Genomic DNA, 143,583 nt, shown 5'->3' on the forward strand with positions numbered 1-143,583 from the left:
AACTGAGGTCTGAAAGACAATAAAGAGCTAGCTAGAACAAAATTCTGACAGAAGAATCCATCAGTGCTTACAGGTGTTACGATGAAAATAAATTTGTTAAATTCCAGGAGAAGAAGAGGGGAGAGAGAGAGAGAGAGAGAGAGAGAAAGTGAGTCAGCCCAAAAACAGACAAAATCCAAGAGAATGGCAGGGGCCAGGCTATGTAAAGAAATTTGGTCTAAGGGCGCCTGGATGGCTCAATTGGTTAGGCCCCCACTTTGGCTCAGATCATGATCTCGCCGTTTGTGGGTTCAAGCCTCGTGTCAGGCTCTCTGCTGACAGCTTGGAACCTGGAACCTGCTTCAGATTCTGTGTCTCCCTCTCTCTCTGTCCCTCCTCTGCTCTCTCTCTCTCTCTCTCTCTCTCTCTCAAAAGTAAATAAACATCAAAAAATTTTTTGAAAAGAAGTTTGGTCTAATTCTAAGCACCCAGAAGGCAGTTGATCATGTTTAAGCTGGGGCACGCCATGATCTGAATAGTGTTTCTAAAATATTTCCCTGGTTAAAAAAAAAAAAAAGTATACCTCTGGTTGTGAAGAATGAGGGGGACAGAAGCAGAAGGGGAAGCAGGGAGATCAGCTAGGAGACTGTTACTTGTAGTCCAGGTGAGAGGTGAAGGTGCCTTGACTAGAGTGGTAGAGGTGAATGAAGTAGAGAATTCATGCTACATTTTGAGGCTGAGGTCAACCTGACTTGCTAAAGGGCTAGCCATAGGAGGTGAGAGAGGGGGAAAGAAAGAAAATGGCTAGATTTATAGAGAGTTCTACTTTGTGCCAGATGCATTTCTTTGTTATCTCATTTAATATCCACAACAGCCCTAAAGTCGGTCATTGGTATTACTTACCCATTTATCAACCATATTTATCAAACAATCATCATGTCCTATCTAGGTGCTGGGCATACAGCAGCAAACAACACACACAAGGTCTTTGCTCATAAGGAGCAAGTGTTCTTTTGGGGGAAAACCAACAATCTAAGAGGAAACCATAAATAAGCTAAAATAAAAAAATAATATCTGTAGCGGTGGGGGGAGCCCAAAATATTAATGAACTAGACAGTAATGGGGTGTGGTACTCTTCTTCTTTTATATGATATCCTAGAAATCCTGAGGATTTCAAAGACATTTGTACCTGAGACTTGAATGATGGGTAGCTGTTGTCACCCTTATCTTACAGATGTGGAAAGTGAGACTTAGCCATATAGATAGCACACAGAAGTTATTTCTTCTGGAAGGTCCTGACGAATTGGTATTTAGCAGCCAAATTATACTGGAGGACAGGCTTTGTATAACTGTGGAACTATTTAATGCTTTAAAGAGTTCAGATCTACAAAAGTTGTTTCAAAGAGCTAGTTAATCTGGCCTCAGAAAGGGACCCAAATACCTTTTCAACTGGGTAACGGGAGTTCCTTGCAGACCAGCAACTTTATGTTGGATTATTTGGCCTGAGTGAGGTTCGTGGAGATTCCAAATTGGGTCTTAAGCACTGCAGGGTAGAACAAAGAACTGGATTCAGTGAAAGTCAACAAAAATTTATTCATCTCTGATGCGCCCGGGTGGCTCATTCCATTAAGCGCCCAACTTCGGCTCAGGTCATGATCTCAAGGTTCATGGGTTTGAGCCTGCATTGGGCTCTGTGCTGACAGCTAGGGGCCTGGAGCCTGCTTGGGATTCTGTGTCTCCCTTTCTCTCTGCCCCTCCCCTGCTAGAGCTCTGTATTTCTCTCTCTCTCCCTCTCAAAAATAAATAAACATTACAAAAATTGATTCATCTCCTACTTTGTACCAGACACTCTCACAAAGTGTTGCACAATATGGGTATAAAGATAAATGAGATGGCTTTTATGCTGTTTGTCTTTCCAGATTAACTCCCTATTCTTTTCCACCCAGGTTTGTTTCCAGGAGGCACACCTTACCCCCTGGATATCAGTGGAGTTCAGCCTATGAGAAGCCCTCACAGAAAATCACATGGATGGAAGAGAGTATCTATGTCCCCTTTGGAAGTTCCCAGCACCCCTCAAGTCACTCCTCCAACTCCCCCCCCCCCCCCCCCGCACCTACCTCTTTTGTTCTGTTTCTAGTTGCTCTCTCCCCTTCAGGCCTACAGTGATAACAGTTTCTCTGATACTCACCCCAGGGTACTATTCTACCCCTGTGTGGTTTCCCTATACCCTGCTCACACCTTTGTAAACAGTCTCTTTATTAAATCATTCTCAAATTCTCTTGTTTTCAATCAGGAAGAAAGCAAAAGGCCTAAGACAAAGGCTTTTTCTTCCTATGGCTCTTTTAAAATTTTTATTAATGTTTATTCATTTTTTTTAAATGTTTATTTTATTTTTTGAGACAGAGAGAGACACAGCATGAGCAGGGAAGGGGCAGAGAGAGAGGGAGACACAGAATGTGAAGCAGGCTCCAGGCTCTGAGCGGTCAGCACAGAGCCCGACGTGGGGCTCGAACTCACGCTTAACCGACTGAGCCACCCAGGCGCCCCATGTTTATTCATTTTTTTTTATTTTTTTCAACGTTTTTATTTATTTTTGGGACAGAGAGAGACAGAGCATGAACGGGGGAGGCGCAGAGAGAGAGGGAGACACAGAATCGGAAACAGGCTCCAGGCTCTGAGCCATCAGCCCAGAGCCTGACGCGGGGCTCGAACTCACGGACCGCGAGATCGTGACCTGGCTGAAGTCGGACGCTTAACCGACTGCGCCACCCAGGCGCCCCTGTTTATTCATTTTTTAGAGAGAAAGAAAAAGAGACAGAGTGTGAACGGTGGAGGGGCAGAGAGAGACACACAGAATCCAAAGCAGGCTCCACACTCCAAGCTGTCAGCACAGAGCCCAATGCAGCGCTCGAACTCACAAACAGTGAGTTCATGACCTGAGCCAAAGTCAGATGCTTAACAGACTGAGCCACTCAGGAGCCCCTGGTTTTTTCTTTTTAAACAGAAAGAGAAGGTCTCACAGCAGATTTTCACTCCCATCTCCTTAAACCAAACTATTGTATAGCCATCTCTAGCTGCAAGGGAGCCTGGAAGTTTTAGCATTTTCTTTTCTACCCTCTCTAGTAAAGGAAGGCAAAAGAGAAGGTGATTAGGAATAAATGTTCAGTGAGCCAATCCACAAGACCCGCACACCTTGGGACCAAGATATTTGTTTATTAAATATCAATCACCTTAAAGAGTAATGCATACACAGTTACTTTGTAAAGATCAAAGATATACAAAGATCACCAATATAGGATCACCTAAAGGAAGTAAACTATTCTAATGGTAGATAAATGGGCTTGGAATAAAATTTCCAGTGACGGCATCATATATTTTGTTACGTCTCAAACAACTGAGACAAAATAAAGATCCACTGCTGCCAGAAAACTGTTTGAAGTATCTCTATAAAAAGTGAAAACATGTTTACTATGTTTGTATCAAAAGTATGGGTTCCAGGGACACCTGGTTGGCTCAGTCGGCAGAGCATGTGACTCTTGACCTCAGGGTTGTGAGTTTGAGCCCCACGTTGGGAGTAAAGATGACTTAAACAACAACACCACCAACAACAAACTTGGTGGTTTAAAACAACAATGTATTATTTCTTCTGATTCTGTGGGTTGAACTGGCAACTCTTCTGTTATCTCTCCTGGACTCACACATGCGGTTACCAGAGGCCACAGACCCTGCTGGGCGGACCTTTCCTTCAACCACAACTGCAGTTACAGTCTTTCTGGGTTCTCATAACCTTTCCTTCCCTTGCCCCTTTAGGCCTAGGGATCACCACTTCTAGTGGCTCCTCACTGAAGCCAGACTCAATGTTTCCCCCCTCTCCAAGATATTCTTTAACCCTTTCCTACAACGTTATGAACAGCCCTTCCATTATATTCTCCTCAGTTCCCCATTTGTGCAATGTTTCCCCCAAGGACTCTGAATGATACACCTCTGAATTATGGTAGGGAAAATTATCAAGTAAGAGATTAGAAGGCAAAATTATATTTAAGTCTCACATCAGAGTATGAATAGCTAGAAGCATAGAGGAAGGAATTATTCTCAAGGGAGAAAAAGAGAAAAGGAAGAGGGGAAGGCAGGAAAGGAGGAAGGAAAGAGCTTGATTCTGTCTGGGTCAGAGGTTTCACATGCTAATTGATGATGTAGCTGGGCCTTAAAGCTTGAGAAGGCCCTAGGGAAAATAGCAAAAAAGTTAAGAGAATTGAAAACACAGCATGTCTGGAAATACAGAGTGGACCCTGTACCTGCAGCACTCTATGAATGTGGGCTGTCTGTGAATTAAGGCTGGAAATTAGACTGGGATCAGATCAGGGAGGGCTCTGAATGCCAGCTTTAAGAATTTGACCTTTGGGGTGCCTGGGTGACTCAGTCGGTTAAATGTCTGACTGGCTCATGTCCTGAGCTCACGGTTCACGAGTTCGAGCCCCACGTCAGGCTCTGTGCTGACAGCTCAGAGCTTGGAGCCTGCTTCGGATTCTGGGTGTGTGTGTGTGTGTGTGTCTCTCTCTCTCTGCCCCTCCCCTGCTCATGCTCTGTTTCTGTCTCTCTCTCAAAAATCAATAAATATTTTTTAAAAAGTTATAAGAATTCGAGCTTTGAGGGGGCAACACCTAGGTGGCTCGGTCTGTTTAGCATCCAGCTTCGGCTCGGGTCATGATCTTGAGGTTCATGAGTTTGAGCCCCATCTCAGGCTGTCTGCTGTCAGCACAGAGCCTGCTTCAGATTCTCTGTCCCCCTCTCTCTGCCTCTCTCCTGCTGGTGCTGTCTCTCTCACTCTCTCTCAACAATAAATAAACATTAAAAAGAAATAAAAATAAAGTAAAATACAATAAAACAAAACAAAATAAATGAATTTGACCTTTAGGGTGCCTGGTTGGCTCAGCCAGTAGAGCATGGGACTCTTGACCTCAGAGTCTAGAGCATGCAACCCTTGATCTCAGAACCATGAGCTTGAGCCCCCCTGTTGGGGGTAGAGTTTACTAAAAAGAATTTGACATTTGTTCAGTATCCAGCGTTCTCAAAATATACCATTAGTGGTATGTAAGATGACTTAGGTAACATACACACCTAAAATTCTGTTTTGTTATGTGATTTTTAATATGTGGTGGGAAAAACAATAGTGATAATGCCAAAGCTATGACTTCACAAATATTCTTGCACAGAAGCTAAAGCTGGTAGTAAGAAAAGCCAATGGAATTCAAGAAGAATACTAAACCTTTATACGGGTAGAAAGAGACTATGGCCATAGTCATGAAAACAGTACAAGGTTTGGGTAGCACTGCAGTAAACAGTGGAATCTTTGCTGTTAACTTGGTGGGTGTGGGGGGGGAGCTTTATGAGGGTCACACTGGTGGCCCTTTAGAGAAGGTAGTACCAAGAGAGGTTGGGGCTGGAAGGGAAGCCCTAATAGGAAGCCAATACCCAGAAAGGAGAAGATGAGGGCCTGGACCAGGTCACAACAGAGAGGATAGCGAGGACTCTTAGGGAGGGCACTCCAGACGGAAGTGAAGTTGATGACCTGATTAAAGCAGAGTGAAGGAAGATGGCAATTCCATGTGTAGGATTAGAAGACATGGGAGGAAGAACAGGAATTTTTTAGTGGGGTTAAGGGGAAAGTACTGAATGAATGTATTTATTTGTGACATGTGGATTTGGGGGCACTCCCCAGGTATTCGCATGTTGATGGGCAACTGAAGGATATGTGTCTCTAGGCACTCCACAGAAAAAGAACCACAATATACATGCAGGCATCTTCCTTGCATGTTCCCTACGTCCGGTCCTCCCCCTTGCTCCTACACCTACTCTTGATTTCTGTTAGTATGGAGATGATAAACACCAATCCATTTCAGGAGAAGGGGAAGTACTTAGTTCCTCTTGGGGGACCTTTCCCAATCCAGGGACCATAACCAGCAATGTACGAAATAATTGAATTATAACCTATTAGAGATGGAGGACCTTGGTGACCACCTGGTCCAGACTTTTCCTCCAGACTACAGGCGGAGAAGCCGCAGCCTGGAGAAGTAAAGTGAGTCACAGCAGCAAAACACAGCGGAAAGAGCATGGACTTTGCAGTCAACCAGACCTGGTGTCAAACCCTAGCTTATTCACTGTGTGATTTTAAGCAGGCTATTTCACTACTCTGAGCCTCAGTTTCTCCTCTATGAAATGGTTGGAACAACATGGTAGCAGATGTCTGACATTCTTTCTGGCTGCTGGCAGAAAGATCGAGTTCCAGGGTGGCCTGTGGCGGTGGTGTCAGCAGTGACTTCCTGTATCCATGTCAGTGTCAGCATTGGTCTGCAAATTGCAGTGTCTAGTGTTTAGTGGCAGGTGCCACGGTGCACTGGCTTGGTTCTGTGATTTGAGGCAATGTTTCTGGCTGCATAGCCTCAAAACCCAGGTCTCCAGCGGTCCCTGTCACTTGCTTAAGTCCTTCTAGAACCAAATACTCATTTTTGCATGACTGTCGTGAGAAATAAATGCAATAATGTGTGTGATATCCCAGGTACTCTATTAAGAAAGAGCTGGTATGAGGGGCACCTGGGTGGTTCAGTGAGTTGTCTGACTTCAGCTCAGGTCATGATCTCACAGTTAGTGAGTTTGAGCCCCATATGAGGCTCTCTGCTGTCAAGGTGGAGCCCACTTCAGATCCTCTGTCCCCCTTGCTCTCTGCCCCTTTCTTGCTCTCTCTCTCTCTCTCTCTCTCTTTCAAAATTAAACGTTAAAGAAGAAAAGAAAGAGCTGGTACTCAGTGAATTGAAGCCATCAGAATAATTATCATTATTGGTTTGAAAGTGAATTGACAGTTTGGCCAGAGAGATATGCCTAGAGGAAGGCAGATGGTCTGGCTCCCTCCTTGGACACCACTGAGAAAGAAGATCCTGGGAAGAACACTCAGTCTAGCCAACTTGGGAACTGGACTTGCTCAGGACACCTCCAAATCCTCATATGCTAGAGAAGCCTTACAAGAAGTCCTGAGTGCCTGATCTGGGTCTTACCATTCCAACGGACCCATCACGCTCCCTTCCCACCGCCCAGGATGCCTGTGTCCTCTATCTAGGGCACTCCCTTTGAGGTACCAGACTGTTGCCCGAAGAGCAGAAAATTACATCTCTATGAGGGATTTCAGCCAATTGTCTGGAGGCCTGAAGAACCATTCCTGCCCCACCAGTGACTACATATGGCACCTCCCTCACCAAGATCCTCCTGGGCACACAGTAACAACTCTCGTTGACAGAGTGGCCCATCTGCCACATTCCATTTTGGATTATAGATTGATATTGGCTGATCAATTACTCTTTCTTTTTCATTTTAGGCACATTAATATCACACAGCGAAAACTGAGAGAAAGTCTTTTCTCCTCCTACTTACTCTTTGCTCCCTACTTCATTCAATCAACCACCAAGTCCTATCAATCCCACGAATACAAATATTTCCTAGAACTGTCCTTTCTTTCCATCTCCATTGCCACTTCTTTACCTTACCAACATCATCTCTCGTCTGCACCACTGCACTATCCTTTTTGCTTTTGCTCTCCTCCCTGGACTCACTAACTCCTTTCTAGTTCATTCTCCACTCTGCAAGTAGAGTGATCTTTCTAAAATTCAAATTTGGTCAGGCCGCTTCACCAAGCTAAAACCTAATTAAATTAATTTAATCTATTAAAATGATTGTCTGTTTCCCTAGAAAAATATTAGAAATCCTCAGCATGGTAAAATACCTGTTAGTACTTGCAGGGCCCTGATAAATATTTGTGGAAAGGAGGGAGTCAACTCTCCAGGTCTGGGAGGAAATGCCTTGTTCCTTTCTGTGTTAATTTGCCTTGTTCAAATCTCAGGGCACCCCCTTCTTTCCAACTTCTTGGAAGCACCTCATTGTAGCCTCTGGCATCTCTTACAAAGTGACTTCCTCAAGGTCACACAGCTGGTGCATAAGCACCAAATGGAATAAACAGCCCTGTTGTTCACAACTGTAGAATCACAGTTAAGGGAGAAGCAATCATGGTTGAAAAGTGACAAATACCCATATGATGTTTGATCCTCCTGTAACACTCCCACCAAGTTTCCAGGCCTTGGTATAGAGTCTTTCAAAGATAAAGGAAATCTACCTCCTCACCCCACCAATTCTAATGGTTATTGAAAATCAGACATTTCAAAGAATAATCCATCCTAGCCAGTTTATCAAGGGATTGAGGGAATGAGAGCAAGGAGGCTCTCATTCCTGCAATGGTCCAGAAGTGCTTTGGGTCACCTGCCCCCAAGAGGAGGAAGGTGGATGACTTTGGCTTTCACTTAGTTCAGGGAGACGCGCATGACATTTAGTCTCAAAAATTCTACGAGATACTGTAGACTGGCCAGGGACTAGAACAGGGAAGGGATGTGTGTGGAGGAAATGGGATTAATCCCAGCTCAAATGTTGGGTGGAATCCCAGCTGCTGCAGCTGCTGAGGGCTTAACCAGCTGTTCCCTGGGCAGCTGCAATGTTCATCCCAGACCTGGCTCTCAGGATGGCAGCTCTGTCTCAGCTTAGGGCCATCAGCTCCAAGCTAAGCCAAACTCTGCTGAAAGAATGGCTAGAAAGTAAAAGAGAATAGCAGAAAAGGAGCCCCCAGTTCCAAGGACTTCTGTTTGGACACCATGTGGTTTGGAGTCAGATAACTGTGTTCTTAGGTTATGCGGTCCCAAGGAGACAAGTTGAGAGACAGTTTGGGTTTAGGTTTCGGAGAGAAGCAAAGCCAGGGATGGAGGTATCCCCTTCAGATCTGTCCCTATCCTATCCTGCCCTGCTCCAGCATCCCTCCACTGCCCCCACCATCTGCTCCCATAACACATTCTGTACGGGGATGGGGGCATTTGCCACTTGCAATCAGAACTAACAACACTTGGGCTCCTGGGTGGCTCAGTCGGTTAAGTGTCCGCTCAGGTCATGATCTTGCGGATCATGGGTTCGAGCCCCGCGTCGGGCTCTGTGCTGACAGATCTGTGCTGACAGCGCGGAGCCTGCAGCCTGCTTCAGATTCTGTGTCTCCCTCTCTCTCTGCCCCTTCCCCACTTGCACTCTGTCTCTCTCTCTCTCAAAAATGAATAAACGTTTTTAAAAATTTTTTTAAAAACCTAGCAACACTCACATGCACAGAGGAGGACCAACATACTTAAGGATAAAGATGACCTAAAACTCCCATCTGATTTCCAATTTCTTGTTTAAAATTGAAGTTTGAGGGGCGCCTGGGTGGCACAGTCGGTTAAGCGTCCGACTTCAGCCAGGTCACGATCTCGCGGTCCGTGAGTTCGAGCCCCGCGTCGGGCTCTGGGCTGATGGCTCAGAGCCTGGAGCCTGTTTCCGATTCTGTGTCTCCCTCTCTCTCTGCCCCTCCCCCGTTCATGCTCTGTCTCTCTCTGTCCCAAAAAAATAAATAAACGCTGAAAAAAAAAATTAAAATTGAAGTTTGACACCCCCCCCCATCTGCTTCAAATCCTACAACTGCTTTTCATCTTTAGGACAAAATTGAAAAATCTTTAAATAGTTCACATTTCCCTTCTACTAAACTGAACTTACTGATGCTCCTTGGGTTCAGTTTACTCTTGCTCCCCAACTCCAGACCTTTGTATATGCCGTTCCCCCTGCTCGAACAACTCTTACCCATCCTCAGGTCTCAGCTTGAAAGTCACTCCTCATCTATCTCACTGCACTCACCAACAACGTTCTGACCACCGTGTCTGTCTTGCCAGGTGAACTGTAAGAGCCATGCCTGACTCACTGTCCTCCCCCCCCCCCATGGCACAGCACAGTATTTGGCACAAAGAGGGAACTCAGTAAAACCTGACAAGATATTCCCCCTCTGATGTTCATTTGTATACATCAATCAATCCACATATAGAGACAATAACAGGGAGAAGAGAGTCTGCATGTGCTAACTGGCCACACAATTCCCACAGGGAAATACCCTGACCAGCCATAGCCTTCTTCCCACAGACAGCTGCTTCAGTCTCCCAGACAGAGAAGAAAGCTTCCTCCAATATGGTGGACACCACGAAAGCAGTCAGAGCTCTAGGTCAGAAATGTTCGCTTTTCAAGCAGAGTACATTGTTTTCACTAAGACCCCATCTTAGCACTGGCCTCTTCTTACTTCCAACATTTCTGAAGGATTGTATTTAGTCTGTCGGGGCTGCCATAACAAAATACCGTAAACTGGGTGGCTTAGACATCAAACATTTATTTTCTCACTGTTTTGGAGGCTGGAAAAGTCCAAGATCAAGGTTCTGGCCAATTTGGTCTCTGGTGAGAACTCTCTTCCTGGCCTGCAGGTGGCTGCCTTTTCACTATGTCTTTACAGGGCCTTTCCCTGGTGCATGCAGAGAGAGAGATAGTAACTTTCCGGTGTCTCTTCATATAAGGACACTAATCCCATCAGATCTGGACCCTACTCCTACGACTTCATTTGACCTCAGTTACTTCCTTAGAGGCCCCATCTCCAAAAACAGTCACATAGGCATTAGAGTTTGAGCATATGAATTTGGAGAGGGATGTGTACATTCAGTCTATAACAAAGCTCAGTCTCCCTTCTCCTCTAATTAAATATATACTTTAAAATTTATATATATATACATATATATGTATATATATATATGGGAATCATGGATAAATCCTGCTTCTGGTGAAGTGGTGAGTAGAGAAGTAGACAGAGAATAGAAAGCAGCAAAGGCAGTGAGAAATGGAGCAGATCATGGAAAACATGGACTGAGTGCCTCTCTCTCTCTCTCTCTCTCTCTCTCTATATATATATATATATATATATTTAAATAAATAAATAAATATCCTTTACTGGTTTACTGGCTAGGTAACTTTAGTTAAGGAAGCCAGCCAGCCACTCAGTGGGTTAAGCATCCAACTTCCGCTCAGGTCATGATCTCTCTGGGTTCATGAGTTCAAGCCCAGCGTGCCCTCAGTGTTGGAGCCCACTTGGGATCCTCTGTCTTCCTCTCTTCTACTTCCCCTCTGTTTACACGTGCATGCACACACACACACACACACACACACGCATGGGCACGTGCTCTCTCTCTCTCTCTCTCAAAAATAAACATTAAAAAAATTTGTTTAAGGAAGCCAGCCATCCAGGCAGGAGAAAGAAGAGCCAATGAAAATGAGAGCAAAATAGAACTGTCAAAATGCTAGGACTTCCTAGTCACTCAGTGAAGGGAATGAGAGTCAAAAACTTCTTAAGGGCCTATAGGAGGTGGCCCCATCCATCAAGGCAACCTTATTTCTTGTTGTTCCTGCTCCCGTTCTACTACTTACCAGCTGTGGTAACTTGAGCAAGTGACTTAAACCTCTCTTTGCCTCGGTGTCCTCATCTGTAACATAACCCCACAGGGTTATCTTAAGGATGGAATGAGAATGCATGTAGAGGGCTAGAACAGGGCCTGATGCATGGTAAGTCCTCAAGAAACATTTGCTACCTGTAGTTCCACTCCCCAACTGGAACTACATGTAGCCAGCTTGCACATCTTCCTTCCAGATTCCAAGTCGCTGCTCATGTTGTTACTTCTGCCTGGAATGCCCTTTCTGGTCTCTACCACCTACACGCTTTAATGTTCTATCCAGGCCTCGCTGTCTTCACAAGGTCTTCCCTGTACTTTGATGACATTTTCCACCCATTCAATTCATCCTGATTAAGTAACAATGTTGATTTGGTAGTTAAACAACTTATACCTTTAAGTGTACTCCTCCATGGAGGAAGCTGTTTCTTAATATTTTGTGTGTTTTTCATGCGTAATACAGCACTACACTGTAGATGTTAAGTAATTCCTGCTTGAAGAAAGGGGGGGTGGTGAAATGTCTGGATTTGAGGGCTTATAAAGGTCATCTGAACCTTGAAACAGTGGTTCTCAGCTCTGGTTTCCCAGTACGCAGAGAGGTCTTGCCAAGGTTACAAAATGCTCTGTAACTTCTCAAAACAAGATTACTTTTAATTATACTTTAGTTTTTTTTAATTTCTTAAAAATGTTTATTTATTTTTGAGAGAGACAGAGACAGACAGAGTGTGAGCAGGGGAGGGGCAGAGAGAGAGAGGGAGACACAGACTCCAAAGCAGGCTCCAGGCTCTGAGCTGTCAGCACAGAGCCCGATGTGAGGCTCCAACTCACAGACTGAGAGATCATGACCTGAGCCAAAGCTGGGCGCTTAACCGACCGAGCCAATTATACTTTAGTTTTAAAGCAAACCCAAATCTTTTACACAGCACCTTCTGAAAGAATGTTATGAAATGAAACCATTATAGGGGCAACACGACCCCCAAAATATTTGGGAATCATGGATAAATCCTGCTGCTGGTGGAGTGGTGAGTAGAGAAGTAGACAGAGAATAGAAAGCAGCAAAGGCAGTGAGAAATGGAGCAGATCATGGAAAACATGGACTGAGTGCCTATTCCACATTGGCACATACACTCATCTTGTCAACAATCCTCTCGGGGTGGTATCATTATCTGCAGGTCTGCCTGACTTCGAGGCCATGCTCTGGGGAAAGATCCACAGCTTGGATTATGTTTCTGAGATCAGGAAAAGGGAGGGGAAGGTGGCCACGGGTACCTGGTACGGATTGAAGGAAATACTGAGTGGAAGGACATTAAAAGTAAACGTATTCTGCTTCCAAATGTTGCTTTTATCAAGCACTACCTGGAACCCTAAGTATGCTTTGACCTCCAGACATTGAACTCAAGTGTCACAAGGTGAGGGAGATGAGCTGGCTACTTGGATCTTCACAGAATCTGGCTACAACTATACCTTCAGCAACTGGGAGCCACAGAGCTAAACCAGGCACAAGGGATGCAAAAATGCCAGGCTTGGAAGAGTTTTCAAAAGGTGAGGCATGTGGACTCCTAACCAGCCCTTGACACCTGTGGCTCAACCCTGGCAACTTACCAAGCCCTGCACACCATCTTTCACCTCCTGAGATAAGGCTCCTCTGCGCACATCAGTCCACCCATCCCTGCAATATATAATTCTCTTTCCTGTGGTCTGGAAGAGAACTGATCCTGAAAGCCACCAGGGGGCGGTGTAAAGCAGGGACCCTGTGGACTGTGAGTGCACAGCTGAGACAGGCAAGGGCTGGCTCCTCAGTGGTACCACCAAACCCCTCCATTCCCCAGACCCCAGACATTACCCTTCCACTGAGGCCCAGCTTCCTCAGAGCTTCCATTCTTAACTCAGGGGCACCCGAATTCCTGCCTGTCTGCTGCATTGGAACATGAGGTTTCCAGGAACACCCAGGCCAGGGAAGCAAAGCCCAGAGAGAGAGAGAGAAAACAGGGGAAGGAAGAGGAGATGGTGAAGGAAGCCAGTAGAAACAATTAGGACAGGTGATCAAGAAGGGGACTTGGGGGGGGGGGGTTCCTGGCTGGTTCCGTCAGAAGAGCATGAGACTCTCGATCTCAGGGTCACAAGTTCCAGCCCAACTTTGGGTGTAGAGATTACTACTACTACTAATAATAAATAAGCTTAAAAAAGAAGGGGACTCAGGTTGTAATACCTATATGCTCTTGCTTGGAGAGCCTCCCCTTATACCCCCAAACACACACACCGGGGCTTGAAGCTGTTCTCTGCCCACAGCCCTTCAGGAGAGGTAAGTTCCAGCCCTCTGTGCCCATTCTTTCTCTTGACCAAGAGTGTGTGGGAACTATCAGTTATAAATTAGCCAGGGATTCCCAAGGGTCATCAGTTAGTCCAGTGACATCCCAGAATAAAACACGGGACCCATCCAGACCCTGACACTAGGGTAGAATGGGAATGAGGTTGATTCACGGCCTTTGGGAAGGGACCAGGATTGCAGGCTAACAATCAGGGACCAGAATTCTCTGGGCATCAGTAACTCAATGGCCAGAGACCTTGCTGGAACCCCTATGAATGAGAAAGGACGTTCCTGGACCCTCTTGCTCCTTCAACAACCCTGTCCCCTCCAACATTCTGTATGGAACCGTCGGGGCAGAAGGATGGTGAGAGAAGGCACCAACAGCCTAGAAAAGGGTATGACTCATCTGGTCTCCTGGTCTCCGGAGCTGATCAATTGGGCCCCACCTCTGAGGGGAGGAAGCAGGCGGGAAGACCTGCTGGGGTGGGGTAGGAGGAGTCAGAAGGAAGGTATTGCCTCGGAGTTAGTTCCCTTTCTCCACTCTGGAGGTGAATTACTCTCTGAATAGAGATATTTTCCAATAAGCTCCTGCAAGCCTTCCCTTTATTAGCCCACCTGTAGGAAAATGTCAGACGTCAGATTGGCTGGCTGTGTCAGACAGTGTTAACGCCGTGCCCTGGCCCCTCACCTTGTCAGGCGGGGCAAGCAGATCATTATATTACAATTTATAAATAGAAAATAAAATAAAATAATCGGGTGGGGCCGAGGCACTCGGGAAGAGGTGAAATAGTCCTCGTCAGGGAGTACCCACCATCAACCCCGTCTACCTAGGACCAGGATCTCCTCTCAGCTGGAGGTTGCCCCTAAACCAAGCAGTCCAGTCTCGCCTCCATTTTTTCCCCTATCCCTTCCTCCCCCCGCAGTCAGCCTCCTCTGCTGCCCACATCCCCAGATCTCAGCCCGAACGCCCCGGTTTCAGCAGGCGCCTCTGGGTTTCTGGGTCCGCCGCGCTCAGCCCAGCAGCTCCTCCGCCAAGCGATAGAGGAACCGAGAGTACCAGTGCATGCCAGTCGGCTGGACGGCCCCGCCGGGAAGCAGCGCCCCCAGCGCGTGTAGCAGGCGCAAAGGAGCGAAAGCGCGGTGCGCCCACTGATGACTCTCCAGAACCGCGTAGCACGAGGCCAGGACGTCGTTGACCAGCAGCGTCCCGTGTGCTGTGAGCGGCGCGAACACGCCAACTGCTTCCTCGCGCGCCACGCGGGCTATGCGTGCCGGCCGAAGCGCGTCCCCGCCGGGCGCCAGCACCGAGTCCCCCGCCCGCAGCCGGCGCGCGAACACCGGCGCAAAGTCGCCCGGTGCGGGCGCTGGCCCCCGAGCGGCGAACACCAGGTGCCAGGGCGTGAGCAACAGCTTGCGCGGGGGCCGCTCGGTCTCCACAGCCACGAAAGAGGCCCGGCGCTGCAAGTCCCGGTCCAGGAAGAGCAGCACGGGCGTGGGCACCACCCGGCCTGCCGCGTCTGCAGCCAGCACCCAGTCTCCGCGGTGCAGTTCCCGCAGGCCCTTCCGCTCTCCGCTTCGCAGGCGCACGGTGGCATTTCCCGGAAAGCAGCCGCCTGCCCTGACCGCCAGTGAGTTATCTGCAGGGAACATGCACAGAGATGACTGAATCAAGACCAGCGGTTCCAGGATGTACAGATTCTCAAAGATATGGGTCGAGCCCAGCCGCAGACCTCAACCAGTCCTGGGACAGAATGTAATTTCCCATGGATCTGGCCCCAACCTGGGCAGAAATGGAAGGATGGTTTACAACCCTAACGCCCACTTGGTCTCCCCTACGGTCGCACCGGAGAGGTGCAGCCTCAGTTTCCCGGCAGGAGCCCCCTTTGGGTGGACCTCACCACCCACCCCCTACTGTACCGGCTTTGACCGACACGTGGACGTGGTTGCGGGACTCGTAGTAGACCCAGTCGAAGCCGGCTTCCACTGCTAGCCGCGCCAGCAACCCATACTTATTGCGGTCGCGGTCGGACGTGGTGATGTCCAAGGCACGACCTTCGTAGTGGAGTGAGTCCTGAGCATGGTGGCCATCTTCGTCCCAGCCCTCGGTCACCCGTAGGCGCACTCCGGGCCACATGTTCATCACGGCAATGGCCAGCGCGTTCACCCGCTCCTTACAGCGCTGGCGAGGAATAAAGGAGTCAGTCTCCTCACTACCACTCTCACCTTAGGGGCAAAAGGGACCTGGACGGGAGGGTCGATTCTTTGTTTTCCTGGCCTGACTCCACTCCCTCCCAGGTTTTGAGTGTCCCGGAGAAGTGAGAAGCCGAATAGGTGCAGTCGTCAATAAGCACTCCCTTTCCAGACCGTTATGGGAGAACTGTGGGGTGCCCTCGGAGATTGATAGGGGGTGCCTATATCTAGCTCTTTCCCCACTTTCGACGCCCGCCCCTCACTCGTTATGGGACCTCGGCTCAACCTGGAAGAGGGCAAGAGTTGAGAGGGCGGGTGGAAGCTCGGTCAGGGAGGGGTTGAGCAGCCTGGCTCCCGGAGAGGAGCCCCTGTTTGAGGCTGGCCCCCGCCCCAAGGCCCGGCTGCCCTCCCTCCGCCTGATTCATCTTTTGTTTCGTTGCCTTCCCTGGCACCGGGCATCGCTTCCTTCCTTCCTTCCTCCTCCTCCTTTCGGCCCCTAGCATTAACCCCTTCGTGGTGCGAGTGCCCCCCACAGAGGTGCCCAAGCGGAGCCGTGGGGGATCAAGGCTGCTGGAAAAAGGGTTTGGGTGGCGGGGGCTGCGCGAAGTACAATGGCCATTCTCCGGGATGACTTAACCGAGCGAGAATCCCGGGCCGAGGCCGGGGACGCGCCGGGAGAAGCGGACTCAGCAGCTCCATCCACAAAGGCGCTTTTCAGCCGCCCCGGCTCAGGGAGAGGAAAGGGCAGAAAGCCGCGCCCCCCATCCCTGCTCCCGCCCGCCGGGCCCCCTCCCCCAGCGCGACCAGCCCTCCCAATTCCAACTCAGGCTCTGCCAGCCTGGAGAGCCCGGTCTTTCCATCTCTGTTCCAGATGCATCCCAGAAAGGCGTGGGAGTAGCACCTGAGATTAGCAGGAGCTGCCCTTGCGCGGAACTGGGGGGCCCCCTGCAGGGTGGGAGTGGAGAGGAGGGAAAGCATCAGTGGCTGGAAAGCCTGCACCCGGGGGAGTGAGACCACGGTTATCTGGGCGGCTCTAGTCTGGGAGCCGGAGACCTTGGCACGCACCATAGCACGGACGCGGCGGGAGGAGGCTCGGAGAGGACAGCTTCCTTTTCTTCTCCTCGCTCCGACCTCTCACCTCGGACTTGGTTTTCTCCTAAGTGCCAGAGGGGCACTTTCCCCCTTCCCTTCTTCCCGAGTTTTCTACACCTCCGCAGGGTTGGAGAGCAGGGGAGGGGAAGACAGGAAAAGTGGTAACTCCTTCCAACTTTTTGTCGTTCTGTCCCCTAAGGAGGCCCTGAGGCCTTGACCTGCGGGGGCAGCAGCCCAGTGCAGAGCCAACTCAATGGAGGCCTTTTGCAGCCAGGGTGTGGGAGATAAGCAGGACTGAGGGGTTCCCAGACCCGTTAGAGCCCCTCCTGGGCCTGTCCCTTTTTCTGGCCCCTCTGCTGCAGGTGGCAGCCAGAGGAACAGGTCACAATATTCCATGACCAAGGAGGGAAGGAGTGTCCCCTTCCCAATCTCTGAGTAGAAGTAGAAGGAATTCTTTCTCCCCTGGACAGGTTTTCCTAACAAAGTAACCTGGAAAACTATGGCAATTAATCGGAGGAAATCCGTACCCCTCCCTCTCCCCCCACCTCCCCACTCCATACACAATTAGGTGGTGTAATGGAAAGTGTATAGGACTTAGAATCAGGAGTCCTGAATTCTAGTCCCAGCCATGCCACTAATTAGTTTTTAAGACTTTGATTAAATCGCTTTTCCTCTTGGGGCCCAGTTCTCAGCTGCAAAATTGAGGCGGGGAGGTGGAAAAATGTGACTTCCAAGTTTCCTTCCAGTTCTGACATTTAAGATCACTGGCCAGAGGTGGTCCTTCACCCCTAAGGTATTGCTCACCTCATCCTAGGTCAGTTAGATTCCAGTCTGCAGCAGATGCTTGCTGCATGGTAGTTGAATTTAATCTTCAATTTCAAGGAAAACCCCTGAGCTAAGCTGAGCTTGAGGGATGCCTGGAACACTTTGATTCTCAGGTGGGCCCGTCTCTTCTTCCCATTGAGGACTACTTTTCACCCAAGACAGTCGTTTAGACTCTAGAATAGCCTTGCCTTGGTTCTAGGGTGCCTCTCCCATGCTGAAGACAATTCCTGCTCAGCCCCTTCTCAGGTAGATGACCTGGTGACCTAACCCTTCGCCACCCCTTTCTCCTTCAATCTTTTCAATCTCTTCAAAGCCCACAGATCTTTTCCACAATCAGGTCAGGAGCCAGGCTAAGGGTAGAGCTTTCTGTCTGCTGCCTAGCCAGCTCCTGGCCCCCAGCTCACCCCAGCCCTTCCTGCCTGGCTCGGTAGCTGACCCCCGGTCCACGCCTCAGCCATTTCCCGTCTCGCCTGCCGCCATCCTCCTTTCCCCGCCCTCTCTGTCTCTCCCAGCTTCACTCTCACTAGTCCCTCCTCCCCTCCCCATTCGAGCCTCTCCCTATTGGGATCCCTCCAGATTACTTAGTCCAGTGAGCAAAGGTGGGTTTTTTTTTTTTTTTTCTTGGGCGGGGGGTGGAATGGTGGGGAGAGATTTTGAGTTTAAGGTCCCTATAGATGAAACCCAGCTCACCCTTCCGGGGCTGCTGCAGGAACTGGCAGTGCCCTGGGCGCAGGTGGGGAGAGGTCCTCCTTACCTCGGTCATCAGGCGGTCTGCACCACTGTTCTCCTCATCCTTGAAGATGATGTCCGGGTTGTAGTTGGGCACCAGGTCCCGGAAGCGCTCGGAGCCCCTTGCCACTCTCCCCTCTGCCGGCCCACTGGCGCCTAGGGTCCGCTCGGGCATGCTGGGCACAAATTGCTTGTAGAGCAACGGCACGAGCTGCTTGCGCACGTAGCGGCGCCGGCCAACCGGTCCCCGGCCCGGCCCGCAGCTCTGGGCAGGCAGCGCCAGAAGCGCCAAGCAGCACAGGGGCACAAGCCTGGCCGGCAGCGCCATGGATGCAGAGGACTCAGGCCACAGGGAACGTTCTTGTCCTCACTAGCTCGCCCGTCAGTTGGGCATTTCCCTAGGCACCAGAGAGCCCAGCAGGCAGAGCTGCCCCCAGAGTGCCCTAGAGCTCTTGTGGCTCTGCGCACCTGGCTGCCGCTGGCTCTGCCCACATGCCCCCGGGGGGTCTGGAACCTGCTACTGATGGGCCATCATAGCAGGGAAGGGGGGTCGTGGGTGAGTGCCAGCCCAGCCTGGCTCTGCTGCCCGGCTCCTGCGCTGCCAGAACTCCCCGGCCCCGCCTTAAGTGGCCCCTGGCCCCGCCCCCCGCCCTTCTCCCAGGACCGTCCCTCCCCCTCCCACCGGGGCGGGGGCTCTAGTCGGTCACCGCTGGTCCATTGAAGTGTGTCCCATCCTGGAAACTGGGCAGGCACCTGTCTAAGAATTCCTAGCAGCTTTTCAGTCCGTAGCTGCCTGAATAAGCATCCTTCTACTCCCAAACCTAAGCTTGGCACCAAACCACCCTCCTCTGATACTTGAATTGGATCTTTACTGTCCCAAAGCCTATCCTGGCAGGCCATTGTCCTCTGCTATCATCCAGTATGATGTATGGGTTCCAGTTTCTACCCAAGGCCAGCCAAGCCCTTTGGGCATACAACCAGAGCCTTTCTTCTCACTGGTCCTCCCCAAACGTCCCCCACTTTTCATCTCTTCTCAACAGTAACTAGGACTGGAAGGGGTGGGTACCAGCGGACCATTTTCTTTGGTAACTCTGCAGCTTTTTTCTGAGAGCTTCCCCCAGAATCAGGGACAGAGTTTTGTAGTTATTATCTAGCTCTGGACTTCAAACTTCCACCCTGTCAAACACCCAAAGGCTGCTTCTCTTCTAATGCATAACGTTGTCAGGTGGAAGCTGCTGGAAGGTAAAGTGAGTACAGTTACAGTCTCTAACAGGCTAATGGATGCTTCCCTTCACCTTCCATCTAGGCATCTCTCTATAGCTTTCTCCCTCTCTGGACCCCCTAGGGCTCTGCTTCCAGCCATCTAGGTTCATCTCAGAGGCTTTGAGCCTGCAACACTTCACCCACCAATCTATTATTGTTTAGAAATCACTGTCTCTAAGAAGCCTTCCCTGATGTCCTGACACTGCCCACCTGTTTCCCTGAGAACCAGTGATTAACTGTCAACCTTTGTGGTATGTATTAGAATTATGTCACCCTTACTAGACAAAGCAGTTCTTAAGTACAAAACTGTTTACCATGAATCCCCGTGGCTAAATACCTGGCCTAGAGTAGGGCGCTCAGCAAATTTTCGTGGAATCTACACTTTTCGTGTGTGTTCTATACTCCCCCCTCCCTCAGCTCCAAGACGAGCACTCAGTGCAACTCTGTACATTAGAAAAAAGTGTTCCTTCCTCAAGACACCTGGCTGCCACTTGCAAGAAAATGGCTGTAGTCACATAAAGACTATGAGGTGAATGGTGCCCCTGGAAGTTGTACAATGCAAAATCTGTATCATCCTGAGCAGAAACTTTGTCCCTACCCCGCAACATACCAGGGGCCTTGCATTGTATTCTAGGCACTGATAACCTCCGGAAAGATGGAGTTACATTATTTCCTGAGAACTACAAACCCTGGTTAGTCAGCCACTTCTTTTACTTTACATCCAAGTCAAGTCAGGGAGGACAGGGCTGAGGACATGTGCATATAGGGGGAAATTATCCTATTTCTACACTCATGCTCACTTACCCCCCAATAACCAAGGCCCAGAAACAAACCACGAAAACAAGGAAGAGTCAAGGGACCAGTCAGCTTTAAGCAAGGCTAAGGGAGGAGGAGCTTCCCACTGCTTAATTGTATGGCTAACACTAGACCCAAGTCCCTAAAAGATACTAAGAATGCAGAAGGAGGGGGAAGAGAAAGGATGGTGGGCAGGATATCTGTTTTTCTCAGTTGGTAGATTCAGAACTGGTGGGAATAAGGCTGTTCAACAGACACAGAGACAGAGACAGAGACAGGCCATTTGAAAAACCAAAGCAAACCCTGGAATCAACTTTATTGCTGATGGTTGTGGTCTCTTCTTCCCTATGCCCTCCTCTCTCTGATGGTCCAAAGCCCCTCCAGGATAGCACAGTGCTTAGGCTCTGCTGGGCCAGAGGCAAAGGAGACAATCTGCCTCCCAAGTCTGCCCCCAACTCAGTCCCTCCCCTGAACCCACCCTACCCTATTGCACATCAAATCATGTAAACATGGCTACGGGCATGGCCCTGAACAGCAGTGAGGCAGATTGATGTGTAAACAGATTTGGGACCAGGAGCCAGACCCAGTCACCCAGCCCCATCCCATGCTGAGGCCCACAGTTAAATCTGGAAAAGCAGGGGGGCCTGGTCCCAAACTCTGGCTCAGATTATGCAACAGTGCAGACAGCTCAGCTCCCCTCTACCACCCACCCTCTCAGATTCCAGGTCCTGAGGTCCACCCACTCCTGGGCGCCCCTCCAGGCCTGGGCAGCAGATGGCAGTGTCCAGTTTTCTCCCTCCCACCCCCAGCTGGACGTCACTGGTCACTGGTGCTGGGTCTTCCTAGATGCCCGGGGGAAACCGGAGACAGGCAAAGGCAATCTGTCCAGCCCTGGAGAAGAGGGAGGGTGGGTGGTCAAAAGCGGGACATAGGTCCAGTCTTGGGGGTAAGGAAACCGAGCCACAGAATGGGTGTCTGAGGCAAGTTACAAACAAAGCAGAGAGCATGCCATCTCTCCTGCATGAGTGATCATGGTTCCAGAGGGCCCCACCTCACAACCACCCCACTAGCCTGCCCCCACACTCCTTCTCACCAAAGGCCCGGATCAGCTCTGCCCGCACAGCTGCGGTAAAGGTCTTCACCAGACAGAGAGTGGTGAGGCCCGCAAAGGCTGCATTGTAGAGGAACACGATGTAGAAATTGCCCAGCCAGTTGAAGCGTCCAAAGTCACCCAGCAGGTCAAAGCGAGTGAGCCCTGAAGTACAAAGGCCAGGATGGGAGTGGGCTCCCCAGCTCCTCCCTGGCTCAGAGCCCAGCTTTCTGCTGCCTCCTGGTGGCCACATCTCAACACTGCAATTCATAGGTTGGACTCCCCTATGCGTTAATGACTCCCACTCTCAACTTGTCTCAGAGGGAGTTCATGGATGTTGAAGAAAATGTCAGCAGCTAGGCTTGCTCCAACCTCCCTTCCAGAGTTTGGCATCTTCTCCTCCAATGGGGCCCCCCTCTGGCTCCACGTGTCCCTAGGAGCTCCCTGGGCCTGCTACTTGTTCCTGGGCCAGGAACCTAAAAGCTGGTCACTCAGTGCTTTTTTGGGGGACAGAGCAGTGTGGAGGCTCAGAGCTGTTTTGGTTCGTATCCAAACTCCACCCCTAGCTAATTGTGTGATCAGGATCAAATTCTTTAAATTTCTGTGCCTCGGTGTCCTTAACTATCAAGTATAGAAAATAACAGGATTGTGAGAATTAAATGGGACAACACGCATAAGGCACTATATATATGCCAGGCACTATTCAAACACTTACTGAGCCATAACCATCATAATAGTGTCATCATAAGTCCAAATACTGGGACCCTCTCCTACCTAAAAACATATTCTTACCTGCATCCAACCCACGTAAGGAATTAACTAGTGGGCCACAAGTCTAGTGTCCTACTAAATCCCCATGGCATTAGTAGTACAAATGGTGTAATGGAGACAACACGAACTGAAGAACCAAACAGAACTGATGTAAATACTAAATCATTTAGGAGACATGGATGATGGTATGATGGATGGGGGGATGACCTATGCAACTCCCATACTACCCTGGGGGAAACTATTATACTTTTGGACACTTTTTACCAGGTAATTCTAGATCATAGCTCTAAAGATGGGAGAAGGATTGAGTGTATTATCTGATGCCCCAGTGTGTGGGGAAAAGCACTGGACTGGGGTTTAAGAAACAAGCGTTCTTGGGGCCCCTGGGTGGCTCAGTCGATTAAGCATCTGACTTCAGCTCAGGTCATGATCTTGCAGTTCATGTGTTTGAGCCCCACGTCGGGTTCTGTGCTGACAGCTCAGAGCCTAGAGCCTGGAGCCTCCTTCTCTCTGCCCCTCCCTGCTCATGCTCAGTCTCACTGTCTCTCTCTCTCAGAAATAAACATTAATAATAATAATAATAATAATAATAATAATAAAGAGACAAGGGTTCTAGCCTGACTTGGCCTTGCTTCAAACTAGTTGTCTAACTCGCTAAGTCAATTAGCTTCTCTGTTTCTTGTCTTTATAAAATGAGAATGTTTATTAGTGGATCCAGCCCAAAGGAAGATTTGGGGAAAAGTGGTGCTTCTCCACCAAAAAATGGAAGTAAAAGGGAGAGACTATGGGATGTAGCTAATGGGAGAAGTATGAGCTTTGAAGCAACACTACTCTGAAGCTCAACAGAGGCGTTTTACAGGGCCTCAATTTCTCCATCTGTATAATGGGGGTAATACTTCCTTGAAGGTTTGTTGTGGGAATTAGAGACAGCATGTATAGAAAGTATAAGCTTAGCATGAGTAGGTACTCAGAAAAAGCCAATTAATTCCTTTACCTCCTTTTGCTACTTACCCAGGGTTCGAGAAAAGACAGGAAGTGCTGAGCTTAGGACCAGGAGACAGACACAGTTCCCAATTATCTGGGTGGGAGTAAGGAAAAGGGGAGGTGAGGGTAGCAGAGCTGCTAGCACCTAGCACCCATGCATGCCCCCGGGGAGGCTTCCACTATACCCCGCCCCCAGCTACCTGCGTCATGGCTGTGTCGTGCCATCTGGGCCGCAGGCCCCGGAAGAGTGGAGAGCTGTAGAATCCCACAACTGAGGATATCATCAGGTAACTACAACTGGGTTAAGGAAGAACTGGCCAGCTCCCAAGGATTAGCGTCATCTCAAAGGAAATGGACCTCTCCCCTAACCCTCCCTCCAAGTAAATCTTCTTTCTGAACCCCAGGTTGGTGAAGACTTGCCCCCTTCCCCAACATTCCCACCACACCTTCCCACCACAGTCCCAGGAGACAAGTCCAGTGAACAGAGGCAATGGTGGGCTTCCAGAAGGATACAAAATGAGTACAACCTGAATGACGGCACCAAAGGAGCCTAGCTTGGAGAAGGAGACCTGGCCCAGGGAGGCATCCTGAGAGAAGGAGTGGTGTCACTATAGAGTATTCCCTACCAGGAGCACCACCCAGCACCCAGCCTTCACTCTGGCCTCAGCTTCTGTCTCTCACCCCTAGCCTTTCTTAGGCTCTCCCCAAAAGATATGGTGGGAGGGTGGCCCAGTACCTGCATGCCTCGGGGCATGGCAGCCTCATCGATGAGCAGCTCCAGGATGTGGATGGCCACAATGAGCACAGAGAGGCCCTGTGTGAAGCAAGGTCATGGACTTCCATTCCTGCCTCAGCCCACAGCTGTATTCAGAGCTGAATGTTAAGAGCAGATACTCTGGCCCAACATTTTCAGTTTCCCATTAGCTGTGTAGGACTGTTCAAGGCTGTTGCTAGCAACAGAGCACCTTTGAGGGTATTATAAGACACACCGTTTCTGGTCAAAGAGAAAAATGTACCTCTTCCTCCAGACTGATAAGACTTATTTCCAAGTCCAGAACATGGTAAGTGAGGGGATGGACTAGATTTCAACCCCTATTTTCATTCCAGAGAAAACCCGTGTGACTACTACTCAGTGGCCATGTATGACCTTAGGCAAACCCCTTCGCTTCTGTTTCTTCATCTACAAAATGGGGATTGATGTGCGCGGTACAGGGCAGGGCACAAAGTAGCAATCAGTGAGAGGCAATTACTATTATTGAAGATAACCAGGTCCCTGAATCTCCTCCCCCTTCCCTGAGAAGACCTAAAGTACTCAAGAGCCTACTATTCCTCACCTCCACCAGGAACGGAATACCTACCGTCAGTACCAGTAAGCACAGCATGGCCAGGGGGTAGCCCAGGTTCCGCTGCCAAGCTGAAGCCTTCCGCCGCTTCTCTGTACAGGGATGGAAAGCTGTTAGCAAGGGCCTAGAATGAAGGGCTACCTTCCTGGGGGACACATAGGTATCAATCCCTACCAACCTACGTACCCAGCAGGACCCTCTGTGTCTGCAGAGCCAGGACCTGTCTGTGCAGCAGCTCCATATCCAAATGCAGCCAGCAAGAGGTGGGATCTGAGGGCAGAGAAGATAGTGCTGCCCCCCAGTCCTGAGGGCCCTGCCCAAGCCATGCCCACCATCCCATCTGGGGAGAACCACGACTCACTGCAAATCCTGCGGGTTAAAGCTGCCTCCTCAAAGGCTGAACAGTACAGCTGCTCCTCCAGGTCTTCCAGCAGCTGAGGGGAGGGGAAAGGGGAAACCGTCAGAGGTTCCCTGGTCCCAAAGGCCCAGGAGACCCCCGCTCATCCCAGGATCCATAGTCTCATTCCTTCCCCTAACCCTCATTCATCACTCTGCGGCCAGTGGCTTTACCTAGTCCCTCCCAACTGCCTGTGTTCTGCCTTGCATGTCTGGTGACCAGCTCCAGATGATGGAAGGGAAAGGCACAAGAGGCAGCAAAGGCTGGGACCTTCTGCAAGGCATGCACCACACAACTGTCGGCCTGCCTCACTGTTTGGCCCCAGCTTTTCAGGAATCAAAGGGCAAAGAGTACTACATACCCGAGGCTTGACCAGTAGCTTCCCAGTGACTGAGAACATGCGGGCGAGACCTAGTGGAGTACACACTGTGGGGACAGGAGCCAGTTACCTGCCAGACCTTTCTCTCAACCACTTTCCCTACCCACCCTTCCATTCCCTCTCTTTCCATCCTGGTTACTCTGATCCATGGACTTTACCCATGCTCTCCAAGACCCCGAACACTCACCCAGGAGCAGCAGGACCCCAAGAAAGGAGATGCAGGAGTAGAGGTAGGGGAGGTAGTACTCCCAGAAGTCTAAGGGTAAAAAAGAAGTAAGTCAGCTCGTCTCTCCTCCAGCTTCCTGAGGGCTAGCTAGCAAGCTTCAGAGACTAGCAAGGACACCACATACAAGCCTATGGGGGTTAGGCAAGTAATACAAATGAGGAAAGCTGGCCTAGTGCCAGCAGAACAGGAAGCAGCGGGGTCCTAAGTCATAGGACCAAACTGGAGGTCTTAAGCCATATCTAAAGAACACAACTGCTATTAGGCCCACCCAGTCCCTGGGGTCTAGTGTGGCTGGATCCTCAACCTTGTCAGAAAAAGCCATAAATCTAGATATTTAATGTGAAATCTCCCAACTTTTACATTTCAGCAACTGACACCTTTATATTTTAATCATTGCATGGGTCCAATGGATCATTCCTGCAAATTGGACTTGGCCTGAAGTCCATCTGTTTGAAACTTCAGTCTTAGAAACATGGTCCCAACCTTCTCCACCTTAGAGGGATACAGTTGTTCCAGGCAGAGGAACATCAGCCAACTGCAGAGTCACGCAGCCTGGAGGGTGGGGAGGAAGCTGGCTCTCTCACCATAGAGTGACTCCCTGCTGGCCTTGTTGTTGTCCACAATGGCTGAGGCCACCCACACCATGCCCAGCACCAGGAGGGTGAGGAGTATCAACATCACCACCGTCTCATAGACCCGGCCCAGGACACCCTATAGGAGGAGACAACAGATGAGGGTCAGGTTCAACATCAGGGGAAGGTAGGAGACACTGGGGATGGCAGCCTGGCTGGGGAAACCAGAGAGGACTGGGTTCAGGAGACAGGGAACATCTAGGGACATTCATTATACAGGATAGGCTTCATCTGGAACCCCCTCCTCAGGTACCTTCTCTATCCTGCCTTGCCCTGGGAGGCTGACCCCTGAGGGCTGCATCAGGTAAGCTCTTTGCCCTCTGGGAAGAACAGGCAGGAGAGTGGAAAATAGGAAGAGAGGGATCAGGGTATTTCTTCAGTTTCCTCCTACCTTTGGCTTTATGGTTTTGGCAGTGGCTGTGAAGCACCTTCCAGCTTCAAGTATCAGTGGGTTCCAGAAACTATTTCCCTTTGCTCCCATAGGCCTAGAGGTGGTAATGACTTCCTGCTGCCAGTAGCACTTCAAACTCCTTGTTGGTCCCCTTAACTCTGATTAAACCTCTGCCAATAGTCTTTGTTAAAATCTCTTCAGTTGAACCATCTGAGTGGAATTCTGTTTCCTGCCTGGGTATAACCCCACTCACCTTTCTGGAGCCAGCAAAGCCCTCAGACTCAGTGAAGAAGTATGCAAAGGGCATGAGGAAGATGAGGGACAGGTTAGAGAAGAGAAAAACGAGGTTCCAGAGGCCTAGAGCAAAAAAGGAAAAGCAGAAGTGGTCAGTGGGGGAATGGGAACGACCCATTGGGGACTGATCATGTGGCAGAGGAGGGGGCAAGGGTGGGGTGATATACGACTAATTGGCCTAGGCTGTCTGTGTCTGTCTGAACATACCCGTTTCCTATCCCCACCCCAAGTTGCAACCAGGAGCAACGTACCATGGATGAGGGAGCCGTTGAGCCACTGGATATAGTAGTTGCGAGGCAGTGACAGCAGCACCTCATTGCTGATAATGGAGAAGGGCAGGAGCAGGACAGCACCCAGGGCGACCGCCAGGGTAAAGGTGCAGAGCTCGAGCCTGGGCAGAGAATGGGTGGTGTCCTTGCTTAGCTCGGGCACTTACTCCCTTTGGCCCAGGAAGCCCTATTTGTCCCCATGGGCACCTGTGAACTACATGTAGTAGTGACAGACTGAGGGAAGGAGCCATCCAGCTAGGGCACTACCACTGCCCCCCTGAACACCCCCTCCAAGGAAGCCCTGGCACAAAGAATGGGAACACCTTAGGCATTCATGTCATCTGCCACGACACTTGCCCAGACTGTCCCCAGGAATGTGGTCCTCCTACACATGCCTGCTGGGTATGGCAGGTATGCCAAGCTAAGGGGCTTGTCTTCTCTTCTCTTCTCTGCTCAGAGATGTGGATTTCTGAGCTTGCCTTCTCCAGCCCAAATAAGAGCAGGGTCACCTGCTATGCCCTGCATGAAGGCACTAGGCAAAGGAAAATAAGGAGGAGCTGAAACCCAGCTTGATAGCCAAGGCCTGTGTCCAGGACTGCCTCAGCTGAAAAGAAGAGACACTTTTTTATCTAGTTGGTCCACCAAGAGGGGAAGGTTGCCTTCCTCTAAACTGTTCACCTGGAGGGGTCATCTCTCTATTTTCCCTATATGTGCTGGTGAATAATAATAACAGCCTGGAGCAAGGGTTATCCTCTCAGAACCAAGCATGCCCTGCCCTTGACAGTTCCACCTTCCACATCCCCTGCTCTATTTCCATTGGTTTACATCCCTGCAGTACTGCCTCCCTGATGGTCACTGGGAGGTGAAGCCAAGCTGGAACCACTTCCGGTGACTCAGGCCCCAGATCACAGTCCCTGGCCAAGAGGCTCCCAGAAACTCCTGGCCTAACCAGGAAGACAGGAACAACAGCTTTTCCAAGCGTCTCCAGGGTGGAGTGAAGCCGGAAGAAGCCAGAAATGGAGTGGCAGCAGAAGCCCTCTCTTCATTGTACAACACCTCACTCTCCCCCTGGCTCCAGGAGTCTCACTAGATCCCAGCTTCTAAAGGTTCCTGGTGCCAGGTGCTGAGGCAGCAACACTTACGCAATCTTGTTGACTGTGGCATCTTCATCATCCACTACGAGAGAGGGGGGGGCAAGGGGAAGAGGTAGGACATCAGTGGGCAGCTCTGGGAACCATCTGTGCTGCAGTGGGCCCTGCCACCCCCTCCCTATCCGGAGGCAGAGCTGGACAGGAGGCTCTGGGAGAGTCCACAGTATGAACCCACAACCTATTCTCTGGCCAAGGTGGCAGCTTTAAGATCTGTGGTCCCAGGAAGAGAGAGTACAGGCCAGAAATTCTCTCACTTCCCTCCCTCCCCACAGTCTCTCATTGCAGGTTCCTCTTTGCAAGCTGAACACGTAAGAAACAACTGGTCTGTAAGGCTGGTTACATCAGTGGCTGGATTAAGCAAAGGGAAAACAGGGGAGGGGGAGGGGACAGTCACAGAGAAAGCCCTCAGGAGCATTACACTGAGGAGTAACTGTCTTCTAGGGTGGGGGCTCATGAAGCCTTCTAGAGGGAAGGAAAGGCTAGGGCCGGGACAGGATGATCCGGACAGGCAGGTGGAGGGAACTGGGGCAAGTGTGTCACCCGAATCGCACAATGCCTACGGGAAGGAAAGCTCCAATCTGAGCACACTTAGCCTCTCTATAAAGAGAAAGTCCACCTTCACCAGGTCCTGGGGTCCCAGTGGTCAGCAGGTCTCTGTTACTGGGTGTGGATGCACTAGTGGAGAGAACAGCTTGTACCCATGGTAACACTCGCCATAATATCCATTTTAGGTTCACAGAGGGCTTTCATATTAACCATCTCATTTGGTCCACACAGTGTCAATGAGCTGGTTAGAGACTATTAGGCCTGTTTTGTAGGGGATGGAACTGAATGTCAGAAAAGTTACATGACTTGCCCAGTGGCTTTATCAGTTGCAGACCCTTCTGTCTAGACTTTCCACTATACCACCTTGCCCCTGCCTGTGGAAGGGAAGCAGAACAGGCAAAGGCTCCGAAACAGTTGACTCTCCTTTCCCAGCAGGCACCATAGGCCCATTCCCCTGAGGCTGGCCCCATGGCAACAGGATCCCTGGCAGAGGACAGGCAGGAGGGAGGAAAGTCACGTACCTGTGGTGAACTCAGCAGGCTTCTTGAAGTGGGTCAGGGCGATGTGGCAGAGGATGTAGAGTGTCGCAAACAGAAGTGTTGAGATCTGTGGCAGAGTGTGAGCTGGGATGAGAAACTCTAATCCCCAGCATATTCCACAGCCCCTGCGGCCTGTTAATTCTATGGGGTCACTTTCCCAAAACAAGGCACCATACTTCCCGGGGTTCCATTTTTCTCCCCAGTACTTTCTTCTGGTCAGGGCCCCAGGGGCCTCTAAGAAGCACCAGAAAGGGGACGGGGGGACAGTACTACGTCCAGCCCTATGAAGGTTTGTCTGGGAGAAAATAGCTTCAGCTGAACCCTGGTTGGTAAATGGGCAGAGAAAACTCCTAGAGATCCACGTACACACATGCCTGAAATGGGCCACAGAACCAGAGGGAATTTACTCCTAGTACATTACTGGAAAGAATATCAGGTTTCAGGGAAGAAGGGGATGCCTGCATTGTCCTGATCCTTCACTCTTCCTCCCTCTTCCCCTTCCCCTGCTGCCACTTTGGCCCAAGCTCCGGGAGAGAATAAGTAGGAATCATGTTCCTAGACTACTTCAGGATTTCTACTCTGTGTTTATTCAGGGGCCCTGAAAGATCAGATCTGCTCTGGGCTAAACTAGAGCCTCATTTAGTCCCCTGTCCCTCAGAATAGACCTTAGTTGAGGCCCAACATCTAAAATCTACATTTCTAGAACCACATCGCCCCCCCCCTTTGTTTTTTTGATTTTGATTTTTTACTTATTTTTTCTTTTATAATCATTTTATTTTTTTCCTATGTATGTATTTATTTATTTATAATATAATTTATTGTCAAATTGGCTAACATACAGTGTGTAAAGTGTGCTCTTGGTTTTTTGGGGTAGATTCCTGTGGTTCATTGCTTACATACAACACCCAGGGCTCACATCAGCCCCTTTAAAGGCTGTTAATTCCTGGTCCCTACTTCAAGTGACTTCCAGCTCCGGAGCCAGGCCTCTCAGTGCCCTTGGGCAACTGGCCCTCCAATCACCAGTTATGGCAGGACTTGGCCAGGTAACTCTGCACATGCATGCGTCCCTACCGTACCCCAAGTAATCTGCTGCTGTCCGGGAAAGGAGCCACTGGTCAGCTTGGCTCTGCAATCAGTGCTAGAGTCTTGAGATGTTATTGCATTTTTAAAAATTAATTTATTTAAGTAATCTCTACACCCAATGTGGGGCTTGAACTCATAACTCCGAGATTAAGAGTTACACACTCTTCTGGGGCATCTGGATGGCTCAGCCAATTAAGCCTCTGAATCTTGCTTTTGGCTCAGGTCATGAGCTCATGGCCTTGTGGGTTCAAGCCCCACATGGGGCTATGCGCTGGCAGTGAGAAGCCTGCTTGGGATTCTCTCTCTCTCTCTCTCTCTCTCTCTCTCCCCCTCTCTCTCTGCCCCCTCCCCCACTTGCACTGTCTCTGTCTCTCGCAAAATAAATAAATAAACTTAAAAACAAAAAGAGCTACACATTCTTCCCACTGAGCCAACCAGGCACCATGAGATGTTAATTGCATTTAAAGTAAGCAAAGAGGGGCGCCTGGGTGGCGCAGTCGGTTAAGCGTCCGACTTCAGCCAGGTCACGATCTCGCGGTCCGTGAGTTCGAGCCCCGCGTCGGGCTCTGGGCTGATGGCTCAGAGCCTGGAGCCTGTTTCGGATTCTGTGTCTCCCTCTCTCTCTCTGCCCCTCCCCCGTTCATGCTCTGTCTCTCTCTGTCCCAAAAATAAATAAACGTTGAAAAAAAAAAATTTTAAAAAAATAAAGTAAGCAAAGAAAGCAGGATCAGTCTTGTGGGTCCTCCAGTTCCCAAGAGGAGCTGACCCTATAGGGAATCTGCATACAGTGATCTATACAAGGAAGGAAGAAGTCAAAGAGACCCAAGAACAATGGATCTAGAACAAAATTTTAGCTTTTAATATTAGGGAAGCTGAGTAGAATGAGTTACTCAGATTGTACTGAAGATTTCTACTGCCTAGTGCTCTCTCTGCCCTTGGGCTTGCGTAACAGCCAGGAAGGTGGGAGGGCTCAAAAGGTCAGGCTGGAGTTCCACGCAGTTCCAGCAGAAGCTAGGTCATTCTCTAGAGCAGTGCATGGGAGCCAGGTGGGGGAGGCACGAGAAGCCTTCAGGCTGCCCTTGGCCAGCACTGATGTCCTCAGCTAACAGTACTAAAGAGTGGGGGAGATATTTAGCAGGCTGCTTCTCTGTCCAAGGTCTCATCCCTCCCCATTCTCTAGGAATGTGGGCCTCTATCCCTACACTGTTTCAAGGCCTGGCGTGTCTCCACAATATGCCCAACCTCACCACGTGGGACTATCCACTAAGGATCACCCAAGGAAAGCTGATCTGGAGTTCCACACGTGGACTGATACATTCCCTATTTTTCAGTCCTCACAGATAAGAGCAGACCTAGTTATGTCATGGCTCACTTTACCTCTCCTCCAGTCTGAGGCTGCCCAGGGCAGATTGTGAAAAATAAAGGATAACCCCATCAGTGGGTCTCCCTTCTCATTAAGGCTTCTGTTCTTCCAGACCTTCCCTTTTTGCTTTCTATTTAGTATCTGGGGGTGAGGGCTACTCTCGGGAAGTCTGAGGAAGGAGACAGAGGCGGGATGAGAATTGAAAGCAGGCCTGAGGAAGATGCAGCTCCCTAAGTGCCACCGGTCTCCCCTGGGGCCCAGAAGTGAGGCGTCCATCACAGTGTGGCAGGTTCAGCTGTTGCTCTAGGTGGCAGTGAGGGAGAAGGGAACGCAGCCTGCGGCTCTCTGGAGCACTGGGGAGAGAGAGGGACATTCACAGGGGAAATCCCGGCGTGGCCGGGGAGCTAGGAACCTACGCTTGTGGGGGTTTCTAACAAACACCAATGAGAAGGAAAAGAAGGGGAAAACTTAATTGTTCTCCATCTCTACACAGAATCCCTCCCAGCAAGAGTCCAAGAGTCCTTTCTTCCGAAGTGGGAGACCCATCAAAGTCCCCCGTTCCTCTGACATGCCACCCCTACACCTCCCAAGTTTTTCTTGGAATCTAGTTCAGCGTTTGGACGTCCCCCTTTTCGTGAAACATCAGTGGAGTTTGCGGGTAATGCAAACAAGCCCTCCCTCAATTAAAGCCATCCCTCTCAGACTATCCGACTACGAAGATAAAACTCACTAGCCTCGCAGGCCCACGCCCTGAACCCCAGCAGGGGTGGGGGGAGGCAGGAGGGCGGGCGGGGGGAGGGGCGTGTAGAGGGGAGGAACGGAAACCGACCCGCGGCTTTGTTTACCGCGCAGCTACCCTACTGATCCGATCTGGGGGTTCACCAGCCGGAGCACCGGTCCTTCCTTCTGTCAGGCCGGGGCCCTTGGTCGCTCGCCCCTGGACCTGGCTCTGAGCCTAGGTGGTCGCACTCCAACCCGAACTTCTCCCTCTCCCGCGACACCCGTGCTTCTCCCCCTCTTGGTCCTACCCTTCCTGCCCGGGTCCCGTACTCACAATGCACTCGCGAACCCTCTCGTGGAATAGCTGCTCTCGCACGGATAGCACTTCGTAGTCAGCTGCTTCCATACTCTGCTCAGCATGACTGGGGCGGGGGTGTCTCCGGGCCCGGGGAGGACGAGCGGGGATGAAGCCGCCGCCGCCACGCACCCGGACCCAGCCAAGGAGCCTTTCCTCGCAGCCTGCGACGGAAACTCGGGATAATCTGGAGCTCAGATTCAGTCATCCGGACGCCTTAAAGGGGCAGGCACCAGGCGCCTGGTTTTAAAGGGCCCTGGCCCCCTCTGCTCCCTCCCCTTTAAGGTCCGGCCTCAGTTAACTTTAACGCAAACACCCGCCAACAAGCCTGCTACGAGGAAGCGCAGGTGCTGGTTCTATCTTACTGGAGACCAACTGACGACACAAGGGGTGGGCAGTTTCTTCCAGCGAGCTGAGTTCATTGGCTCCTAAGGAGCTGCCGCTCATCGCCAAAGGAACGCTGATAGGCTCGCCCCGTGGAAAGAGGCGGGATCTTTGGGGCCCTAACAGTGCCACTTCTAAAACTAAACAACTGTCTCCTTCAGCTCCTGCTGTTCAGAGAGGTCTCTTCTCGCACTGCCAGAGCAACCAAGATTTTAATTTGACCGTGGTTAAATGACCCATTTGGACCAGGCCAGCCAGGCAGGATGGGAGAGCGCCATGGGGGTTCTGAAAGGTACCGCAGCCCAGTAACCCAAGGCCTGTAGCAGCATTTTCCGAAAAGGTGTTTATGTTGGGGTGGGGCCCCTCCGCAGCCAGGAGTTTTCACTCAGTAACTTCTGTGGGAGGCCTAGTGTGTGCTGGAGCAAATAGTGAAGAAAACTGCATAGAGAACCACAGAAATATCTTCTGAAACTTTGTGAGGAAATGCCCACGGGATCATTGCTTAATGGGACTGAGTCAAATGTTAGCTGACCACCTACTATGTGCCACTCACCTTACAGACTTCTATCTCATTTTTACATCACAACAGCCCCTCAGAGGACGGTGTGATTAGCACTTTAGAGATTAGAAAACGGTGAGAAGTTGTCACGTGCCCAAGGTCACACAATTAAGGAATGCCAGTTCTCTTCCTGCCACCTTGGAATATGCACTGTTTGGGAAGTTCCACCTTCATGGAGTTGAACTCGTCCTCTAAATTGGAGAAGGGAAATTCAAAAGAAGGGTTGAGTTTTGCAAAACCCCCCACTGAAGAAAAAGAGCCTGATTGTAACGGTCTAGACTGCATCCAGTTACTATCTGAGCAAAAGTCAGGGGCCAGAATTAACAGCTGAATTCTGTACCCTGGTTAACTTCTCTGGAGCAAGTCATTTTTGTCCCTTCTTTGTTTGCCCAGTGATTTGCAGTAGGATCTTGGGAAATAAAATTAATTCACTTGTACATATGTGTACATACCAAATATATATGTGTGTATACACACACACACACACATCTGTCTTTGGTGACAGCAAGATAATGAGAGGAGCTAAGGAGTTGATTTCCCTCTTAGCAACTAAGCTTAGGGTGGAGAGAACATCAGTGGGAAGAGGGGGTAGTTACAAAGAGATGAAGATCGCTGGTTGGGTCCTGGGATCTGCTGCAAGGAAGGAAAAGTGAGCACAGGGAGGTGGCTTGGGCTATTGAGCGTGTTTTGGGGATAACCATATTGTGTTTTGTTTGGCTTCCAGTGTTGTTGTTTTTTTAACAAATTTGAACAAACCTATAAAAATCAGGACACCTTAAGAATTTAGATTTCTGTCTCTTAAATAGAAGATCTGGCAGAACAGGGCAACAAGGACATATGACCCTATAGATGGGGCAGGATGTGCTCTGGTCTTTCACAGTCTTTATCACTGGGGAAGCGCTAACACCTCACCAGTGTTTCCACTTAGATTGTCAGCCCAGCTGTGCATTTGAGGTTGTAACCTATGAGCTAACCCCTCTCTACTGCTTCAACTTGGTACCACCTTAACCCCAGCCTTTGGTCAACTCCTGGTGGACATTGTCAAGCTCTTTTCTTCCTTAGGGCTCTGTATTTGATGTTGCCTCTGCCCAGAAGGCTTTCCTCTTCCCCTCCTCCTTCCCTATTCAGTTCTGGCTGATTTAAATCTCAGGTTTGAGCTTAAATGATAATTGTCCAGAGGAGTCTTCCCTCACTAACTTATCTAAAGCAAACTAATTTTGTCATATTATTTATAACAGATGGTCATAGCTTGATTTGTTTGTATTTGTTTGTCCTGTCCTCCATATAGGCTTGTAAAGGGGAAGAATCATTTGTCTTGAATGTAGTTATTTCCTTAGCCCTTAGCCAGGTACCTAATACATGCAGACACTCAAATATTAACAAACGTAGTGAGAAAAGATGGCAGGCATTGCTAATAATCAGAAGACCTGGGTTCTAGTTCTAGCACTGTCATCCTGGACTATATTTAATCTCGTTTGCAAAACTAGAACACCCTTCAGATTGCTTCTAAATCTAAAAATCTAATGTTCACCGTCCTTTGCAGTTTACAATGTGCTGTGACATCACCCAAGCCACAGACTATTAAATCTGATTCTTACAACAGCTGGTTGACATAGATTCTGCTTAGAGATTTATCACCTTCTAGAATGTACAGATATGTACAACTGAAGTGAACTTTAAAAGGCAAAATATCAATAAACATATCAACTTGGAACTGGGGCGCCTGGGTGGCGCAGTCGGTTAAGCGTCCGACTTCAGCCAGGTCACGATCTCGCGGTCCGGGAGTTCGAGCCCCGCATCGGGCTCTGGGCTGATGGCTCAGAGCCTGGAGCCTGTTTCCAATTCTGTGTCTCCCTCTCTCTCTGCCCCTCCCCCATTCATGCTCTGTCTCTCTCTGTCCCAAAAATAAATAAACGTTGAAAAAAAAAATTTAAAAAAATAAAAGGCAAAATATCAATAAACATATCAACTTGGAACTGCATGGTAGAAGACAAGCTCGGAATAAAGAGAATCTAGAATACTTCCTAGAGAAAGTGGTTTCAAGCCCAGGGGAAATCTGATTTATTTGCTCACAAGTCTTTGAGCCCTTGTTTACAAATCCATTGGAAGCCAATAACTGTCTTTTCACTGCCTATATTTAGAATTGGCAAGAGATTCCAAGATTACTGAGTTACCACTCAGAAAACTATGCAAAAAGACACTCCCTAATATCTTTTTAAACTTACCAAATCTCACTTTGTCCAAATCCTATCTACTTCCAAGGCTCAACTTGCCCAATAATGTAATGTCTTTTCTTCCATTCTTTCCTGAAGGGATTTTTGTCTGTATCATTTCAGCTATCGAGTTCAGTGAACAATTAGGCATATATGCACTATTTTATAACATTATCTTGAGCTATTATTTAAATCTTTTGTATTGTTTAAATTTACCTGCATTTATATCTTTTCTCCTTTCCTCTTTCCTTCAAGTTGGAAGGAAACAGTTGGAAACCTTTATTTGGCTTCTGATGCATCCGTTTCTGTCCAACCTCAGTGCAGTTCTCATAGTAAACACTCAGCGTTAATGGATTTGATCTGCCTATGAGATTAGTTACCCATTCTTAGTAGAGAAGGGGTAACTAATTATGGAGAGTTAATTTCAACAAGGAAGAGAACTAATCCACATTGAGCCTCCACTAAGTGCTAAACATTAATAGATACTTTTCATAGATTATTCAGTGACAAAAGGACCCTAAAAAATAGACTTTATTCTTTTATGGATGAGGAATCAGTTTAAAGAGATTAACTTGTACAAGGGCCAACTATAGTAAGGGTTGAGCTAGGGTTTGAACTCAGCCTGTCTGATTCCAAAGCTTCCCTTTTTCCGGATGTTCTGCTGTTGCCTCTTTGTGGATATACCCCCCACTTCTGTAGTCTCTTCATTACTATACTGCTTAGATATTCAGTGTAATAGAAAGCTAAAACTTGAGGGGCGCCTGGGTGGCTCAGTCGGTTAAGCAGCCGACTTTGGCTCAGGTCATGATCTCGTGGTCTGTGAGTTTGAGCCCTGCCTCAGGCTCTGTGCTGACAGTTCAGAGACGGGGAGCCTGCTTCAGAGTCTGTGTCTCCCTCTCTCTCTAGCCCTCCCCCATTTGTGCTCTGTCTCTCTGTCTTTCAAAAATGAATAAATGTTTGAAAATTTTTTTTAAAAAAGCTAAAACTTGAATTTCAGTACCCTCAAGAACCCTGGGAAGTGCCCCCCCCCCCCACATCTGAGGCCACCTTTGACCTTCCAAATGATGAAGACTTATTGCTGAGCTGCATCTTGAGAGGCACAGACAGAAGACCAGAGACATCCGCTCCCCAAGGTGACTGGGGCAGGAGAGAGACAGAGAGGGGGATTTGGAAAAGCTACCCTTTTCTTTAAACAAGAAACTTTCCACGTTATGAGTGATCTTCATTTTCTCTTTGCTTACTTGTATGTCCTAATTTTCCCAGAGAGAACACAGTAAGTACAGAAAAAAATCTTGCTACCTTCAGGGTGATTTTATGCCCAGGACTTCCTGGGACTTCAGGAAGATTTCATCCAACTCTGAGGTGAAAACGCTATAGACTATGATATTTTGCGTGAATTTTGTTTTTACATGTCCCAAATTAATGTTAGTCAATTTTACCTCAAAAAAAAATTCTTTTGTTAGACCCTAATCCGCTGATGTCGTGGTATTAGGAGGTGGGGCCTTTGAGAGGTAATTATGTGTAAATGAAATACAGCTCCCTTGATGTAATTAGTGTCCTTATAAGAAGAGAAAGAGACTAGAGCTTTCTCTCTCTGACCTGTGAGGACATAGCAAGTAGGCAAGCCAGGGAGGGTGCCCTCACCAGACACCAATTCTTAGACTTCCCAGCCTCCAGAACTATGAAAAAAAAAAAGTTTGTTAAGCCATCTAGTCTACGGTATTTGTTATAACAGCCCAAGCTAAGGCTGTAAACCTCCTCCTTTCTCTGATGGAAATTGCACCAGTTCCTAGAAATGGACTAGCAGCTTTGGGATTGCCCTCCTATCTAAGGTACCAGGGAAGCCAGAAAACCAGAGGTTCCTTTTAGGTAAGTCCTCACTGGTCTGAGAACTTGTTGGCAGGCGTTAGAGGAAGAGTTTAAGAAACATGTTTTGAGAGATTCTGTTCCTTTGTCCCTACTCATCTCTGACCTCTCCAAAAATATTTGAGAAAACAGTCATAATGAAAGATTGGCTTAGAGATAGCAGGAAACTTTGTGAAATCCTGGATTCTGGGGATGGAAAGAGATCTTAGAAATCTTTAGTTTTTTCTCCCTGTTTGCCATTCACAACATGGATGACATAGTGACTCATTGTTGGTCCTAGCTAATTATTAGAAAGTAAGCTGCAATATTTTCCCCCATCCTTTGCTGTGCCCTCCCGGGTTTTGAGGAATAAGGCTGTTGCCATTTCTGGACAGCAGATCTTCATTGGGTTTCTCTTTTCTAATCTAAACATCCTCAGTTCTCTGAACTCCTCTACCCAAGACTCCTTAGCATTCCACTCACCTCTTAGAGGGAACTTTCTTGCCTGTCTGTATCCTCTTTGAGGTTCCCAGTACTGGACAAACAGTTTGCATAGCAGGGTAACCAGTGAAGAGGATGGTGGGAATTCTCCCCTGCCTAGTTTTGCATACTGATGTATAGATGGGATATCTAAGGTGACACCAGCCCGTTTTCACAGCTGGGTCACACTTTGGCCCCTGGCACACGTTAATTTGGTCAGTGTGAGCCAGTAGAAGCTCCTGCATGCTAGTATCATAAGACACTCGAGCTGGGCCAGAGGGAGTTAAGAGATCTATTTACGAAGAGTCTTTAGAACAGCTTTCCCTTCCACCTCCATTTAATGTCACTATCTACAGTGGTGTCTTCCAGAGGCATCTTTGGGCCTGGGAAAGGGGGAGGCGGGGAGGGAAGGCAGTGGAGGGAGAGTCATCTCTAGCTTTCAGAGTTAAAAATTTTGAATCTTTGTTCTTGCCCCAAATTAATTCTTGAAATATTTGTTGAGTGCCATTCATGCACTAAGCACCAAGCTAGATACTGGCAATATAGTGGTGAGCACAACAGATGTAGAGCTTATAAAATCTGATAGGGGAAAAATATATTAATTAAATAAATAATCACACAAATAAGTATATAATTCCAAAATGTGATCAATGCTTTAAGAGAAAAGTAGAAGGTTCTATTCAGATGTATAATGGGAAATCTGACCTACCCTGACCTAATCTTTAAGTCCTTGAAGAGGTAACACTTAAGTTTCCATCATCAAAGGAAGAGTATGAGTTAACTAGACAAAGAGGTGGGGGCAGTTATGGTTGGAAAAGTTATGATAGGTAGAGGGAAGAGTGAAGGTCCCAGGCAGGAATGAGACGATGAGCCTGATTCCATCACAGTTGGACATAGTAACATATAGCAAGCTGTCACTTGGGACATGGGTTGGTCAGCTGAGGGATGGGTGGGGAAAGACATTTATTTTGGTTTATGGACCAGATGGCAGAGAGGAAGTAGCTGGGCCTCACAACACAATAATCAGTATCTACATGATAATTTCTATATCATCAGGTAGTTATTGACTTTGTGTCAGTAATGAGTTCAGATTGATCTGGCAGTCTCCCTTACTACATGTTGACCCCAAGGCCATATTTTTATATCTATCCAACCCTGGAGAGCACCCTCGAGGCAGGAACTGAAGTTAAGAGCTAGGGTATGGGAGTTCCTAAATCCTGTGGCTGCCTGATTCATAATGGCTAGCACGAGGCCCAGCTGCCTCTAGGAAGCGACAGAACAAAAAATGACAAGCCAGGGATGCCAAGTCAGTCACTTCCTGTTTATTACGTATCTTTTATGCTCAGGTCCAAGGTGACAGGGCAGAGTTCACAAATGTGAGCTCAGCTCTTCTGGGCAGAGAACTTGTTGTCAGTGGTGCCATCTGCAGGGCATTCAGGAATTTGCCAGGAATTTGTTGGATTGGAAAGGGAAAATGCCCTTTTCTCTTCTCTCTCATTCAAGTCTCTTAATCTGAAAGGTACAGTAGGGCTGAAAGACTCCTATTCCTTCTGATGTTTTGGCAGGCAATTTAAGGCCTCTGGTCCTACCAGGCCAGGCTGATCAGAGGGCTGGTATCACTTCCCTTCTTCTCTGCCAATGATATCTGTTATTTGGAAAAAGAAAAAGGAAAATGAGGCACTGGGCTCCTCTCATTTTAAGGTCACCTCAGAGTGGCTAAGGATACTGCGTTGTGAAGGTATTTAAGCATGCTGGTGTTTAAAAAAAAGGTGGGTGGGTATAAATTGAAAGTCTTCATGTAGTTAAGGTGAATGATCATTATGATTATTGTTATCATCATCATCATCCTTACCATCTCTAAGTAAACCCTTCTTGGGTTTTACTTATGTCTCTTTCTTTTCTAAATAGATTGCTCATTTTCCTTTGCCAGTGGCTTTGGCATCTCACTGAGTTGAGCTGTCAAGTCCTGGGTACCTTGCCCCTCATCTCCTAAGCTTAGATGCACATCTCTAAACTTCAAGTCCTTCCAGATGTGATTGTACTATTCACCACCCTCTTCTGAGAAAGGAAGAATGGGAATCTGTAGTGCAAAAGGGAAAATAGGCCTAGAAGGTTAAGAGACCCTGACTAATGACAGAACAAAAAGTCAAGTGTCTCCATCTTGTTTCCCAGTCCTTTCTTTCTACCCTGAAACTCAACTCCTCAGGAGATGCTTAAAGAGACCTGGGCCTGGAAACAGAATGAATACATTTTACAAACCCCTTGGGTTTAATGTTGATATTGAATAGAATAATAAAGAATCTGTCCTGGGGGGAAATAAACAGTCTTTATTTTTACTTCCATTAGAGCATTCCATGGGCCATAATCATGGCCAGGCATCGTGCTTGCTGCCAGGGCAGAGATATAGATAATCAGACCCCAGTGCCCCCCAAAGGAATACTTGATGGCATTTCCTGGCTGCCTTGGCATTTCATTATAGGCATCCCCCCTGCCTCCTTCCCCCAGTCTCCCACTTGGTACTTCATGTCACCAAAGGTTTTGAGTACTTGTAACTACTAATCATCATTTCGACATATAAGATGATTGGGAACAGAAGGGACAGAGGGAATACTGAACTCAAGCAGCCAGTTGGATCAGTAACGACATAATTAGAGTATAGAGAGGATTAGATAGTCCAGGAGGAATGTAGATAGGAGGTGTTTATTCTAAAGGATAGCTTAAATTAAGACAACAAAAAAAATTTGAGCTTGAACTGTAGAAAATGGAAAATCTCTCTAAAGTAGAGGTTTCCTCCTTTTTATTTATTTATTTTAAAATTTAAAAAAATTTAAATTTTCTTTTGAAAATGTTTATTTTTGAGACAGAGAGAAGAGAGAGAGAGAGAGAGAGAGAGAGAGAGAGAGAGAGAGAGAGAGAGAATCTGAAGCAGGCTCCGTGCTGGCAGTGCAGAGTCCACCAAGGAGCTCAAACTCACAAACTGTGAGATCATGACCTGAGCTGAAGTCAGAAGCTTAACCGACTCAGCCACCCAGGTGTTCCAATTATTATTCCTTATTAAAAAAAATTTTTTTTTGAGACAGTGCACACGAGAGTGGGGGAAGGGCAGGAGAGGATGGGAGAGAATCTTAAGCAGGCTCAATGCTGAGCATGGAGCCCAATGTGGGGCTTGTTCCTGAGATCAAGACCTGAGCTGATATCAAGAGTCAGGCACTTAACTGAGCCACCCAAATGCCCCAAGATTTTATTTTTAAGTGATCTCTACACCTAACACGGGGCTTGAACTCACAACCCTGAGATCAGGAGTCACATGCTCCTCCAACGAAAGCAGCCAGGCACCCCAAGCTTCCTCCCTTTTAAAAAATCAAATATATCAAGCATACAGGGAAAAAAAGGATAATATAAGTGGTATTGTTCTATACTATAGAAACGTTAAGATTTAGGGGTTTGTATGTAACTCCCACTGATTCTTCTCTCTTGTCAATGTGCAGTTTTCTCCCCACTGAACAGGACTGACATGTAACAAATAGGATATTGTAGAAATGAGAGTGTGAGTTGCAAGGTTAAGTCCTAACACTGCAGTTTCCAACTTGTCCTCTCTTGGATCACCCATTCTGGGGGAAGCCTGTTCCCATGTCCTAAAGACACTCAAGCAGCCCTATTGGAGAGAGGTCCATCTGGTGAAAGAACTAAGGCCACCTGCCAACAACCAGCACCAACTTGCAAGATGGGCAGGTGAACCACCTTGGAAAGTAAATCTTCCAGTCCCAATGAAGCATTCAGGGAACTGCAGCCTCAGTCAACATCTTGACTACAACCTTATATGAGAAATCCAGAGACAGAATTATGCCAGCTAAACCACCACCGAATTCCTGACCCTCAGAAACTTCCTGAAGTAATACACATATATTATTTTAAACCACAAAGTTTTGGGGCAATTTGTTATGTGGCAATAGATAAAATTGCAAACAACTACATACCTACTACCAGCTTGTCATCTTAGCATTTTGGTTTATTTATTACAGATTTTTAATTTTCTTTTTTAACATTTTTTATCAAATTTTTTTGTTTTTTTATTTATTTTGAGAGAGACAGAGACAGGGTGAATGGGAGAGTGGCAGAGAGAGAGAGGGAGAGAGAGAGAACCCCAAGCAGGCCCACGCTGTTAGCACAGAGCCTGATGTGGGGCTCAAACTCATGAAACCATGAGATCATGACATGAGCCAAAGTCAAGAGTCGGATGCCTAACTGACTGAGCCACCCAGGCTCCTAGATTTTTAATTTTCTTAAAAATATAAACCCCCCAACTCCAACACACACACAAAACCCATTCAAAACAGAACAGATGCAGTTGAAACTCTGGCTTTATTCTGTCCCTGCCTTTTGCCTCAGGTCTCTGAAAAGGCACCACTGCACACGCTCTATTGAATGTGTGCTTACTTCCCTGATTTTAGGCCGTCCAGGCTGTCTTCCTGAAGAGCAAACTCTTCTCCGCATTGATTTGTTGCTGTTTCCCAGGCTCTGGCCTAGCTACTTTTCCTTCTTGTTTTGCAGAAAAGAACAGAGAGGGATATTTCAGAGGGTCTTCAGATGGCTCACATAACTGACTTCCTTTGTGAGTTCAGCACTAACTCAAAACCTTCAATCCCCATTTGGTCACTAATTCAGTTTAGGGTTCCTCATGGTACTTTAAGGCCCTGGCATTTGCCTTCCCCAGACCTGTGGTGGCTGCATTTGTGTTATCAGTCTACAGTGCCACCCAAGAGAGCTTTCTCTCAGAAACATGTGACAAATCAGATCATTTCTTTCAGGAGTAGAGGACTATTTTGTAAATTTGTAGGGAAAAAACTGGAAAATTTTTGGTATTCCCTACTCTTTAAGCCAAGGATCAACATCTCAGCCAACCTTAATAGTCCCTATACTTCCTGAATTTCAAATGTACGTTCTCTTAGGTTAAACACTCTATCTGCATCCTGTTTGCCTGTCTTCTCCATAGTCATTTAAATGAAGCCAAACTATATACTTGAAAGAATGTACAGTACGTTGGGGCACTTGGGTGGCTCAGTTGGTTGTATTGGAGTCTTGAATTTGGCTCAAGGCATGATCTGTTTTTGAGTTAAAGCTGTGTGGGGCTCTGCTGAGCCTACTTAGGACTCTCTCTCCTGTCCCTGCCCCTCCACTCCTACCCCCCCCCTGCAAATAAACTTAAAAAAAAAAATGTATGCTACACCAAGTAAATTATTAACCCTATCCTAACCTGTACAATGTTGCCACTTCACCGTCTCCTAAAGCACTGCTCTTGCAAACATCCATAGCTTTGTTTTTCCTATACCCATACCTCATTTGGTTTTCCCCTATGGTAGGATTTTTATCACCAGGAATTCTGATCCTACCACTCCTCCCTCCCAATAGGATAGGCTAGAAACAGCTTTCACCTCCTTGTGGTCAAATGTTCATCTAGCCAGCCATTTTGTTGTACAAGGGTTATTTTTCCTAAACCCCCTTTGACCTGTGTTCTGAAACTGAGGTGGTATTAACACATCAGTGTCAAAATCTAGCTCTCCTGCTTTTCCAGTCCAGTGTGCTCTTTTCCCCATACAGGCAGCTACACAGAAAGTGGGATGGATCCTTGGTATTACAACCCTGTTGCAGACTATCTTCCAGATGTAGATGAGTGGTAGTACATCTTGAATTGGAGAAAACAATTTAGAAGAAGCACAGAAGTCAAACTTCCTTTCATAAAGCCTTTACTTTGAGACATAATGCAAAAATCTGACAGGTACACATGGAAAAGTAAGACATGGTCACAGTTAAAAGTGAAGACAATCTAACCAGAAGCTTTAATGCCTGTCAGCTAATGTTGAAGCTTAAGTTCTGAGTGTGACATGCTGCAGGGTTGAAAGGAATGGTAATTAGTATTCCTCTCCTTCCTCTTCACCCTCTCCTTCAACAGAATCCACACCAACCTCCTCATAATCCTTCTCAAGGGCAGCCATGTCCTCACGGGCCTCAGAAAACTCTCCTTCCTCCATGCCCTCACCCACATACCAGTGAACAAAGGCACGCTTGGCATACATCAGGTCAAACTTGTGGTCCAGGCGAGCCCAGGCCTCAGCAATGGCTGTGGTGTTGCTCAGCATGCACACAGCTCGCTGTACTTTGGCCAGGTCTCCACCAGGTACCACAGTGGGAGGCTGGTAATTAATGCCAACTTTGAAGCCAGTGGGGCACCAGTCCACAAACTGGATGCTGCGCTTGGTCTTGATGGTGGCAATGGCAGCATTGACATCTTTGGGAACCACATCACCACGGTACAACAGGCAGCAAGCCATGTATTTACCATGGCGAGGGTCGCATTTCACCATCTGGTTGGCTGGCTCAAAGCACGCATTGGTGATCTCTGCTACAGAAAGCTGTTCATGGTAGGCTTTCTCAGCAGAGATGACAGGGGCATATGTGGCCAGAGGGAAGTGGATGCGGGGATAGGGCACCAGGTTGGTCTGGAATTCTGTCAGGTCAACATTCAGGGCTCCATCAAATCTGAGGGAAGCAGTGATGGAAGACACAATCTGGCTAATAAGGCGGTTAAGGTTAGTGTAGGTTGGGCGTTCAATATCGAGGTTTCTACGACAGATGTCATAGATGGCCTCGTTGTCTACCATGAAGGCACAATCAGAGTGCTCCAGGGTGGTGTGGGTAGTGAGGATGGAGTTGTAGGGCTCAACGACAGCAGTGGAAACCTGGGGGGCTGGGTAAATGGAGAACTCCAGCTTGGACTTCTTGCCATAATCGACAGAGAGACGTTCCATCAGCAGGGAGGTGAACCCGGAACCAGTTCCCCCTCCAAAGCTGTGGAAAACCAAGAAGCCCTGAAGACCCGTGCACTGGTCGGCCTGTGAGAAAAAAGGAACAGAGGAGACAGATTATAATAGACCTTCCCAGAATTACAAAGCATTTCTTCACTTAAAATATCTTCATTGACGTTTATAAAATGACACCAAATAATTCATGTTGTAGTTGAAGATTTAAAAACCCTATCAAGGAATAATTTACCAGTTGTCCTCACTCCATTATATTTCTATTCTGTGTTTGAAAAGAAAAGATCGTATTTCAAATGTCTTCCTTAGGGCTATCATTTACTTTATTCTGGAGAACAAACATACCAGTTTCCGAATTCGGTCCAAGACAAGGTCGATGATCTCCTTGCCGATGGTGTAGTGCCCTCGGGCATAGTTATTGGCAGCATCTTCCTTGCCCGTGATGAGCTGCTCAGGATGGAAGAGCTGGCGGTAGGTGCCAGTGCGAACTTCATCTGGAAGAGAAAAACAAAGCAGCCACCCGTCACTCACAACCTGCACACGCCTGCTCCACCCCAGGGTGTCAATGGAGCCCTCACGACAGACCACCTGCCTCAAGAGCCCTGAGATCTCCCTTGGGTTACTGAGGCCAACTCACCAATGACTGTGGGTTCCAGGTCTACAAACACTGCCCTGGGCACATGCTTGCCAGCTCCCGTCTCACTGAAGAAGGTGTTGAAGGAGTCATCTCCTCCCCCAATGGTCTTGTCACTTGGCATCTGGCCATCGGGCTGGATGCCGTGTTCCAGGCAATAGAGCTCCCAGCAGGCATTGCCGATCTGAACACCAGCCTGGCCAACGTGGATGGAGATGCACTCACGCTGTGGAAAAGTAGGTAAAAAAAAAAAAAAAAAAAAAAAATCAGCATTAAACCAATCTAGTAGTGACTGTGAAGCAAAACAAAATAACAAGTAATCAATCTTACAAATTTCCCCTTCTAAAACTAGTTTAAATGTAACATCTTTTCTAGGAGAGAATCACTACACTTTTTAATCGGCATTGCTTTTAATGTATTTCTTTTCACCCTGTAAATTGGGAAGGCCTCGTTCCAGACCAAGAAAGCTTAGTCACAGCTTTCTCCTTTGGAGCACCAAGATAGGGGGAGGCCATTCATCCAGTGCTCAGGCTTCAGAATTCCATTTTAGACTAGGCGGCCAGATTTCCGGGCAGCTACCATCACAGGAAGCACGTGGCCAGAACAGTGCAGAGGAAATGTCTGGCCACAGGGACAAAGGGCGGGGTTTTGCGGCACAGGATGAATGAGCAATTCAGGGTGTGTGCGCGCGCGCCCGCGCCCGCCCGCGGCCAGCGGGACCGCGCAGCTGCAGACACACGCAGCGGCCACGTCTGCTGAGGTGCTACCTCGGCCAACCATCTTCTGCTCCCCCAGGCGCTAGGCTTAGCCTAGCACCCCCACATCAGTCAGGGCGCAGCAGGGGATTATCAGCAGCCCAGATCTGGACCAAGATCCGATTTCCATTCTTTCAAAATCCCTCACCGCCACCAGCTGCTCCTACACGCATTCCTAACATAGGTCAAGGGACAGATGGAGTCTAGAAGCTGTTGGGAGCAAATTATCCTAGTACGCTGGCGTACTGCAGCACACTGACACGGAGGATTCTCCACATGTAGCTTTTCTTTCGTTAAAAACAAAAAAAAAATGCAGGCTAACAGACGACACGCCCTACAGTGGCGGACGCGCAGGGCCCTAGCGCGCACGCGCAGACTGCAGGGGCGGTCTCCCGCCGCTCCCTGGCGGGAAGCTAACGGTCGCGCGTGCGCTTTTGTATTCTGGCTCCTTCCCGCCTCCGCTCTTCTCGCTAAGGAGGAAGTGAGGGCGTGGAGAGCCCGCGCGCGCTCCCGCCAAAGGCCGGGGAAGGAAGGGGGGATGGGAACGCGCGGGAAAGGACTGTAGGGTCTCGGGTCACCGCACCCCGGAGTTAAGGGCTAATTGAGAGACCCAACCACGGTCTGGGGAGCTGGGGCTCCGCCATCCCCTCCCAAAGACAGAGAAGAAAATGCGCCCCCCTTCCATGCCCCAGCCGTTCTCACTACTCCCACCCTCGCCTCGCTTTTCGCCCTCCCAAACGAGGAGCGCTGATCTCTGGCTAAAAGGCCGTCCGAGACCGCCGGGCTGGCTTTTCCCGTTTTTCCAGAGCGAGGGCGGCGCCGCGAGTGGTCCACTCACCATGGTGGCTAAGGGTTAGCAGGCGTAGGCGACAGGAGCAGACACCGGGTCCTGGTTACCGTCCCCGACAAGCTAAGAGTCGAGGTAAGTAACGCACTGAAGCGGGGGCGGTGCCGGAGCCACTTAAGTAGCGGTTCGGGGAGGGGCGGGCGGCCACAGGCGGTGCCACTGCCGCGGGCCCCTCCCCCGGCCCGGCGCGCCCACTCGGCGCCCGGCTCGGCCGCCGCAGAGGCGGGCTTCTTGGACCGGAGCCCCCTCCCCGCTCCGGGCCTGCTGGGCGGGGTCCGCCGCGCCTGCGGACAGCGAGCTCGGGTGCTGCAGTCTTTGGCGCATGGCTGCCAGGGCCTGGGCGGGGGGCGGGGGGCGGGCGCAGGTTCCGAAACCAGCCAACGTGGGAACGGGAAAGGAGGCTTGCCTTAATATGGACGAACCCTAAGACTTAAGAAGTCCATACAGTTTTAAAGATGAAGCACCATGAAATGCAGAAACTTCTGGTCCGGCTATCTCAGCTGATTATTTTCATGTTGCCACAATTTGTCAGTGAGTTTTGCCTTTTTCTTTTCTCAGTTCCTTTAAAGGCAGGCAGTGCATTCTTTACTTACCTGGTAATGTGGAGGATGCAAGGTTTAGAAAACAGACTAGTTTTATTTGGTTTATTGTAATGACTTGTTCGTTAAAGTAAGGTGCAAGACGTTGGAAGCAAAAGTATTTCAGTCATTCAAAAAGTAGTACCGAAGCAATGAACATCGAGGCTGTTAAAACGACTTACTAGGCCCCATTTTTAGACCTAAACCAACAACTTTATGGAACAGTCTTAGGGGCTTTTAAAATGGGAGGATATTCAAAGATACATTCCACGGGCACCTGACTAGCTCAGTCGCTAGAGCCTGTGACTCCAGATCTCGGGGTGGTGAGTTTGAGCCCCAAGTTGGGTGTAGAGATTCTTAAAAATAAAATCTTAAACAACAACAACAACAACAACAACAACAACAACAACAACAGAAAAACCCCACAAAGTTACATTTCACATTTGGTACATTTGGTAGCTGAATGGGAGTAGTGAGGACAGAAATTTGGGTAGAGAGGAAATTGTTTGACACCGAAGGATATTAGGAAGTAGGGAATCCTTGTGTTATATTTAGAGCTTTGTAAAACTCTATATAATAATAAATGCTTTCTGTTATGTCAAGATAGATCAGTTGGTTATGGCACACTGCTTGGAGGCCCAGATAATAGTGGGTACCTCCTCCCCCCCCAGACCTCGCCTGTGCCTTTCAGGAGAATCTATTACAAGACCATAAACTATATATTGCTAACCCTTGTAAATGCATAAAGTGGTTAGTTAGGATAAAGTGTGGCTTTAAAATGGCCCTAGCAGAAACCTATTGCTGTTACACTATTCAAGATATCCTTGCAGTGATATGTTAGTAACAAAAAGTAAACATAAAACAGTAACAAATCATAGCTCAAATTCAGTTATTACTTTACTCAGATTTGGTAAAGCCTTCACCCTTCATATCAAATAACAAATTTACACTATTAATATGTGTGTGTAGTTTGTAATGAGACATATATGTGTGTGTGTGTATATGTTTCTGATTTCATATATATTTCTAGTTTTATAAATATATATATAATATCTCCACTTCTATGAACCTGGAATACAAACAAGGAGGTTTTCTTTTATTTCTAATAAATATATATTTTTTGTAATCCTGTTAAAAGGTTTTCAACTCAAGATCCAAATTTACACACATTTTCCAAACTGGGTTACCAGGGACAGGAATATATTTAAATATTGTCTCACTTATTCTTAAAGGAGATGGAAAATGATTAGTTTGCTTGGCCCAGAAGAATGAATGTTAGGGAACCACCCTGCTTAACTCCATTTTGCTGTCTGCTCTGGATGAAAGCCATTTGGAAGCAGGCACCTCCCTTCTCCTAGCTCTCTGCAGAACCTTAGAGCTTTCACTGCAGAGATTTGCTCCTATGGGCCTATATGTTTCCCTAGATGCCTTCCTAAAATCATTAGCTTTGCTAGCCTTGTTTCTGTGAATTCCCCTGTTGTGAATGAGGAAGTATTTGAGGGGTTTTTTTAGGTCCCTGATGATACCTTGGTTTTTAGAGAGTAATTTAGAGCCAAAAAGGACTTTTAAATATTATCTAATCTGGTATCTTTATGCCAGAAAAATATTGAATAATGCTAAGTATATTTTGCTACCTCTTTAGTACCTGAAAGGAAAAGCTGACATTTGTTTTTCTTTTGTACCCATATTAAACTTACATAGGTTTATTTACTTGTATTATATATAGATGTATATACTTTGTATATATTTAGCAACTAAATAGTAGTTATCTATTGCTGGGATATAAACAGTATTATCCACTGTCTTAACATTTTAACTGATTATATTATAGATCTTTCTTTTGTTGGATTGTTTCAGGGCTTGTAACAATTTGCTTTGAGTTTTTGATGTAATGGAAATGTTGTGTTGCTATTTGAGCCACTCCCATCTTTGCTACTTAATGTTGTGGCCATTTGCTACTGTTTTAACTGTTCTATGCAGTCAGAACATTTTTGATAGTTCCATATTGTGGTTTAGACACAACAGTTCACTTTATATTTTGTTCCTTTAACCAGCTCTACAGGGAAAGACAAAAATAAGTAGCAATAACTTACCAAGCATCAACTATTTTCAAACATTTAGCCTTTATTCTTACTTATCACAATGCTATAAATTTACATATACTATTTTGTGTTCTCTCCCTGCCCTCCCCTCCACCCCACCCGCCATGGTATAGGGGAAAGAAAATGGGGTTTGGATTCAGATAGTTCTAGACACAATTTTAATTTTGTCAGTTAATGGTAGTATGACTTTAGATCCTTAATTATCTTTCTCCAGTTTCATTTATGAATGAGAATCAGTATTAGTTTGAATCATCTTTTTCTCATATTGTCATATTCAAACCCATTAGTAAATTCTATCAGCTTTATTTTCCATAATATTCCCATCACTTATTATCACATTCCCTTATTTCATAGCATTTATAGAATCTGAAATTATCTTGTTTGTATGTTTATTTACCTGTTTAAAATTTCCCCCTAATTGCATGCAAACTCCATGTCTGTTTGTGTGGAAGCCAATCTTTGTTGCCCCTCTAAAAACCACCTTATTCCATCCTTCTTTGCCAAGATAACGTCTCTCTCTTTTTATTTTCTTCTTATTATTATTAAATTTTTTTTTAAGGTTTATTCATTTTTCAGAGACAGAGCATGAGTGGGGGAGGGGCAGAGAGAGAGAGACAATCTGAAACAGGCTCCAGGCTCTGAGCTGTCAGCACAGAGCCCGATGCAGGGCCCAAACTCACAGATGGTGAGATCATGACCCGAGCTGAAGTTGCATGCCTAACCTACTCAGCCATCCAGGCACCCCTGTTCTTCTTATTTTTTAATGTTTATTTACTTTTGAGAGAGAGAGCGCAAGCAAGGGAGGAGCAGAGAGAGAGGGGACACAGAATGTGAAGCAGGCTCCAGGCTCTGAGCTGTCAGCACAGAGTCTGATATGGGGCTTGAATCCACGAACCACGAGATCATGATCTAAGCTGAAGTCCGATGCTTAACTGACTAAGCCACCCAGGCGCCCCCACGCTCTCTCTTTTTAAAGGATATTTATGTGCTCCATCCCAGGGGACAAATCAAGGGAACCCTATTTCCTTTTACCAGTTGTTTACTTGCTTTTTCAGTCTCCTTATGATTGGACCCCAGTTCTGGCCAATGGAACATAAAGGGAAGTTGGCTAGGGTATTTCTGAATGGTTTTGAAAGAACACTTCAACTACCTCCATTTTGACTTCAGTCTGTAATTTTTTTTTTTTTAAACAGGAAGATCTTTAAAAGTTTATTTATTTATTTTAAGGGAGAGGGAGAGAGAGTGCACACACAAGTGGGGGAGGGGCAGAGAGAGAGGGAGAGAGAGAGAATCCCAAGCAGGCTCCGTGCTGTCAGCAAAGAGCCGGACTCGCAGATCACTCATACAAACAGTGAGATCATGAACTGAACCAAAATCAAGAGCTGGACGCTTACCTGACTGAGCTACCCAGGTATCCCCAACCCTCAGTCGGTACTTTCTAATTGATTAAATTCTTTTTTCCAAACCTCTCTCTCTTTTTTTTTTCTAATTTTATTTTTTGAATTTATATCCAAATTAGTTAGCATATAGTGCAACAATAATTTCAGGAGTATATTCCTTAATGCCCCTTACCCATTTAGCCCATCTCCCCTCCTACAACCCCTCCAGTAACCCTCTGTTTGTTCTCCATATTTAGGAGTCTCTTATGTTTTGTCCCCCTCCCTGTTTCTATATTATTTTTGCTTCCCTTCCCTTGTGTTCATCTGTTCTGTGTCTTAAAGTCCTCATATGAGTGAAGTCATATGATATTTGTCTTTCTCTGACTAATTTCACTTAGCATAATACCCTCTAGTTCCATCCATGTAGTGGCAAATGGCAAGATTTAATTCTTTTTGATTGCCGAGTAATACTCCATTGTATATACATACCACATTTTCTTTATCCATCCATCCATCGATGGACATTGGGCTCTTTCCATACTTTGGCTATTGTCGATAGTGCTGCTATAAACATTGGGGTGCATGTGTCCCTTTGAAACAGCATACCTGTATCCCTTGGATAAATACTTAGTAGTGCAATTCCTGGGTCGTAGGGTAGTTCTATTTTTAATTTTTTGAGGAACCTCCATACTGTTTTCCAGAGTGGCTGCACCAGCTTGCATTCCCATCAGCAGTGCAAAAGAGATCCTCTTTCTCTGCATCCTCGCCAACATCTGTTGTTGCTTGAGTAGCTAATTTAGCCATTCTGACAGGTGTGAGGTGGTATCTCATTGTGGTTTTGATTTGTATTTCCCTGATGATGAGTGATGTTGAGCATTTTTTCATGTATCGGTTGGCCATCTAGGTGTCTTCTTTGGAGAAGTGTCTGTTCATGTCTTTTGCCCATTTCTTCACTGGATTATTTGTGTTTTGGGTGTTGAGTTTGATAAGTTCTTTATAGATTTTGAATACTAACCCTTTATCTGATATATCGTTTGCAAATATCTTCTCCCATTCTGTCAGTTGCCTTTTAGTTTTCCTTCCTGATTCTTTCGTTTCCTGATTGTTTCCTTCACTGTGCAGAAGCTTTTTATTTTGATGAGGTCCCAATGGTTTATTTTTGCTTTTGTTTCCCTTGCCTCCAGAGACGTGTTGAGTAAGAAGTTGCTGTGGCCAAGGTCAAAGAGGTTTTTGCCTGCTTTCTCCTTGAGGATTTTGATGGCTTCCTGTCTTACATTTAGGTCTTTCATCCATTTTGAGTTTATTTTTGTGTATGGTGTAAGAAAGTGGTCCAGGTTCATTCTGCATGTCGCTGTCCAGTTTTCCCAGCACCACTTGCTGAAGAGACTGTCTTTATTCCATTGGATATTCTTTCCTGCTTTGTCAAAGATTAGTTGGCCATATGTTTGTGGGTCCATTTCTGGGTTTTCTATTCTGTTCCATTGATCTGAGTGTCTGTTTTTGTGCCAGTACCACACTGTCTTGATGATTACAGCTTTGTAGTACAGCTTGAAGTCTGGGACTGTGATGCCTTCTACTTTGGTTTTCTTTTTCAAGATTGCTTTGGCTATTTGGGGTCTTTTCTGGTTCCATACAGATTTTAGGATTATTTGTTCTAGCTCTGTGAAGAATGCTGGTGTTATTTCGATAGGGATTGCATTGAATATGTAGATTACTTTGGGTAGTATTGACATTTTAACAATATTTGTTCTTCCTATCCAGGTGCATGGAATATTTTTCCTTTTTTTGTGTGTGTGTCTTCAATTTCTTTCATAAGCTTTCTATAGTTTTCAGTGTATAGATTTTTCACCTCTTTGGTTAGATTTATTCCTAGGTATTTTATGGGTTTTGGTGTCTCTCTCTTTTTTTTAAGATTTTATTTTTTAAGTAATCTCTATACCCAACATGGGGTTTGAATTTACAATCCTGAGTTCAAGTCGCAGGCTCTATGGACTGAGCTGCCAGGTGCCCATCAAACTTATCTCTTAACTCAGGCAAAAGACCCTGCGGGCAAAGCATCCCCCATGGGAACCAAAACTACCCCTTTGAGCAATAAGGACTGCCCTGAGCCAGCAGGACCCCTGGTGACTGACCCTAAGACAATGATCGGTTTAACCTTCATTGCCTACCTGCACGTACCCACCAACCTTTGCTCCACATTTTCCTTATATATACCTGGAAGTATTTTCAACACTTTGGAGACAGTCTTTGAGATGTTGGTCTGCTGTCTTTCCAGTGTTGCCCTCAGTGAGGTAAATTCCTTTCTTCTTTCACCACCACTCGTTTCTCTGTCTTTGGGTTTTGTCAGTGGCGAGTAGTTGAACCTTATCTGTTTGGGACTCTCAGAGCCAGGTGCTCTTGCACCCCTGTGCCCCAACTACAGTTTTCCCCCTGATCAAAAGAGATTGCACCCTTGAGAAAAGCCCTTTTGTTTCTGGTCTTCCCTTTGCTTTCTGTTTTTGGAAATGTCCTATGAAGGTGTAATGCCTGCAGCCAATTTAAGACTTTCAGGGTCTTAATATAAAGACAATCAGAGAGGTGTGCCTGGGTGGCTCAGTTGGTTAAGCGTCTAACTCTTGTTTTTGGCTCAGGTCATGATCTCACAGTTTGTGGTTTGAGCCCTGCATCAGGCTCTGTGCTGACAGTGCTGAGCCTGCTTGGCATTCTCTGTCTCCATCTCTCTCTGCCCCTCCACTGCTCGTTCTCTATCTCTCTCTCTCTCAAGATAAATAAATAAACATTAAAAAATCATTTATTTGTTTAAAAAAAAAAGACAAAGAGATGCCAATTCAGTGCTCTGGCACTGTGAAGCTGCTAAGCCAACCTTAAAACCACCTACCTCCAGATTTATTATTATACTAAGTGCCTGATTTGTCATTTGTTGTTGAATGCCAGACTTGGTGGTTGACTGGATACAGGGTTTGAAGGAAACTGAGGAATGGAGGTTAATTTTTAGGTTTTGGGTTTAAATAACTGATTGAATGGTAGTGTTTTTTTTTTCACTGAGATCAGAACACTGAAGGAAGAAGTGGATGTGAACTGAAGAAGGGACACAGGAGAAGCTAACAATTCAGCTTTTGTCTTGTTTTGAGGTTTAAGTGTCTGTGGTACGTATACCTGGAGATGTCCATTAGTCATATATGCAGATATGGAGAGAGGAGAGAGATACAGATTTGAGAGTCTTCAGCATAAAGATGGTAATTAAACCGTGGAGATGGATAAGACCACTTGGGAAATATATAGAGCCAGGAGAAGAGTAGCCTTAGTAGAGAACTTGGCTTTAGTAGGGAACTGAAGAATGGCCTTATTCAAAGTAGAGAAAAGGAACCTATAAAAGGAGTCTGAGAAGGAATGATTGGGGAAGTAGAACTGGGGGTCTCACAGGCCAAGGAAAGAAATGGTTTCCAGAAGAAGTGGTACAATACCAAATGCTGTAGGGAAGTTAAGTAGGGTAAAGACTACAAAGTGTTCAATATATATATATATTATATATACAAAAAATAATATGACTTCTTTTATTTATTTACTTGACAAATATTTATTGAGAGCTTACCACTCAAGTACTCCTTTTAAATGTTGGGTAGAGGGGCGCCTGGGTGGCGCAGTCGGTTAGGCGTCCGACTTCAGCCAGGTCACGATCTCGCGGTCGGTGGGTTCGAGCCCCGCGTCGGGCTCTGGGCTGATGGCTCAGAGCCTGGAGCCTGTTTCCGATTCTGTGTCTCCCTCTCTCTCTGCCCCTCCCCCGTTCATGCTCTGTCTCTCTCTGTCCCAAAAATAAATAAAAACGTAGGAAAAAAAAATAATAAAAAAAAAAATAAATAAATGTTGGGTAGATACAACAATGAACAAAATATGTTCTTCCCCCCCATGGAATTTATATTTTAGTGAAGAAGAAAGAAAATAAATATGTAGCACAGAGATGTAAAATATAATGTCAAGTACTAATGAGTGCTATGAGGAAAAATAAAGTGAAAAGAGATTAAAGTTAAGAAGAATGCTATTTTAGATAAAGCGATCTGAGAAGGCCTCTCTGAGGAGGTAGTTATTTGAACAAAGATCTGAATTAGGTGATAGATAGAATGGGCATTTCATGCAGATGAACATCAAGTGTAAAGCTTGAGGTTGAGCTTGTATGTCTTTTTAAAGCAATATCAATAAAGTCAGTGAGATATGAGCAGAGGAAGTGAGGGGGAGAGTATTATGATATAAGATCTAAGAAGTAGCCAGTGCCTAGATCATGCAAGTGTCTTCCTATTAGCCATGGAAAGACTATGTTTTATTCTAAAAATAAGGGAAGCCATTACATAGTTTTGAGCAAAGCTGTGGCATATTCTATTTTAGACTTCAAAAGGAATTTTCTGGCTGTTATGAGAATAAACTATAGGAGGTTAAGAGTGGAATAAGGAGTATGAGTTGGAAGGGAATAACAGTAATGCAAGTAAGAGGTGATAGTTACTTGGACCAGGGTGCACCAGTGGTGGAGGTGGTAAAATGGGGTCAGTGTATGGATATATATTGAAGGTAGTACTGGTAGGATTTATTAATGCATGGAATGTAGAGTGAGAAAGAAAGAGAGGAGTCAAACATGATCCTACGGTTTCTGGCCCAAGCAACAATGGGGAATACTGAAGGAGGAACAGGGATCAAGAAATGGAGGGAATCAGAAGTTCAGTTTTGGACATGTTAAGTTTGAGATGTAGGTATTAGTTATCTAGGTAGAAATGGTGATTAGGCAGTAAGCTAAGGTGCAGAGAAGTCACACTGGAAGTAAATTTAGGAGTCATTAGCATGGAAACTGGGTGATATCACCTAGGAAGAAAGTGTAGATTAAAAGAGGACCAAAGGGATGCCTGGGTGGCTCAGTCGGTTAAGCATCTGACTCTTGATTTTGGCTCAGGTCATGATCTCACAGTTCGTCAGATGAGCCCTGAGTTGGGCTCTGCGCTGACAATGTGAAGCCTGCTTGGGATTCTCTCTCTCCTTCTCTTTCTGCCCCTCTCCTGCTCACACTCTCTCTCTCTCAGTCTCTCTCTCAAAATAAATATATAAACATTAAAAAAAAAATAAAAAAGGACCCAAGATTGAACCCTGGAGCCCTTCAGGTTTTAAAAATGAGGAAGAAGATCCTGTAGTCAAAAGTGAGAAAGAGGGGTGCCTGGGTGGCGCAGTTGGTTAAGCGTCCAACTTCAGCTCAGGTCACGATCTTGCGGTCCGTGAGTTCAAGCCCCGCGTCGGGCTCTGGGGTGATGGCTCAGAGCCTGGAGCCTGTTTCTGATTCTGTGTCTCCCTCTCTCTCTGCCCCTCCCCCGTTCATGCTCTGTCTCTGTCTCAAAAATAAATAAACATTAAAAAAAAAAATTAAAAAAAAAAAAAGTGAGAAAGATCAGCCAGTGGTGTAGGAAGAAAAACATGAAGAGTGTGGTGTTCTGGAAACCAAATGAAGAAAGTGTTTCAAGCAGGAGAGTGCAAACTGTGTCAAATTCTTTTGGGAAGTTAGGTAAGATAAGGTCAGAGAGTTGGCTAATAGATTTGGCAGTGTGGATGTCACTGGTGACCTGGGCAAGAGTGGCATCAGTAGGCATGAATGAAGGGCTTGATGGGGGTGGGTTTGAGAGAGAATGCAAGGTGAGGAAGTGGAGAAAATGGGATAAAAACCTCTTTTGAGGAATTTTGCTTTAAGGGAGTTAAGGAGGATAGCTGGGATAGCTGGATAGGGATGTTCAATAAAGGAAAGATTTTTTTCAAAGATGGGAGATAGTTTAACATGTGTGTTTGCTAGTGAGAAGAAATAAAAGAGGGGGAAATTGATGATGTCAGGAAAAGGGGGGATCAATTAAGGAGCAAAGTTTTAGACTAGTGAAATGGGAAGGGATCCAGTGTGCCACTGAAGGGGTTAACCTTGGAGAGGAGCATGATAGTTTTTCCACTGACACATAGGAGGAAGCAGAGTATGAGTACAGGTTCAGATTGGCAGTTAGATTTGGTGATGGGAACACTGGAATTTCTCTTTTGGTGGCTTCTTTTTTCTTCCCACCCCAGTGAAATAGCAAAACAGGGAATTTCTCCTTATTCTCTCCCTGTTTCTTAATCACAGCAGAACCCTGATTTTGTTGGGAGCTAGGTGCCAAGTTTCTGTTCCAATTACACAAGGGATGTCTATGTGACTAAGTTCTGGTGACTTGTTAGTGGAAGTTATTTTGTGGGGCTTCTGAGCTGGTATATGTTTTTAGCCCTTTCTTTCTCTCTTTCTCTCTCTCTTTTTCTTTTTTTTTTTGCTTAGAATGTGGACATGATAATTGAAGTTCAACTATCTTACAACAATAAAGTGATCCTAAACCATTGCTAAGGATGGAGGAAGCTAGAATCTAGGTCCCTGATGACATTGTGGAGCTGCCAAACCAGCCCAGGATTGCCTACCTCTGGACTTTTCATTATGGGAGAAAATAAAACAATTTGTTTAAGTCACACTGATCTTTTTCCCTTTTTTCATTTTCCTGGGATGTGTGTGTCTGTTATTTGAGGCTGATTAAAGTTACAACTGATGTGGTGGGATCTTGTGGAATTTTTCTTCTGTATTTATTTTTCTTCTGTATTTATTTTTATTTTGTTTTTTAATTTTTTTAATGTTTATTTTATTTCTGAGGGACAAAGACACAAAGCATGAACAGGGGAGGGTGGAGAGAGAGGAAGACACAGAATCTGAAGTAGGCTCCAGGCTCTGAGCTGTCAGCACAGAGCCTGACGTGGGGCTCGAACCCATGAACCACAAGATCATGACCTGAGCCAAAGTTGGACGCTTAACCGACTGAGCCACCCAGGCACTCCTCTTCTGCATTTATTTTTAAATTTTTTTATTTTCTGTTTTTTCAGTGAAATGGGAAGGGGCGGGTCACTGACTAAACGTGAGGATTGGGAGAGAATGTGGGAGGTTTGAAGAGAGCAAATGTATAAAATAGTCATCTCTGAGAGTGGGAGAGTAAATTAACTAGGGAAATGTAGTAAAATTTCCAAGTATTGTTGAAGGCATAGTAGATTTTTCAAACATTTGTGGTTGTAAATACAAAATGATTATCAGTCATCCTGGTAGTTTTTTTCTAGTCAGGACCAGCTGCTCAGATGAGGTATGAAATAGGTGGAGAATTGGATTTATCCAGGATTGATGCTTTGCTGAAACTGCTGGATCACCATTTGTGAAATAGAAGACAAAGTAGATGTTAGCCACTGAAAAGCTAATTGAATATCTGAATGGATTTTTTTTAATGTAAAAAAAAAACAACAATAGACTAGTTAAAAGTTCTCATGGTTCAAAAGTTGAAGAGATAAGCCAATGTACATTGAGAAGTTTTGCTTCCACCCTGTGATCTCTGATAGCTGGTTAAATGTTATTTCTGGGTGTGTCTGTAAAGTATTTCCAGAAGATATTAGCATTTGAATTGATGGACTGAATAAAGCAGATGGCCCTCTCCAATGGGAATGGATGTCATTCAAAGCATTGAGGGCCTGGGGCACCTGGCTGGCTTAGTCAATAGAGCATGGGACTCAATCTCAGAGTAATGAGTTTGAGCCCTACTTGGATGTAGAGTTTACTTAAAAAACAAAACAAAAACAAAAACAAAAAAATGTTGAGGGCCTGAATAGAACAAAAAGACACAGGAAGTTTAAATTTACTCTCTCCCTGACTACATGAGCTGAGACATCAATCTTCTGTCCTCAGTGTTCCTGATTCTCAGACTTCAGATCCAGACAGGAATCTACACCATTAGCTCTCCAACCTTTGAGTTACATGCCTGTCTTTTCTAGGTCTCTAGTTTGTAGATGATAGACAGTGGGGCTTCTCAGCCTCAATAATCATGTGAGCCAATACTTTATAATCTCAATGGATGGGTGGATGGATGGATGGGTAGATAGGTAGGTAGGTAGGTAGACAGATCCTATTAGTTCTCCTCTGGACAGCCTTGGCTAATACACAAGTCTGTGCTCATTCATCCCATTCCTCCCCACTAGCCCTATAGATAAGCATTTGTGTTAGTTTGTTGTGAATTCTGTCAATATTTCTTCATGAAAATATAAACAAATATTGACCTATTCTTATTTCACCTTTTTTTCATGTTTCATTTTATTTTTTGAGAGATAGAGAAAGACAGAGTGCAAGCAGGGGAGGGGCAGAGAGAGAGGGAGACACAGAATCCAAAGCAGGCTCCAGGCTCTGAGCAGTTAGCACAGAGCCCAACGCAGGGCTCGAATCCACGAATGAAAGATCATGACCTGAGCCAAAGCTGGACACTCAACCAACTGAGCCACCGAGGCACCCCTATTTAACTCCTTTTTTATGCACAAAAGGGTAGCAAGCTATAGTGCATGCTGTTTTACATCTGCTTTTTCACTTGTCAGTATATTCTGGATATCTTTCCATATCAACAACTCCTAGAAAGCATTTTCATTAGTTTTATTTTCTATTCCATCTATAGGGTGTCAATCCAAAATGAACAAGCCTTTTAGAATTTCTTCTTTTTTAAAATTTTTTTAATGTTTATTTTTGAGAGAGAGAAAGAGAGAGAGCAAGCAAGAGGGCAGCAGATAAGGAGGGAGATACAGAATCCAAAAGCAGGCTCTAGGCTCTGAGCTGTCAGCACAGAGCCCAATGCAGGGCTCAAGCCCAAGGGCCGTGATATCATGACTTGAGCTGAAGTCCGACACTCAACTGACTAAGCCACCCAGGGGCCCCTAGCCTTTTAGAATTTCAAAAAGTGAAGAAAGTTTTATTTGAGCCCACGTTAGTACAGATGCCTTGGAAACATGATCTTCATGGGGAAGAAACTGTTCTAAGAATGAGCAATTTTTATAGGGTTATATACTTTTTTTCATCTCATGAAAGCTCAAAGGATTATAGGTCTGCATATAGGCAGTAATCATGAGTTTTATCATAAAAGAATGCAGGGAGTAGCAGCATTGATGGTTATCTCAAGGACAAGATGATTTTCCTTTAGGCCACTCGTTCATGAAGCAGAGGTACAATGCATGCGTGGCAGGCCATAAATCAGGCTTTTGGTTTGAACAAAGTTTATGTACAGTCATGCTGACTTAGAAAGAAATCTAAAATGGCTTCCCTTGTGTATCAGGCCTTTAGAGAGTTTTTCTCTCGTCAAAGTAGTCTGTTGTTATGGATGTATCATAATTTATTTAATGAATATTTGAAAGCAAGGCCTTTCTTTGGAAGAACTAGGTTTTGTTAAGGCTTTGTAGATAACAAGGGCCAGTATAGCAGGACTTCGTGTTTAAAGATCATGCCAGGATCCATAGAATTGTGAAGAATGCATGATGATGGAAAAAAATCATTCGCCAAAAAGAAGGATTCAACCAACAGACAGGAAGTGGTGAATGTGAGAAATAAGGAAGAAATACCGAATAAAAACTGTGCTGTCTAATTAACCATAGGTTTACAACCTATTGGAAATATGTATGAACACTGCACCCCCCTCCCCCCCCCACCCGCCCACCACCATGGAGTCCCAAACCTTTAGTCACTTCACTTCCTGGTTCTTCTTCCCCTTTCCCTTTTGTGGGCTTATTTTCTCAGGCTTTGCAATGAGCACACACCAAAGAACAAAGGGAGAAGGGACTGAAAGACTGTGTCACCTCAGGAAATGTATATTTGTTCCAATCAGACTACTTTTTGTCTTACATGGGCACAGGCAACATCTGGGTAAGGCTATAACCTCTGTAGTACTCAACTAATGAGGAACCAGGGGAGGAATTTGCATACTAGGAGATAAATTGTCTGCTGTGACTGCCCTGAGTGTGCCTGCCCGTCAGACACCCAGGCTTGGAACAACGTTGATTAAAGCCTCTCTTCACTGTGCTCTGAGTCTCCGTGTCCCTCCTTTGACTGGGTTGATGGGCTAATTTCTAATTAATTAATTAATACTACTCAGGCTATTGGCAGAGAGGTAGGAGCATTTGGAAAGTTTTATATGAAACATCAAGCAAAGATTGAGGCAGTTATGAGATTCAGGAAAAATAAAAGTTTGTATGAGAAAGGAAGTATCGTTATAGTGGACTACAGTAAAACCTTGGACTGCGAGTAACTTGTTCTGCGAGTGTTCTGCAAGACGAGCAAACATTTCTAATAAATTTTAACTTGATAAACAAGTGGTGTCTTGTAATACGAGTAGTATGTGACGCCAAATGTCACATGATTAGAACTGAGCCAATGGTTTTTGAAATTCTCTTTGATATACGAGTGCTTTGGATTACAAGCATGTTTCCGAAATGAATTATGCTTGCAAACCAAGGTTTTAGTGTATTTGCTTCAGCAATGAATAATACTTGAATAACCACAATAATACAGGGGCACCTGGGTGGCTCAGTCAGTTAAGTGGCTGACCGCTCTTAATCTTAGCTCAGGTCGTCCGACTTCAGCCAGGTCACGATCTCGCACTCCGTGAGTTCGAGCCCCGCGTCAGGCTCTGGGCTGATGGCTCGGAGCCTGTTTCTGATTCTGTGTCTCCCTCTCTCTCTCTGCCCCTCCCCCGTTCATGCTCTGTCTCTCTCTGTCCCAAAAATAAATAAACGTTGAAAAAAAAAAATTAAAAAAAAAAAAAATCTTAGCTCAGGTCATGATCTCATGGTTCATGGGCTCGAGCCCTGCACTGGGCTTTGTACCAAAAGTGCAGAGCCTGGTTGGGGTTCTCTCTCTCCCCTCTCTCTCTGCCTCTCCACCACTTGTGCTCTCTCCCTCTCTCTCAAAATAAATAAACTTAAAACAATTTTTTTTAAATTAAAAATAAAAAGATTCTCATTCTCTCCCTGTACCTCTCCCCCCCCCCCCACTCTCTCTCTAAAATAATAAAAAAAATTCTAATAATTGATAGGTATTCTTTTGTGGAATTTTTGTATATATAGTCATTCTGTAAGATTCTTTCTGACAGCAAACACATGGTGTTTAACACACCAATTTTTGTTTTTAAGTAGGCTCCATGCTCAGCATGGAGCCCAACACAGGGCTTGAACTCATAACCCTGAGATCAAGACCTGAGACAAGATCAAGAGTTGAACATTTAACTGTCTGAGCCACTGAGGCGCCCCTCCACCCCAGTTTTTAATTCTCTGATACCACCTGGGTGTTTAGCATTCGATTCAGTTCTGACACTATGTGCAGTTAGTGCAGACCCCACCAGTGAAGGGCTCAATCACAAAAGACTGCCCCCACTTAAGGGGCCAGTCGCAAGTCCCAATGTGCCACCTATACTTACACCCACCAGCTATAAACTCAGGGGTTCCCATGACCCTTTCTCTCAGTTTCAATAATTTGCTAGAAGTACCGTTTCTTGATTTGCCTCTCTCTCTCTTTTTTCCCCTTTGCTCATTTGTTTTGTTTCTTAAATTCCACATATAAGTGAAACCATATGGTATTTGTCTTTCTCTGACTGACTTACTTTGCTTAGCATTATACTGTCTATGTCTAGCTCCATCCATGTCGTTGCAAATGGCAAGACTTCATTATTTTTTATGGCTAAATAATATTCCACTGTATGTGTATGCCACATCTTCTTTATCCATTCATCTATTGATGGACACTTGGGCTGCTTCCATAATTCAGCTGTTGTAAATAATGGTGCAATAAAAATAGGGGTGCATGTATCCCTCTGAATTAGTGTCTTTGTATTTTGGGGGTAAATACCCAGTAGTGTAATTACTGGATCATAGGTTAGTTCTATTTTTAACATTTTGAGGAACCTCCATACTCTGGAAAATTAGATTTTGAGGATGAAATGTTTTGATGCCTAAAATAAAGATTTGCTTTTTCTTCTGCCAGATGCCTGAGGGCACTACCTATCTAGGATGACTTTAAACTAAATTTATAGCTTTAGGGCTTTTGGAATATCCAAGTTATGTGGATTAGAGTTGCAAATTCATGTAAGAACTGGTTGTTTTGGACATAGGTATTCTTGTCTGTTTGTTTTTTCCTCTTTTTCCTGCTTACATCAAGGCAATTTTCATTGCAACTCTCTGGAAGAGGAGCTTGGAGTAGATTTAATTCTGACTCACCCTTGCACTAAGGGTTTAGTCCTTTGGAGTTCCAAATTTTTCTTTTTTCTTTTTTCTTTTTCTTTTTTTAAGCAGGTGCTTCATTTATTATACTTCTTCTTTTGGGTAACCCTAGGCTTTAATTCCATTCTAACACTTAAAAGCCTGTAGAAAAAAATGACATCAGAGTTCCATTTCCCCCGGGCTTAAGGATTCCTTAAGGATTCCTATCTTATCAGCTTTTTGAAACTTTTAAGAAAATGGTTTTATCATTTTATCTAGCATTTTTAGTTTTTATTGGAAGGCACATCAAAATATCTAGTCCACCACATTATTGGAAACTCAGTTTTATGTTATATGTTATTTTATTTTAAGTTTATTTATTTATTTTGAGAGGCGGGAGCAGAGGCAGGGCAGAGAGAGAGGGAAACAGAGGATCCACAGTGGGCTGCATGCTGACAGCGGAGAGCCCAACGTGGGTCTCAAACTCATGAACCTGAGCTGAAGTCGAATGCTTAACTGACTGAGCCCCCCAGACCCTCCAGTTTTCTCTTATCTTTTAAAAACAGATGATAGCAGGTATCAACTTAGATGTTTTCGGATTCCATTAGATGTAACAGAATGGTATAAGTTTTACTTTAAAATGTTGAAATTTAAAATGTTTAAATGTTAAAATTACATTCTTTTTTTAACCATTCAAACTAAATTTGAACAATTTTAGATACAACTTAAAGATGTCTGAAGAGGTACATAGTTTTCAAAAAAAAATTAGGTCGTACACAAGCAAAAATGTGAAGACTGCTGATGTAGAGAAATGGCCGCATAAGTGAAAAAGAAGACATATATGCCCATCTAACCTCATGGGTTTTGTTTTTTTTTTAATTTTCTTTAGTGTTTATTTTTGAGAGAGAGAGACAGAGTGTGAGTGGGGGAGGAGCAGACAGAGAGGGAGACACAATCTGCAGCAGCTCCAGGCTCTGAGCTGTCAGCACAGAGCCCACTGCAGGGCTTGAACCCACAAACCGTGAGATCATGACTTTAGCCAAAGTTGGACACTTAACCGACTGAGCCACCCAGGCGCCCCATGGCTTTAAGTATTATGTATAGGGGTGCCTGGGTGACTCAGTCGGTGAAGTGTCTGACTCTTGATCTCAGCTCAGGTCATGATCTCAGTTTCCTTGGTTGGAGCCCCACATTGGGCTCTGAGCTGACCACTTGGAGTCTGTTTGGGATTCTCCCTCTCTCTCTCTGCTCCTCCCGCTGCTCCCAGTGTCTCTCAAAATAAATAAATAAACTTAAAAAAAACAACAACATTATCTATATGCTGGTGACTACCAAATGTATATATCTTACCCAGACCTTTCCCCTATTCCCTGAAGCACATATCTTACTCAACATCTCCAACAGGATGTCTAATAAGCATCCTAGATTTATCATGTCCCAAACAGGTTTCTTGAATTCCACCTCCTCCTCACACTTAAATGCACACAACCTACTTCTTTCCTCTCCTAGTGTTCTCCCTCTGAGTAAATGTTATCTCTGTTCACCCAGTTGTGCTGGTCAAAGACCTTTGAGTTACTCTTGACTTCTCTCTTTTTTCAAATATTTCGTCTGGGGCGTCTGGGTGGCTCAGTTGGTTAAGCGTCCGGCTTCAGTTCAGATCATGATCTCGCAGTTCCTGGGTTCGAGCCCCACATGGGGCTCTGTGCTGACAGCTTGGAGCCTGGAACCTGCTTCAGATTCTGTGTCTCCCTCTCTCTCTGCCCCTCCCCCTCCTCAAGCTCTGTCTCTCTCTCTCTCAAAAATAAAAAATTTTCGGGCGCCTGGGTGGCTCAGTCGGTTAAGCGTCTGACCTCAGCTCAGGTCATGATCTCACAGTCTGTGAGTTTGAGCCCCACATCAGGCTCTGTGCTGACAGCTCAGAGCCTGGAGCCTGCCTCAGATTCTGTGTCTCCCTCTCTCTCTGCCCCTCCCCTGCTCATGCTCTGTCTCTCTCTGTCTCAAAAATAAATAAAAACATTTAAAAATTTTTAAAAAATTAAAAAATTTTTAAAAAATTAAAAAAAATAGTTCATCTAATACATCAGCAAATCTGTGAGCTATGCCTAAAAAATATATCCTGAATTGTTTGCCATCTCTCTCCCAGACACAGAAATAGTCTACTTAACTGCTCTCCCTGTTTTTATTCGTATAGGCTGCTTTTAAAAGTGATCCTTTAAAAATATAATTTGGGGGGTGTCTGGGTGGCTCAGTTGGTTGAGTGTCCAACTCTTAATTTCAGTTCAGGTCATGATCCCAGGGTCATGGGATCAAGCCCCGTGTCGGGCTCCATGTTGAATGTGGAGCCTGCCTGTGATTCTCTCTCTCTCTCCTCTGCCCCTCTCCCCAACTTGTGTGCCCTCTCTCTCTAAAATAAACAAAATGAAAAATAAAATAAAAATATAATTTTGATCATGCCTACTCTGGAGGGCATTCTTTTAAAACTTTTTTTTTTCAACGTTTTTTACTTATTTTTGGGACAGAGAGAGACAGAGCATGGACGGGGGAGGGGCAGAGAGAGAGGGAGACACAGAATCGGAAACAGGCTCCAGGCTCTGAGCCATCAGCCCAGAGCCTGACACGGGGCTCGAACTCACGGACTGCGAGATCGTGACCTGGCTGAAGTCAGACGCTTAACCGACTGCGCCACCCAGGCGCCCCTGGAGGGCATTCTTAGAATAACATCCAAATTCTTACATTCTTCTAAAAGGTTCTTCATGATTTGGCTCCTGGCTACCTCTCTGGCTTCATCTTATGTTATTTCCCCCCACTCCCTCATCCACTTCAACTGCATTGGCCTTTGTACTATACCTCAAACACAGTAAGTATGCTACTTTGCCTCAAGACTCTCCACTCGTGGTTCCCTTTGCCTAGTTTCCTTTTCCCCCAGATATTCATTTCTTCATTTCCTTAAAGTTTCTCTTTCAATATTATCACCCCAAAGAGGACTTGACCTTTCTTTCTAAAATAGTATGCTCCATCCCTTCTTTCCCCCCTTAACCTGCTTCTTTTTTACTCTTAGCACATTTATCATTTATTTGCTTAATTTCTGTCTCCCACTGGAATATAAATTCTAAAAGGGGAAGATCTTGGAATACTGGGGTGGCTCAGTTTGGTTAAGCGTCTGAATCTTGATTTCAGCTCAGGTTGTGATCTCATGGTTGGTGAGTTTGAGCCCCACATTGGGCTCTGCGCTGACAGCATGGAGCCTGCATCGGATTCTCTGTCTCCCCCCCCCCCCAAAATAAATAAACTTAAACAAATAAATAAAAGGGGAGGATCTTGTCTGTTTTATTCACAGCCTTAGCCCCAGAGTCTTATGTAGTAGGTGGTGAATAAGTATGGTTTTTTTTTATTTAATGTTTTTTATTTTATTTATTTTTATTTTTTAATATGAAATTTATTGTCAAATTGGTTTCCATAAAACACCCAGTGCTCATCCCAACAAGTACCCTCCTCAATGCCCATCACCCACCCTCCCTTCCCTCCCACCCCCTCATCAACCCTCAGTTTATTCTCAGTTTTTAAGAGTCTCTTATGGTTTGCCTCCTTCCCTCTCTGTAACTTTTTTTTCCCCCTTTCCCTCCCCCATGGTCTTCTGTTAAGTTTCTCAGGATCCACATAAGAGTGAAAACATATGGTATCTGTCTTTCTCTGTATGACTTATTTCACTTAGCATAACACTCTTCAGTTCCATCCATGTTGCTACGAAAGGCCATATTTCATTCTTTCTCATTGCCAAGTAGTATTCCATTGTATATATATATACCATAATTTCTTTATCCATTCATCAGTGATGGACATTTAGGCTCTTTCCATAATTTGGCTATTGTTGAAAGTGCTGCTATAAACATTGGAGTACGAGTGCCCTTATATATGAGTACCCCTGTATCCCTTGGGTAAATTCCTAGCAGTGCTATTGCTGGGTCATAGGGTAGATCTATTTTTAATTTTTTGAGGAAGCTCCACACTGTTTTCCAGACCGGCTGCACCAGTTTGCATTCCCACCAACAGTGCAAGAAGGTTCCCATTTCTCCACATCCTCGCCAGCATCTATAGTTTCCTGATTTGTTCATTTTAGCCACTCTGACTGGTGTGAGGTGGTATCTGAGTGTGGTTTTGATTTGTATTTCCCTGATGAGGAGTGACGTTGAGCATCTTTACATGTGCCTGTTGGCCATCTGGATGTCTTCTTTAGAGAAGTGTCTATTCATGTGTTCTGCCCATTTCTTCATAGGATTATTTGTTTTTCTTGTGTGGAGTTTGGTGAGTTCTTTATAGATTTTGGATACTAGCCCTTTGTAGCCCGATATGTCATTTGCAACTATTGTCTCCCATTCTGTTGGTTGCCTTTTAGTTTTGTTGGTTGTTTCCTTTGCAGTGCAGAAGCTTTTTATTTTCATGAGGTCCCAATAGTTCATTTTTGCTATAATTCCCTTGCCTTTGGAGATGTGTCAAGTAAGAAATTGCTGTGGCTGAGGTCAGAGAGGTTTTTTCCTGCTTTCTCCGCTAGGGTTTGATGGTTTCCTGTCTCACATTCAGGTCCTTTATCCATTTTGAGTTTATTTTTGTGAATGGTATAAGAAAGTGGTCTAGTTTCATTCTTCTGCATGTTGCTGTCCAGGTCTCCCAGCACCATTTGTTAAAGAGACTGTCTTTTTTCCATTGGATATTCTTTCCTGCTTTGTCAAAGATTAGTTGGCCATACTTTTCTGGGTCCAATTCTGGAGTCTCTATTCTATGCCATTGGTCTATGCGTCTGTTTTTGTGCCAGTACCATGCTGTCTTGATGATTACAGCTTTGTAGTAGGGGATTGTGATGCCTCCCGCTTTGGTCTTGAATAAGAGTTGAATGTAGAGGAGCACCTGGTTGGCTTAGTCATGGGAAATGAGCCCCGCATGGGAACAGCATGGAAACTGCTTGGGATTCTCTCTCTTTCTGTCTCTCTGCCCCTCACCTGCATACTCATGTGAGTGTGTCCATGTGTGCACACTCTTTCTCAAAATAAATAAATAAACTTAAAAAAATAAAAGAATTAGGGGCTTCTGGGTGGCTCAGTTGGTAAGTGTCTGACTTCAGCTCAGGGCATGATTTCATAGTTCATGAGTTCAAGCCCCTCATCAGGCTCTTAAATGTAGAACTGTGTATCCTCAAATGCTTACCATAGGTCTATTTACAGATATGTTTGGTGTTGAAAAGATACTAAATGGATGAATGGATATAGTGTCAGTCATGTACTTTATTGTTTCCTTTTGTATGGGAAGATTACATTTTGCATCATGTAAGGACTAGTTTCTTTTCATTTTGGTGAGCTTTGAGATAGCAACCCAAGTTATCGATCTTTTCCTTTTTTCTCTTTTAAGTTTATTTATTTTTAGTAATCGCTACAACCAATGTGGGGCTCAAACACATGATCCTGATATCAAGAGCTGCATGCTTTTCTGACTGAGCCAGCCAGGTGCCCCCAGGTTATCTATCTTAATCCTCAGCACCTCAAATGACTCTCTAGGGTCTCTGTCCCAGGAAAATGGTTCCAGAGAAAGCCTTCCCAGTGAAATATTTATTTATTTATTTAAAAATTTTTTAAATTTTTATTTATTTTTGAGAGAGACAGAGCACGAGCAGGGGAGGGGCAGAGAGAGGGGGAGACACAGAATCTGAGGCAGGCTCCAGGATCTGAGCTGTCAGCACAGAGCCTGACGTGGGGCTCGAACTCATGAACCGCAAGATCGTGACCTGAGCTGAAGTTGGACACTTAACTGACTGAGCCACCTAGGCGCCCCCCAGTGAAAAATTTAAAAGGCCAATAATTTACTTTTTAGATTTTTTAGAGTGTGGAATTTTTTGTTTTGTTTTGTTTTGTTTTTTGTTTTTGCCTTCCAAATGAATTCAAATGTACTTGAGCCACTTTTCTTGCCTATACTATGATCATTTTGGTCCTACAGAAAATATTATATAGTGATTTCATCTTGTGAAATGGAATTACTTGTCATTTTGGCACAATCCAGGTTCAGGAATTAATTCTTGTGTTTACTGTCAAATAATGCTCATTTCCACATGATAGGAAAAAACAAATAATTAAAGAAAAAATCCAGTAAAAATACCAATCACATTATCTAACATAATTACACATAAGTATTAAACTTGGTAACTCAGAAAGAATAGCAATTATGTTGGGTCAGTAGTAAAGAATGCTGATTTTACCTCTGGTGTTCTTGAAGGGAGAATAAGCTATTAAAAATGGATGAGAAGCTGGTAATTTTGAAGTACTCATTCAAGTTAAATTATCATTAATAAAAGTTTAAAACAATATTAATTTATATATGAAGGAAGAGGGGGAACCTGGGTGGCTCAGCTGGTTAAACATCAAGACTCTTGATTTTAGCTCAGGTCATGATCTCACAGTTTGTGAGATTGAGCCCCACGTGGGATTCCTCCACACTCACAGCAATTCTGTCTCTCCTCTCTCTGTCGCCCCTCCCCCCATACTCACTCTCTCTCAAAATAAATAAATAAGCTTAATATATATATATATATGGAGGAAGAGAATGTTCTGTACAATTTTTTTGGGAGAATTATCTAAGAATGGTTTTTCTTTTCTTTTTTTAAATTCTTTTTTTAAATTGTATTATATTATATTATATTATTTACGTTTTAAAGTAGGCTCTATGCCTAACGTGGGGCTTGAACTCACAACCCTGAGATCAAGGGTCACATGTTCTGCTGACTGAGCCAGCCAGGTACCCCTAAGAAAGGGTTTTCTTTAAAATTAATGAAATCTATAACTCCCTGACTATACTTGCTTCAGTACCCCTGAAACCATAAACTGAGACTTATGAAATATGTATCACTGAAGCCATGTATATATAAAGAATGTTGGCATATATTTAATTAACCAACGTATGATTCTATAGGGGAAGCAGGCAGATTTTTTGCTTCTCTCTCTCTCTCTCTCTCCCTCTCTGTATGTGTGTATATGTGTATATGGAAGAAAATTGTGCTGTGTTTAAATTTCCCCTCTGGCAGAAGTTAAGGTTCAGAATATTAAGTAAGGATTCTTTAAAAGTTAACTCTCTCGGGGTGCCTGGGTGGCTGGCTTAGTCAGTTGAGTGTCCAACTTCAGCTCAGGTCATGATCTCTCAGTATGTGAGTTTGAACCCCACATCAGGCTCTCTGCTGTCACAGAACCTGCTTCAGATCCTCTGTCCCCCTCTCTCTCTGCTCCTCCCCCGCTTGCACTCTCTGTCTCTCAAAAATAAGTAAACATTTATAAATAAATAAATAAATAAATAAATAAATAAATAAATAAATAAAGTTAACTCTTCCTCTCTTAAACAAATTAGAAACATACCGTGTCCTTTTTAACTCATTCTACAGAAGGTGTCTTAATGCTGTTCTCTATTGCGGCCACAGAATAAGATGTTCTCTTAATAATAAACCCAAAGGGGAAAAAGTCCCTGCATCTTATCACAGATCCAAAAAGCCATCCCAGTGGAATAAGCAAACTGGGTCCCCAGTGAGTATAGAGAATATGTTGTGTGTGTGGCACACCAGTGTTTCTTCAATCAAGTTAAGACCAAGCAAAAGTAAGAAACCTTGCCTACCAACATGGGACAGAGATTTAGTGGTCCTAAAATTAAAAAAACCATGGAGATGGGGCAGAAAATTTAAATTGGAGATCCACTAAGAATTTAAAAGTTTTTGTTTCTGTATGACAAATAAATCTCTCTTCAAAATCTTGAAAAAGAACTGAGAGACTTGAATTATAATTACTTCTTTTTTCTAATAATAGATAATATTGCAGTTGAAATCATAGAATAACTACAAAACGGGGGCGCCTGGATGGCGCAGTCGGTTAAGCGTCCGACTTCAGCCAGGTCACGATCTCGCGGTCTGTGAGTTCGAGCCCCGCGTCAGGCTCTGGGCTGATGGTTCGGAGCCTGGAACCTGTTTCCGATTCTGTGTCTCCCTCTCTCTCTGCCCCTCCCCCGTTCATGCTCTGTTTCTCTCTGTCCCCAAAATAAATAAAAAACGTTGAAAAAAAAATTAAAAAAAAAAAAAGAATAACTACAAAACATTGTTGAAAGAAATCAAAGACCATCTAAATAAATAGATATTTCATGTTTAAGGATTGGAAGACTTAATATTATTAAGATGGCAATATTTCCCAGGTTGGTAAATAGACATATTGTAATCCCTATCAAAATCCCCAGCTGGCTTCTTTCCAGAAATTAGAAAACTGGTCCTAAAATTCATGTGAAAATTCAAGAAACCTAGAGTAGCCAAAACAATCTTGAAAAAGAACAAAGTTAGAGGACTCATGCTTCCTGATTTAAAAACTTTCTGAAAAGCAACAATAATCATGACTGTGCAGTGCTGGTGTAACAATAGATATAACAGATTAATGGAATGGAATTGAGAGTCCAGAAATAATCTTTAACATTCATAGTTAATTAATTGTTTGACAAGGGTGCCAAGACAAATCATTTAGGAAAGAAGAGTTTTTTCAACATAGAATGCTAGAACAAGTAGATATTCATATGCAAAAGAATAAAATTGGATCCTTTCCTCACACATACATAAAAATATGTATAAAAACACATAAAATACTTAAAAAATACATTAAAAAACTCAAAACGGATCATACACCTAATGTAATACATAAAACTATAAAACTTACAAGAAAATGTAGAAGTAAATCTTTATGACCTTGGGTTAGGCAAAGCCTTCTTAGAAATGATGTCCAAGGTATAAACAACAAAAGAAAAAAATAGATAAATTAGACTTCATCACAATTTAAAATATCTGTGCTTCAAAAGACACTATCAAGAAAGTGTAAAGACAGCCCACAGAATTGGAGAAAATATTTGCAAATCAAAAATATTATTATATACTTGTGTCTAGAATATATAAAGAACTGTTACAACTAAAAAATAGAAGACAATATAATTTAAAAATGGGCAAAAAATTGGGCAAAGAGTCTGAATATACATTTCTCCATAGAAGATACACAAATGACCAATAAGCACATGGAATGGTGCTCAACATTATTAGCCATCAGGGAAATGCAAATCAAAACCCAGCGAGATACCATATCACACCATTAGGATGATTACAATAAAAAAAATGGTAATAACAAGTTTTGGAAAAATTGGGGTCTCATACACTACTGAAAGGAATGTAAATGGTGTGACCAATTTGGAAAAAGCATATATGAGAACATATAGCCACACAAAAACTTACACCTATGTTCATAGCAGCTGTAATGGGGGGAAATACTTTTTTTTCTACCCTTCTAGGTTCTTGGCTAGGGCTCTGTAACAAAAGACAGATTAACAAGAGAAAAAAATAGAAGTTAACTGGGACACCTGGGTGGCTCAGTCAGTTAAGCATCAGACTCTTGATCTCTGCTCAGGTCATGATCTCATGGGATCAAGCCCTGAATCAGGTTCTGAGCTGACAGCACAGAGCCTGCTTGGGATTCTCTCTCTTTCTCTCTCTCTCTCTCTCTCTCTCTCTCTCCCCCCCTACCCCATGCTCTCTCTCTTTCTTTCTCAAAATAAATAAATAAACTTGAAAAATAAAAGGTTACTAGCATGTCTATCTCATATATACATGGGAGAAACTCAGGCATAATAACTCAAAGGTTTGGCTAAAGCATGGGCTTATACAGCATCATAGCAAGGAAACAATAAATCTTTAGAGAAGTGAGAAGACAAAAGAAAAGAATCGTTGAGTCTCTAGGGGTAGCACATTGTAAATATAAGCGGGCCTAATGGAAGATAACCGAGCTGGTCAGTAAGGTTTTTGATGTGTGCTCTCTTGTACTGTTTCTGGGCTGATAAATGTCTAGGGTTGTCAATGATTAATTGATATCTTGCTTTTAGGCAAATAGGGAAAGGACAGAGAGGTTTTTTGTTTTTGTTTTTGCTTTGTTTTGATCTGCTTCTCAATTGCCTTCAGTTCAAAACAATCATTGTGTGAAAGTGGTATGTTTTGGGGTGGCAAGTTCTGCTATCCTTCACAGCATTATTCATAGTAGCCAAAAAGTGGAAACAATCCAAATGTCCATCAACTGATGAATGGATAAAGAGAATGTTGTATATCCACACAATTGATATTTATTTGGCAGTAAAAATAAATGAAGTATTGATACATACTATAACATAGATGAACCTTGAAAACATGCTAAGTGAAAGAAGCTGCATATTGTATGATTCAATTTACATGAAATGTCCAGAATAGGCAAATCCACAGAAACAGAAAAATACGGATTAGTGTTTGCCATGGGCTGGGGGTGAAGGGGTGGTAATTGAATGAGGAATAACTGCTAACAGGTACAGAAGTTTTGGGGTTTTTTTTGTAGCATGATGAATGATGAAAATGTTTGGAATTAGGTGGTGGTAATGGTTGCAAAACCTGGTGACTATATTTAAAAATTTAAATTATACACTAAAGGATGAATTTTATGGTATATGAATTATATATCAATGAACAATACAGGGGCGCCTGGGTGGCTCAGTCGGTTGAGCGGCCGACTTCAGCTCAGGTCATGATCTCGCGGTCTGTGGGTTCGAGCCCCGCGTCGGGCTCTGTGCTGACAGCTCAGAGCCTGGAGCCTGTTTTGGATTCTGTATCTCCCTCTCTCTGACCTTCCCTCGTTCATGCTCTGTCTCTCTCTGTCTCAAAAATAAATAAACGTTAAAAAAAATTTTTTTTAAATGAACAATACAAAGAAATTGCTATATTTAAAAATTTCATGCCCTTCTAGTGTTTCCGGTAACAATTTGGATCACTGAAATGGAAATATTTACAAAATATATCTACGTAAGTTGATTTTTTTTTTTAAATAAAGAAGCCAGTTACAAATGCCTACATGCTTTATGATGCCATTTATATGAAATGTCCAGAACAGGACAATATATAGAGACAGAAAATAGATTAGTGGTTGCCTAGGTTGCAGAGTTTCTTTTGGGGAGGTGATGAAAATGTTGTAAAATTGATTATGGTGATGGTTACACAACTCTGAATATATTAAACACCAGTGATTTGTATACTTTATTTATTTATTTTGTACACATTATTTTTTATTTTTTAAAGCATTTTTTTTTAGTTTTTTAAGTTTATTTATTTGTTTTAGAGAGAGAACAAGCAGGGGAGTGGCAGAGAGAGGGGAGAGAGAGAATCCCAAACAGGCTCTGCACTATCAGCACAGAGCCCCTCTCTGGGGCTCCATCCCTCTAACCATGAGATTATGACCTGAGCTGAGATCAAGAGGCAGATGTTTAACCGGCCGAGGCACCCAGGCACGCCAATCATAAAATCTTAAAAAAAAAAAAAAAAAAAAAAAAAAAGCTTCCTGACCCATTGCCACAAAGTGATTTATAGAATAATGATTTGGAGAGGTTCTTAACTGGAAGTGGCATCTAGAACATGGTAACATCAACTATAAATAGACTTGTAAAACTAATAGAATGCATCATTAAGGAATATCCTGTATTTTTTGACACCCAGCCTATGTATCCACTATAAACAGGTTTTATTTTTTTATTTATTCCTTTATTATTATTATTATTATTATTATTATTATTATTATTATTATTTTAACTAGGCTCCACACCCAATGTGGAACTTGAACTCATGATAGGAACTCCTGACCCTGAGATTAAGAATCGTATTGTTCTACCGACTGAGCCAGCTAGGTGACCCTATAAACAGGCTTTTAAGTTCAAACCAGAGAAATTCCTTCATTCTTTTTAAACATTTCCCATTTCCTTTGTTCTATCTACTCATTCTAGAAAATTCAGACAACTTAGAAAGTTGTAGTGGAAGTAAATTTACTTGAAATCCTATCATTATTAAAAATACTGTTAACATTTGATAAAGATCCTTGTAGACATCTATTTAGTATAAACATATACTAAATAGTAAATGCTAAATATTTACTGTTTTATGTGAGTGGATTTACACTATATATATTGTGGAAAAACGAGACCTGGCATTGTATTTGGTTATGAGTCTGTTAGAGGCATTTCTCTTACTTACTTATAATTTGCAAGCCTTCCAAGAGAAAACTAGATCCAAGATCTATAATTGGATCTAACTAGAGAATTTATACAATATTTATAGTTAATTGATAAAATTAATATAAAGCTAGTAAGATAATCTTAATAGCTTATTTGATTAATGCACAATTTGTGAACTAGTAAAAATCCAATAATAGGCATATCTATGATTCTCTTTAATTCTTGAAATCATAAAGATTTTGCAGTTAGCCTTAAGTCTTGGAGTTAAGGGGCCACATTCCAGAATGGTAAAGACAGACTCTGTAACATAAAAGTTTGACAAATAATAATAATAATAATAATAATAATAATAATAATAATCCATATCTCTTTACATGATCTGTCAAGAAAACATAACAGAAAGAAAATATGAAATGTATCATGGAGAACAGAAATAACCAAATTTAATCTTACTTAAGTCTTTCACCTTAGCCTGATTAGCCAGATAAAAAGGATCTGTATTTACCTTCCTGATATTCTTATCTTTTAGGTTTCTTATAAATACAGAGAAAAACAATTTATAGCCTAATGTCTAGATAAACAAAGTGCCTTCATGATGCTTACCCAAGCCTTAGAAGGATCAGAAGGCCTGCCCTAGAAGCAAACACCTGCAGCACTTTCTTTGTCCCATAGTGCCACTATTCCCTGTGTTGTATAAAATGGTCAGCAAGGACTTTTATTCATTCCATATTTTATTATTTATATATTTTTTTATTAAAAAAATTTTTTTAATGTTTATTTTTGAGAGACAGAGACACAGAGTGCGAACAGGGGAAGGGCAGAGAGAGAGGGAGACACAGAATCTGAAGCAGGCTCCAAGCTGTCAGCACAGAGCCAGCCTGGGGGTTCAAACTCACAAACTGCGAGATCATGACCTGAGTTGAAGTTGGACGCTTAACCAACTGAGCCACCCAGGTGCCCCTTATTCATTCCATATTTTGAAAATCCTCTAGTATGATGCCGTATGTGATATATGTTCTGTGTTAAGTGCGTACTTAGATAACATGTACACATGCATACACATACAGAGACTTTTGTGATTTTGATTGAAATTATATTGAATCTATAGGTCATTTTGAGAAGAACTGACGTTTTTATGAGATAACTCTTCCAATCCACAGACTAAGTATATAATTCCATTTATTTAGGTATGATTTAGTGTTTTTCTTTTTTTTTAAATAAAAAAATTGTATTTACTTAGAAGCATTCAGAATGTCAACAAAACAGCTGCAACTTTTTTTTTTTTTTGCAATTACAGAGTGGTATTCACTTAACAGAACAACAATTATTTCGTATAAACTGCATCAGAGACAACTGAAGATGAAAAAACTACCATCCCCATATATAACTAATTTGTGCTGTGCACCAACAAGAACCTGCCTTAAATTTCCATGCCAATTTACAACCCCCATACTGTACCAGGCAAGGTTAGTGGCTATTGGAAATACTACCGGGACAGGGCTATCTACAGACACATTTGGTAGTGTGTTAACTATACAAAAAAAGACACTGTACAGTTTAAAAACAAATCTTACACAGCCTTACATTTCAATTTTTTTCTTTAAAAGGAGTGAGTTGTGTGCAGGGGGGTTAAATGCTTTATAGACAAAAAAAAAAAACTGCACTAGAACCAACTTATTCATCATCATCATCTTCTTCATCTTTTTCATCTTCCTCCTCTTCCTCATCCTCTTCATCTTCCTCATACTCCTCCTCTTCCTTCTTTTTCTTGCTTTTTTCAGCCTTGACGACTCCCTTTTTTGCTGCGTCAGGCTTTCCTTTAGCTCGGTATGCAGCAATATCCTTTTCATATTTTTCCTTCAGCTTCGCAGCCTTCTTCTCATAAGGCTGCTTGTCATCTGCAGCGGTGTTATTCCACATCTCTCCCAGTTTCTTTGCAACATCACCAATGGATAGGCTAGGATGTTCTCCTTTGATTTTTGGACGATACTCAGAACAAAACAAGAAAAAGGCCGAAGGAGGCCTCTTGGGTGCATTGGGATCCTTGAACTTCTTTTTTGTTTCCCCTTTAGGAGGGATATAAGTTTTCATTTCTCTTTCATAATGGGCCTTGTCTGCCTTTGCCATGTCTTCAAACTTTCCTTTCTCTTTAGCAGACATGGCCTTCCACCTCTCTGAGCACTTCTTAGAAAACTCTGAGAAGTTGACTGAAGCATCTGGGTGCTTCTTCTTGTGCTCCTCTCAGCAAGTTTGCACAAAGAATGCATATGATGACATTTTGCCTCTCGGCTTCTTAGGATCTCCTTTGCCCATGTTTAATTATTTTCTTTGCCAAGAAAGTTTTTCTGATCCTTCTTGAATTGTACTCTCCAAGTGCCCTGTCCTCCTCTTGAAGGTTCTGATTTAGTGTTTTTCAATAAAGTTTCATTAAAGTATGTCTTGAACAATTTGGGTAATTTTATTCATAGGCATGTTATATGTTTTTTGATACTATTATGAATGATATCCTTTTTAAGTTAAAATTTCCAATTACTTTTGGTATATAAAAATGCAGCTGATTTTTGTATAATTTTGTATCCAGCAATCTATATTACATTAAAAATTTTTTTTTCTTTAATGTTTATTTATTTTTGGGACAGAGAGAGACAGAGCATGAACGGGGGAGGGGCAGAGAGAGAGGGAGACACAGAATCAGAAACAGGCTCCAGGCTCCGAGCCATCAGCGCAGAGCCTGACGCGGGGCTCGAACTCACGGACCGCGAGATGGTGACCTGGCTGAAGTCGGACGCTTAACCGACTGCGCCACCCAGGCGCCCCCTATATTACATTTTAAAGTATCACCTTTTCTCCATCTGTCCTCTTTTCCTGCTATTACTTGCATACTAGGTCTCCTGGATCTATGTCTAAGTCTTATATCTTCCATTATGATTTCTGTTTGTATTTCAGCTCTTTGCTTTGAAATAGCTCTTCTGCTCAACTTTCCAGTCACTAGTTCAGATCTTGCCAGTAAATATTCTCTCCTTCAATTCATCTGCATTTTTTTCCCTGAGAGATCATAGTTTTCATTCCAGAAATTCTTTGTTTTTATCTGCTCTCATAATTCTTTACATGTAAGCTCTTATTCATCAGAATTTATCTTCATATTTATTGCTCTTTTTATTGCTCGAAATCTCTTTTTGCATATCTGTGCTTCCATTTGGGATCCTTTTCCTTTTGGTAGAACTCCCTTTGGGGTTCCTTTAATGAAGATCTGCTGCTGGCAAGTTTTCTGTTTTTGTTTGTGTGAAAATATATTAATTTGGCTTCATTTCTGAAGAACTTTTTTATACTGAGTATAAAATTCTAGTTTGGCAGTTATTATCTTACAATACTTTGTACATATCATTCCATTATCTTTTGGCTTCCATGAATTTGTTGAGAAGCTACCTATTAGCTTTATTGCTCTTTTGAAGGTACGTCCCTCTACCAACCCCCTCCCCCATGACTTCTTTTAAGATTTTATCTTTATCTTTGGTTTTTAGCAACTTCACTATGATATGCTTGAAGTATGCTTTTCTTTGTATTTGTTCTGCTTGAGTTCAGAGAATTTCTTATATTTGTGACTCTGGTTCCTTCACTACTTTTGGAAATATTTTGGTTATTTTCTCTTCAAATAGTGTTTCTATCCCATTGTCTCCCTCTTCTGGTCCTCTAATCAGGTATATATCAAAGATTTTATTTTTTACAGTCTTATGTGTATTTTATGTTCTTTTCTCTATTTTCCTCTTTTCTCCCCCCTTATCGTCACTCTGGATAATTTCTTCTGACCTATCTTCTAGTTCGCTAGTTAGCTCTTTGTATGTGTCCAATGTGCTGTTAAGCCCCATTGAATTTTTAAATGTGATTATTTTTCAGTTCTAGAATTTTCATTTAATATTTCATACAGTTTCCTCTGCTGAATTTCTCTATCTTGTCATTTAACTTCTTAAACCTATTCATTATGGTTGCTTTATTTATTTATTTATTTATTTATTTATTTCGGAATTTTCTACACTCAGTGTGGGGCTCAAACTCATGACCCTGAGATCAAGAGTCACATGCTCTACTGACTGAGCCAGTCAGGTGCCCCTCATTATGGTTATTTTAAAGTACATGTCTGATAATTCCAATATCTGACTCTTCTATGGATCCTTTTCTCTTCTGCTTCAGTTTTTGTCATTTGATCTTGTTTGTGGAATACTGGTATTTTTTGTTTAATACTGAAAGTGGTTTATGAAAAATTAAAGAGATAATTTGAGTCCCTGGATGGTGTTATATTTCTGCAGCAAGAGGTTACTTTTGCTTCTGGAAGTCAGTTAGGGTAAGATTAGACCATCTTAATCAAACCAGGGATTGAGTTGATGAGAAGCTGAGCTTTAGTATTTACAAGGGCTGGTATCTTCTAATGTATAGGCCTTTGGGAGTCCCAACTAAAAGTAAAGGGGGGAAGGCACCTGGGTGGCTTAGTCAGTTAAGCGACTGACTTCAGCTCGAGTCATGATCTCACAGTTTGTGAGTTTGAGCCCCGTGTCGGGCTCTGTGCTGACAGCTCGGAGCCTGGAGCCTGCTTCAGATTCTGTGTCTCCCTTTCTCTCTTCCTCTCCCCCACTCATGCTCAGTCTCTCTCTTTCTCTCTCAAAAATAAACATTTAAAAAAATTAAAAAAAATATACAAGTATAGGGGGAAGTGGAGTTCCTTTATCTTGGTGGGTCCTGAGCAGTTTTTCCCCCCAAGCTCTGTAAGACTACAGGAAGACCAGTTCTCAGCCTTTTCGCTTCTGCTTTCTGCTCAGCTTCTTAGCCTCTCATTACTACTGTTGAATCAGTAATGCCTCTAAGGGAAAAGAGACATTTAATGTCAGGTTTACCTCTTTGTACTTCAGAAGTCTGAGATTTTAGCTCCTCAATTGGCTTGGGAGCTCTCTGATTCCTGTGAATAGATTTTTACATTTTTAACTTTGTTCATATTTTCTGATTGTTTTTTGCTGCAGGGTTGGCCTGCAACAAGATACTCCACCATTACTGACAGCAGAATGCCCTAGAGAATAAAAATAAGAAAATTGAAGAAGAACAGGGATACTCAGCCTACCTTGAGTTATTTGCTTTTTTGTAAATATTGTATCAGTGTCAGCAAAGATGATTTTCTTTTCTTTTCTTTTTTTTAAGATTTTGTTTTTAAGTAATCTCTACATCCAACGTGGGGCTTGAACTCACAACCCTGAGATCAAGAGTCACATGTTCTACTGGCTGAGCCAGCCAAGTGCCCCAAATATGATTTCTTTTCTTTTCTTTTTTATGTTTATTTATTTTTGAGAGAGAGCACGAGCAGGGGAGGGGCAGAGAGAGAGGGGGACAGAGGATCTGAAGTAGGCTCTGTGCTAACAGCAGCAAGCCCGATGTGGGGCTCAAACTCATGAACTTTGAGATCATGACCTGAGCCAAAGTTGTATGCTCAACTGACTGAGCCACCCAGGCACTCCCCAAATATGATTTTCTATTTACCTTTGAGATGCTTGAATTTCAAGGGTATCAAGTGAATTTTTCATTTAAAATTTATCTTAAAAATTTTTTTAATGTTTATTTATTTTTGAGAGAGAGAGACAGAGTGCAAGTGGAGGAGGGGAAGAGAGAGAGGGAGACATAGAATTTGAAGCAGGCTCTAGGCTCTGAGCTGTCAGCAGAGCCCGACATGGGGCTTGATCTCATGAACTGTGAGATCATGACCTGAGCTGAAGTTGGATGCTTAACCGACTGAGCCACCCAAGTGCCCCTAAAATTGATCTCCTTATTGATATTTTTTCCACTATAGCCACTCTTTTCTTTATTATTTTCCCTACCACCTCCTTCATAACTCTGGGAGTCTTCCAATTTTGCTTAGACAAGACACGTCTAAATTATCCCATCAAATTGTATCTGCATCTCCAGGTGACAAAATAATGCTTACTCTCTCCCTTCAGCTCTAGAGAATAAGGCAATAATCAATGAAACTGAGTGAAAACATGTCATAGCTTTATTTCTCAATCCTAAATCTCAAGTTAATCTTGTTAGTTTTTATGCAATTCTAATACTAGCTTGATAGTTATCTTTATAACAGATTTTCATGTGGCTAACAAGCCTACAACAATTTCCTATACCCTAGAAATGGCCTGTACTATATGATCTTGCCCCCTCTAGCCAAGGTTGACTAACCCACAGGAAAAAACTATAACCCAGACTGGGCCAATGAGATCCTAACTCCCAGTAATCTGACATTTGCAACAATTAAATACAGAGATACAATTTTTAGAGCTGAGTAATTATGATACACAGCCTCTAAGATGGCCCCCATTGTTCCCCTTCTAGTATTCATGTCCTTATGTAATTCTTTCTCCTTGACTATAGGCTGGATCTACTGATTTTTCTAATAGACTATAGCAAAAATAATAAGATATCACTTTAAGGTTAGGTTACAAAAAGACTGTGGCTTCTGTTTTGGGGGTTCTCTCTTGCTTTCCTTCTAATTTGTTCTGAGGGAATCCAGTTGCCATGTTGTGTATTGCCCTTTGAAGAGGCCCATGTGTTAAGGAACCACAGGTCTCCAGGCAACAGGCAGCAAAGAACTGAGGCCCTCAACTGAACAGCAAGGAACTGAGGCTCTCAAAATAGGTACTGAATTCTGCTAACAACCAGAGGAATGAGCTGGGAAGTGAATCCTCCCTCAGTTGAGCCTTCATATTGACTGCATCCCTGGCCAACAGGATGGTTGAAACCTTATGAGAGATCTTAAGTCAGAGGGACCCAGCTTGGCTGCACCCATATTTCTGATCCTTACATAATCTCTCCAAGTGCTTGTTGCTCTAGTCTTTCCAGTGTAGCATTCAAATCATCTTTCTTAGTTCTTACCTCATTTTTCTCATCATTGAGGGTTTCCTCACAAGTTTTGGCCTTTAACTCATTTGGTCTGCTTTCTGGGAAATTGTCACTGGGGTGGGCCTTTCTGTGATATGCTGCAGCAAGGATTCCTGAGAATGCCACCCAGAATCCTTGGTTTTGCCTCCCTCTCCAGGTCTGACCTTGCACATATTGGCCTTCAGCATCCTGGACACTTGAAAGAGCTGTTGCTTCCCTAAATAATGCCAACATGGGAGTCAGACAGACTGCCTAGCAGGCCTCCACCTAGGTACCTGATACATTCTCTTTGAACTGTTTCTGAGTACCTGGCCTGATCTCTTCAAGCTCTTTTTTCCAAGGTTATTAGCTTCTCTTTGTCACATTATCTTGTACCCTTCTGATTTATTACATCTTTTACTGGATTGGAACTAATGGTCTACAGTACTGTTATTTTTACCAGATAGAAGCAATGCTATGTCTTAGTCATTTTTATCTGGACTCTATGGGGACAGGCTCTAACTCAGTTTCAGATCACACTCCCCACTGTGGCTGTGCTACTTATGATGGTAGTTGAATACATCTGGCTGGTTCGTGTATGCAACTACTTTCTTTTTTTTTTTTTTTTTTTTTTACCATATTTTATTATGTTGAATTTTGGGTCTGCTTTTGTTCATTTCTTCTTGTATAACTTTTGTGTGTATATTTTCGCATGTTTTTTGTGAAGAGTTTTGGTCTAGCTCTAAAATACTACCTAAACTTACTTCAGAACAGAAGAGGAATGGTCCAGTAAGTTTTCTCATTTTTCACCTTAGGTTGTCAGTCCCTTTAGATTGTTAAGCATATGACCTTTCATTTATTTCTTTAAATCTTCTTCAATTACCTTCATAAGCTTTCTATAGTTTTCAGCATACAGATCCTTTACATCTTTGGTTAGATTTATTCCTAGGTATTTTATGCTTCTTGGTGCAATTGGGAATGGGATCAGTTTCTTTATTTGTCTTTCTGTGGCTTCATTGTTAGTGTATAAGAGTGCAACTGATTTCTGTACATTGATTTTGTATCCTGCAACTTTGCTGAATTCATGTATCAGTTCTAGCAGACTTTTGGTGGAGTCTATCGGATTTTCCATGTATAATATCATGTCATCTGCAAAAAGCGAAAGCTTGACTTCATCTTTGCCAATTTTGATGCCTTTGATTTCCTTTTGTTGTCTGATTGCTGATGCTAGAACTTCCAGCACTATGTTAAACAACAGCAGTGAGAGTGGGCATCCCTGTCGTGTTCCTGATCTCAGGGAAAAAGCTCTCAGTTTTTCCCCGTTGAGGATGATGTTAGCTGTGGGCTTTTCATAAATGGCTTTTATGATCTTTAAGTATGTTCCTTCTATCCCGTTGACCTTTCATTTAATTGCCAAATCCAATACCTTTACTCTACTTACAGAGGTCAAAGATTATATCTTAAGCACACTGCTGTTAAAACTATCAAAAACACACCGCGTCAGGCTCTGGGCTGATGGCTCAGAGCCTGGAGCCTGTTTCCGATTCTGTGTCTCCCTCTCTCTCTGCCCCTCCCCCGTTCATGCTCTGTCTTTCTCTGTCCCAAAAATAAATAAACGTTGAAAAAAAAAAAAAAAAAAAAAGGGGGCGCCTGGGTGGCGCAGTCGGTTAAGCGTCCGACTTCAGCCAGGTCATGATATCGCGGTCCGTGAGTTCGAGCCCCACGTCAGGCTCTGGGCTGATGGCTCAGAGCCTGGAGCCTGTTTCCGATTCTGTGTCTCCCTCTCTCTCTGCCCCTCCCCCGTTCATGCTCTGTCTCTCTCTGTCCCAAAAATAAATAAACGTTGAAAAAAAAAATTTAAAAAAAAAAAACTATCAAAAACACTGAAAAAAGGAATATTTATGAGGTGTTCCCTAAATAATCTTCAGCTTTTAGTTTTTCTAGTAGTTTTAATCACTTTAGAGAATCTGATGAAAACTGTATTCCCCCCCCCCAGATGTGTGTGTAAGCCTTGTTTCAGTTATCTGTTGCTACTTATCATACCACCCCAAAACTTACTGACTTAAAACAGTTGTTCATTTTTTCTCATGATTACATGGGTCATGGACGGTTGCTGTGTTTCATGTGGTGTTATCTGGCTCATTCACATAGTTGCATTCAGCCGGATCGCATCTGGGGCTAGAATATCTAGGATAGTCGCATTTACATGTCTGGGGTCTTTGTGGCGGCTATTGGGTGGGGTGCCCTGGTTGTTTTCCACATGACCTCTCTGAGGGAAAACAAGCTGCCAGGCTTCTTAAGAGATTGACCTGGATCTGGCACAGATTCCTTCTGTCACATTCTATTAATCAGCTCAATCATAAGTCCAGTGAAGATTTAAGGAGAGAGGAATAGGCTTTATTTCTTGATAGGAGAAATATCATGTACCTATAGAAATGAGGGAAATGGTTAGAAATTTGAAAATGCTCATGGTAGATTTGTTTTTGATTTCATATTCAAAAGGCAATTAATCTAATTCACTGTATCAATAGAATTTTAAAAAAACATGATTATCTCAACAGATGCATGCAGAAAGAGAATTTGACAAAATCTAACATCCATTTATTAAAAAACCTCCAAACTTTCAGCAGACTAGGAATAGAAGGAAACTTCAACAATCCAATAATGCATATCTATGAAGGGTGCCTGGGTGGCTCAGTAAGTTAAGCATCGGACCCTTGATTTTGGCTTGGGTCAGGATCTCACAATTCGTAATATCAGGCCCCACATCAGGCTCCATGCTGATAGCACGGAGCCTGCTTGGGATACTCTCTCTCCCTCTCTCTCATTTTCATTCTCTCGTTCTCTCTCAAAATAAACTTTAAGAAGAAAGAACATCTGTGAAAAACTGAAAACTGACATCGTACTCAATCATGAAATATTTAACACTCCCTAAGATTGGAAACAAGACAAGGATATCTGTTTTCACCCCTCTAGTCATCAAGAATGAACTCCTGCTTTTGATACTCTAAATTCTGTCTCTCAATTAAGCTAGATCGTCAAAGGCCAACTTGCCTGGACTACACTGTATAAACTCAGGGTAGGATCACTTTTTTTTTTTTTTTTTTGCTAGAATGTGCCCTGGTGTGATGCCACAGTCTATATTAAAAGATAATATAAATGACTTAGCAGTATGCTTATATAAACTACTGGTGGGAGTGAAAATTCACATTATCAAATAGAATCTGGCAGCACATTAGAAGAATACTCACCATAACCAAAATTTTTGTACTGGAAAATGCAATGATGATCCAACATTAGGAAAGCTTTTAAAATAATTCATCATAATATGTTCAAGAAGAAAAATCATGTCAATCTCCAAATATTACTGAAAAGACATTTAATAAAATTCAACATCCTTTCTGATATTCTTAACATGTAAATAATATAAAATTCTTACCTTGATATATATTTTTCCATATATTGATAAACTTATAATATTTTTTGTTTATAATGTCTCAAGGCCAAAAGCTACATTCCAATTAAAGACAGAAAAAGGATAGGGTAAGTATTGTTATTTTTTACTTTTTAATTGAAGGAATTAATACACAGAGGAGAATTATAAAATTCATATGATAGTCTCAAGACTCAAGACTAAAATATTTACTGTCAATTTTTGATTTTTTACATTAAAAGTGTTTAATTATTTATTTATTTTGAGAGAGAGAGCATGAGTAGGGGAGGGGCAGACAGAGAGAGAGGGAGACACAGAATCCAAAGTGAGCTCCAGGCTCTCAGCTTTCAGCACAGAGCCCAACGTGGGGCTCGAACTTACGAACCTTTAGAGCATGACCTGAGCTGAAGTTGGATGCTGAACCGACTGAGCTATCCAGATACCCCTAATTTTTTACATTTTAATTATCTCAAGATTCTTAGAACCTCAGAGATTGAAGAGTAGTTAAAAATGTTTTAGGGAATGCAAACTGGTGCAGCCACTCAGGAAAATAGTATGGAGTTTCCTCAAAAAATTAAAAATAGAACTATCCTATGACCTAGCCATTGCAGTACTAGGTATTTATCCAAAGGACACAAAAATGCTGATTCGAAGGGGCACATGCACCTCAATGCTTATAGCAACACTGTCAACAATAGCCAAATTACGGAAAGAGTCCAAATGTCCATTGACTGATGAATGGATAAAGAAGATGTGTTTTATATATATATATATATATATATATATATATATATATATACACACACACACACACCAATTATATACATATACACACATACATATATATATGAAATGAAATATTGAAACAATGAAATATTACTTGGCAATCAAAAAGAATGCAGTCTTGCCATTTGCAACAATGTGGATGGAACTAGAATGTATTATGCTAAGTGAAATAAGTCAGTCAGAGAAAGATAAATATCATATGATTTTATTCATGTGGAATTTAATAAATAAAACAGATGAACATAGGGGAAGGGAAGGGAAAGAAAAATAAGGTAAAAACAGAGAGGGAGGCAAAGCATAAGAGACTCTTAAAGACAGAGAACAAACTGAATGTTCCTGGAGGGGTGCTGGGTAGGGGGATGGACTAAATGCGTGATGGGTACTTGTTGGGATGAGCACTGGGTTATATGTAAGTGATGAACCACTAAATTCTACTCCTGAAACCATTATTATGCTATATGTTAACTAACTTGGATTTAAATAAAATTAAAAAAATATTTTTAATGTTTTAATATTAACTCAGTTAAAAAGTGGGCAAATGTTAGTAGACATAGAGAATAGATTAGTGGTTGCCAGAGGTAGGGGGATGGGGTCAAAGGTGGTCAAAATGCATGAAGGTGGTGAAAAGTTACGAATTTTCAGTTATAAAATAAATCAGTCATGGGAATATAACATGCAGCATAGTGACTATAGTTAACAATACTATATTGCATATTTGAAAATTGCTGAGAGCAAGTCTTAAAAGTTCTTTTTTAAAAAATTTTTGTTTTGGGGCGCCTGGGTGGCGCAGTCGGTTAAGCGTCCGACTTCAGCCAGGTCACGATCTCGCGGTCCGTGAGTTCGAGCCCCGCGTCAGGCTCTGGGCTGATGGCTCAGAGCCTGGAGCCTGTTTCCGATTCTGTGTCTCCCTCTCTCTCTGCCCCTCCCCCGTTCATGCTCTGTCTCTCTCTGTCCCAAAAATAAAAATAAACGTTGAAAAAAAAAAATTTTTTTTTGTTTTAATGTTTATTTTTGAGAGAGAGAGAGAGAGAGAGAGCGCGTGCGAACGTGCGCGCACGAGAGGGGGAGGGGCAGAGAGAGAGGGAGACACAGAATCCTTAGCTGGCTCCAGGCTCTGAGCTGTCAGCACGAGCCCAATGCAGGGCTCGAACTCACAGACCATGAGATCATGATCTGAGCTGAAGTCAGATGCTCAACTGACTGACTGCCCCAGTCTTGAAAGTTCTTATCACAAGAAAAAATTTGTAACTATGTAAGCTGACAGATACTAACTAGACTTATTGTGGTGATCACTGCACTATATATAAATATCAAGTAATTATGTTGTATACTTGAAACTACTATAATGTTATATGTCAATTGTATCTCAATAAAAAAGAATTATGCTAAAAAAAAGTGAACAAAGGACTTGAATAGACATTTATCCAAAGAAGATATCCAAATGGCCAATTTGCACATTAAAAGGTGCTGAACATCACCACTCATTAGGGAAATGCAAATCAAAACCATAATGAGATACCACCTCATACCCATTGAAATGACTATCATCAAAAAACAAAACAATAGAAAATAACAAATGTTGACAAGGATATGAAGAAATTGGAACTGTTATACACTGTTGGAATGTAAGATGGTGTAAACTCTATGGAAAAGAGTATGACAGTTCCTCAAAAAATTTAAACATAGAATTACCACATGATCCAGCAATACCACTTCTGGATATATAACCGTAAGAATTAAGAGCAGGGTCTGTAAGAGATATTTATATACCCATGTTCATAACAGTGCTATTTACAAGAGCCAGAAGGTAGAAACAACCATCATGTCCACAGATGGATGAGTGGATAAACAAAATGTGGTATATTCGTAGAATGGGATATTATTCAGACTTAAAAAGAAAGGAAATTCTGACACATACTGTAACATGGATGAACCTTAACGACATTATGCTAAGTGAAATAAGCTGGTCACAAAAAGATGTACCTAGAATAGTCAAATTCATGGAGACAGAAAGTAAAATGGTGGTTGCCAGAGGCTGGGGAGGGAGAAATGGGGAGTTATATATGATGGGTATAGAGTTTTAGTTTTGCAAGATAAGGAGAGTTCTGGAGATTGGTTGTACAAACCATGTGAATGCATTTAATACTACTGACCTGTATATTTAAAATATGGTTAAGATGGCAAGTGTTATGCTATGTGTATTTTAGCACAGTTAAAAATAAACTAAAAAGAAAAATGTATATGTGTGTGTGTGTGTGTGTGTGTGTGTGTATAATATTTTGTGTTTAATATTTTGTAATTCCAATCTTAAAAATATCTTTTTAGGGGCGCCCGGGTGGCTAAGTTGGTTGAGTGTTGGACTTCAGCTCAGGTCACGATATCATGGTTTGTGGGTTCAAGCCCTGCATTGGGCTCTGCCCTGGTAGCATGGAGCCTGCTTGGGATTATCTCTCTCCCTCTCTCTCTACCCCCTCCTCACTTACACGCACGCACACTCTGTCTCTCTCAAAATAAATAAATAAACATTTAAAAAATCTCTTTATAGATTTATAAAATTTATTTTAAATTTATCTATAGCACTGTATTTTATGTTGAAAGCAGTTTGTAATTGAGAAAATGTAATAATACCCAAAAGTTTAAAGTCTCATTCCTGAAGCTTTACAAACTGTTTAAAAATGCTGAGTCATCTTCAGTCTGTTTCTGTTTGTGTTCTATTTATTATCCATTTATTCATTTTTTTTTCCAGTTTATTTTTTGTTCTGTGTTTATTTGGATAATTTTTACTGTTTTTCTTCAATTCATTAATCTTTTTCTATGGTGTCTAATCTACTGTTAAGCCCATTTGGTATCTTTTTTATCTCAGATTTTTCATGTCTAGAATTGGATTTTCCTCCATAGCTCTACTTAAAACTCATCCACTTTCTTGAATATGTAATATAATTCTAACTTTTAAGGTTTTTGTATACTGATAACATTAATGAATTATTAATTTTATTTATTCTAATATAAATAATTTCAAAAGTATAAATATTACTAATAATATGATTACTGAAAATGGCTATGTTCTTTTGGATGTCCTTTTTTGGGGATAGATTTCACTATGGATGTACAAGCAAATTACTGTGTGTTAAAGTCAGGTGAAATAGGGCACATGGGTGGTTCAGTTGGTTAAGAGTCTGTCTCTTGATTTTTGCTTAGGTCATGATGTTACCGTTTGTGAGATCAAGCCCCACATCAGGCTCTGTGCTGATGGTATGGAGTCTGCTTGGGATACTCTCTCTCCCTCTCTCTCTGCTTCTCCCCCACTTGTGCTTTCTCTCTCTACTCTATCTCTCGAAAAAAATAAACTTACCAAAAAATAAAGTCAGGTGAAATAATTCTGAATTAACTCTGTAGTTAAGCTACAACTTGATGCATGGTTATATTCATTTGTTTCATTTTGCTTTTAATTTTTAGAGATTTTTCCACCTTGATTTAATACTTTATTATAATTGTATAATTATGTAATTAAAATTATGTAATATAATTACGTTTCTTTTTAAAAATTTTTAATGTTTATTTTATTATTTTTGAGAAAGAGCATGAGAGGGGGAGGGGCAGAGAGCAAGAGGGAGACACAGAATCTGAAACAGGCTCTAGGAGGCCCTGAACTGTCAGCGCAGAGCCCAGTGTGGGGCTCAAACCCACAAACTGGGAGATCATGACCTGAGCTGAACTTGGACACTCAACCGACTGAGCCACACAGGCACCCCTATAATTACATGTTTCTATACAACAAATACAGTTTGGTTAGACCATGTTCCCTCCTCTGCAGGTAACCATATATTTTTAGTTTTTGGTTTATACTTTGGTTGTTTTTAAATTGTGGTGAAACTATATATATAATATATAATTTTATAATATATGATTTACAATATAGTATATATAACTTATAACATATACTTATATATTATATATTATATAAGTATATATTTATATAAATAATATTTATATATTTATATAATATATATTTATAAATATAATATATAATATAAATATATTTAAATAATATAACTATAAATATACATAATATTTATATAAAATATATATTATATAAATATATAATTATATTATATTTAATTATAATTATATATAATTTATAATTTTAACACTTTTATTTATTTTTATTGATTTATTATTTTTAGAAAAGATTTTATTTTTTTTAAGTAATCTCTTTACCCAACGTGGGACTTGAATTTAAAACCCCAAGATCAAGGATTGCATGCTCTACCAACTGAGCCAGCCAGGCGCCCCCATTTTAACCCTCTTGAAGTACAATTTAGTGGCATTAAGTACGTTCTTATTGTTGTACAACCATCACCACTATTCATCTCCAGAAACAATTTTTTAAGTTTATTTGTATTAGTAATCTCTACACACAACTCATGACCCCAAGATCAAGAGTTGCAGGCTCTTCTGACTGAACCAGTCGGGTACCCCCAGAACTTTTTTGTCATTGCAAACTGAAACTCTGTATCTCTTTAGTAATAACTTCCTATTGGGGCGCCTGGTTGATTCTGTCAGTTAAGTGTCCAACTCTTGATTTCGGCTCAGGTCATGATCTCATGGTTCGTGAGGTCGAGTCCGGAGTCAAGCTCTATGCTGACAGTGTAGAGCCTGCTAGGGATTCTGTCTCTCCCTATATCTTTGCCCCTCTCCTCCCATCGCCTCTCAAAATAAATAAACTTAAAAAAGAAAAATTTCTGGGGCACCTGGATAGTTCAGTCAGTTAAGCGCCTGACTCTTGGTTTTGGCTTAGGTCATGATCTCACCGTACGTGAATTTGAGCCCTGCGTTGGGCTCTGTGCAGCTCAGAGCCTGCTTGGGATTCGGATTCTCTCTCTGCTTCTCTCTCTGCTTCTCTCTCTCTCTCTCTCTGCCCCTCCCTCAGCTCTCTCTTTCTCTCTCAAGATAAATAAATAAACTTAAAAAAATTAAAAAACAATTCCTATTATATTCTTCCCCTTAGCTCCTGGTAACCACCATTCTACTTTCTGTCTCTCTGAATTTGATTGTTGTAGTTAACTCATACAAGTAGGATCAGAAAATATTTGTCCTTTTGTGTCTGACTTATTTCACTAAGCTTCATGTTTTCAAAGTTTATCCATTTGGAGTATGTGTCAGAATTTCATTTTTTTTTTTAATTTTTTTTTCAACGTTTATTTATTTTTTGGGGGACACACAGAGACAGAGCATGAACGGGGGAGGGGCAGAGAGAGAGGGAGACACAGAATCGGAAACAGGCTCCAGGCTCTGAGCCATCAGCCCAGAGCCTGACGCGGGGCTCGAACCCACGGACCGCGAGATCGTGACCTGGCTGAAGTCGGACGCTTAACCGACTGCGCCACCCAGGCGCCCCAGAATTTCATTTTTTTTAAGGCTGAATAATATTATATTGTATGTATATACTACATTTTGTTTATCCATTCATCCATCAATGGACTTTAGGGTTGCTTCCATCTTTGGCTCTTGTGAATAAAGCTGATATGACACAGGTACACAAATATCTGTCTGAGTCATTGCTTTAAATTCTTTTGGGTATATATCCAGAAGTGGAATTCTTAGATCATATAGTAATTCTATAATTTTTTTTTTTTAGGAACTGCCATACTGTCTTCATATTTTTTTAAATGTGTATTTATTTTAAGAGAGACAGAGAGAGCATGAACAGGGGAGGATGAGAGAGAGAGAGAGAGAGAGAGAGAGAGAGAGAGAGAGAATCCCAAGCAGGCTCCACACTTCGAGTACGGAGCCTGACAGAGAGCTCAATCCCACCAGCCGTGAGATCATGACTTGAGCCAAAATCAAGAACCAGGGGCTTAACCAACTGAGCCACCCAGGGGCCTATTAATTGTTTAAAAAATTTTTTTAAATGTTTATTTGTTTTTGAGAGAGAGAGATCAGGGGAGAGGCAGAGAGAGAGGGAGACAGAGCATTTGAAGTGCTGTGCTGACAGCAGAGAGCCTGATGCAGAGCTCAGACTCACTGTGAGATCATGACCTGAGCTGAAGTTAGACGCTTAACTGACTGAGCCACCCAGACACCCCCAATTGTTTTTTCAATCACACAGAAAATAGGGGTGCCTAGGTTGAACGCCCCACTCTTGGTTTCAGCTCAGGTCATGATCCCAGGGTCATGGGATCGAGCACCGAGTTGGGCTGTGCTGAGTGTGGAATCTGCTTAAGATTCTCTCTGTCTCCCTCTGCCCCTCTCCCCCACTCAGGCACTCTCTCTCTCTCTCTCAAGTAAAAAGTAAATCACGCAAAAAATATTATGAGCTCATGGGTTTTAACATATTTTTTATGATTCAACCCACTGCAGTCACTATTATTTTCAATGCTTACATTGTACCATCTATGAGAGTCCCTTCTACTTGACTCCTGTATCCTTTTGATATGACTTTGAGTCTTTGATATCTTCCTCAGTTTCTGGAATGAGAAATTATTTGGGGCTGAGTTTGTATATTTTCTTCTCCAGGCTTGAACATCTCTAAACATTGATTCCTTTTAGTAGAAAATAGTATTTAGAGACCACCATCTGAGTGGTAGGGATGCTCATTCCTAAATTGGTCCTAGGCCTTTTCAGTGGGCAAAATTATGGAATTTTTTCTTTCATAATAGAACACATATAATAAATTCATACTGTCATTTGCCATAAAAATTAAGATTATAGGGATTTTTAAATTTTATAGTTTTAATCTCTTTTACCCTACACTATACTCATTCAGCCAATAATCATTGTACATACATTACCATGTTCCTTATATTTTGCTAGGTGCTGGGAATGCATATTAAAAATTTACATTTGATCTAGTTTTCACATTGTTTTTTATTCGAATAAGCGAAGCCTTTTCCTTTTTTTTCTTCCAAATCTATACACATTGGCTTCTAGTTAAAACTGCTGAGCACTATTGGATTGGCTTTAAAACTAGTTGATTTCGGCTTATTTCTTATTTTCATTATTTCCACTAACTTACATTAAACTCAGATTCCAGGAACTATAGTAGTATTAGGGGCGCCTGTGTGGCTCAGTCAGTTGAGTGTCTGACTCTTGATTTTGGCTCAGGTATGATCCCAAGATCATGGGATGGAGCCCCACATCGGGCTTTGTGCTGAGCACGGAGTCTCCTTAAGGTTCTGTCTCTCCCTCTGCCCCCTCCCCTGCTTGTGCTCTCTCTTGCGCTCAAAATTAATATATATATGTAACAGATTAATATATATATATATATTTTATATTATATATATATTTTATAAGATTTTTAAGTTTCTTTAGTGGCATGTCAAGGATTCTTAATGTCACCCATACCAGCATTAATAGTACCAGAAAAATCACAATCAATTTTTTTTTATTTTTATTAGAATCTTCCACAACATGACCCAAGATAAAGAGTGAGGCTCTTTGACTGAACGTCGGGGACCCCAGAATTTTTGTCATGCAAATGAAACTCTGTATCTCTTTAGTAATAACTTCCTATTGGGGCGCCTGGTTGATTCTGTCAGTTAAGTGTCCAACTCTTGATTTCGGCTCAGGTCATGATCTCATGGTTCGTGAGGTCGAGTCCGGAGTCAAGCTCTATGCTGACAGTGTAGAGCCTGCTAGGGATTCTGTCTCTCCCTATATCTTTGCCCCTCTCCTCCCATCGCCTCTCAAAATAAATAAACTTAAAAAAGAAAAATTTCTGGGGCACCTGGATAGTTCAGTCAGTTAAGCGCCTGACTCTTGGTTTTGGCTTAGGTCATGATCTCACCGTACGTGAATTTGAGCCCTGCGTTGGGCTCTGTGCAGCTCAGAGCCTGCTTGGGATTCGGATTCTCTCTCTGCTTCTCTCTCTGCTTCTCTCTCTCTCTCTCTCTGCCCCTCCCTCAGCTCTCTCTTTCTCTCTCAAGATAAATAAATAAACTTTAAAAAATTAAAAAACAATTCCTATTATATTCTTCCCCTTAGCTCCTGGTAACCACCATTCTACTTTCTGTCTCTCTGAATTTGATTGTTGTAGTTAACTCATACAAGTAGGATCAGAAAATATTTGTCCTTTTGTGTCTGACTTATTTCACTAAGCTTCATGTTTTCAAAGTTTATCCATTTGGAGTATGTGTCAGAATTTCATTTTTTTTTTTAATTTTTTTTTCAACGTTTATTATTTTTTGGGGGACACACAGAGACAGAGCATGAACGGGGGAGGGGCAGAGAGAGAGGGAGACACAGAATCGGAAACAGGCTCCAGGCTCTGAGCCATCAGCCCAGAGCCTGACGCGGGGCTCGAACCCACGGACCGCGAGATCGTGACCTGGCTGAAGTCGGACGCTTAACCGACTGCGCCACCCAGGCGCCCCAGAATTTCATTTTTTTTAAGGCTGAATAATATTATATTGTATGTATATACTACATTTTGTTTATCCATTCATCCATCAATGGACTTTAGGGTTGCTTCCATCTTTTGGCTCTTGTGAATAAAGCTGATATGACACAGGTACACAAATATCTGTCTGAGTCATTGCTTTAAATTCTTTTGGGTATATATCCAGAAGTGGAATTCTTAGATCATATAGTAATTCTATAATTTTTTTTTTTTTAGGAACTGCCATACTGTCTTCATATTTTTTTAAATGTGTATTTATTTTAAGAGAGACAGAGAGAGCATGAACAGGGGAGGATGAGAGAGAGAGAGAGAGAGAGAGAGAGAGAGAGAGAGAGAGAATCCCAAGCAGGCTCCACACTTCGAGTACGGAGCCTGACAGAGAGCTCAATCCCACCAGCCGTGAGATCATGACTTGAGCCAAAATCAAGAACCAGGGGCTTAACCAACTGAGCCACCCAGGGGCCTATTAATTGTTTAAAAAATTTTTTTAAATGTTTATTTGTTTTTGAGAGAGAGAGATCAGGGGAGAGGCAGAGAGAGAGGGAGACAGAGCATTTGAAGTGCTGTGCTGACAGCAGAGAGCCTGATGCAGAGCTCAGACTCACTGTGAGATCATGACCTGAGCTGAAGTTAGACGCTTAACTGACTGAGCCACCCAGACACCCCCAATTGTTTTTTCAATCACACAGAAAATAGGGGTGCCTAGGTTGAACGCCCCACTCTTGGTTTCAGCTCAGGTCATGATCCCAGGGTCATGGGATCGAGCACCGAGTTGGGCTGTGCTGAGTGTGGAATCTGCTTAAGATTCTCTCTGTCTCCCTCTGCCCCTCTCCCCCACTCAGGCACTCTCTCTCTCTCTCTCAAGTAAAAAGTAAATCACGCAAAAAATATTATGAGCTCATGGGTTTTAACATATTTTTTATGATTCAACCCACTGCAGTCACTATTATTTTCAATGCTTACATTGTACCATCTATGAGAGTCCCTTCTACTTGACTCCTGTATCCTTTTGATATGACTTTGAGTCTTTGATATCTTCCTCAGTTTCTGGAATGAGAAATTATTTGGGGCTGAGTTTGTATATTTTCTTCTCCAGGCTTGAACATCTCTAAACATTGATTCCTTTTAGTAGAAAATAGTATTTAGAGACCACCATCTGAGTGGTAGGGATGCTCATTCCTAAATTGGTCCTAGGCCTTTTCAGTGGGCAAAATTATGGAATTTTTTCTTTCATAATAGAACACATATAATAAATTCATACTGTCATTTGCCATAAAAATTAAGATTATAGGGATTTTTAAATTTTATAGTTTTATCTCTTTTACCCTACACTATACTCATTCAGCCAATAATCATTGTACATACATTACCATGTTCCTTATATTTTGCTAGGTGCTGGGAATGCATATTAAAAATTTACATTTGATCTAGTTTTCACATTGTTTTTTATTCGAATAAGCGAAGCCTTTTCCTTTTTTTTCTTCCAAATCTATACACATTGGCTTCTAGTTAAAACTGCTGAGCACTATTGGATTGGCTTTAAAACTAGTTGATTTCGGCTTATTTCTTATTTTTCATTATTTCCACTAACTTACATTAAACTCAGATTCCAGGAACTATAGTAGTATTAGGGGCGCCTGTGTGGCTCAGTCAGTTGAGTGTCTGACTCTTGATTTTGGCTCAGGTAATGATCCCAAGATCATGGGATGGAGCCCCACATCGGGCTTTGTGCTGAGCACGGAGTCTCCTTAAGGTTCTGTCTCTCCCTCTGCCCCCTCCCCTGCTTGTGCTCTCTCTTGCGCTCAAAATTAATATATATATGTAACATATTAAATATATATATATATATATATATATATATATATATATATATATAATTGTGTTAAACCCCCTTGTTGGCAGTGTCAAAGGAAAAATAGATCAAATAAGCTGTTAATACCAAAAAATCATTTCATTACAACTATTATTGTAGAACAAGATAATGTGATGGTACAAGACAATTTGCTATTCTTGGGTCTTTTTGTTCAGTTGGACTGGCAGCTGAGCTCTATTGTTGAAGAAACCATTGGTCCAGAATTGTTCCTCTCCCCATGTTGGTGCTGGTTCCTACAACTGCACTATTAGTTTTGTTCTTTGAAGTTATTGGCCCAATTTAAATAATATACTTGGAAGCTAAAATTAAGATATATAATTAACACATTAGAGTGAATACATTTATCAGGCTTTTCCACTGTGACACTTAGCTGAAAATAAGTTTGGAAAGAAGAAAGTAGAGAACAAGGGAGCAATTGCTAGGAGAGCAAACTTCTGAGAACCCAGAGAAGAGGAAGCCTGACAGCACTAGACACAAGCCAAGATGAGAATGCATGAAAATAAGCTTAAGACATAATGTATTTGGAATATTCATCATTTCATGTGGGTCGTATGAGACTTGGCAGGCAACCAGACCTTTGGCTGTGTATTAGTAAATACCAATTCTAAAGAGTACTAGCAGTTTAACTAACATATAGTGGAGTGGAAACTAAGAATTGCATGGACAATGGTAATTTTTAGTTATTTTGTATTTAATGAGTAAGTTTTATAATACACTAAAATTTAAAATAAAAAAACAGGTCACTTTATAGAACATGTATAAACCACAGTCAACAGTTATCCTTTCTCAGAACTAAATACATGAATATCAGACCCCCAAATAGAAAACACAAGACTGAATTCATTTAAGACAGGGAATACTTTATTCAAACCCATCAGAGAAATGGACAGCTTGGATCTATAACAAAGCGTTGTGTTTTAAAGCATAGGTCAGTAATTGTATATGAGAGTATACACTGCTACATACAAATTAACTGATCAGAGCACAACTTTTCAATATTCAAAACAGAATAAGCTTCCCTGTAAAAGCAGCACCTTTGTGACATTTTTAACTTTAGTATTCCTCTCCTTCCTCTTCACCCTCTCCTTCAACAGAATCCACACCAACCTCCTCATAATCCTTCTCAAGGGCAGCCATGTCCTCACGGGCCTCAGAAAACTCTCCTTCCTCCATGCCCTCACCCACATACCAGTGAACAAAGGCACGCTTGGCATACATCAGGTCAAACTTGTGGTCCAGGCGAGCCCAGGCCTCAGCAATGGCTGTGGTGTTGCTCAGCATGCACACAGCTCGCTGTACTTTGGCCAGGTCTCCACCAGGTACCACAGTGGGAGGCTGGTAATTAATGCCAACTTTGAAGCCAGTGGGGCACCAGTCCACGAACTGGATGGTACGCTTGGTCTTGATGGTGGCAATGGCAGCATTGACATCTTTGGGAACCACATCACCACGGTACAACAGGCAGCAAGCCATGTATTTACCATGGCGAGGGTCGCATTTCACCATCTGGTTGGCTGGCTCAAAGCACGCATTGGTGATCTCTGCTACAGAAAGCTGTTCATGGTAGGCTTTCTCAGCAGAGATGACAGGGGCATATGTGGCCAGAGGGAAGTGGATGCGGGGATAGGGCACCAGGTTGGTCTGGAATTCTGTCAGGTCAACATTCAGGGCTCCATCAAATCTGAGGGAAGCAGTGATGGAAGACACAATTTGACCTATCAACCTATTTAGGTTAGTGTAGGTTGGGCGTTCAATATCGAGGTTTCTACGACAGATGTCATAGATGGCCTCGTTGTCTACCATGAAGGCACAATCAGAGTGCTCCAGGGTGGTGTGGGTAGTGAGGATGGAGTTGTAGGGCTCAACGACAGCAGTGGAAACCTGGGGGGCTGGGTAAATGGAGAACTCCAGCTTGGACTTCTTGCCATAATCGACAGAGAGACGTTCCATCAGCAGGGAGGTGAACCCGGAACCAGTTCCCCCTCCAAAGCTGTGGAAAACCAAGAAGCCCTGAAGACCCGTGCACTGGTCGGCCTGTGAGAAAAAAGGAACAGAGGAGACAGATTATAATAGACCTTCCCAGAATTACAAAGCATTTCTTCACTTAAAATATCTTCATTGACGTTTATAAAATGACACCAAATAATTCATGTTGTAGTTGAAGATTTAAAAACCCTATCAAGGAATAATTTACCAGTTGTCCTCACTCCATTATATTTCTATTCTGTGTTTGAAAAGAAAAGATCGTATTTCAAATGTCTTCCTTAGGGCTATCATTTACTTTATTCTGGAGAACAAACATACCAGTTTCCGAATTCGGTCCAAGACAAGGTCGATGATCTCCTTGCCGATGGTGTAGTGCCCTCGGGCATAGTTATTGGCAGCATCTTCCTTGCCCGTGATGAGCTGCTCAGGATGGAAGAGCTGGCGGTAGGTGCCAGTGCGAACTTCATCTGGAAGAGAAAAACAAAGCAGCCACCCGTCACTCACAACCTGCACACGCCTGCTCCACCCCAGGGTGTCAATGGAGCCCTCACGACAGACCACCTGCCTCAAGAGCCCTGAGATCTCCCTTGGGTTACTGAGGCCAACTCACCAATGACTGTGGGTTCCAGGTCTACAAACACTGCCCTGGGCACATGCTTGCCAGCTCCCGTCTCACTGAAGAAGGTGTTGAAGGAGTCATCTCCTCCCCCAATGGTCTTGTCACTTGGCATCTGGCCATCGGGCTGGATGCCGTGTTCCAGGCAATAGAGCTCCCAGCAGGCATTGCCGATCTGAACACCAGCCTGGCCAACGTGGATGGAGATGCACTCACGCTATGGGAAGGAAAAGAGGAAAATTTAAAATCAGATTGTGTTAGCATTTTGAATTTTCAGTAAATTTCTGAAAATATTTCTAGTCATATACAGGTACTCTTCAAGTTTACTTGAGATTATCCCTAACTCGATAGAAATGTTTAAGGAAAAGCACCTGCTCCAAATGCTGCAGATGGGTGTGGTCTGAATAAGGTTGCACTGTTCAATACATGTGCAAGCCCATTGTTCCCCCAGCCATGCTTGAAGAGAAATTTTTCATATGTAAAAAATATTTAAAGCACAGATTTAGTAAGATGCAGTAAATTAAATTCGATCATTAGTTAATTGGAATCAGTATTACTGCATTCCCTCTAAATAAAGATGAGAGTTTCTTGTACATATGACTTGGAATTTTAACATGGACATCTGTGCTGCAGCTGAGGCTAGATGCCACACCCCTTTGCAGTCTATCTGCAGGATCCATTAGTCCTAGGGGACTGGAAGCTAAATAAGGTCTGCCTCCTGCATTGCTGCATTTGCTGTGCCTGGTACTAGACTGTTCTGTCTGCTACATTATTTAACAGAGTAAGTTCTATTTCCAGAAACTGCCTACATGATCTCATTGTGCTATTCTGCCAGTTTTCCTCCTCTGACCCAAGCTGGGACCATATGCCTAAATTGAAATGAATTAATGAAGATGCACTAGAACAAAAGACAGCTGGACAGAGTATAGTTCTTTGTCTGCAGCATTTTCATTACTTAAAAAGAAGTCTTTCCAGAATCTTCTCCACTGCAAAAACTGAAAGATTGTTAGTATCTTTAAAACAATAGTTCCTAAATTAGAAAAATATCACACGAGAACTACCAAAGAATAAAAGCCCAGTGAAAGGATAATGAAGTATTTATTTAAAACAACAAAATAGTATTTTCATTTTGAGATTCTCTACTCACCACCGAATATTCATACTCATCACGTTCAATAAGAGATTTTCTTCTCTACTGTCTTTATGGCTTCAACTTCCATTGTCTGTCCATTGTCTACTCACTGACATATTGGTGGGGGGGGGGAGGGGAGAGGAGGGGAGGGGAAGGGCGTTTCCCTGGATCCTGGGCTTTAGGGTACCTTGGCTCTCAAACTGAGGCTTTCTCTCCAGCAGAAAGTGCGGCTAGCGCGCGCACACACACAACACACACACACACACACACGGAGTCAGTCAGGGCGGGGCGGCCCCAGACCAGACTTTAAAGTGCTTGTCAAGTGAATTGCGATTTTGCATCTTAAGAAAAAATATCTCATCTAAGCTTTAACAGTGAATGAAAAACCTTTTAACGCCTACAGTTCCACAATGATGAAAGCATTTTATTAAAAGTCTTATGACAGAGGTTTTGTGAGGGGGAACCCCGCCCAGTGGCTTTAAGGCCAGAGAAGGCAGAAACAAACAACTCCGCCCCTGCGCCGCCCTGACGCCGGCTGCCAGGGGCTCGAACAGAAACTAACCATTTTTTTTCGCGTTAATATACGGGTATCTTCCTAAACTGCCAACGAACCGTGGAGGGATCTTTTAATACTAACCCAAGGCTCCGCTTTGTCCCTGTCCTTCTCCCCTCCCCCCCTTCCCAGCTACAGCCACTGAGCCCGGGTCTTTCGGGACTTCTCTCCCTCCCCCTGGGAACAACGCCAGGAAGAAAAGAGCCTCCCCGAGTCACACGAAAACCGTGCGCACAGACACTGGGACAGAGCAGGCGACGCCACGACTGCCTTTCCCTGCCCAGACCCTTTCGTCACCGACAGATGGGCTGCCTGCAGCTTGGAAGGGCTCATATAACAAGAACTCCCTCTGCGCCGCCTTTGTTCTTCCCCCACGGTTCTGCTGCGCCCTGGGCGCAGTTCCTCACCCCGCACTGCGGCGGCGGCCAGACTCAAGGATTTGGGGCCCCAAAGCCAAACCTCGCAAACAAAGCATAAGGCTACCCTTACCCAAAGAAGTTGTAAAGGAAAGGGCGCTTAAGACTTTCCAAGTAGATCTTGGGGGACCGACCCCACCCAACGGCCACAAAGAGCCAGAGAAAGAAGATTCTTACCATGGTTGCTGCTTTGCGGCTGCCGAGCAGATGGCGGAGAGGAGGAGAGGTTGTTGCTTCTTACAGCGCGACTCTTAGGCGGTCGATGTAAGAGAACCTGCGGCACATGGGCGGATGCGGCTCCCTATATACAACTCGGTCACCATGGGGATGGGCTGGGGCCTTTTCCTGTTGGTCCAGACCCCTCAATCTGCCCGGAGAAGCCACGACAGGAGAGTGGTGATTGGTGCAAACGACATGGGATGAGGTAATCTCTCCCCCACCCCTTTTTCCCTAGCATCCATAGACTGTTTGCATCCTTCAGACAAAGAGACTGTGCAAAAACAGTCAGCCGAGCATCCATGATGGGGTGGGGTTGGGGCGGGAGGGGGGGGGGGCGGGGGGAAGAGAAGAAAGAGAACTTGAATTGTATGATTTTTATATTGCTTAAGCCTCACACTACAGCTAAAATCACCAATGTAGGTTTTCCCCAACACTTACATCGCAGAATTTGTGTTGAGATGAAATATTTAACGGAAAATTACTCCCAGTCCCTCTCTCAGAGTATTCTAAATTTCACTACATTCGGCTTCAACATCTCTAATTGCTTTACAAATAATGTAGGAGAGAAGATGGGAATGATGCTTAACATGGCTTGAGTAAATGTAATTTTTTTAATATAAAAAAGGTTCAATAAGAGTCATCCAAAATGGTTTTTCAGATTCAAGTAATTTATCGTAAGACCTTTTATGCACTCCTCCCCCAAAGAGCTAAACAAAAAGGGAACGTGGAAGAAAACCATACTAAATATGGAAGCACACAAGTAGTTATAACATGATAATTAAGATCTAATGAACATACCATAGTTAAGTAGTCTCCTAGAAATACTCCTTTACCAGAAGTCCCTGTAATATATTTTATGTAGCGTATTGTTCCTTAAAATGAATTGTCTTTCCTGATATAGAATTGAGAAAATACAAGGAGAAAGGATTGAGTTCAGAAGCTGGTGCTACTACCTGTGCATGTAGTTAATATTCTGCATTGTTCTTTCTTTCTTTTTTTTTTTTGCTGGAAAGGGAAGAAAAACTAAGATACCAAATTAAAAAGGAGAGCTGTATACAATGTAAAAAAGACTATTTTGTAATTTTGCCTCCATCCACAGACAACCATGTCAGCTCAATAACTGCTTTTTTTTTTTTTTTTTTTTTTTTTTTTTTTTTTTTTGGTAGTTCTTGTGTGAATTCAGTAAATCTCTTCAGAGATTGGGCTTCTAACTGTGGAAAATGTAGCCAGCCTCACACCCTTGCTATTCAGCTAGACTCTGGTGGTTGCTCAATTGCGTCTCAAGACAAAAAGGCTTTGCTTTCACCCCTAGGAAATGGATTGCAGTAACATTCTTTTGCTATTTAGAAAGACTCTATTATCAACAAGGATGGGCTATGCAGAATAAGACTTTGGACTGATTACCACCTGACATTGCTAATGAAATTTCAGAGGTAAAAAGGTTTGTTATGTCCACCAAAGTTGAAAATTTATATTTTGACAGGTAATTTTTATGTTTGGTTTTTAGCAACAGATTTTTGGGGTCTGCAGCACCATTTACAGTGCTCTGCAGAGCCCATTCATTCCTGCTGGGTGCCGAGCCCAGCAGGCGTGGGAGGGAGGGACTTGAGACAGCTGCTGCAGGTTGTGGTGTGACAATGGCTGCCATGGATTTTTCTAGCCTGCTTTCCACAGCTCTGCTTTACTTGTTCAAATTTGCTGCAGTCGTCTCCCTAGAAAAAATAAAACCCAACACACAAATTATTTTATCTATTTCTTGCATATTTCATAGGAAAAACAATCTTCAACATCATCTTATCTCCGTCCCTTTACCAAATAAATGTTTATTTCAGTAAAAAGACAGGAGAATTAAGGACGACTTGAATGCTTCGTTCTGGACCCAGAAGTACATTTAATAAAAATAGGAATTAAATGGCGTTGAGCAGTCTAAGGATTTATAAGTAGCTCATTGAAAGTACTTGTTATACAATTTTAATAATCAAATAAATGAAACACCGCTGGACCATGGTAAAGTGTGCAAAGCTTTCCTTATGGAGAGAGAGGCACAGTCTTGAATTTTATTTTCTTTACAGTATAAAAGGAATATGTCATTTCCCCAATAGTCTCAGTTCCTTGTGCAACTTACTGAGGATTAAACAAAAGAGAGGCGTGTTCATGCAAGTGATTCTTTGTAATTCTATCTCAGAGCTATTCTGTTCCGTATGCAAATGAGGATTTTTTTCTCCCCTTGGGTATAAGTAACAATAAGATCTAGGTCAGAAATAGATTATTTGAGCACTGATAACCTTAAATATATAAATGGGAGAGCAGGGGAAATAACTAATCTGTTCTTTTTTCCCTCATTATCTGACTTAATGACATGCAAACTATTAGAAAATTTTTTTACTAGTTCGCTTCTTATTTTTTTCTGTCAGTTTCTTTAACTTACATAAACATAAGTATTTACATATGCATAAGTATTCTGTCTACTAAGGATTCATTCTTGTCCACAGTAAGATTAGCATAAAACATCTTTTCTTTTATAATATTTGTAGAATTTAAATTATTTGTGTGTCTACGCCTTTTCTCCATTAAAATGTGAATCTTAGTCCCTGGCAAAGTGCCAAGCATACACTAACCATTACACACGTTTGTTGAATTAAATGAACGGTTTCTTTCTGTGCATATTTTAATTAACTATTATAATGCGTAGTAATTTAAAGGTATTTAATAAGTATTTTTCCTTTTTAAAATGTTTATTTATTTATTTATTTATTTATTTATTATTTTTTTTTTTTTAAATTTTTTTTTTTCAACGTTTATTTATTTTTGGGACAGAGAGAGACAGAGCATGAACGGGGGAGGGGCAAAGAGAGAGGGAGACAGAGAATTGGAAGCAGGCTCCAGGCTCTGGGCCATCATCAGCCCAAAGCCCGACGCGGGGCTCGAACTCACAGACCGCGAGATCGTGACCTGGCTGAAGTCGGACGCTTAACCGACTGCGCCACCCAGGCGCCCCTATTTATTTATTTTGAGAGAGAGCAAGAGAGCACGAATGAGGAAAGGGCAGAGAGAGAGAGAGAGAGAGAGACAGAATCCCAAGCAGACTCCCCAATCTAAGTGCAGAACCTAACACGGGGCTTGATCTCACGAACCGTGAGCTTATGACCTGAGCTGAACTCAAGAGCCGTACGCTTAACTGACTGAGCCACCGAGGCATCCCAAAACTCTCCATTTTCTGGGTTTCCTTCTTATATATTTTTGGTTTGCTTGTTCTCTGTCTCTGCTGGTTCCTCCTCCTCTCCCAGTCTTTAAATGTTGGAGTTTCTCAAAGTTCAGTCCTAGACTCTTAACTCATTTTATTCTCTATGATCTTAGTCACTCCTAATAGATGGTAAGTGCTTTCATTTCCAAGGCTGCAAATCCTTTGTATATGTCCATCACTTCTTTTTAAAAAATTTTTTTTAATGTTTATTTTTGAGAGACAGAGAGACAGAGTGTGAGTGGGGGAGGGGCAGAGAGACACAGAATCTGAAGAGGCTCCAGGCTCTGAGCTGTCAGCACCGAGCCCGAAGCAGGGCTCAAACTCACAAGCCATGAGATCATGACCTGAGCCCAAGTCAGATGCTTAACCGACTGAGCCACCCAGGCGCCCCATATGCCCATCACTTCTTAACAATTCTTCTTAGTTTCAGATTGTGTAGTAAACTTCCAGTCTTAGGCTGGGTGTCTCACAGGTATCCCCAGTTGAACTAGTTACCTTCCCATAAACATGCACCTTCTACAAGGTTCTCTTGCTCAGTAAATGGAGCAGCATATATCTGATTTCTCAAATCAGAAAGAAGAATTACTCTTGATAGCTCCCTCTCTTTTTCTGACCAGCATAGAATCAATCACTAAGTCCTATCAGGTTTACTTCCTAAATCTCTCTCAGATCTTATTCTTTTCTTCCATCTCTATTGCCTTCACTCTAAGTACATCATCTTTTGCCTGGACAACTGCAGTGCCCTTCTAGATTTTCTTTGCATATACTCCTAACCCCACCCAGTTCAGTCTTCACACAACAGCCAGAGTGATCTTATTATCATACATATCACAGATCATGTAACATAATACAGATCATGTCACACCATTGCTTAAAGCAGATCAATGGCTGCCTATTAGTTTTAAGATGAAGATCCCATATCCTTAATATGGCTGCTTTAATTCCATAATGGAAGTAAATCTTATACTTCAAAATCTGCAAAAGGACATATTAATTTAAAATTATTTTAAAATTCAGCTAATTTCCTGAGAGATGATTTTGATAGGGAGGAGGGAGGCAAAGGAGTTATAAAAGCTAGATATTCACTTTATAATTATTTGTTATGCTATAAAATTATGTTTTATTTATTTTTGTATTTATACCATATTTATAATAAAAAAATTTAATGATATAAACCCATGAGTTTATAAAGATATTCCACAAAGGAAAAATAAAAATAGGAGAAAAGTGAATTAAAAATAACATCTGATACCATTGCACCACTGGAAGTAACTAGGGCAGCAATTCCATACTCTACACATTGGCAATCAGATAAAGATTTGAGCATTTGTCCTGCATTTCCTGTATAAACTTTATTTCAAGGTAACCAAATGACCTAAATTAATTAGGGAAAATCATTGTTTTATAGAGTTTTATAGAGTAATGTCAACTAGTGAATATGGAAGTAATAGAATTAGAAAAATTACCCTTGCATCCCCTAATGAAGTAATTTATTCAAGCAAAGATCATCAGTGGATAACAACTCTGATAAAATATTGATGGGGAATTTTTAAAATGTTTATTTTTGAGAGAGAGAGTGTATGCAAGCAGGGGAGGGGCAGAGAGAGAGGGAGACAGAATCTGAAGCAGGCTCCAGGCTCTGAGCTGTCAGCACAGAGCCCCATGCAGGGCTCCAACTCATGAACCTTAAGATCATGACCTGAGTCAAAGTCAGATGCTTAACCAACTGAGCTACCCAGGCGCCCCTGTTGGGGAATTTTTAAATGAAAGGATTCAGCTATTACTAAGTGAACTCACTGCTCAATATTAGCATCACTAAAAGTGGGACAATCAGACCCTGCGACCCTGTGATGTGATCTGATAGGAAGCACACAGCATCACCTATGAAAGTGCATCAGAAACAGCTGTGCTAAACCTATAACCAAACTTTTAGAACTAACTTCCATTTATAGGAACAAGTCAGATGACATCACAGGGAGGCAAACAGAAAAACGCAAAGTGTGGGACATTCTATGGGACAAATTATCTTGTTTCTGCAACAACTGAGTGGTAGCATGGGGTGAAGAAGGTGGGAAAGGGGGACTGCTGAAAGTTAGAAGAGATTTTAGAGACTAATTGCCAGTATAACAATGGATTTTGTTTGGATTCTGATTCCAACAAACCAAGTGTAAAACATTTTAGAGATAACCAGCAAAATTTGAATATGGACTGATCATTAGATAATACCAACAAATTATTATTCATTTTATTAAATGTGTTGATGGCAGGGCACCTGGGTGCCTCAGTTGGTTAAATGTCCTACTTTGGCTCAGGTCATGATTTCATGCATGGTTCATGAGTTCCAGCCCCATGTCGGGCTCTGTGCTGACAGCTCAGAGCCTGGAGCCTGCTTTAGATTCTGTGTCTCCCTCTCTCTCTGCCCCCCCCCTCGTACTGTCTCTCTCTCTCTCTCTCTCTCTCTCTCTCTCTCAAAAATAAACAAACATTAAAAAATAAAAAATAAATGTGTTGATGGCAGTGTGGTAATGTAAGAAAATTTCCATAATTTTTAGAGATGCATACAGAAGTATGGTGTATTAAATTAAATAAGGTCTGAGATGTGCTTTAAAATACTTCAGGAAAGAAACAAGGGAAGAGATGATAGATAAAAATTGTGGCCAAACTCTTGAAAATTTTTGAATTTTAATGATGTGTATATGGAGTTCATTATACCCTTTTTTCTATTTTGGGGTATGTTTGAAAATTTCTTAATAAATTAAGAATTTCTTAATAAAATAATGACTAAAAAGAGAAAACAGTGGATTTGAAGACAAATTTTATCTACTTCACAATTTATTCTGTACTACCTTGAATAGAAAGAAATTCTATTCTAATTTCTAATTCTATTCTAATTCTAATTTCTATATTTATGAATATAGAAATTTCAAAAGAAGGAAAAAGTCCTTATATTAAGACCTATGGTTTATTATGGAAACCTTTACTAGGAATGGTGGCTGGTAACCAAATGGGACAGGAGTATAGTGAGTACTTTAAACAATGAACATAATATTAGCAAAGACATAGTATCATGCTGATCTGGTGCCTGTACAAGGGAGAGCAAAAATGTTGTCTTGATTTGGGTATGCAAACAAATTGTGGGTGATGTGTTCCATGTGGGGAGTGGAGTAGTTAATGAAGCAATTTGAGCTCTAGTCTAAAGAAAGAGTTTGGACTTGAGTCCACGGATGGTGGGAAGCCTTTATATTCTTATAGAAAAGAGTGAACAACATTTTAATAAAATTAATATTACTATCACTGTGTTAATTTTTATAAAATTAATCTGACAGGTAAGTGGAGTAGGGAAAGAGTCTGGAGATAATGGCATCAATAAGGAGGTTATTGCAATAATATAAGCAGAAGTTCTCAGACCTTCATAATTACAGTGGGGATGGATAAAAGGAATAATAGAAGAGACCATCCAAAGGACAAAATCCCAGTAGTGACTGGTTGGACATGAGGCAAAAAGGAGAGAGTAAAAATTAACCCTTAAAGTTTTGAACTTGGCAGACTAAGAGAATGAACCGGTAGTAGTGGGTACTGTTGGGTAAGTTGATGGTAGTGCTCAGTCAGTGGAGCATGCGGCTGTTGGTCTCAGGGTAGTGAGTTCAACACTACTTGAACTCAAGCCCCATGTTGGGTATAGAGCTTACTTAAAAAACAGAAAAAGAAGGGGCGCCTGGGTGGCTCAGTCGGTTAAGCAGCCGACTTCGGCTCAGGTCATGATCTCACGGTCAGTGAGTTCAAGCCCCGTGTCGGGCTCTGTGCTGACAGCTCAGAGCCTGGAGCCTGTTTCAGATTCTTTGTCTCCCTCTCTCTGACCCTCCCCCGTTCATACTCTGTCTCTCTCTGTCTCAAAAATAAATAAACGTTTAAAAAAAATTTAAAAACAGAAAAAGAAAATAGGGAAGATGAGAAGGGACACAAGTCAGAGCGAGAATTACGTTTTTGTGGTGTGTGTGTGGTGGGGGGTCGTTGAGGGTAGGACCAATCAGTTGATGTCATCTTACAGTTGAATGTTACATTTGAGGTGATAGAGGGATTCAGGGCAAAAGTCTTGGAGGCCACTGGGAATCTGAGAAAGGTCAGGACTAGAGGCGTGGAGATGCATAATTGAAACCTGATAACAGCATTATGTGCTGGTGATATGGTATGAGGATAGAATTCTCCAAGTATAACCCAAAATTTCAAGCTATGCTGCCGAATGGGAAACACAGTTTGTGTGCCTGCAGTTATGTTCACCAAGTGAAAAGCTTTTCTTTCTTCTTCTTTATTTTGAAAATTCTTTTTGAAGGATTTCATACATACATAAATTCTCACCAATCATAAATGTACGATTTGATGAATTGTTGCTAACTTAACATTATTGCTAGTGTAACCAGCATGCAGATTAAGAAACTGAATATTATCACTATCTGAGAAGCCTCCCACTTGTACCTCTACCCAGTCACAATCTGCCCTCAAAGGTAATACCACTGACATCTAGCACAATAGATTTGTTTTGCCTGTTCTTGAACTTTATAAAAATGGAATAGATTCTTTAAAAAAAATTTTTTTTTACATTTATTCATTTTTGAGAGAGAGAGAGACAGAGCATGAGCAGGAGAGGGGCAGAGAGAGAGAGAGGTAGACACAGAATGCGAAGCAGGCTCCAGGCTCTGAGCTGTCAGCACAAAGCCCAACGTGGGGCTTGAACTCATGAACTGAGCGAGATCATGACCTGAGCTGAAGTTGGACGCTCAACCGACCGAGCCACCCAGGCGCCCCGGAATAGATTTTTTTTAAGTGTTTATTTATTTTTGAGAGAGAGACAGAGCTTGAGCAGAGGAGGGGCAGAGAGAGAGGGAGACACAGAATCTGAAGCAGGCTCCAGGCTCTGAGCTGTCAGCACAGAGCCCTATGCAGGGCTCAAACTCACAGAGCCATGAGATCATAACCTGAGCCAAAGTCGGTCTCTTAACCGACTGAGCCACCCAGGCACCCGGAAATAGATTCTTTTTATATGTGGCTTATTTCACTTAATACTATGTTTGTGGTGCTTGCTTCGGCAGCACACATACCAAAATTGGAATGATACAGAGGAGATTAGCGTGGCCCCTGCACAAGGATGACACACAAATACTATGTTTGTGAAATTTACTCATACCATTGAATGTAATTGTAAATTGTTCTCATTGTTGTGTAGTGTCCTAATGTATGAACATACCATAATTTATTTATCCATTTCCTAATTTTAATGGATATTTGCATTATTTCCAGTTTTTGGCTAACACAAATGAGAGTGCTCTAAGCATTCCTGTGCCTGTGTTTGGGTGAATATATTTACAGATTTCTGCTATATATATTTCTGCTGCTGTGTACCTAGGAGTGGAATTGTGGGATAATAGGGCATGTGCATGTTCAGCTTTAATGGAAAAACAGCAAATTTTCCCAGAGTAATTGTAGCAATGTATACTCCCATGAGTAGTGTAGGAGAGTTCTGTTTTTCATCCTCCTTCATTGTAGCCATCCAGGAGAGTTTATAGTAATAATATCTATCCATTGTGACTTCAATTTGTTAACTAATGAAGTTGATACCTTCTTCATGTGTTTTTTGTCCATTTAAATGTCCTCTTTGGTGAAATGCCTGTTCAAGGCTCTTTCATATTTTCTCATGAATTGCCTGTCTGTATCTTAGTGTTTGGTTGGAGTACATCATATACTATGAATAAGAGTCCTTTTTGGATTTGAAGATTACAAAAAAATTTTTTTTCCCACTCTGCACTTGTCTTTTTACTCTCCTAATGATGTAATGATGTCATTTGATGAACGGAAGTTCTTAATTTTAATGTAGTTGTGTTTATCACTTTTTCTTTATTGTTAGCATTTAAAAAAATATTTAGTTTTGAGAGAGAGAGAGAGAGAGAGAGTGTGGGGGGGCAGGGGCAGAAAGAGGTGGGAACAGAGGATCTGAGGTGGGTTCTGTGCTGTCCACAGAGAGCTCTATATGGGGCTCCAACCGATGAACCATGAGAACATGACCTGAGCTCAAGTTGGAGGCTCAAAGAACTAGGCCACCCAAGCACCCCATTGGTAGCATTGTTTTAAAGATTTTGTTTTTAAGTAATCTCTACACCCAATGTGGGGCTTGAATCTACAACCTTGAGATGCAGAGTCACATGCTCTACTACTGAGCCAGTCAGGTGCCCCTATTGTTAGTACTTTTTGAGTTACATTTGAGAAATCTTTGCCAGGGCACCTGGGTGGCTCAGTCACTTGGACATTTGACCCTTGATTTCGGCTCAGATCATGATCTCATGGTTCGTGAATTTGAGCCCCATATCAGGCTCTGTGCTGGCAGCAGGGAGCCTGCTTGGGATTCTCTGTCTCCCTCTTTCTCTGCCTCTCTCTCTCTCTCTCTCTCTCTCTCTCTCTCTCAATAATAAATAAATAAACACTTAAAGAAAAAAAAATTTGCCTATCCACAGGTCATGGATATATTCTTCTAAAGGATTTATTGTTTAAACTTTTACATTTAGTTCCACAATACATACGGGAATGTATTTGTGTGTGTTTGATGTGATGTAGAGGTCAGATCTGTTTTTCCCCATATGAATATCCAGTTGGCCCAACACTATTTATTTATAAGACCATACTTCCCCACTGGACTCCAGTGACACTTTTGTCATGAATCAAGCTACCATATGTATATTTGGGAACCCTCCTCTCAGTAGCTCGTACATATTTCAACTTCATTATTTTCTAAATTATCTTTTTTAACCCAAGTAATTAACTCATATGAATGATCAGCCCTATATTTTCAAACACTTATTCATTTGTTTCTTTTTTTTGGAAACACATAAGATTGCCTACTAAGTTGCATATATTGGGCTAGGTATAGTGTAGGATAAATAAATGTTTATTTGGCTAAGATTTAATTGGACATAATGCATTCTGATAAGTCCCAAGAAAGAGGCATGGCATGGTCCTGTGCAAGGAGATATATATTACCTATAACCTCTAGGTCTTTGGGGGATGGTGTGGTATAAAGAATGCAGGAAACCTTCCTGGAAGAGGCAATTCTTGGGATTGTCTTGAAAAATAAATAGAAGTAGCAGGTACAAATGGAGAAGAGAGTGCACATGCAAATACACAGACAATTGGGTTAGTTTCAGAAACTGGAAATGGTTTGTTATGGTTTATTACATGAAGTGTAAGGAGAAAGGGATTGGGTGGCTGGAGGATTATAGCAAAGAATGGATTATGAAAGGACCTTATTCCAAACTCAATGAGAGCCATTAAAGGAAAGAGAAATAATAAACTTTGCATTTCAGAAAGATCCTTCTGACTGTTATGTGCAGAAAGAATAGACAGAGCAGAGTTGGATACAGGGGAACATAATGCAGAGAGACTGGCTAGTCTTCCTGGACATGATTATGCTGACATGGTGAATTTACATTTATTTACTGTAGGGTTCAGTACTGATCGATGTATTGAGTGATTTGGCTCTTACTGTGTATGGCCCTTAAAGACTACCTGCTACATTCACCTTGGCCAAATTCCTCATTAACAATTTAGGTAAGAATATGACCCACACCTGAATTCAGAATTTTACTTAAAGCTTAACATTATCTTTTTCAAACTCTGGTCAACACAATGCAATATTACTAAATAATAAGTTTTTCTGAATAACAGTGGTAAGAATTATCAGTGGTGATTCTGGTAACTGAGTTTCATCTATTTTGGGAAGGACTTTTGTTGTATAGTAGAGAGAAATATTAATGAATTTCGATTCCAGAAGTAAGACTTATGAAATAATGCAAACACCTCTACCCTATAATATTAAAAATGTATCTCTTGTATTGTAATACAGTGCTTTGAGGTCGCTCATTGATGTTCAGGCACTTAGTGAACTCTTTTGAACAACATATTTATGTCCTGACATACCCATTTTAATTTGTAGTTTTGCTCTGGCTGCAAGCCTACTATTGAAATCCAACCTTTGACAAAACTTGAAGAGGCTCAAAGGCATCCTGAGAAGAGAAAAAAAAAGAAGAAAGTGGAGAGGCAGCAGATAATCTCAGTTTTCCATAAAACACAATTTATAATTTGGTTGCATTTTAGTAGCCCAAATTACACACACTCACAAGAATGCACACTGAAGGCTTCACTTCCATCCTACCCCACCCTCCCCTTAAAGCATATGGAAATTAGGTGGCAGCCTGGGAAGGTTGCCATGGTGCACTGGCTGCAGGGATTTGATAGTAGTCAAAGATGCCCCAAAGTCCCTTCCCCCAACCATCCAAATGTGCACTTCTCTTCTTTCTTTCAAATCCCTGTCTTAACTAATTCCACAGCATAGATAAATCAGGGTGACGCTGATTTACTAGTGAACAACAGAATCGATGTTTTCATGTTGTAGGAAGTAAAATACTGAGGAATTACAACTGGTCTATTTTTATGTAGCACTAGCCACACAAAAAGTCAGAATTCACTTTTAAAATGTCTTATACAACATGTTCCCGTCTTCAGGACTTATATTTCTTACTTGGCTTTATCCCTTTGGATGACCTGTGGGTATCTCAAGTTCAACATATCTAAATGGAATTAGTTATTCTTCTCCGTTACCCTCTTTAGTGTTCTATATTCTTCATTATTCTATATCCTCAATATCAGTTCATTGTCATCTGCCTAGTCTACCAAGCTAGACTAAAATAAGAATAACCTTATATGTTTACTATATACCAGGCACTATTCTTAGCACTTTATGTATATCAACTCTTTCAAGTTGCTCCCAACTGATCACTAAATTCTGTCCATTATATTTCAATTTGTCTTACTAAATATTTGCATAATGAACAAATAACTATTTTTCTAAAGCTTAACCAATTAAAAACATTTTTTTAACATTTATTTAGTTTTGAGAGAGAGAAAGAGAGACAGAACATGAGCAGGGGAGGGGCAGAGAGAGAGAGGGAGACACAGAATCTGAAGAAGGCTCCAGGCTCTGAGCTCTCAGCACAGATCCCGACACAGGGCTCGAACTCACAAACCATGAGATCATGACCCGAGCCAAAGTCAGATGCTTAACCAACTGAGTCACCCAGATGCCTCTAAAGCTTGGCCAATTTTATTAGCCAAAGGGGCTAGTTCAAGGGCAAGATGTGGCAGAATATTTAGGACTTGGTCTTTGAAGCTTCTTCTTTAAGCATTGGCACAAAAGACATAAAACATTTTTCCTGGCCCAGAGGAGTTCAAGGTCTAGTGATTGAAACTGCTATTACAATACATTGTGTCCAGTGCTGTGTGAGAGAGGACAGTGCAGGAGCTGCTGACACAAAGAACTGTCACATTTCCCAACTTCATCCCAGGATAGTGGTCACTGTCTCACACCATACCACCACCTCTACATTCTTTACAAAACGATCATGCTGTCTGTCTCACATTGCCTGCCTCGTGCAAGTTTGAGTTTAAAAGGATAAATCCAAGCAAATACGTTTCTCCTAAATTCTCTAACAAAAACACAGCTCAAGATCTAAATTTATTTTTATTTTTTTAAGCTTTTACTTATTTATTTCATTTAGAAATGTTTGCTTTAAGTAGGCTCCATGCCTACGTATGAATCCAAGAGACAAAATAGTGGAGGATAACCCTTTGTAATATATTAGGATCACCCTCTATACTAGTGTTTCCTAAAAGTGCTAAAGTAACTAGGGGGCTAGTTAACTGATTCCCAGTTCCTGCATCCTGCACCAGAGTCAGACTGAGTAGATCTAATTCAGTAAATAGTATTCCCTTAGGATTAATATTTACCATTTTTTTTTAAATTTTTTTTTCAACGTTTTTATTTATTTTTGGGACAGAGAGAGACAGAGCATGAACGGGGGAGGGGCAGAGAGAGAGGGAGACACAGAGTCGGAAACAGGCTCCAGGCTCCGAGCCATCAGCCCAGAGCCTGACGCGGGTCTCGAACTCACGGACCGCGAGATCGTGACCTGGCTGAAGTCGGACGCTTAACCGACTGCGCCACCCAGGCGCCCCTATTTACCATTTTGGAACTAAAGAGTTGTAATGGTTTGGGGTGGTATGATGCAGTTACTTCTGAATTCTGAAAACCACTGAATAAGTTCGCAGAGAATTACTCTCCAGACTGTTAATCTTAAAAGACATAACTCCCAAATGACACCCAGCCTAGAGAGGTGTTTTGGGAAACATTTCTCAGTCTTCATTTAGATTTACAAATCAATTATGCATGTGCAGAGAAGAGGAATGGCTGTGTTTTTCTTCATCTGTTCAGCCTAAGAGATCATTTAGGAAACACTTCTTCATTCTGCAGAAACATTGATTATGCATGTGTAGAAAAGAAAGGATTAGAAAAGGCTGTTTTATCTCTTTATAAGAAAAGCTATCTGTTTTTCTAGTATACTGATTATAAGAATTATAGAGGTTTACTCAAGATAGCATGGCCTGAAATAAGTTCCCTCCATGGTAAACTTATATGGTAAACAGGGTATATCTTAATAAACCCGCTATTATTTTTTGTTAATGATTTCAGTATTTTTAGATATGTGAGAGAGACTTCACTCTCACCCCTCATGTTACTAAGCAACATGTCATACGTTGCTAGGAGACAGACTAGCAAGCTTAGGGGCACTTCAGTTCCCTTATCACCTTGCATAACACATGACTATACCCTAGAGAGTTTTACAGTCTTAAGAGAAAAGAGAGAAAAAGTATAATGGCATATAGAAAGGATAGAAAAGGTGACAGGGGTGGGGGAATGGAATAAAGAAAAGAGCAAGGTATTTGAGAAGAGTGTGTGAGGTTGGCAGAGGAAGGGCTATTATGCAATTTCCTTGAATGAGTCATGGAAAAACCTTAAATTGCCAGTGCTCTATTTCATATTCTGTATGCTTCTACCTTTTCTAAAAACAAATTAGAGACTGTACTTGGAGAAGAAGATCTTTCAGATAATATTCCTGAATATTATCAGAAGGGTAGAAACTAACCGTAACTTTGTAGAGAAGATTGCCAATTCCAAACACATTAAACAAGTCACACCTTATTTAAAATTCCAAATCAGATACACAATACTATTTCATTCCATTTATCTCTCAAAATAGTGAAAATGGACAGTACTAAGAGAGAGGTTAGAATGTAAGTGTTCTTGAACAAATTTAGAAGCAAGATTGTCATACAGGCTCCCGGGCAGTGTGTTTCTGTACAAAATTTTAAAAATCTAGTATAAATGGGGGAAAGAAGAAGCTGTTGTGCTCTACCTGGAAGATTCTGTTGTGTCTGAAATAGGAAACCAAGCTCCAGGTTTCATTGTGTACATGTGAAAGGTTGAGTCTTTGTGTCTCTGTGGCATTTACTGTTGCTGGCAACCAGGAAGCTCCGTAGCAATTGTTGCTAGGTCCTCAGTGCCTCTGTTTGCCTGAAACCTTAATCAGCGCCAGAAACACCAGAGATAAAAATCATTGCACAAAATCCAGTGCCCGTTATCCCCAATGGTCCTGCTGCAAACAGTCCATCTTGTGTTCAGTGAAAATCAGTGTAAAATGGAGACTTGACACAAAGAGTTCCATCCTCAGTGTCGTCTCCGTGAATGCCTGCTCTTTCAGTGCAGAGTGGTGAGAGGACACTGGAGAATGGTTTAATTAAAGTAAAGCTTATATCTGGTGTCACCAGCTTAACTAAATGCATAATAAAGAGTCTGAGAGAAGAACACAGACAAGAAAGATTTCATCAGATTTAGATGACTTCCAGTTCTGAGGTCGCATCAACATTTGTTGACAGCTTGAGGTCACCTTAGCGACAACAGAAGTCCTGGTGCGAATGATGGCACCATTTCAAATAGGAGTCCAGAGATTCTGATAAAGATCTCCAGAAATAACCTTCATTGTCTCTTGAAATGAAATACTGGCTCTTAGGTGAGCTTCAGAGACCAGTACAACCCACTTACTCAAGCCATCCTATACAAATATAGACTTCAAATTTTGCTTCCTGTGTGTCTCCTACCCAGATGTAGACGGTTATAGCTCTGAACTTACCTGGAAACAATTGCAAATCTGGGCTGAGATTTAGTAAACATTGATGCTGAGATGACATAAATATCTACTTCCATCAGGCATCTAGCCTCCGAAGTGGGTCTGAAGAGATATTTATTGTTGTGATTATTACTAATTTTTGAGTACTTTATCAAGGCTAAATACTATATTATCTAGTTTAATCCTCAAAATAATTCTTAGGGGTAGGTACAATTATATTCACTTTTTTTCCTCTCTTGAGGAAACTGAGGTTCAGAGAAATTAGATAATATGCCCAAGGTCTCTCACAGCTGATATGTGACAAAATGAAAATTCAAACCTGGACCTATCTGTCTCCAGCGTTTGACTTCGAACCACTACTCTATGTATTGTTTAATAGAGAATGTTCTTTATATGGAAATAAATTATGTAGTACATCACACTTGTGTCAAGGTGAAGACTGTAGGGTCTTGGGTCTCACTGTCCCCTTATGGGGTAGTGGAGACTCAGAATGTCTGCTCCCCCTGGAGTTGACTTTGCCATAAAGGCCCTACCAGGACAATCCTTCAGAACCCCGTGATGCCTCATCCTTGCACTTCCCCAAATCTAGGTTATTCAATATGTAATAACACTCCCTGAGGTCTTTAGGTGAGTGGTTCAGATTGGGCTCTGCAATCCCAGCCCATTCAATCTGGTAGTTCTTTTTCAATGTGAGGCAAAGACTTTGCCCCTAAAGCCTTTCTACATTCATCTGATCTCTCCTTCTCATTTGCTTATCTAATAAGAACAGGAGATCATTTTTAGGGACTGCGTGATCTGAATTCTAATTTAGAAAAGAATGCCTTTTCAAAAGAACAGCCTGGGGCACCTGGCTGGGTCAGTTGGTTAAGCGGCCGACTCTTGGATTTTTGGATTTTGGTTCAGGTCATGATCTCACAGTTGGTGAGTTTGAGCCCTGTGTCAGGCTCTGTGCTGACAGCACGGAGCCTGCTTGGGATTCTCTCTCTCTCTCTCTCTCTCTCTCTCTCTCTCTCTCTCTCTCTCCCTCTCTCCCTCTCTCCCTCTCTCCCTCTCTCTCCCCCTCCCTCTCTCTTTGCCCCTTCCCTGCCTGCACATGCTCTCTCTCTTTCTCAAAATACGTAAATAAACTTCAAAAAAGAAGAGTCTGGAGAGATTCACGTTTTACATTATCCAGACCTTTGTTCAGTGCCTTGGAGTCACATTGTCTCAAAATCTTCATTTTAGAATAAAATGTTTCCTTTTCCTTGGCATAACCGAAAAGTCCACTGAATGGTATTTTCAGAACAAAGAAACGTTTGATAATTAAAAATGCTTTCATTCTTACATGTACACTGGGCAGAAAACATGAAATAGTCACATGCAGATGGTATGCTGGGGACTGCTTGTTAGGGCTCACGTGAGCAGAATATAGGCAGCTCTTTCCAACTCTGTATTCAGGGACGTCACACTGGTAGCTTGAAATTGGTCATGATGGGAACATTTACACCATAGAAATTGGCCATGCTACAAATCTGGGCGCTTTTTTTTTTTTTTTTTTTTTTTTTTGCCTCTTTATCTTAGAGCTAGTTGTTAAACCACTAGGAGAGGAGCTCTCAAAGAGCAATGTGTCAGCAGTATAATTGCAGTGAAACATAGTCCATCCTTGTATTGCTAAGCATCATGTTGCTGGATTCTCATACTGTATAAATGAAGGAAGTCATCTGCTCAGTGTGTATTAATACAAGTTTTATTAAACGAGGGCCCTCAAACAAAAGACTTGGTAGAAATTGTGTTCACAGGCATGAACAGGACAGTACGATCCACATCTTCTCAGAACATTTGGGTATGTTTAGCAGTGTCTAAGAGAGAGATACAAAGCAGGTTGCAGGGACAACATAGTTTTCTCAGAACAGCACCTATAAGGGGCTTTTGGATCCTGAGGTGATCACCCAAAGATTCTGTATTGAAATCCATAGATGATAGGCCTAGTCTCTATGTGTTGGAAGCCTTATGACCTGACTTGAAATGGTAATTGTTAGAAAAATGGGATTTAAAAATATGACTTCTATTGCCGAGTAATTTGAGAATATTGATAATAATAGCTAACATTTCTTAATTTACTGCTATGTGCTAGGCTCTGTTCTAGGCATTTTACTTGTATTGACTCATTTATAGCTCATTATAACTCTCAGAGATAGGTGCTATAATTAACCCCATTTTACAGATGATAAAATTGCACAAAATGTTTAAGTAAGTTGCTGAAGGTCACCAAGTAAGCAACAGAACCAGAGTTCAAACACAAAAAGTCTGAAGGCCTTTGTAGGCCTTCTAGTATACTTTTCCATGCTAAATATAGATCAAGCTTAACATTTAGGTTATTTCTAATGACTTTTTTTTAGCAGAGCATTTACAATACCACTAGTCAGTATTTTTCCAACCTTTTGGCCATTGATGCATTGTAGAAAATACATTTTGCATTCATATCATATACCCCAAACAAAATAATACTCTTATTATGCATAATATTCTCTGATATTTTCTATCCTATCCTATTTCCCTTCTTTTATGCACCTTAATCTGAAAAATCAGTGACTAGTTCTCATCCACATTAACTGTCTGTAGATTTTTTGAAAGTGACGACAGGTACATAGGGTAGGTAACCAATGTATAGAACTTGTTTGGTGAATCTTCATCCTTGTTAGGTTTTCTGGACAACTGCACACGCATATGGTACAGAACATTCCTTATTCCTTTGGCCCAGACAGCTTTGTTGAGCCTGGTGTCAACACGCCTATCACCTTCATGGTGAATTTCCAGATCTCTTTCAGTGCCTAAGGTGCATGCTTCTTGAAACCCACTCCATGGATGCGCTTGTGAATGTTGATGGTGTATTCTCTGGTCACTACCTCCTTGCTGGCAGAATGGCCCTTCCTCTTGCCACCCTTTTTTGTGGGATCATTTCTGCTGGACCCTGATTGGAAAGGAAGAGTGCGAGGTATTGTGGGAGAGGGAAAGCAGCATTACAAGTACAACTTCTGGGTCGCTTCCTATTCTATATCACTTTTAAAATACTGGTCACAAGTCACTTAGTTGATTTCTTGACATGCTAATGAGTGGTAAACCTACTGTCTGAAATTCACTGTAGTAAATTTTTGTATATGGGGTCCCGTGCCATGGTTTGGTTTACTACTGGTATCCTATTTTAGAGCAGAATTCACGGTATTCTATTTCCTTTCCAGTTAACCTATGGTCTAGTGGCAAAGTCACGTGAAGATGGACATATGTTTTAAAAAAGATGCAAGAGATAATGGAAGTCTGGACTAGGCTGATGGCAGTGAAAATGGAAAGGAAGAATCTGACATGAGAGTTTTAGAGGAAGACTTTCAGGATTTGACAGGACATGAGTGACTAGTGTCCCTCCCCAGATGATACAATTAGTGATGTCCTAAGTGTCCAGGATGGGCAGAGAGGTGAGATGTAAGGTATGGAGCCATGGGACAATAGCCAGATGCAATGGTCTATCAGGTTTTCAGGCTAGTGGTGCTAAGGTTACCACATTCTAAAGCTGAATTACTGAATCCAAATGGCTGAAACAAGAAGGGAAGGTAAAACGTGAAACAAGTAAGTTAGAGACCTCTGTGCTATCAGCACAGAGCCCAACATAGGACTTGATCCCACAAACAGTGAGATCATGACCTGAGCCAAAATCAAGAGTCAGATGCCCAACCAACTGAGCCACCCAGTTTCCACACATTACCCTCCCCTCTCAAACCTTATTATTATTCTTATATAGCATTTACAGCTACCTGAAGGTTATCTATCTATCTATCTATCTATCTATCTATCTATCTATCTATCGTTTGTGACTCCACTAGAATGTAGGTTTTTTGCATTTTTTAAATTAAGTTTTTAATTTTAATTCCAGTATAGTTAACATACAGTGTTATATTAGTTTCAGGTGTACAATATAGTGATTCAACAACTTTAGGCATTACTCAGTGCTCATCATAAGTGTACTCTTAATCTCCATCATCTATTTCATCTATCCCCTTATCCACCTCCCTTCTGGTAACCATGTTTGTTCTCTATAGTTAAGAGTCTGTTTCTTGGTTTCTCTCCAGAGATGAACTTTGAAAACATGTTGCTAAGTGAAAGAAGCTAGACATAGAAGGCCATATATTGTATGGTTTCATTTATGTAAGATGTTCAGAAGAGACAAATTCATACAGACATAAAGTAAATTAGTGGTTGCCTGGGGATGGTGGAGAGAGGGTATGTGGAAAGAAGTTGGAGAAAAGGGGGAGTGACTACTAATGTATACAAGATTTCTTAGTGGGGTGATGAAAGTTCTCTGAAATTGATTATGGTGATGGTTGCATAACTCTATGAATATACTTACAACCATTACATTGTAATCGTATGGTGAATCATATGGTACATTAATTATATTTACATAAAGCTGTTGTTTAAAAAAAAAAGATTATAGGGCGCCTGAGTGGCTCAGTCGGTTAAGTGGCTGACTTTGGCTCAGGTCATGATCTCACGGTTCATGAGTTCAAGCCCCGTGTCGGGCTCTGTGCTGACAGCTCAGAGCCTGGAGCCTGCTTCAGATTCTGTGCCTCCCTCTCTCTCTGCCCCTCCCCTGCTTGTGCTCTGTCTGTCTGTCTCTCTCAAAAATAAATAAACATTAAAGAAATTAAAAAAAAAAGATTATAACCATGAAAAAAAAATTTCCTGATTCTGCTCACTGAATACAAATAATGATATCCTAGTAGCAAAGAACTCCCTTGACACCAAGAGAGTGAGTTTCAAAAACTATTCCCAAGCCATTAAGGAGGTCAGGGGATCTCAGAATAGAATGTGATAAAAGAATCTAACTGCATTGCAAATGTATGAAACAAGCTCCCTGAAGAGAATAGGGAGAAAAAGTGCTGATCCAAATAACTTTGGAGATGGGTGGAATCTATAAGACTAAAGGCAAGAGGAACTGTCCATAAGTCCTGTATTCTAAGCAATAAAGTTGTTTCCCAAGAGGGTACAAGTTAACAATCCTGAAACCACTATATATCTATACTGGAACTGAACAATTAAATATGTATGGTGGATGGTGGGAGCCAAGTTTCTTTCTTACTATTGGAGTTAGAGGTTATAGGCAAACAAGAAGAGAAAGTTAAAACGTGATAATGGATTCGAGTTGGAGACATCCATATGAACCCATATTTAGCTTAATATACATGTAATATACATGTAATTACATATAAAATATTAATAAATATGTGTGTATGTACACAGGTTAGTATACATATATATATTTCCTTTTTCTGTCAGCTGAAAGTGCATAGAAGCAATGACACCCCAATAGCAACAAGCACACCTATCCTGTGTTTCTTTCTTTTCTTTTTTCTTTCTTTTCTTTTTTTTTTTTAAGTAAACCCTACCCACAACGTTGGGCTTGAACTCATGACTCTGAGATCAAGAGTAGCAGATGCTGCCGACTGAGCTAGCCAGGCACCCCCCCCCCCCACCAATCATGTGTTTATAATAACATTTTCCAATAAAAGGAAACAGTTCCTTGGAGAAATGGCTGATTCTAGGACTAAGGCAAGAAATAAACAAAATGATCCTGGAGCATCTTATAGTGCCAGAAAGTAATGAATTGCTCAAAAAACAAAACAAAAACAAAAACCCACAATGGTGAAGTATGTCAAAAGGACACAGGAGCCACTTGAAAGGAGCCCAGTGGTCAAAGCTGGAGCAATCTGAGCAATAACTAAATGAAGTAGTACTAAATTAAGACCCAAAATATAAAATATCTATGAGTACATCTGATAATAATTAATTAAGTTAGAGGTGAGTTAGACAAAACTCCCATGGAGAAGAATTTCAATTTCCTTTTCTTTTTCTCATGTTTTTAAAAAAATTATTTAGTTTTGAAAGGGAGAGAGAGTGAGTGAGCACGAGTCGGGAAGGGCAGGGAGAGAGAATTCCAAGCAGGCCCAGTGCAGAGACTGACCTGGGGCTCGATACCCCGAACCATGAGATCATGACCTGAGCTGAAACCAAGAGCTGGTTAACTGACTGAGCCACCCTGGTGCCCCTGAAATGTATTTTAAAAAATGTATACAACTCAACATCCCCAAAACAAATAATCCAAGTAAAAAATGGGCAGAAGACATGAACAGACACTTCTCCAAAGAAGACATACAAATGGCCAACAGACACACGGTTTGTGAGTTTGAGCCCTGCATCAGGCTCTGTGCTGGCAGTGTGGAGCCTGCTTGGAATTCTCTCTCCGTCTCTCTCTGCCCCTCCCCCTCTCTTACTCTCTCTCTCTCTCTCTCTCTCTCTCTCTCAAAATAAATAAATAAGAAAAAAATCTATATTTTGTATAAAAATATATATTTTATATATATCTCTTTTATCAGATATGTCATTTGTAAATATCTTCTCCCATTAAGTAGGTTACCTTTTAGTTTTGTCAATTGTTTCCTTTGCTGTGCAGAAAATTTTACTTTGATGTAGTCCCAATAGTTTGTTTTTACTTTTATTTCCCTTGCTTCAGGAGACGTCTAAAAAAAATGTTGCAATGGCTGATGTCAGAGAAATTATGCCTGTGCTCTTTTAGGATTTTTATGGTGTCAGGTCTCACATTTAGGTCTTTAATCCATTTTGAGTTTCTTCTTTTTGTGTGGTGTAAGAAAGTGGTCCAGGTTCATTCTTTTGCATGTAGCTGTCCAGTTTTTCCCAATACCATTTGTTGAAAGACTGTCTTTTTTTTCCATTGGATATCCTTTCATCTTTTGTCGAAGATTAATTGACCATATAATTGTGGATTCACTTCTCAGTTTTCTATTCTGTTCCATTGATCTATGTGTCTATTTTTGTGCCAGTTCCATGCTGTTTTGATTACTATAGCTTTGTAATATAACTTGAAGTCCATATTTCTGATACCTCCAATTTTGTTTTTCTTTTTCTTTTCTTGTCTTTTATTATTTTTAAAATGTTTATTCTTGAGAGAGAGAGAGAGAGAGAGAGAGCGTGTGAGCAGGGGAGGGGCAGAGAAGAGGGAGACAGAATCCGAAGCAGGCTCCAGGCTCCAGGCTGTCAGCACAGAGCCCAAAGGGGGGCTCGAGCCCACAACCCTGAGATCATGACCTGAGCCAAAGTCAGATGCTTAACCGACTTAACCACCCAGATGCCCCTTGTTTTTCTTTTTCAAGATTGCTTTGGCTCTTCAGGGTCTTCTGTGGTTCCATACAAATTTTAGGATTGTTTTTTCTAGTTCTGTGAAAAATGTTGTTGGTATTTTGAGAGGGATTGTATTAAATATTTAGCTTGCTTTGGGTAGTATAGACATTTTAACATTTTTTTCTTCCAATCCGTGAGCATGGAGTGTCTATTTCTTTGTGTCATCTTTAATTTCTTTCATCTATGTTTTATAGTTTTCAGAGTGTAGGTCTTTCACCTCTTTGGTTAAGTTTATTCCTAGGTACTTTATTATTTTTGATGCAATTGTAAATGGGATTATTTTCTTTTTTGGGGGGGGATTATTTTCTTAATGTCTCTTTCTGCTGTTTATTATTAGCGTATAAAAACGCAACAGATTTCTTTACATTGACTTTGTATCCTACAGCTTTACTGAACTCATTTATCAGTTCTAGTAGTTTTCTGGTGGAGTCTTTAGGGTTTTCTATACATAGCGTTATGTCATCTGCAAATAGTGGAAGTTTTACTTCTTCGTTACCAATTTTGAATGCCTTTTATTTCTTTTTGTTCTTGGATTGCTGGGGCTAAGACTTCCAGAACTCTGTTGAATAAAAGTGGTGAGAGTGGACATCCTTGTCTTGTTCCTGATCTTAGTGGTGAAACTCCAGTTTTTTCCCATTGAGTATGATGTTTGCTGTGGGTTTTTCATATATGACCTTTATTATGTTGAAATATGTTCCTTTGAGACCTACTTTGTTGAGGGTTTTTATCATGAATGGATGTTGTACTTTGTTGAATGCTTTTTCTACATGTATTGAAAAGATCATATAGTTTTTAAAATACTTTTTCTTAGTGATGTGATGTATCATGTTGATTGACTTGTGAATATTGAACCACCCTTGCATCCTGGGAATAAATCCCACTTGATTTTGATGAAAGATTTTTTTAATGTATTGTTGGATTTGGATTGCTAGTATTTTGTTGAGGATTTTTGCATCTATGTTCATCAGAGATAATGGCCGGTGGTTCTCTTTTTTTATGGTGTCTTTATCTGGCTTTGGTATCAGGGTGATACTGGCCTTATAGAATGAATTGAGAAGTTTTCCTTCCTCCTGTATTTTTTTAACAGTTTGAGAAGAATAAATATTAACTCTTCTTTAAACATTTGGTAGAATTCACCTGTGAAACCATCTCGTCCTGGACTTTTGCTTGCTGGGAATTTTTTGATTATGGATTCAATTTCATTGCTGGTAATTGGTCTGTTCAAAATTGCTTCAGTTTGGGGAGGTTATACGTTTCTAGGAATTTACCCATTTCTTCAGGGCTGTCCAATTTGTTGGCATATAGTTTTAATAATATTCTCTTATAATTGTTTCTATTTCCATGGTTTGGTTACTATTTCCCTCTTTCATTGGTGATTTTGTTTATTTGAGTCCTCTCTCTCTCTCTCTCTCTCTGTTTTTTAATGAGTCTGGCTGGAGGTTTGTCAATTTTTGTGGATCTTTTTAATTTTTTTTATTTTTTATTTTGAGAGAGAGAAAGAGCAAGCATGAGTGGGGTAGTGGCAGAGAGAGAGAGAGAGGGAGAGAGAATTCCAAGCAGGCTTTGCAGTGCCACAGTGCAGAGCCTGACGCAGGGCTTGAACTCACGAACCATGAGATCATGACCTGAGCTGAAATCAAGAGTTGGACGCTTAACTGACTGAGCCACCCAGGTGCCCCTGTTGATCTTTTCAAAGAAACAGCTCCTAGTATCATTGACCCATTGTTTTCTTAGTTTCTATATCATTTATTTCTGTTCTAATCTTTATTATTTCCTTCCTTCTGCTGATTTTGGGGTTTTGTTGTTCTTTTTCTAGCTCCTTTAGGTTAAGGTTAGGTTGTTTTTTTGAGATTTTTCTTGCTTCTTGGAGTAGTTCTGTATTGCTACAAACTTGTCTCTTAGAACTGCTTTTGCTGCATCCCAAAGATTTTAGATCATTGTTTTTTCATTTTCATTTGTTTTTCTGTACTTTTAAAAAATTTCTTCTCTGATTTCTTTGTTGATGTGTTCATTGTTTAGTAGCGTGTTATTTAACCTCCATGTATTTGTGCTCCTTCCAGATTTTTTCTTGTGGTTGATTTCTAGTTTCATTGTATGTGGTCAGAAAAGATGCACGGTATGACTCCATTCTTCTTCTGTATTTGCTATCTAGTTGTATCCATGGGACAAGGTGAGCTTAGGATCCTCCTACTCTGGCCTCATCCCAGCTCCACAGAAAAGAGTAACTTTACAGTGGAAATACCTGATAAACATAACCTCAGCCAAGTGATCAAGATAACATCAGTGATAAGTCATATTGATAGTATGTATCCCTGATAATGACACCTAGAATTGTAGTTTATCTCTGTGGTCTTCCTCCCCAAACCCCATAACCTATAGTCCAGTCATGAGAAAAACACCACACAAATCCCAAATGATGGAAAATCCACAAAATATATGACCAGAACTCTTCAAAACTGTCAAGGTCATTCATCACAAACAGGGAGAGAAAGTCTGAGAAACTATCATAACTAAGAGAAGCCTGAGGAAACATGATAAATAAGTGTAATGTGGTATCATGGATGGGATTCTAGAACAAAAGAAAAATTAGGTAAAAACTAAGGAAATCTAGAATAAGTATGGACTTCAGTTAATAATCATGTAGCAATATTGGTTCATTAATTGTGACAAATGTATAATGTAAGATCCTAATAATAGGGGAAATGGAATATTGGATATATGAGATTTCTCTGTACTATTTGCACAATTTTTTGGTGAATCTGAAACTATTCTATAACAAAAAGTGTATTAAAAAAAACTATTTTCTACTAAAAAGAATCAGGACTTCTTGGAGAAATGGTTTATTCCTGGTATGGGGCATGAAAAGTATAAGGTGACCCTAAGACATTTTATTATTCCAGAAAGCAAGGAAATTATTTCAAAATTAGCAGAATTGTGGGAGTGCCTGGGGGGCTCAGTTGGTTAAACATCCGACTTTGGCTCAGGTCATGATCTCGTGGTTCCTGAGTTTGAGCCCTGTGTTGGGCTCTGTGCTGACAGCTCAGAGCCTGGAGCCTGCTTCGGATTCTGTGTCTCCCTCTCTCTCTGCCCCTCCCACCTCTCAAAAGTAAAAAACCATTAAAAACATTCTTTTAATTAGCAGAATTGTGTCAAAAGAACACAGAAACTATCATGAAGAGGCTCCTATTGCTAAAAAATGGCATACTAAAAGCATCCAAAAGAACAATTCCTGAAACTGATGGAAACACACTTAATATATTTTTAAAATAATGATTTTGTAATGAGATTTTAAAGAGACAAATGGAAAACATTCATTACTATATTCTGAAAATTGACAATTTAAAGGAAAGAATTCAGTGTTATCCTAGTTTTTTTCCACATGAACTGTTTCAGACATCCCCATAGTACTTCTTTAAAAAATATTATTAGCTAATAAATGTAGGAAAAAGTACAGAATTTGAAAATAACCATTTTGCAACTCTTAATGTCAAATCATTGATTCAGGCAAAGGTCATCAAAGAAACATACCGTTGCAAGGAAGGTTGATGAGGCATTTGACAATGAGGGGGCCTCAGGCTGTCACAACCTGAACCCACCCGTGAGTCTTAGCATCACTAAGATAACCTTGGATAACCAGCAGTTGTGCCTTCTGATGTGATGCAGTATGAAGCATACAGTGCTACCTATGACATAGATCCTTGAACATGAATCTAATTAAGCCTTAGAGCTAACTTCTGATTTATAGGAGATATGGAGAATGTAAGAATAAGTTAAAGAAGCCACTAAGAAGCAAATAAAATAAAAAATGGCCCATACTCTTAATTTATTTGTATTTTAGTTAATCTACAAGACAATGGCATGGGGATAAAAAAGAAAGGGAATGGTTTTAGATTAAAAGAGATAAGAGATATAACCAAAATAACATGCTCCCTTTGTCTGGATCCTACTTAAAACCAATAAATTATAAAAATAAAATTTTTGAGATAATCGGGTAAATCTGAATATGGCCCAAGGAATCGTTGTTAATTTATTAGATGTGATAATGACATTGAGGTTATGTAAGAAAATGTCCATATTGTTAGAGATGGATACTGAAGTGTGAAGAGGTACAACAACATGAAGTCTGCCATAAAGAAAGAGAGAGACAAGCGCCTGGGAGGCTCAGTCAATTGAGTGCCTGACTCTTGATTTCAGCTTAGGTTATGATCCCAGGATCATGGGATCAAATCCTGCATTGGGCTCAGCCTGAGCATGGAGCCTGCTTAAATTCTCTGTCTGTCTGTCTGTCTGTCTCTCTCTCTCTAGGGGCACCTGGATGGCTCAGTGGGTTGAGTGTCTGCCTCTCCATGCAGCTCAGGTCATGATCTCACGTTCATGGGATCGAGCCCCAAGACGGGCCCTGCACTGACACTGTAGAACCTGTTCTCTCTCTCTCTCTCTCTCTGCCTATCCCCTGCCATCTCTCTCTCTGTCTCTCTCTCTCTCAATAAGTAAACATTTAAACATTCTTTTTTTTTCTTAACACTTATTTATTGCTGAGAGACAGAGCATGAATAGCAGAGGGGCAGAAAGAGAGGGAGACACAGAATCAGCAGCAGGCTCCAGGCTCTGAGCTGTCAGCACAGAGCCCGATGCGGGGCTCGAACCCACAGACTGTGAGATCATGACCTGAGCCGAAGTCGGACGCTCAACCGACTGAGCCACCCAGGCGCCCCTAAACATTCTTTAAAACGATTCTGTCTTCCTGTGCCCCTCTCCCCATGTGTGTGTACGCTCTCTCTCTAAAATAAAAAATAATAATGATGAAAATAAAATAAAGTGATTTGCCAAAAAAAAAGGGAGAGAGCCAGAGATAGAGAAAGGGCTAGATGAAGCAAGTGTTGCAAAATCTTGGTAATAGATGAATCTAGTTGATCGGTATATAGGAGTTAATTACACTATTCTCTCTTCTTTTTCTTTTAAGCTTATTTATTTTGAGAGAGAGAAGGAATGCCAGTGGGAAAGGGGCAGAAAGAGAGAGAGAGAGAGAGAGAGAGAGAGGGAGAGAGAATCCCAAGCAATCTCCACACTGCCAGAGCAGAACCCGATGTGGGGCTTGATCTCATGAACCATGAGATCATGACCTGAAAGGAAATCAAGAGCCAGACGCTCAATCCACTGAGCCACCCAGGCGCCTCTCTTCTCTCTACTTGTGAATGTGTTTCAGAATGTTCATTAAAATTTTTGAAAAGCAAGTTGCAGAAAACATACAACATATTTCATTTTGATAGAATCCAGTGTGATGGGCTCTGTGATGCATTGCCCAGATCTGCCTTTACTGGTGGTTATTGCTCCTCCTGCTGGGAGTGCTGTTGGTGTATGCCCTCGGCTGTTAGCCCCTCCAGAGAGCTCTCTGCCCAAGGTCACGCCCCTTTCTCAGGCAGCTAGGCCCAATGACATTGATGTGGCAGTAAAAGCCCTGGTCATCTCAGCCCAAGGTGAAACAACTCTAAAGGGCCATCCTGAGCAACCTGTGGGGTTGACTGCGGCAGTTGTTAAGCCTGTATCACAACTTGACTTGTCTGTTTGCCAAAATTCTGCTTCCTAGCCCTCCTTTCCCTAGATGTTGATCTCCAATATATTAATAAATATTGTGGTTGCTTTTCAGAGTCTGCTTCCCTGGGAACCTATTTGTGAGAGTCTAATGGGATAATTATGTCCCCCTACTAAAATGAAAAAGAAATTTTTAATGTTTATCTATTTTTGAGAGAGAGACAGAGCACAAGTTAGGGAGGGGCAGAGAGAGGGGGAGACACAGAATCTGAAGCAGGCTTCAGTCTCGGAACTGTCAGCACAGAGCGGGGCTCAAACCCACAAACTGTGGGATCATGACCTGAGCCAAAGTCGGTCCCTTAATGAGCTGAGCCACCCAGACACCCCATCCCCCTCTAAAATTTATATATTGATGTCCTAACCTCTAGTACCTCCGAATGCGATCTTATTTGGAGACAGGGTCTCTAAGGAGGTAATCAGGTGAAAGTAAGGTTGTTAGGGTGGGCCCTAATCCAGGATGATTGGTATCTTTATAAAAAGAGGAAATGTGTACACAGACAGGCATAGAGGGAAGATGATGTAAAGACTCAGAGAGAAGATGGCCATCTGCAGGCGAGGAGAGAGGCCTGGAGCAGCCCCTTTCCTCACGGCCCTTGAAGGAACCAACCCTGAGGGCACCTCGATCTAGGACTTCCGGCCCCCAGATCTGTGAGACAATAAATGACTATTGTTTAAAGCACCCAGTTTATGCTACTTTGTTATGACAGTTCTAGCAAACTAGTATGGACGCCAAGCAGAACTAAACACTTTTATCTAGAGATGCATATATATGTAGCAAATCTATCAAGAAAAGCAAGAGCGAGAAGCACATTCCTCCATGGGGGAGTCAGGGGTGCCATGCAGGGGAAACAGGGAGCTTCATCAGTGGGTGGTGGTTTGCTCCCTGGGATGCTAGTAGTTTCATGAATACTGGTTTTGTTTTCTCAAGTAGGCTCCATGCCCAACATGGAGCTTGAATTCATGACCCTGAGATCAAGAGTCCATGCCTCACAGACTGAGCCAGGCAGGCATCCCTCATGAATACTGGTTTTATTGTTATGCTTTAAAATGCATCTTATATTACTTAAATTCTTTTTTATATATTTTTAATGTTTATTTATTTATTTTGAAAGAGAGAGAGAGAGAATGTATGTGCATTGGGGAGGGGCAGAGAGAAAGAGAGAGAGAGAGAGAGAGAACGCGAGTCCCAAGCAGGGACTCAAACCCACAAACCGTGAGATCATGAGCTGAGCCAAAATCAAGAGTTGGACCCAGCCGACTGAGCCACCCAGGCGCCTCTACATTACTTAAATTCTTATCTTTATATAAAATATTTCATAACTTAAAAAAAGTCATATAAATAATCTGTCTGAATCGTGGGAACATGTGCAAAATTCTCTTGCAGAGTTTGGCATTATAAGAAAGCATGAATAAACACAGAAATCTGTTTCTCCTCCTAGGGACCAAAGTGCAGATAGGAGACTTTCTTTGGTAATACTCACTTCTGGTCCTTCTGGACCTCTTTCATGGCCAGTGGAATGTGACAGAAGGAAAAAAAAAATCCATACTTCCATTTTTCATGCCCAGGAAACATGTTGTTCATTTGAACTCAATGATGACTCAGCTGAAATGACTAATTTACATAGTTTTGAGAATGGATTCAGCAGATTTCTTTAATTCCAACATTGACTGCTGTAGGAAATAATGTGTTTGACCTCATTCTACATCTTGCCGGAAAATAGGATTAACGTTTACCTCAGAACAGTAGTGTGAGGCTTAATGTTTCAGAGGAGGTTTGGATGAGAGGTGTTTAAGGAATCTAACCTGTTTGAGCTGCAACTGAGATTGGTTGTTTTCTTGTTTAACTAAACAGGAATGCTAGTTTGTTCTTCCTTTAGTATTGGCCTGCTGCCTGGGACTCCACAGTCCTGGCCCTCTCACCTTTTGGGGATAGTTATTAGGGTTTCTGAAGCAGCCAGGTAAGTCGTTGCCCCCGCTGCTTGTGTGGTGTTACCCTACCGTAGGGTATGCTTTCCCTGCTGCTTGGATAAGGAGCCCTTCTTCTACAACGAAGAAAGCTTTCCATACACAGGATTGCTGCTTCAGAAAAGGCAATTTGCATAAGGTGGGAAAGCAGTTCAGTCTCAAACCTGGCAACTAAAGGGACTGGAACCCAAATTACACATGTAAATGTTTGGCAGTAGAGAACGACGAAAATGAACAATTGCTTAAGTGAGTATTTAAAAACTATTTTCCTAAAGCAGCAATCATGTCTCTCTCCTCTCTCTTTTTACCCTAAGGTAAAGGATGGTTGAAGCTCTTCTCAGAAAACAGGTAGGATTGAGGAGGTTTATTTATGACTTACTGGAAGCACAAAGAGAAGCTTCTATTGTTGATAGTCAGGCTGGGTGGATGCCAGGAGACACGTCCCAAAGGAGCTGTTTTGCCAAGAGCTGACACACAAAGAGAGCTGACCTAGTCCTTTTTTATGCTGACTGCTTGCTCAGAAATTATACCAGAGAACGGTATTGAAAGACCTAGTGTGATTTGGAACAATTACGGAGACTTTAGGGCGATCCTAATTCTAAGGAACCATTTGAAGGGAAACAGGGAAGCCACATATTCGTTAGCTTTGTGTGGAACTGCTGTTCAGCTCGTATAGGGAAATCGTCTTGAGCTAGCTCCGCCTGGCCAGGCATTCAGTATCATCCTCCTTCCTTTTCCTTTGAAACTACAAATTTAAATTCAAGTTTTCAGCAAATGCCTCTGAGACCCCTCCAGAGGGGAAAAAAAATCTAAGGAACACATCATTGCCACCAATATTTTTAAGCTTGAGAATATTTTTCAGATTCTAAAGTGCAAGTCAGAGGGAGAAAGGGACAGGGTGTGCATGCTCGGATGGTTTGGGAGGAAGGAAGAGGGAAGGAGCAGGGGAGAGGAAAAGATGGATCTTTCAGGGAAAGGGTAATGCAAAATGCAGAAAAATTCGTAGATTTTCTTCGACTCAACAGAACCGTAAAATCTCAGCACTGGAAAGAGTTTTAGAGATGATCTCCCTGTCCCTTACTGGTCACCTTACTGATGAGGAAACTTAGATCAGAAAAGTGAGATGATCTGTCCAAAGAGGCAGAGCCAGGTGGTGGCAGACCCAGGCTGGAAACTAGGTGTACTCACTGTTCTCATGATACCCCTGGCCTCCCACCACATCTGCATCTGATTCTCACCTTGCCTGATAGCTGTGGCCCCTCGTTCATCACTTTGAGAGCTTTGGACAAAGGAAATAGTCAGCTGATGATTGTGATTCAGTGCAATTGCCTTCTAGCCTCTGTGCCTTATATCTTCACGTCGTAAAATAAATAATTCCATTCCATTTTTCAGCCAACCCATTTTTCAAATAATCTTTCATTTGGAAAACATACCACTTACATGTAAAAGAGGAAGAATAACCCCAAAGGTTTGCTTTACGATGCAATTCACATTCTACGATCTTTTATGATATGGATCCTCGCACATGTCCCAGGACCATCCAGGTAGTACCAGCTGCTACAGTCTCCCATTCTTCCCCCCACGGCAACACTTTGTTTTCTCCATAGTAACCTGAGTCCCCAGGATTTGACCAGGGTGCAGCCCCTGGGACTTTGGCTCTTGCAAGTAGGCTGGTTGAAGCCATTTAGTTTGTAAAGTATTGGGAGGGAGGGGCATGCATGGTAATTGGTATAATATAAAGTATAATAATAGTGTGTGTCTGGAGCTCAGCCTCAGGCCTTTAATTACCTTCTTCTCACCTTTATCATGTCTTGCCCGCCACTAGACACACTGTCGCCGCAACTACCAACAGAAACGTATATGTTTGTTTCCTTGAGGTGTGTACAACCAAAAATAGAGGATGACACACGTGGGGACTCTAGTATGGATTCTTCGCAGATGACTGGTACCTGGCATCCAGAATACCCCAGCCATCTCATGGTCATTCCCTGTTTCCTTATGAGATGAGGGAGATCCTCTTGATTTCCTGACCTGGACTCCAGGACCCAGGCGAGGGAATACATGCAGGGCCATGGTGAGACGCTCCCCAAAACTTGGGAGACAAAGTTGTCTCGAAAAATGTTGGAAAATAATTATTGTCTGTACAAACACACACTTTTTGTCTTAAGATAAGAGTTTCTCATTCTCTTAGGCATCCAAAAGAGATCTGTCTGCAACCTACTAAATCAGCAAAAATTAATTTGGGGGCATCTATTCAGTGTTCAATGATATGCTAAGCAATGTGGGGGATAATAGTATTAGCTAACGTTTATCAAATTCTTACAATGTGCCAGGTATCTGCTGAGCACTGTATATGAGTTGTTGCATTTAGCAGTACAGCCACTCCTATGAGATAGGTGTTTTTATCATCTCCATTTTAAATATCGGTAATGAAGGTATAGAGAAGTTAGGCCATTTGTTCGATGTCACACAGCTGGCAAGCAGGAGGGCCAGTGGTTTTCTTACTGATGAGGAACCTTACCTAGTTCTGCTTCCAGAACTTATGATTTTAAACGAGTATAAATCATGGTTCCTTCCCCCAATAGATTTATAATCTAGTTGGGGGAAACATGACTAACACACATTAAAACAACAGTAAATTATGTGAGGTGAACATATATAATTAAATGCTAAATTGGATGCTATTAACTATGAATGCGTCAGGAGATCAGAGGGCACAGGGAGGCATGGACCAGGCAGGCAGGATTTCATGAAGCTGAGCATCGAATGGTCCCTAAGATGTGCACAGGCAAAGGACTGCCTCAGGCAAGAAGGTGGCAAAAGTGCTTGAAGCAGAAGTGAGCAAGACCCATGCTGGAGGATGAAGCAGCTGGCCTGACCACAGCTGGGTGGAGCTGATGGGAAGGGCGGGGCCAGCTTGGACAGCCTTTAAAGCAAGTGGAGTTTAGGTTTGGTGCATTAGCAAGGAGAGAGTCATTAAAGGCCCTGGATCAATAAAGCAATATTAGAAAAGGGATGTTTAAGGAAGATGTACTTGGCAGGACACAGAGAATCCATCTTTTTAAAATTGCAAGTGACATAAAGCTTGGAAAAACATATATGAAATGACTCTAAATTGTTACCGTTCTTATTCTTCAGTTCACTGTTTATTCTGTCTGATATTTTTAAAAGATGTTTATTTATTTTGATTTTTTTCTAATGTTTATTCACCCTTGAGAGAGAGAGAGAGAGAGAGAGAGAGAGAGAGAGCGAGAGAGCACGCATGAGCATGCACGTGCGAGAGAGGGTGGGGCAGAGAGAGAGGGGACAGAGGATCCCAGGCAGGTTCTGCCCTGTGAGCAGAGAGCTCGATGCAGGGCTTGGACTCACGAATTGTAAGATCATGACCTGAGTTGAAGTTGGCCACTTAACTGACTGAGCCACCTAGGTGCCCCTATTTATTTGTTTTGAGAGAGAGAGAGAGAGAGAGAAAACACGTACACGCACAAGCTGGGTGGGGGGTGGCAGAGAGAGAGGGAGAGAGAAACTCCAAAACAAGCTCCATGCTTAGCATGAAGCTGAGTGGGGCTTCATCCCATGATCATGGGATCATGACCTGAGCTGAAATCAAGAGTCAGATGCTTAACCAACTGAGCTACCCAGGTGCCCCTATTCTGTTTGATCTTTATGATTTATTCTTACATTTATTTTACATTAGCAAGTTCTACCAATTCTGTGCCTACTTAATACTTTTCTACACTCCCTTGCCATTACTTTAGTTTGGCCACCATCCTAAGGATGAGGGGAGGCAGTAGAAGCCTTTCTGGAAGAGATGGCATGTTTCCAGAGTCCTGAATATTTCACAAGAGTTAGCCAGAAATGAAAGGAAGAAGTGGGAAGAAGAGCAGGAGAAGGATAGCATAATGGGCAAAAGAAAGCAACAACAAAACAACCGTCCCTGAATATGGTGCTAGCCCTGGGGTGCCGCAGTAAAGAAAACTAGATGTGGCATTGACTTAGTGAAGGACCGCTGGCTCGGGGCAGGGGGAGGTGAGGGGGGGAGGGGGTACAGGAGGGCCCAGAGTCCAGGTTGGAAGGCTGATGAGCTTCATTACATGATATCAAAAACATCTGGTCAAAATTTTATACCCTGGAAGGCAGAGCACCTCCAGCGTGGTGGGAGGAAGGCCCTTGAGGAGGTGACATATGAGCTATGCCTTAAACACGTAAATTGGCCTTCTCAGTGGAGGGAACGATCTTGGCCAAGGCAGAGTCTGACGGTTTGAAGGATAAGGATCCTAAACACCAGACAAGCTTTCGGAAGATTCATCTGTTGCTGGGGGTACAGCACACCGGGAAGTGGACATAAGTAGGGCTAACCTAAATTTAAGGACTGCTTATTATTTTTTTTTTTTATTTATTTTTATTTTTATTTTTTTGTTTTTTTCCAACGTTTTTATTTATTTTTGGGACAGAGAGAGACAGAGCATGAACGGGGGAGGGGCAGAGAGAGAGGGAGACACAGAATCGGAAACAGGCTCCAGGCTCCGAGCCATCAGCCCAGAGCCCGACGCGGGGCTCGAACTCACGGACCGCGAGATCGTGACCTGGCTGAAGTCGGACGCTTAACCGACTGCGCCACCCAGGCGCCCCAGGACTGCTTATTATTGTAGAGAAATGTTGAGGAAGTAAGTGAAAATTTTAAATTATCTTTCAGAATCCGGTGAGAAGTCAGCGCTAGATTTTTAACAGCTTTATTGAGATATGATTCACGTACCATACATCTCACTTTATGAAAGTGTACAATTCAATGGCTTTTAGCATATTCACAGAGTTGTGCAACCATCACCACAATTAACTTTAGAACAGTTTCATCACCCCAGAAAGAAACCTTGCACCTATTTGCACCCCTCCCCACAGTTCCTGGTAATCTACTCATCTATCTCCATCACTGTACGGTTGCCTATTCTGGGCGTTTCATATATGCGGAATCATATAACATATGGTCTTTTGTGACTGGCTTCTTTCATCAGTGCTAGATTTTGCAACCCTATGGTTTGTTATCAAATGACCAATGGTTAAATCACACATTTTCAAGTGTATTAGGAAGAAATAATAGTAAAAACCTGGAACACAATCAGTGGGGCAGGATGCTAGTGTAGGAGTAAAGACCCTGGGCCAGAAATCAGGAGATTTACTTCTAGTCTATTTTTTTTTCTTTTTTTGAGAGAGAGGGCAGGGAGATCATGACCTGAGCCAAAATCAAGAGTTATTTTCATAACTCAGGGCCACTCAGGGGCCCTTCAATTCTGTTTTTAACCAAGTGTGTGATCTTGGGCAAGGCAGCAACCTGTCTGGGCCACAGGTTACCATCTGTAAAATAAGAGGAATGGGATTTGAACAGTGATTCTCAGCTTTTAATGCACAGAAATTGCTTGGGGAGCTTTTTTGAAAAATATACGACCCTGGGACCTCACCCTGAGATATTTCAAAAGCTCCTGAGTTTGTTGTTTACCAAAGGTTAGGAATTTCAGAGCTTACGCCTTCTTTAGGTTTCCTAATAAATTTGACATTCTATACGGTACATGTATTTACCAATGCATTTTTGCCTGGAGCCATACCTGTGGCTTTTGGTCAAGTCCTTTTGTCTGTAATCAGTAATTACATAAAATAGGACAACTTCTTGGTGATGCTATGGATGCGGCTGTTGCTGGTCAGTGATCCCGGGCGCCTGACTGGAACTCACTGTGAGTCATAATAATAAGAGCAATTTGCCTTCCCTAATGCTTCCCACTTCACAGAGGACAGAAATAACTGAAAATAAGGAACGAACTATGTGAATAAATAGCATGTATATGGTCTATCGCTAACCACTGAAGTCTATGAGTGTGTGTGTGTGTGTGTGTGTGTGTGTGTGAGAGAGAGAGAGAGAGAGAGAGAGAGAGAGAGACATGCTTGACATTTTTTAAAGCCCACTTCCCCATGGACAGCTGGTCAAATTCCTAACTTGTGAGGCTGCTTGGATAGAAGTGGTTGAGTTTAATGACATAAGAATGATTTCACTCATGTGTGGAATTTAAGAAACAAAACAGATGAACATAGGGAAGGGAAGGAAAAATAAAATAAGATAAAAACAGAGAGGGAGGCAAACCATAAGAGAGTCTTAATGATAGAGAATAAACTGAGGGTTGCTGGAGGGGTGGTGGGTGGGAGATGGGATAGATGGCAGATGGGCATTAAGGAGGGCACTTGGGATGAGCACCGGGTGTTATTATGTAAGTGATGAATCACTAAGTTCTACTCCTGAAACAATACTACACTATATGTTAACTAAATTGAATTTAAATAAATTCCCTATATTCTGTACACAGAAACGGAATATAGGGAACTTACATTCCGTATATTCTGTTTACATAAAAAAATATAGACCTTTGATCCTTCTTCTCCAGTTTGTTACTCTCATGGTTTTTTGCTTCTCTTCAGCTGCCAAACCCCTTCTTAAAACAAGGGAGGGGGCAGCTAAAATTACAGGCCTGCCAGGGGTGCCTGGCTGGTTCACTCCATAGAGCATGCAAGTCTTGATCTTGGGGTTGTAAGTTCAAGCCCCACGTTGGGTGTAGGGATTACTTAAAAATAAAACCTTTTTAAAAAATTACAAGCCTGGCCTCCACCTAAGACGCAGTAGAGAAAGAAATCCCCCAAATGTATATGAATCAACACTCATTGTTGCCTATTACACAATGTCAAAATTAGCAGGGATAGTTGCCTGCTTCCTTTAGTTTAGTTACAAAATTAACCTTCAGTGCATGTTTTTGTGGTCATCTTATACCTCTCCTCAAAACCTTTCACTAGCTTCTCTTCACTTGGTGTAAGATAATTTTATTCCATAAACCTGAAAACCACTTCTCCGCTTGAGTTCACTTTGTCTAGTGATTTTCACGTCCCATTTCCCATCACCCCAATCATCAACACGTACACTTTTATGCCCCTAAACGTATTATATTTGGTCAATTCTAGATATATACTTTTTCACTTTCTAACATCTCTGAAGTCAGGAAGTATCTTACAACCAATGGTATCTGAAATTCAATGAAGTACAGTAAGTTCTTTCTGAGTGAGTAGTTTACCTCCTACCACTTACTGAATGATGTACTTCCATCCAAGTATTTGGCTCCAATTCCTAAATTTAAAAAAAAAAATTTTTTTAGGGGCAGCTGGGTGGCTCAGTTGGTTGGGCGACTCACTGGCTCAGGTCATGATCTCATGGTTCATGGGTTTGAGCCCCACTTCAGGCTCTGTGCTGACAACTCAGAGCCTGGCACCTGCTTCTAATCTTGTGTGTCTGTCTCTCTCTGCCCCTCCCCTACTCATACTCGCTCTCTCTCAGAAATAAACATTTTAATGTTTATTATTTTATTATTATTATTAATGTTTATTTATTTTTGAGAGAGAGAGAGAGCATGACCTAGGGAAGGGCAGAGAGAGAGGGGGACAGAGGATCTGAAGCAGTCCCCAAGCTGACAGAAGGGAGTGAGACGTGGGGCTTGAATTCACAAACCACGAGATCATGACCTGAGCCAAAGTCGATCACTTAACCGACTGAGCCACCCCATCCAATTCATAAATTTTATAAGAAGTCTTTATTTTTGTGAAACTATTTGATATTAATATAATTCCAATATTTCTAGCATTCTGATAGATATGTTCCTAAGTAGCATAGGAATCTACTTTATCAATTTAATGACTGTATAATGTTCCATTATTTGAGTATATCATGATTTTATTACCCAGTCCCTATTGATGTTATCAGTAATGCCCAGAGAAACCAATTTTGTGTACTTATCTACTTTCCTATGGTACATTTTCTAAAAGTAGAGAATGAATACTAGTATTACTGGTATAATACAACAAGCTTTTCTGTCCCTATGTTTTCATTTTTTTAAAAAATAAGTGTACTCTTTTTTTGTGTGTGTGTATTTTTGAGAGGGACAGAACGTAAGTGGGGGAGGGGCAGAGAGAGAGAGGGAGACACAGAATCGGAAGCAGGCTCCAGGCTCCCAGCTGTCGGCACAGAGCCCGAGATGGTGCTCGAACTCACGAGCTGTGAGATCGTGATGTGAGCCGAAGTCAGTGCTCAACTGACTGAGCCACCCAAGTGCCCCCTTATGTTTTCATTTGTTGACTGGACTGTAAGCCTTTGTCTGTAGTCTAATGATGATTTTTTAAATCTTTTATTCATTTTTTATTGTGGTAAAATATGTAAAGTTTACTATTTTAACCATCTTTATGTGTACAGTTCAGTGCCGTTAAGGATATTCGCATTGTACAGCTGTCACAACCATCCATCTCCAGAAGGATGATCTTTTTTAGGGTTGTAAATACATATTGCCATGTTGCCCTATAGAGATAAAAAAAAAAATTGCTGTTCTTCACAACAACTTATTTCTCTATTAAACATACATTTATTGGGGCGCCTGGGTGGCTCAGTCGGTTAAGCGTCCGACTTCAGCTCAGGTCATGATCTCGTGGTTCATGAGTTCAAGCCCCGCGTCAGGCTCTATGCTGACAGCTCAGAGCCTGGAGCCTATTTCAGATTCTGTGTCTCCCTCTCTCTCTCTGACCCTCCCCCGTTCATGCTCTGTCTCTCTCTGTCTCAAAAATAAATAAACGTTAAAAAAAATAAAAAAAAAAACCCATACGTTTATTAAATAGTCTCATGTGTCAAGCAATCTACTAGCTACCCATAAACATTGTATCAATTAAGATGATTTTGTTGCAAACGACAGAAAACCTAACACCAACTGACAGGCAATAGTTTTGTTTCCAAGTATGGCAGAATTAAGTTCTGCTTCTATCACCAGGACCCTGTTTCTCTCAGTCTTTCTCTTGGTTGTGTTCTCTCCAAGTATTGCCTTCATTCTCAAACAGGTTTGTCCCTTGTGATATCACAATGACTATAGCAGCCCTGCACCCTATTGATTCCATGTCCAGTAGAGAGAGAGAGAGAAAGAGAGGGAGGGAAAGAACCCCTCTTTCAGTAACTTTAAAGATTCAGAGCATATCTCACCCAAACCAATCAGGAAGGCCATAGGAATGGGACAATAAGTGGCTAATTTAGACCTGTGACTTTTCCTCCATCCTGACCCCAGGGGTGGGGGGCGCCCCATCTGAATCATAATGACCAGGGCGCCTGGGTGGCTCAGTGGGTTAAGCGTCCGACTTTGGCTCAGGTCATGATCTCACAGTTCGTGGGTTCGAGCCCCGTGTCGGGCTCTGTGCTGACAGCTGGGAGTCTGGAACCTACTTGGTATTCTATGCCTCCCTCTCTCTCTGCCCCTCCCCCACTCACGCGCGCTCACACGCGGGCTCTCTCTCTCTCTCTCTCACAAATATGAATAAACATTAAAAAATTTTTGGATCACAAAGACCAAGAGCAGATAATTCACAAAGAAAATCAAGCCTGTTGCCAGAAGAACATGAAGGACACTGGGGTGGCACAATGTCCACTGCCATTCAGGAGTACAGCGAGACTATCATATAAGAAACCATGCCATAGAGCATGGAAAAATGAAGTTAGGGGGTACCTGGGTCGCTCAGTCATTGAGCATCCGACTCTTGCTTTTGGCTCAGGTCATGATCCCAGGGTCGAGGGATCGAGCCCCGTTTGGGCTCTGCACTAAGCATGGATCCTGCTTGGGATTCTATCTCTTCCTTTGCCCCTCCCTGCTCACTTGCGCATGCGTGCTTTTATGTTCTAATGAGGGAAACAGACATATAAGCAGGTCTGATAGACTGCGTGTCAACAGAGGTAGAAAGGTGGTGTGCTGCAGACAAGGGCACCCACAGCCAGCCTGAGAACCCAGGAAAGGCTCCCTACAACAGATGACACCTGAGCGAATCTTGTTGTATGCAGTAAAGGAAGGTGGAAAGAGACTTTAGGGGAAAGAGAACTGCATGAAATGGTTGAAGGGGAATTATAAATAGTTTACTACCTCAAAACTAACATCTGTTGAATGCTATTATATGCTAGATACTTCTTAGCCCCTTTTCTATAATATTTTATGTAACTAATATGTTCAAAGAATAGTGAATAGCTTGGCGTCTGGAAGGAAGGTTCATGAAAAGGAAAACAAAACAAAACAAAAACAAGCAAACCCGAAAAGATCAGACTGAAAAAAGCAGGTTGGGCTCAGATTATGGAAGGGCCGTGTTATACCTAATACCTAATGCAGTAGGTATTGGAGCTAATACAGGTTTGGGGGCAAGGGTTTGACATGATCAAGGTCATGCTTTATAAACGTGTTCCAAATTTGATACCCACAAGATGGTATGGAGTGGATAATTGTTTCTGGGGAGCCACTGAAGAGGTTGCTAAGGCACACCAGCCAGAGACCAAAAGAATCCTTCTCCCTGATGCTCATACACTGCTGACCTTCTCTGTCTCTCCATGGTGCCCTCTGGGATCTTTGTTACATTGAACGGCCCCCTACATTCTTTTTTTTTTCTGCCCCCTATATTCTTAATCTCTTTATAGAATGCACCCTTCTCCTCCTTGCCTTAACTAAAACGTGTTCTTTTTTTTTTTTTTTTTCCTCTCGGGAATTTATTTCTCCTAAGCCTCCTTGAGCAGAATTTACTAATCATCCCATTGGACCCAGAGCTCACCCATTTGCAAACCATTTCTAAGCACCTCCCTGCCAGCACCCTCCTCCTGTGAGGGCAGTGCAGTCCAGCCCTCTCCCATCTTTCAGATTCACTAACTCTCCCTGATTCACTTTTCAACACATTACTTTCTCCTGAAAGCTCCTTGCCAGTTGTCACTTAGATGCTAAATCCAATGGGTTTCAAATTTTAACTTGAGGTATTTGATTCTGTTGACCGTTGTTTCTTTTTTTTTTTTTTTTTTCAATGTTTATTTATTTTTGGGACAGAGAGAGACAGAGCATGAACGGGGGAGGGGCAGAGAGAGAGGGAGACACAGAATCGGAAACAGGCTCCAGGCTCTGAGCCATCAGCCCAGAGCCCGACGCGGGGCTCGAACTCACGGACCGCGAGATCGTGACCTGGCTGAAGTCGGACGCTTAACCGACTGAGCCACCCAGGCGCCCCTGACCGTTGTTTCTTGATAGATTCTCCAGAAATTATTTTTTCCTGTTTCTCCGCATACCCTTCTGGCCATTCTTCTGTCTTTTTTGAAAGTTCTTCTCTCCCCACTTAAATATCAGTGTGCCTTGGGTTTCTTCCTCAGCCATCTTCCCTTCTCATCTGCCGTGCTCTTCCAATGGTTTGAATCACTACCCAAGTGTCAGTGAGCTGACGGCTCACAAGTCCACACCAGCCCCAGGCTCTCTCCTGAGCTTTAAATCTATTGTGTCCAACTGCCTACTAGACACCACTAACGTAGTGTTTCC

General features: G+C 42.6%; 4 protein-coding genes, 2 long non-coding RNA genes, 1 other non-coding gene and 1 pseudogene across 8 annotated transcripts; 3 read left to right on the forward strand and 5 right to left on the reverse strand.

Annotated features, from left to right (window-relative positions):
• Positions 1-14,239: 14,239 nt before the first annotated feature.
• DHH (desert hedgehog signaling molecule) lies at positions 14,240-20,728 on the reverse strand. The gene is made up of 3 exons (XM_030322511.1): positions 18,515-20,728; positions 15,571-15,832; positions 14,240-15,290 (listed from the first exon to the last, which is right to left on the reverse strand). The coding sequence occupies exons 1-3, from the start codon at positions 18,815-18,817 to the stop codon at positions 14,665-14,667; spliced, it is 1,191 nt and encodes a 396-aa protein (XP_030178371.1). The 5' UTR covers positions 18,818-20,728; the 3' UTR covers positions 14,240-14,664.
• Positions 20,729-20,829: 101 nt separating this feature from the next.
• Positions 20,830-33,443, reverse strand: LMBR1L (limb development membrane protein 1 like). The gene is made up of 17 exons (XM_030322510.1): positions 33,060-33,443; positions 29,542-29,626; positions 28,466-28,499; positions 27,306-27,445; positions 27,014-27,117; positions 26,322-26,448; positions 25,699-25,767; positions 25,494-25,558; positions 25,097-25,169; positions 24,922-25,005; positions 24,751-24,827; positions 24,129-24,206; positions 23,906-23,979; positions 23,593-23,683; positions 23,420-23,486; positions 21,641-21,802; positions 20,830-21,438 (listed from the first exon to the last, which is right to left on the reverse strand). The coding sequence occupies exons 1-17, from the start codon at positions 33,129-33,131 to the stop codon at positions 21,371-21,373; spliced, it is 1,470 nt and encodes a 489-aa protein (XP_030178370.1). The 5' UTR covers positions 33,132-33,443; the 3' UTR covers positions 20,830-21,370.
• Positions 33,444-33,616: 173 nt separating this feature from the next.
• Positions 33,617-37,347, forward strand: LOC115518307. Its single transcript, XR_003970231.1, has 2 exons — positions 33,617-33,756; positions 37,234-37,347. It is a non-coding gene; the product is annotated as an uncharacterized LOC115518307 (long non-coding RNA).
• A 6,949-nt stretch (positions 37,348-44,296) lies between these two features.
• On the reverse strand, positions 44,297-102,133 carry LOC115518926 (tubulin alpha-1B chain). 2 transcript variants are annotated; one of them, XM_030322521.2, is made up of 4 exons: positions 102,059-102,133; positions 46,014-46,236; positions 45,722-45,870; positions 44,297-45,451 (listed from the first exon to the last, which is right to left on the reverse strand). In XM_030322521.2, exons 1-4 carry the CDS (start codon positions 102,059-102,061, stop codon positions 44,471-44,473), a joined length of 1,356 nt encoding a protein of 451 aa, XP_030178381.1. In that variant the 5' UTR covers positions 102,062-102,133; the 3' UTR covers positions 44,297-44,470. The 2 variants fall into 2 exon arrangements, with proteins under 2 accessions (XP_030178381.1, XP_030178380.1); XM_030322520.2 differs by lacking the exon at positions 102,059-102,133 and adding an exon at positions 47,604-47,705.
• LOC115518931 lies at positions 47,926-58,175 on the forward strand. Its single transcript, XR_003970352.1, has 2 exons — positions 47,926-48,143; positions 57,991-58,175. It is a non-coding gene; the product is annotated as an uncharacterized LOC115518931 (long non-coding RNA).
• On the reverse strand, positions 77,022-78,133 carry LOC115518930 (annotated as a pseudogene).
• On the reverse strand, positions 98,018-102,297 carry TUBA1A (tubulin alpha 1a). The gene is made up of 4 exons (XM_030322522.2): positions 102,059-102,297; positions 99,775-99,997; positions 99,483-99,631; positions 98,018-99,212 (listed from the first exon to the last, which is right to left on the reverse strand). Exons 1-4 carry the CDS (start codon positions 102,059-102,061, stop codon positions 98,232-98,234), a joined length of 1,356 nt encoding a protein of 451 aa, XP_030178382.1. The 5' UTR covers positions 102,062-102,297; the 3' UTR covers positions 98,018-98,231.
• An 8,118-nt stretch (positions 102,298-110,415) lies between these two features.
• Positions 110,416-110,520, forward strand: LOC115519545. The gene has a single exon (XR_003970551.1). It is a non-coding gene; the product is annotated as a U6 spliceosomal RNA (small nuclear RNA).
• Positions 110,521-143,583: the final 33,063 nt, after the last annotated feature.

Source organism: Lynx canadensis, chromosome B4 (genome assembly GCF_007474595.2).
Source record: "Lynx canadensis isolate LIC74 chromosome B4, mLynCan4.pri.v2, whole genome shotgun sequence".
NCBI lineage: Eukaryota > Metazoa > Chordata > Mammalia > Carnivora > Felidae > Lynx > Lynx canadensis.

Coding starts and splice junctions, on each gene's coding strand:
- DHH (XM_030322511.1), bottom strand. CDS start 18,817: ATGGCGCTGCCGGCCAGGCTTGTGCCCCTGTGCTGCTTGGCGCTTCTG. Junction 15,833..18,514: donor CAGACCGCCTGATGACCGAG/GTAAGGAGGACC, acceptor ATTCCTCGCCAG/CGCTGTAAGGAGCGGGTGAA. Junction 15,291..15,570: donor CCACGTGTCGGTCAAAGCCG/GTACAGTAGGGG, acceptor TGTTCCCTGCAG/ATAACTCACTGGCGGTCAGG.
- LMBR1L (XM_030322510.1), bottom strand. CDS start 33,131: ATGGAAGCAGCTGACTACGAAGTGCTATCCGTGCGAGAGCAGCTATTC. Junction 25,768..26,321: donor CAGCAGGGAGTCACTCTATG/GTGAGAGAGCCA, acceptor TTTTACCCTTAG/ACTTCTGGGAGTACTACCTC. Junction 25,006..25,096: donor TTTAACCCGCAGGATTTGCA/GTGAGTCGTGGT, acceptor CTCTGCCCTCAG/ATCCCACCTCTTGCTGGCTG.
- LOC115518926 (XM_030322521.2), bottom strand. Junction 45,871..46,013: donor CCTGGAACCCACAGTCATTG/GTGAGTTGGCCT, acceptor TTTCTCTTCCAG/ATGAAGTTCGCACTGGCACC. Junction 45,452..45,721: donor TGGACCGAATTCGGAAACTG/GTATGTTTGTTC, acceptor TTTTTCTCACAG/GCCGACCAGTGCACGGGTCT.
- TUBA1A (XM_030322522.2), bottom strand. Junction 99,632..99,774: donor CCTGGAACCCACAGTCATTG/GTGAGTTGGCCT, acceptor TTTCTCTTCCAG/ATGAAGTTCGCACTGGCACC. Junction 99,213..99,482: donor TGGACCGAATTCGGAAACTG/GTATGTTTGTTC, acceptor TTTTTCTCACAG/GCCGACCAGTGCACGGGTCT.